At 46.9% G+C, this 143,626-nt stretch overlaps 1 protein-coding gene and 1 non-coding gene across 17 annotated transcripts; one reads left to right on the top strand and one right to left on the bottom strand.

Annotated features, from left to right (window-relative positions):
- The first annotated feature begins 40,959 nt into the window (after positions 1 to 40,959).
- On the top strand, positions 40,960 to 116,304 carry ZBTB40 (zinc finger and BTB domain containing 40). 16 transcript variants are annotated; one of them, XM_072750890.1, is made up of 20 exons: positions 41,051 to 41,205; positions 64,206 to 64,295; positions 73,855 to 74,073; positions 79,134 to 79,908; positions 80,904 to 81,037; positions 89,073 to 89,265; positions 89,889 to 90,031; positions 93,638 to 93,830; positions 95,623 to 95,759; positions 96,165 to 96,366; positions 96,697 to 96,830; positions 98,467 to 98,635; positions 98,943 to 99,410; positions 100,154 to 100,360; positions 104,143 to 104,307; positions 106,991 to 107,205; positions 108,305 to 108,467; positions 109,187 to 109,273; positions 110,396 to 110,577; positions 112,339 to 116,304. In XM_072750890.1, the coding sequence occupies exons 3-20, from the start codon at positions 73,933 to 73,935 to the stop codon at positions 112,531 to 112,533; spliced, it is 3,903 nt and encodes a 1,300-aa protein (XP_072606991.1). In that variant the 5' UTR covers positions 41,051 to 41,205; positions 64,206 to 64,295; positions 73,855 to 73,932; the 3' UTR covers positions 112,534 to 116,304. The 16 variants fall into 16 exon arrangements, with proteins under 16 accessions (XP_072606990.1, XP_025868200.2, XP_025868199.2 ...); XM_072750883.1 differs by having other exon boundaries at positions 110,396 to 110,622; XM_072750893.1 differs by lacking the exons at positions 41,051 to 41,205; positions 64,206 to 64,295 and adding exons at positions 72,022 to 72,071; positions 73,590 to 73,641 and having other exon boundaries at positions 73,855 to 74,048.
- LOC112930216 (U6 spliceosomal RNA) lies at positions 66,118 to 66,224 on the bottom strand. The gene has a single exon (XR_003237070.1). It is a non-coding gene; the product is annotated as a U6 spliceosomal RNA (small nuclear RNA).
- Positions 116,305 to 143,626: the final 27,322 nt, after the last annotated feature.

Genomic DNA, 143,626 nt, shown 5'->3' with positions numbered 1-143,626 from the left:
AAAAAAGCAAAAGACCACAAAAAATAAAGTGAAACCCACAAATACAGGATGAGGGATCGCTGGCTGAGCAATACGGCTTGTGAAGAAAGGCTTTGGGGTTTCGCTGACCACAAACTCAGCATGAGTTGACGGCATAGTGCGGTTTCTAATTTCAGCTCAGTTCATTTTATCAGACAATTCCCCAGCTCCTAGTATGGGAAAAGCCAAGGGCAATAGGAGCAGGCTTCTCTGGGCTCAGCTCAGAGTACCTCGGTTCTGCTCAATCCCCTGCCTTACAGGTTTTGAAGCGCCTACTATGTGCAAAACCAGGATGATAATAACAGCTCACATTTTCCTGGGCACTTACTCGGTGCCAGGCACCGTGCTAAGGGCTTTCCATATATGAACACACTCAATCCTCACAGTTACCCTATTACATGGACACCGTTACTGTTCTTACCTTATAGGTAAAGAAACTGAAGCCCAGAGAGGTTACACGAAACCTGCCTGAGGTCACGCAGCTCGGTAGGTGTCCTGAGAAATACCAAGAGAAGCAAGTTTGGGGTCTGCCCTCAAGCAGCTGACAGTCCACGAGGCAAATGCGGTAACCTCGCATCAGTTCATCTGACAAACATTCATTGTGCCAGGGGTCCCATGAATGCATTCTCTCGGCCTAGCCTTGGCGGATGTTCACTATTCAGTACTCCAGCACATTTTTCTTGAGCACCAGCTATGTCCCAGGCACAGTGCCGGGCACTAAGGAAAGGGTGGTGGACAAGGCAAAGCCCCCACAGTTCAGCTTACGACTGAGTGGGAGAGAGAAAACAGCAAGTAAGTACTTGGTCTAATTTAATCCTGTAAGGAAGCAAGTCCTATGAGGAAAAAGAAGGTTGAGGCAGGGGCTGGAACATCCTGATGTGTGAGTCTAAGCAGGAGAGCCGATGTAGGCCATTTAGAGAAGACCATCAGGGACAGCCCCTTAGATAAGGTAGCTTTGGAGAAGGGGTCTGAACAAAGAGAGGTAGCAATCTTGGGAATCTGTGGGTCAGTGCTACCCAGGCATGAAGAATGGCAAGCGCAAAGGCCCTGAGGCACGAACAGACTTAGAAAAGCTGAGAACACCAAGGAGGCTGGTGTGTCTGGATCAGAGCCAATGAGGCAGGATTGTAGGAGACACGGCTGAGAGGCAGTCAGGAGTCAACAACACACATTTGGGGTTTGGCTGCCAGGTAGGACGGTATTACATCCAGGAAGCACCTGAGAGTTTTTAGCAGGGAAGCAACAAGACCTGGTGTCCACTGTTGAAAGGTCATTGGATCTGAGGGCAACAGGGAAGAGGGGAAGCGAGGCTAATTCAGCACCAGGGACACGAGCTGATGGGATAGACTGGGGTTCCTGTGGAAGTCAAGATCCATTATTAAATTAGCACTGACCACACCTCTGGACGGACGGAATGCAGGATGTGAGGGGAACGGAGGAGGCAGGGTGGCTCCAGGAGTCTGGGCTGAGGCAACCAGTGGTGTCATTTACCTAGGACGGGAGAGCAGGCGTCAGGAACTTGGGTCTCCTCCAAGTGGGAAGCTGGGTATTAGAGTCTGGAGGTCAAGAGAAAGGTCTAGAGATAGACATTTGGGAGATGTCAGGGTAGAAAGATTCCATCTACACCATCAGGTTGGATGAGCCTACCTAGGGAGGGGACGGAGAGCCCTGGGGTGCTCCTACACGTATCCCTTTGGAAGAAGAGAGAAATTCCAGAAGAGAGCCTGAGAAGGAGTGTCCAGGGAAGGAGAAAAACCAAGAAACTGTGGGGTCCGGGGAGCCAAGTGCTTAAGGCAAGAGATAGAGGACAGCACCCCGAAACCCAGACTCCTTGATTCCCAGATCCAGCCACGGGCCCACCAGCAGCCCTGGGACCTCTCCTCGGCCCACACAGGTGTCTGGCAGAGGAGCCCAGAAAACACCAGGCCCCAGCAGGACGGACCATCCTCCCCGGACCAGCAGATGCACGCAGGGTGCAATTTCCCAGAGACGGGTAGCTCCCTCCTGCAGACTGCTGGGAGGGTCACGGAGCCTGGAAGGAGCCTCATCAACTCAAACAGAAGGTAGCCTGCGGTCCACAACGAGCTCTGATCATGGCCATCAGAAACGAACTCTTCCTCCAACGCCATCCCCTCCTTCCCACTCCTCCCAGAGGCGACTCACCATCCCCGGGGCTCCTCCGCCACCCCCCAACTTAGCCATCTCTTTCGGGGGGGGGGTCTCTTTGGCTGGGCCATTCACAGTTCACCCCAGGCTCCTCAGCCTTCCTTCCCCTCCTCTGCTCATCACCATCTCCCCCGACCCCTGTCCCCCAGGGGAAAGCCAAAGGATGGGCAGTGAAAGTGAGGATGACGATGATGATAGTGATGAAGAGGGCCGCCAGCAGTGAGACTTCTCATCTTTTCTCCCTTGGGCCACCAAGGTAGGAGCTCTCCGAGGGGCAGAGCTACCCCTGACGCCAGCAGGACATCGGTGATGCCTATAGTCAGCAGGCACTTACCACGAGCTGCTGGCACCTCCTGCTCACTCCCTCTCGCTGGCCTAACATCATTGGTAGGGGATCCATACTCACCGTGGAAAGGCCAAGTTGTTAAGTAAAAGAATAAATCTTGCATCAGAATTCAAAACTCAGGGTGGAGGCAGAGAGACTCCAGAAATGACTGCTAACCATTGGGCCCCCCTGAGTTCCCAGAGAAACGCAGGTGTGGGACGTCCTGTGCATTGGATGAGGGAGCAGAGGGATGCACAGCCCTGCTCCCCTGGGAGTCCTGCCCGGACAGAGGGACCCCTGGGTCCTTGGCTAGTGAGAGGAGCGGCCACCAGAGGCCTCGGTGACTTGAGTATGTCCCAGGGGGACTGTGGCGGTCTTTGCATTTTTGTGGCATGAGGTGGAAATTTGAAACAGTTAGGAAAGGGGAGGGAAGAGACAGAAAGGAGAAAGAAAGAAAAAGCAAGGAAACAATAAAATGTTACCATCTTGCAGGCGCCAGCCCGGGCGATGAAACCGCTAATGAGCCCAAGGTTCTGAGGAGCCCAGCACCTAATTCAAACCAGACAGATAACAGCCCCAAACGCCCCTGTCCAAGTGCTGAGAATGTGCCCCCGAAACAAGGCTGGGGTGGGTGTCCCCGCCCCCAACCCTGCTGCCCATCCATCCAGCAGCCCAGCTGGGTCCGGTCAGGGTGGAAGAGAGGAGAGGGGGCGAAAGGTAACTGGAAACAAGGTGAGAATAGACCCACCTGCCAGGGGTGGTCCTGTTGTGTCCTTGCCAGGGAACATTCTGGAGCATCACCCCAGGCCAGTCCCTGTTTCAATCAGCATTTCACGTTGGGGGGTATAGAGCCTGCTAAACTTTTAAGGAGCCTTTCCCCCTATTCTATCTACCTTTGAGCATTTTAAGGATTTTTATTTTAGCTCACTGTTTCTATTTCTTTGTTTTTTTGTTTTGTTTTTTTTTTGTTTTTTTAAGGGGGGTCGGGGTAGGGGCAGAGGGAGAGAGTGAGAAAGAATCTTCAGCAGGCTCCGTGCATGGAACCTGACACAGGGCTTGATCTGATGACCCTGAGATCATGACCTGAGCTGAAATCAAAATTGGACTTTTTTTTTTTTTTAAGATTTTATTCATTTATTCATGAGAGACACACAGAGAGAGGCAGAGACACAGGCAGAGGGAGAAGCAGGCTGCATGCAGGGAGCCTGATGTGGGACTCGATCCCAGGACTCCGGGGTCACTCCCTGGGCTGAAGGCAGGTGCTCAACCGCTGAGCCACCCAGGCATCCCAGGATTAGACTCTTAACAGACTGAGCCACCCAGGTGGCCCTAGCTCACTTTTTCTAAAAGTGCTTGCTCATGTGAATAATCAGCTAGAATTGTATCTTGGTCGCTATACTGTGTGTTTACTCTTTTCCAAGTATTTTGACTCCCTTTTAGGTGCCTTAGAAGCACGGTGGTGCAGGGGTGCTGGAGTAGGGCTACCTGGGTCTGAGTCCCAGCGTCACCAGTAGTAGCTGTGTGATCTTGGGCAAAGAATTAACCTCCCTGTGCACCCGTTTCCCATCTTTCAAGTGGAGATCGTGAGAGTCTGTCGTCCAAACCTAAACGAGAGCCATCAGTGAGATGGTACATGTAAAACCCTTGTCACTGAGTAAACATTGAACAACTTAGCTGTTTTGTCTACTTTGACACATTTTATTTGTTTAAGACTCAGTATCGACTGAGCGTTTCCTGGAGTCGGGTGCTGGTCTGGGAACTAAGATAATGGTGAACACGACAAACAGGTCCCTGCCTTCCCAATGCTCCCTGTGCAGGAGGAAAGATGGGCCAGCAAAGAGATGATTACAGTGCAGGGTATCAGGGGTGAGGGGGCAAAGGTCCATGGCAGTGCACAGCAAAGGCACCCAGCCAGTCATCAGCAATCAGAGAGGGCTCCCTGGAGGAGGTGACGTCCCAGTTAAGATTCAAAGGACAAGCAGGCATCAGGCAGCACAGAGGGACTGGGTATCCCGGTGGAGGGGTTTGCAAAGACTCAGAAGCAGGAAACACCAGGATGCTCTTAACAGCGACCAGTGCTGGAAAGTCGGGTGTGGGGACAGTCAGCTGGCCAGGCCATGGAGGGAGCCATGAGGGGCCTCCCAAGTCTCCAATGCTGGGCTGAGGAGCTAAACACTCTTCTGAGGTTGGTTTGAACCTTATCTTTGAGCTCCTCCTTCCTCACCTATAAATCCGGGGTGTCTCGCAAGCTGTCGGATGACGTGACGCCAGCTCCGTGCCCCACACAGGCCCGCCACGTGGCAACACTGCCACACGTGCAGACTGCAAGGAGCACTGACATTCCAGTCTAGCAGAATTATCGGGATGTAGGCAAGGTTCTCAGCACGTGAGAAGAGGGCACGGTCATGCAGAACCTGGGTTCTGCAGCCAGACTGCGTGGGCTCCTGTCCCGGACCCTCCCCCCAAGACCCTCCCCCCGAGAGGGGATGAGCGACCCCACCTCCCAAGCCTCCTCTTGGGGTCCGTTACATCGGCGCCAACCCATTGTGATGTGAGGATGAAGATCGTGGCAAGGGCCTAAAGTGTTTCTGGCAGGTGACAGGTGCTCGGAGAAACTAAAAAGGCGGCGATTATGTGCATCACAACCCTACCTGCCTCTCGCCCCAGTTACACAGTTACACAACCTTCGCCTTCCGATTACGCACAAGACTGTTTGAATAACTAGTTTATCAGCCACCAGGTTTGTTTGCTTTCAAGATGGTAGGAATCAATCCAACTCCAATCTCGCCACTTTTCCAAGGTGGTGAGGATAATAAACCCCCAAAAGTCATCGCAGAGTTAGCGGGTAACTAAGCACGAGTAGTTGGTAGGTAACTCCGGGTTCCCGCTAAATGCGGAGTCCTGGACATTCAGTACAAGCGGTCGGTGTTATTACCAACGAGCCCCTGCCGCCGAGCCACACATTTGAGGATGGGCTTTCTTTCCTTTTTTTTTTTTTTTTTTTAAGATTTTATTTATTCATGAGAGACAGAGAGAGAGAGAGAGAGAGAGAGAGGCAGAGACACAGGTACAGGGAGAAGCAGGATCCACGCAGGGAGCCCGACGTGGGACTCAATCCTGGGTCTCCAGGATCACACCCTGGGCCGAAGGCAGTACTAAACCGCTGAGCCACCCAGGCTGCCCTGCCCGACGATGGGCTTTCATATGCAGCCACCTTGAGGTGGGGTGAGGCACCCCCACTTTGCCTCGAGGAGATGGGGAGTCAGACGGGTCCCTTGGCAGCCAGCGCTTAAACCCCAAGCCAGGCTGTGACCTCTCCTTGGAGAAGCGGGGGCAGGGTCTTAATCTCCTTTACCGACCTCCCCATCTCACTGTCCACTGTGAAGCTTATTCAAGGCCCAGAAGGGAGGACACTTGTCCAAATCACACAGGGAGAAAACGGGCTGTCCAGAGGTATAGCTGGAGCTTCCTGGCTCTGGAGGAAGAGGGCAGAGAACAGGTGGGGATGGAGGGTAAAGGGAGGCCTCAAAGCTGGGAGGCTGGGGGAAGAGAGAGTCTGGGGAGAGGAATGAGGCTGGAGTTGGAAGGACCAGGCTGCAGTTGGAAGGTCCAGGCTGGAGCAGGGGAGGGGGAGGGAGGAGGAGGGAAGCTAGGAAGAGGAAGAGGAGCCTCTCCCTTCTGCCCAAGGCAACGCTCCTGTTCACAGATGTGTCCTCAGCACCTAGAAGAAGGCCTGGCACCCGGAAAGTATTTAATAAATATTTGTCTGAGACCCTGAGGCAAAGGAAAGCCAACTGTTGGCCTTTCTGCCCTTGAGCGGAGCAGACCACTGGCTGGCCTTGGGGCTCAGGTGAGCTCACTGAGGTGGGAGCTGGGAGCAGATTCAGGCCCGCTTGGGGTTGAGTTTTTGGACTGGACCGTAGCTGCAATGAGTCTGAGGTTAGGTCCGGAGTTGGCTGAACTTGAGCTGAGCTTGAGACGGAGCTGACGTCAGGTTGAAGTGTGGACAGGGCTGGGGTGAGGTTTTAGCAGTTACAGGGGTCTTGGCGCTGGGGCCCTAGTGAGGCCAGAACAGGATTTTGAGGTGAGTGCTGACGTCCAGCCTGAATTCAAGATGGTCTGGGAATGGCCCCTGGGATTCAGGCTAGGCTGGTTCTGGAGCTGATGGAGGAATAGGGCCCAGGGTCTCCTTCCCTCCACTGCCCCAGCCCCACTCTTCTCTCCACCAAGCCTGCCCCAAGGGTCCTTCCTGGAGTCCTGCCTACAGCCACCAGGGCCCAAGCATGCACCACCTCTTGACCTGTGATGCAGGCACATAGACGTGCCCCAGCGGGGCCGGGCTGAGCCCCAGCTCACCAAGGACAGGGCACCCTTACAGCTCTCCTGGACAGGCCAGAAGCAATGGGGCCCTGCCCTTTACTGCCTTTTCACAAATAAAATATACCAAGTGAAACTTTTTTAAGGCAACAGTAAATATTTACCAGTGTGTGGCTTCCTCAGCCCCTGATTTATGGGGGAACTGGGCCGTGGGGCAGGATTCCTAGCAGGGGCTGCCTCAACCCTGGAGCTTATGTGTTAAAGGCTTGAGTCCAGTTTCTACCCATCGGGGCTGGGCAGGAAGGTGCTGATGGGGCCAAGAGCAGCTCAGAACTCTGCCAACTGGGAAGAGGGAACCCCATCATCTGAGTTTAGTTCCCACCTTTCTTTAGCAGAGGCTTTGCAGTCAAAAAAAAAAAAAACCCCAGTTTTAATCTCAGCTCTGGGACCTGTAAATCAGCTCCGTCACCTCCCTGAGCCTCGGTTTCCATTTCTCTAAAGTGGGATATTCTCTCCCTCATCGAGCTGTGGAGAGGATATGCCCAGCTCAGTGTCTGACTTACAAAATAGGTTTGCTATCCCTTCTTTCTTATAAAAGTTGAGAGATTAGGCTCTAGACTCAGACAGACCTGGGTTTAAATCCTGGCTTTGCCATTCATTATCTGGGGGTCCCTGAGCAAGTCACTTTACCTTTCTGAGCCTCAGTTTCCTCATCTGTAAAATGGGCAAAATAATAGTATCTATCTCATAGGGATACAGTGGTCAGAGCAAATGGTTGCAAGCAACAGAACTGACTCTGTCGTGAGTGTACAAGCAAATTTCCTAGGAGCATATTGGGGTCCCACAGAGCTCTGGCTAACAAACACCATGCACAAAGAGTGGATAGAAAGCAAGGAAGGAGGAAGGGCAGGGCAACAGAGACCTGAGCAAGTGGGAGCAGCCCAGATGGAGGCCACTGCAGCCACAGGGATGGCCAGGACTCCAGGGGTCCCTGGGCCTCCAATGCTCATGGCCAAACCTACATTATATGTCAATGCCCCATTTCTTTGGTTTCCATAGAGGACAGCATGACCTCCCAGCAATTCCCCAGGAATGAGCGGGGTGCTCATGAGAGGGGGTTTGGGAGGCAACCGCAAAGGTTCATAACAGGGGTCTTTGACAAAAAACTAAACACACATGGTCCACCCCACCTCCCAAGGCCTGGCACCAAGTAATGCTCCTTGAATGGCAGCCATCAGCTGTCGTGACAGCCTCTGCCAGCACGGCCCCTGCCTGCAGAGATTCCTGTTTAACATGGCAAATGTGAACAGAGCAGGGAGTTTGGCTCATGAGGCAACAGTCTGCTCCTCAGGCATGATGTGAAGGAACGAGCACTCAACCAGGAGTCCAACTCTGCTTCTCATCATCCCTCTGCCACTAATCAGCAATGCAGTCTTGCCCGGCCCTTCGCCCTCCCTGAGCTCCCAGTTTCTCAGCTGAAAAACAGCACCAATGCTACCTGCCCTGGTGGCCCTGGCACCAGAAGTTAGGAGGAGCAAATGTGATAGCACATGGGAATTTTGTTTAACGTTTTCTAACAGCTTTTAAACATTTGGAAGGTAATAAATTAACTCACATACCATAAAATTCACCCTGTTAAAGTGTACACTCTTTGGCATATTATTATATTCACAGGGTTGTGCAGCCATCACTACTAATTCCAGAAAATTTCATCACCCCCCAAAGAATCTTTATACTCCAACAGCGCCCGACAACCACTAATCCACTTTCTATCTCTATGGATTGGCCTCTTCTGGACATTTCACATAGATGGAATCATGTAATGTGTGGTCTTTTGCATCTGGCTTCTTTCACTCAACATGTGTTCAAGGTTTACCTGTGTTGTACCATGTGTCAGTACCTCTCTCCTTTTCATGGTGGAATATTAGTCCGTTGAATGGATATACCACATTTTGTTGACCCGTTCATGTAGGGTTATTCTTATTCACATTGGCCCAGTGCTGGGGACTCAGGTGTCCTCACAGGGACAGAGGTCAGCGCAGAATGAGGAGAAGGGGTCACATCTGTCTGGGGAGGTGTGTGTAGCCCAAAGAGCTCAATCTCTGGCCCTATCTGTTGTTAAAGTGCCTGAAGGCATTCCAGAAATTCTCTGGATTCCAAGCTGGGAGAATTATTGCTGCCTAGAATCTGGGTTTTCCATCACCTTTGCCTCAAACACCATGTTGCTGTGAGCACCAGCAAGGATTTCCTGGGGGAGGAGAGATAGCTGACACAATGCCAAACCAGGCACATGGTAAGTGCTCGGCAAATACTTGGATGGATAAATGGATTGACAGAGATATATGGGTGGATGGATGGATGCACAGATGGATGGATGGATTGATGAATGGATTGGTGGATGGACTGGCAAGTGCAGCTGGCTCTACATCTTGCTAACACCTATCTTATGCAGAGGAGAGAGAGAAACTTTCTACCTGGAGAGCTATCCTAGCCCAAGGCATTCTTGAGCCACAGGACCTATCATTTATGTGCTAACTCCTATTCAGGAGTAGGAAGGATTCAATCTAAAATCTTTGGAATTTCAAATTAAAATGATTTAGGGATGCCTGGGTGGCTCAATCAGTTGAGTATCTATCTGACTCATGATCTTGTCTCAGGTGTTGATCTCAGGGTTGTAGGTTCAGGCTCCGTGCTGGGCTCCATGGTGGGTGTGGAGCCTACTTAAAAAAAAATCTGACTGTGCTTGGTATATAGTAGGTGCTTTGTACATCGTGAGTTAATGAATGACTTAAACAATGGAACAAACCCATTTCCCACCCATTTTATGAATTAGGAAAGTGACACTCATTTATAAATGAGGAAAGTGGCACTTAAAGTCACCTGGAGACTAAGGGCAGAGGGCAGTGTGGAATCCAGACCAATTGGAGGTCCATCACCCTGTCCCCCAGAACAAGCAGGTTTCTGGCTCCTGATCTCAGTGGGGACGTGTAAAACAGACAAGTCATTTCCAGACCTTGGATTTTGTGTTCTCCTACCTGCAACAAGGAGATCACTGAGATGACCACATGTCTGATATTTGTGAGAGAGTAGAGGGTAAATGTGCACACATACGCATCCTCAAGAACAGAAAGGCAAATACATCTTGTCAGCAGCTTCCACCTTCCCATTGTCCAGCTGTGGCATGTCAGGTGTATGGGACACTTGAGATAAGCTGGCTTTGACACACCGCAGATGCCTTCTTACCTCCCAGGGAGGTTGTGACAGCCGCATGTGACAGGTACAATGACATTCAACATCTGGGCAGCAGCTCATGTGAGCTAATGACTGCCTGGCACGTGGTAAGTGCTCAATGAATGGTGGCTGCTTTCATTAAATAATCACAATCCCCCTGGCCCACACATTCGTATCAGGCTTATGCTTCTCAGTGCCACTGGACGGGGAATTGGAAGGTCTGGTTCTAATCCCAACTCCACCACGCACTCCCTGTAGGACCATGGGTGTCTAACCTTCCTGGGCCCCGGTCTTCTCACTCGCAGACTGCAGACAACCATATCCTCCTCACAGGGCTGATGGGGAGACGACAAGAGAGATGGGCTAGGAGGGTACTTTGCAGGCTACAGGCTAATAAGCAAGGGGAGCAGACTACCATGGGCCAGATCTGGCCCACCCCTTGTTTTTGTAAATAAAGTTTTATTGCAACACAGTCATGATCATTCGATCATTCACCTGTAGATTGGTTGCAGCTTCTTTTACACAATAACCACAGAGTTGAATAGTTGCAACAGAGACTGTAAGACCTGCAAGGTCTTAAGTATTTACTATCCATTCATTGACAAGAAAAGTCGGCTGACTCTTGCTATTGAGCAATTATTCCCAGGTCTTTGCAGCACCTCCTCTCTTCCCCAGGAGCTTGTTGCAAGTATCACTCCCAGGCTCACCCCAAGGTTCTAATTCAGTAGATCTCCTTTTTGACAAGTGTTCCTCGTGATTCTGATAAAGGGAGGTCCCTAACCCAGATCCTGAAACACACTAGGGTAGACAGGCCTGGGGTCAAATCCCTGCTCCCTCACTTCCTATCTGTGTGACTGACTGTGGGCAAGGTACCTCGTCACTCTGAGTCTTGGCATCCTCATTTACAACACGAGGACAGCAATGCCTGTCCCTTCGGGCTGCTGGGGAGATCAAGCGAGAATCTATAAAGTGCTCAGGAGGGCCTGGGGGCTCAGTACTTGACAGCTCTCTTTCCTTCCTGCATCCCTGGACGTGCGTTCTCCCCGAAGCCCTGGGCAGGCCTCGTCTCCCAGTTCTCTCCGAACCCTCCCAGCTGCCCCCCTCAGCCCCAGGGCAGCAGGCAGGTCCTGCTTCCCCAGCACGTGGTTAGAGGCAGCATCAGGGGGCCGGTCTGTCAGAACCTGGGGTCCTTGGCCTGTTCCTGACACCGAAACTGCCACCAGCTCCATGCTGACACACTTAATCTCATAATATTTGCTTTCTGTGGCCATGATTTGCCCAGGGGCTGACGTCAGATGAAGACAATCGACTCCCCACTGGAGCTTTCAAAGAGCAAGGTCAACACCTCCCCATCCCTGTCCACTGTCTCATCCCCTCTCCCTGTCTGAGTTTTCTAAAATGACCACATTCTAGGCGGCAAGTGACTTAGCCAAATGTGCTGGGGTGAGACCAGGAGAATAGGCACATTCCGGTTCCAGCCCGTCACTGACCTCGGGGCTACCTTGGGCAGGTCTGGACCTCTGCCTGGGTCTCTGCTGCCTCATCTCTGCCCTCAGAGCTCTGGCTTGCTGGCACCACGATTCCGTGGCTCTGGGACTCCAGGAGCTCCCCAGCTTGGAAGAGTCCAGAGTTCACCTTGCTGTCACTTCCCACCTTCACCCCTCCACCCTTCTCAAGCAAGGGAGAAGTAGGGAGGCAGAGAACAGAAATCGTGAAAAGCTAAGCCATACTTCCATTTATCTACAACCGTGCAAACAGCACCATCTTTCTCCCATGAAGATAGAAAATAAAAGCCAAGATAAACTACAAGCCTCTCAATCGGACCATCTCCCGGAGGTGTGTTTCTCTACCGCCACAAAGACCATGCGAGCTTGGTCCCCTTGCAGGGGAAGCTACTCTGCGTCCCAGGGAGGACCAAGAGTCATGCCCAACTCCAGAGGAAGAGAAAATGACTATGTGAATTCGGAGTCCCCTCCCCTATTGAGATGTGCTTCTATATCAAGGACATTGGTTTGTGGCAAGGATGCTAGGAGGGCGCCCACACCTCCCAAGGACCACATAAAGGGCATCCATCTGAAACCTCGGCCTGGGAGACTTTAGTGAGTCGTACCATATTCCCTCCCACCTGGCCACGAGGCGGTGTGGGGTTGTGTCGTGGTCGGAGGGAAGTCTGTGGCACTAGACTAAGGCTACCCCGTGGCTGGGTGACCCTGGGCAAGCCAGGTTGCCTCTGTGGGCCCGGGTTCTCCCAACTGTGAAATGCACACGATAGCAATTTGTACCTCCTGGGGCCATTGTGGGAATTTAGAGTGGCCTAAGGAGAGTGCCTCGGCCAGCTCTAAGTTCATAGCAGGCCCTTACCAAAGGCTGTTTCGCCTCCCCTGCAGTGGTTTTGGAATGATTCTCTGAGGGTAACACTGCAACAAGAAATACTTACTTTGGCATAGACAACACGCAAATCCTTGCAAGCACTCACACATGATCTGCCTTGATAGCATTTCTCATGACAAGACATCACTGTCCCCGTTTTACAGGAGCTGAAACAGGCTCGGAGAGGTGAAGCAATTTGCCCAAAGCTCACCAGGCACGAGTCAGTGGCAGGGCTTCATCCCCTGGCCAGCGCTCTTGCACATCCTTCCAGAGGGTCATGTCCTGCTGGCCCCATATGGCCTCCCAGGGGACAGGCCCCAGGCCTCCCAAATTTTGTCCCAGCTCAAGTGGACCATTGGTCAGGGCCAGTGGAGGGAAGCTCACCCAGAACTGTGGGGACACAGCACCCTCCAGTGGCTGCTTGCTGCAGTGAGGGACACCGAACTCCCGGGGAAGGCCCAATTTCCCAAGGGCGGCAACCCAAAAAAGAGAGGCACAGATCAGGTGCATGTTCCAGCCCCTACCCTCCCTCACCAGTCCACTAACTGCCGGGATCACTGGCTCCCTGACACCCCAAATAATCCCTCTGTCCAGGGCTCTTAGTTAAAACATCATTTTAATCTGGGAAGTAACTGCAGCACTTCCTAAGCACACGCTCTCTTTGCACAGAGGAGGTTATTGAACCAGGGTGGGGACAGCATGTCCAAGGTCACACAGGGAGTCAGGCAGCGTAGAGACCAGAGCCCAGATCGCCTGCCTCCCCCTTCAGCTCCAGCAGGAAGCTCAGGGAGGCTGGATCCAATAATGCTGCTGCATCTGCCCCAACCCTCCCGCATCGTCCTTTCTGCTTCCTCCTCCGAGTTCCCCGCTGCCCTCTCCCCCTCACTGGCTGCCAGATGCACCAGGTAGAGGGGGACAGGCTAAGGAGTAAGAGTGACACTCAAACTGTTGACTGCTGTGTGACCTTGCACAGGTTACATAACCTCTCTGTGCCCCCCATTTCCTCCTCTTTGAAATGAGAAAAATAACAGTACCAGGATTGCTGCGAGGACCAAATGAGCAGCAAAGTAAAACAGATCCATAGTAACCAGCCCCCAAGCATGGTAACCCTTGCTACAGTGATTATTATTTGTTTGGTGTCTTTAATTCCCTGGCTCACAAGCTCTCCTGAGCACAGCATCTCTCACTCCGTTTCCTCTCACCAAAACCCAAGGCAAATGAATCCCCAGCACCTGTAGCCCATGTCTGTCCTGCTAGAGGAGGTGGCCTGGTCAGGGACTGGAGGGCCGGCCCACGGACACAGCCCCCTTGGGGTTCAGCAAAGCCACTCTGGCCGGCGTGAGCTTGGCCAAGTTTGAGTCTTGGGGAAGGGCCGGAACCCTAGAGAGTTTCTCTGGAGCCAAGAGGAGAAGAGGTTGGAAGAAGCTGTCAATACCTTCCCAGGCTTCTGGAAGGCTTCCGAGGGCCCAGCTCTCACAATCTGATACCATCAGGCTCAGGCTTCGTGCTGGACGCCTTGAAAATGCCTCCTCAGTTTTTCCTTTGCCACCAGGTTTGGAGCAGCCGCTCTGAGCTGTGTCATCCAGGGAAAAGATCGGACGTCTCTGAGCCTTAGTTCCCTTGTCTGTGAAGTGGGGGTGATGATGGGACTGCACAGAGCTGGCCCTTGGCTTTGGAATAAAGTGCACAGTGCAGTACCTCGAATGTGGCACCTTGAGCTGCTTCCCCATCAGCAACTCCAAATACATTCACCCTCCTTTCCCCCAAGTTCCACTCTCCCTCCTGGATTCCCTGGCAGATGGCAGCATCTGCCCAGCTGTTGGGTTCCCCCTCCCCTGCTAGGTCTACGAGGCCAACCTGCTGTCCTGCTGTCCTGTTGTCCTGTCGAACCCAGCTCCTGCCCGCCGGCACCGCCGCTCCCTCCCCGGCCGTGCTCTCCTTCCAGGGCTGGGTTGCAACAAGTTGCTCCTCCTCGCTGGTTTCCTCCTTCCACCTGCACATCACCCCCTCGATGCTCACACTCCCGACCACACAGTCCCCGCAGAGGGAAGTCCAAACCGCTCAGCAGAATGGGACAGCCAAGGCCCCTCCCAGCTCTGAGCCCTCCTCCCAGCCACCTCCCAGCACTTTCTACTCCCACCCCTGTGCTCTTGCTCTGGCCTGTCCAGAGAGCTCAGGTCCCCTGGCAGCACCTTGCTACCTCGTACCTCCAGGCTTCTGCCCAGGGCCACCGACATCCAGAGCGTCTCCCTTTTATTATTTTTTTAAAAGATTTTATTTATTTATTCATGAGAGACACAGAGAGAGAGAGAGAGAGGCAGAGACACAGGCAGAGGGAGGAGCAGGCTCCACGCAGGGAGCCCGACGCAGCACTCGATCCCGGGACTCCAGGATCATGCCCTGGGCCAAAGGCAGGCGCTAAACCGCTAAGCCACCTGGGGATCCCCAAGCATCTCCCTTTTAGACCACACCTGCGAGCCCACTGACTGGCCTGGCCTCCTCAGCCTTCCTCCATGGAGCTGAGCATCCCTCCCCCGGGTCCCCCTTGGACCTCCGTGATGTCCCTCCTCACCTGCATTTGGCACAATGACCAGTCAACCCCGGAAGTCATGAGAGAGCTCTGGTTGAGACCAACGCCCTGGGGTCGTGTCACTAGCTTGGGCTTAAGTCCTGGGTCTTTGTGATGATTTTCTGACAGGACATGTGTAAAGCCCTAACACTGTGCCTGGGGCATAGTAGGTGCACGATAAATGGAAATCATTCTTTTTATTACTATTCCCCCACAAGACTACAGGTTCCTGGAGGGCAAGACTCAGGTCTTCGTTATTTCTGCATCCACAGCAACCGGCATGGGATCTGGCCCATCGGAGAAGTGTAACAGATGGACGAATGGACATGGCTCAGAGGACAAAGGACATGTAAGTTGGAGCTGCCATTGGTCTGGTAATTAGGTGGTGACAACAAACAGAGCACTTTACAAGGTGATGTCACCTAATCTTCACCCCACCATGGAGATAGAATCTATTTCTATCCCCATTTCCAGGGGGAGAAATGGGCTCAGGATGGTGAAGACACCTGCCAGTGTCCCAGACTGATGATGCCGGTGACAGAGCAGATATTCAGAGTCACCTCCCTCTGGCTACAAACCCCACGCGATGTCCGTTTTTCTGCGCTGCTTCCTTGGGGGGGGGGGGCAGTTGGAATAACAGCCAGCATCTGGAGGAAATAATCAGCAGCATGTATTGAGAGTTTGCTAAAATTGTCAGGTGTTTCATACTTATTTAATCCTCACAGGAAGGGAGGCTGCTATCTCTCATCCCCATTCTACAGATGAGGAAACTGAGGCACAGCGAGTGGGTAACTTGCTGACAGATACAGGGCTCTTTGCTGTGGCATGAGCCATCCTGCCTCCCAGATGCTGGTGGTGCCTGATGCAGCGCAGGAGGGTGAAGCTGGTGGGGTGCATCCTGGATCTGAAAGAGAGAAACAGAGGCAAGGAGGCAGAGGTGTCTGCAGACGTTCAGGCCTCGGTAGCAGGGTGCCCAGGAAATGTCGCTGGTATTACAGTTACCAATAACATATCCTATTAGTATAGATATTATATAAGAATATACTATTAAATTACTGACATTGTTGAGGCACTTGACAATTTTCAGAGCACTTTTGCACGCACAACTAATTCTTCTTCACCGAAGTCCTTTGAGATATGTGAGGCTGAGATTTTTATCATAAACTTACAGAGCAAATGAGTTTCTGAGGAGTTAATATGAATCCTCCCAAGGTCCTAAAGCTCGTACATGGGTCTCCCTAGGTCCCGATCTAGGCTTTTCCGACTCCTGATCTGTGCTGTCTCTCAGGCACCTGCAGCCTCTCCAAGAACCTTGATGGTACAGTCCAGGTGGTGTTCAGCAGGTTGACGTGAGGGTTGATGGGGAGAGAGAGAGACAGCAGAGATGGATGAGAGGAGAGGAAGCGGGATAATTAGGAACTGGGAAGGGAGGCTCTGCTGGGACAGGAACAAGACAAGACAATCCAGGCCTCTCTGGGGTTCTCCCTGGGTCCCAGCCTCTGCTCAGAGCCACGTGCCACGCGGGCCACCCAGATGCTGGCAGGAGATGGCGCCCTTGGCTAGAGAACCGGCTGCAGTGAGCCTGCAGAGGAGGAGGCTATGGGGACTGCTGAGGAGGCGGCTGTGGTTTCCACCCTGCCTCTGCTGAGAAGGGGCATCTCTGCACTTCAGCCTGGTTCAGAAGGGCCCTTTCCCGCCTCCTCTACTGAAATCCTAGATCTGTACTCAAATCCACAGACAAGTGAGCCACACGGTTAATCAAGGGTTCACAGTTTTTACCGGGTAGGTGCATCTGAACATGGGGGGAATGCAGATTTTAACCACAGTCCAGGCCTCCAAGGTATGTCTCCGGCACATGCAAAGGAGGGGGTTAGGCAAAGATCTTTCTAAAGTTTATTGAGCCCTTCTGAATGGACAACCCTCCTCTGCATGTAAGGTTGTCAGATAAAATGCAGGACACCCAGTTAACTTTGAATTCCAGATCAATAAGGAATAATGTCTTAGCATAAGTATGTCCCAAATATCTCATGGGACATACACCTACACTAAGAAGTTATTCCTCGCTTATCTGGGATTCAAAGTTACCTGGGCATCCTGTATTTATTTCTACTTGCTCAATCTGGCAACCCTACCTGTATTATATCATCCTCAGGGTCACCGAGGAAGAATTTGCAATTCATCTCCACTTTAACAGGCATCATAACCGAGGTTCCGAGGGGTGAAGGAACTCACCGGTGTTCACAGGTGAGCAGCGGGGGCTGTAAGTCCAGTCCAGGTCTGCCCTGCTCCTGAATCCACACCCTCACCGGCCTTCTCCCTAACCAGCACGAGGGGCTGAGCAAAGAGGCTGAATGCCTCTGTTCTCTCAGGGAAGGAACCTGTTCTCTCAGGTTAGAACTGGACTCCAAAGGCATGGACTATAAATAGCCTCAACGCGAGAGGCATAGAGGTCCCACTGCAAAACACGAACGAGCCTTCCAATCATCCAGCCGAGAGACAGCTCAGCTTTGGGGTTGAGAGGTGGGCTCTGGAAACAGGTTGTTGGATCTATCTGTTACTAGCTGTGAGACTTTGGGCACATTACGTAACCTTTCTGTGCCTCAGTTTCCCCATTAAGCATAGGAGGAAAATACTACCCATGTTGCAAGGTTGTAAAGATTAAATGAGGTGATACACGCACGACACTCAGAACAGTGCCTGGCATCTGTAAGAGCCCCAGATTATAAAAATTAGCTCCGTGTATACAGTCCAACCACTTTACTTCATGAAGGCAACACCGAAGCCCAGAGGGGACACTGCCTCACTCAAGGCCACACAGCGCATGAGTGACTGAGCAGAGTCTCAATCCCAGGTCTCCGAAGTGAAGTTTGTGATGTCGGCCTTAAAAGAAAAAGAGAAAGGAATCACCGTCCATGGCAGGCGGAAGCCCTGTTCCTGATCTTCCGATCCTGACTCCTCCCATGCCAGTTGGTACAAAGGAATCCTACTGCTTCTGAGGTCATTTATAGAATTTAAATCTTCCAGTTCTTTTTTGCCAGTACAATGTCGTAAATTTATTTCTTCTCTCTCTCCACAAACATTCGCTGGGGGCCGGCCCCATGCCAGGCACTGTTTTAGGTGCACAGGATGAAAAAGCAGGTAGATACCAAGAGACAGCAGAGTGGTTAGCGCCAGGAGTGGGGAGCCCAGGGCCCATGGAAGCCAGATGAGGGATACCTGGCAAGACAGAGGGGCAGGTGATAGTTGACCTGAGATCTTCAGGACAAAGATGGTTGGGCAGGTAAAGAAGAGGCCGCAAAGTTCTCCCAGACTGAAGGAATAGCGTGTGCCAAACCCTAGAGGCCCAACAGGAAAATATACCATCTACCAGAGGGCCCAGACAAGGAAACCAGGGCTACATCTGGGTGAACCAAATGCTCCCCACAATACCCCTGACCTGTACACAGTAGCAAGCCCCCTCCAGCGGGATGGCTCGCTCATGGTCAAGAAGCAGCCAAGCCAAAAAGGCTCTCATGTTGCAAAAAAACCACTGCTCACTGAAACTGCCAAGCAGGACCCCAATCGATGGCACAAGGAGGGGATTGTCTTGGGTTTGGCCTTTGTGCTACCGTGGATATGAATTCCTCTACTACTGGATAATGGAACCTAGAATGGACACCAGGTGTCATTGCACCCCGAGAGTCCCCAGCAGGAAGGCTGGGGTGCCGGCTGAAGGCAGATCTTCAGCAAATCTCCATCTGTTTCATCTTGATGCCCTCAATGCAAAGATGAATTCTAACTGCTACCAGGCCAGAGAGGCAGGCGGCCACACACTCTGAATTCAGGGTGGCTCCAGCCCTGGATTGGGGAGTTTCTTCCAACTGGCTTTGTGCTCACTTGGATCTTCCTCTGAAGGTCATTACCACCAAGGTCATCGGCAGTGCTGCATCTCTGGGAGGCCAGAGGTATTTGCTGGTTATTGGATGATATTTCTTCCAGCGTCCTAAGGGAGCCTCAGTTGTGTGAACGCCAGGAAGTCTGAAATGCCTGCATTGCTGAAACTGTTGACATCATCCATGCCCAGCTGCTCCCTCCACTGCAGGTGCTTTCTCCCCTCTTCTACTGAGAATTATTCCCTACCCCCACCCCCACTCACTAGAAGAAGATGGAGATGCATTTAAAGGGGGCATGAGTGTTTAGTCAGGATCTTCTAGAATCACTCACTGGAGCCACCCCAACATCATTCTCACTGGCTCGGGGTCTCACTTCTGGCTCGAGGCAGGTGACAGACACAACCAGCCAGTTGATGAAGCCAAAGCTATGGAGACACCTTTGCCTTCTATCTGTCTTTCAACCTCCCCGGGTCTTCGAGTCCTGGAGCTATTTCCCCTCCCAAGCCTCTCATCCACTTTCTCCACTACCTCTCTCTCACTCCTACCCTGGTCAAAGCCACATCATCTCAAGCCTAGCCACCGTGTTAGCCAACCTAGTAGCCTGTCCAGCAGCTTCCAATCATATCCTGTGTGCTCTCTTTGCAATTCTACAACTAGAATGATCATTCTAAAGTTAGAATATGATCTCCCTGTCTGAAACCCTCCCCTTCATTCATTCAGTTGGTGAATCATTCACTTCTTCAATAACAATGTTTGGCCCACCACATGCCAAACATTACTGATCATGCCATTAGGAACACATCAAAACAAAGCCCATGCCCTCATAGTATTTATCTTCCAGTGCATGTGCATCAAGAAATATATAACTCAGGGACACCTGGGTGGCTCTGTTGGTTGAGCATTCAACTCTTGATTTTGGCTCAGGTCATGATCTCAGGGTTTTGGGATCGAGCCCCGTGTTGGGTTCCAAGCTTGGCACAGAGTCTGCTTATCCATCTCCCTCTGCTCCTCTCTCCATTCACTCTCTCCTTCTCTCTAAAATAAATAAATAAATAAATAAATAAATAAATAAATAAATAAATAAATAAATAAAATCTTTTTAAAAAATCATTAGAAAAAAAGAAATATACAACTCAACATGTGATAGGAAATACAATAAAGTGGAGGAGATAGAGAATGATAGGATGGCCATTTTCTAAGAGTAGTAGGGGAAGGTTCTCTGAGGACCATTTGATTAGACACCTGAACAAAGTGGGAGCCTGGCCAGGTGAAGATGTGGAATCTCAGAGAACATGTGAAAACACTAGTTCTACAGTACATCAAACCTTGTTCTGAAATGCTAGAAATGGAGAGAGTCAGGTGTGGGTACAAAGACAGACAGAGAGAAATCTAGAAGAGAATAGAGAAGCCAAAAACACGCCTGCACCTGTCTGGAGATTAGATTTACGACAAAGGGGTGGGTGGTGATCTTTTTGATAAATGGCTTGGGGTAAATTGAATATGTAGAAAAATATTTATCTCCTATCACTCCCCCTGTCCCCCTAAAAAAAATCCAAGTGTGTTGTAGATCTTCGTGTGACAGACAAAACAATAAAACTTTCAGAAGATAGTATAGGAATATTTATTCTTATGACTTAATGGTAGGAAAAGATCAAATAGCACCCCTTCTGCTTGGGGGAAATTCCATCATCTCTCTGAGCCTTGGTTTCCTCTTCTTTAAGGTGGGGGCAACATTAGGCCTCTGGTTATTGTGAAGCTTAAAAAAATACCAAATTTTTTAATTTGGGGCACCTGGGTGGCTTAGTTGTTGAGCATCTGCCTTCAACTCAGGTTGTGATCCCAGGGTCCTGGGATAGAGTCCCATGTCGGGCTCCCCTCGGGGAGCCTGTTTCTCCCTCTGCCTATGTCTCTCTCTCTGTGTCTCTCATGAATAAATGAATAAAATCTTTAAAAAAAAATAGCAAATACTGTGCTTCAGACAAAGCTTCAGGCAGAGCTAGAGAATATCACCTCTGTCCCTTCCTGTTACTCTTGCTCCACCTTTCTTAGCCACACCCTCTCTACAAAGCCTTCCCTAGGGAAGGAAGTCAGGTGGTGGGATTTCATTACCAGAACCTTCCAACCTCCATACACCTTCTTTTGTTAAAAAAAAAAAAAAAAATGTTTCCAAATAAAATAAGGTAAAAATTGCACACATGTACCAGAGTCACTGGTCCAGGTCAGAGGTGGTCTGTAGCTGTCCAGGTGGTTTCAAGGTGAGGTTTCCAGACCACCTTTTTTTTTTTTTTTTTTAAATTAATTTTTATTGGTGTTCAATTTACCAACATACAGAAAAACACCCAGTGCTCATCCCGTCAAGTGTCCACCTCAGCGACCACCTTTTGGGGAAAGCACTGTCCTGGAGCAGGAGGGAGCATGGACACTCAGGTGGGGATGAAGTTGGACAGACCAGGAGAAATGAGACGCTGTAAGATGTGTTCTAAGCCAAACCTAGGTAAAAAGTGCAACAATTTCAGTGCAACATATCATAGTTAGTGAAAAACAATATCCCATAGGAGATAGTATAAAGTTTTCTGAGTACATAAAACTTAGCAAAAAAAAAAAAAAAAAAAAAAGAAAGAGTAGGCTGGTCATCCTTGCAAAAAGCTAGGTATTTAGAAAAACGTGTATTGGCTGCACAACCTTCAGCAACTGACTTAACCACCCCGTTACTCTGTTTTCTCATCTGCTAACTGGACATTCTACTCTAACTACCTATTCATTGGGTTGTCGTAAGGACGAAGTGATTTGAATCATATAAAGTGCTTTAGCATGGCTCCAGGTACATGTCAGCTATGATTGGGATCACCACCAGCACTTTTTTATGGAGAACATGGACCCCTTTGAGACTGATGAAAAACGTGCACATGTTGCACACTCAATTCAGCACACAATTTTGGAGGTTCATAGATTCCCTGATACCTATTCCCAGTAGTGGGGGAGGGTCACGTAGAAGGAGCTCAGAACCCTCCAGCTCCAGATTCAACTAGAGAAGCTCCATGTTCGCCTGTTTCATGCACCTGCACATCGTATTTCTAGATGTGATTTCATTTGAAGAAAGGCTATTTTTTTAAAGTATGAAAAATGCTGGGGCACTTGGGTGGCTCAGTGGGTTAAGGGTCTGCCTTTAGCTCAGGTCATGATCCCAGGGTCCTGGAATCGAGCCCCTCATTGGGCTCCCTGCTTCTCCCTCTCCCTCTGCCTGCCACTCCCCCTGCTTGTGTTCTCTCTCTGTCAAATAAATATGACAAATGCTCATCTTTCCCTTCTCGCTTTGAGGATGAGGCAACTGAAGGTTAGAGAGGGGAAGATAGATACACAGCCCATGGTCATATAGTAAATTAGAGACAGAGTCAGGACTAGAGTCCCAATCTCTCATCTCCCGGGTCCACAATCCTGCCCTCAGAGAGAAATTTAAAAAGGAAATTGGCAGAGGCCTCCATGGGTAAAAATGGTCCCATTGGAGTGGGCACAGCTCAGTGGATGAGAATATATGTCTGGGAGACAGGCCTGGGTATAAATCTTGAATCAGCCACTCACTCACCTTGAGTAAGTTTCTTAACCTCTCTGACCATCAATTTCCTCGTCTCTACAATGATTTAAAAAAAATACTAAGGTGTATCAAAAGCCCTTTCTCGGGAAGGGGCAGTGCTGAGTGTAAAATGGAAAAGGCGACTGTATATAAACAGTTTGGCATCACTTTCAAACATGTCTTAAAACCTTCATGACCCCACATGTCTGTGTTCCTTCTGGATAAAAGCCTTGAGTGATAAGACAGTTGCTAAACAAATCTGTGAAGTTGAAGGCAAAGGTGTGCTTGATGGGAAAAGAGCATCAGGAGCCCCCGGGGAACAGGTTGGGGGAGAGCGGGGAGGCTTTGCAGGGCCTCTGCACCTGTTCCACTAGTTGTGCCCTGGATGTTGCTCTCTGGAAGCCTCCATCTGGCTTTGACAAGATAATTCTGTTGTTTTATTTATTGCTCATAAACAGCATGCTTCTGGGAAAGAATTTTTGAAACACTCTAATAATATCAACGTCATAGGATTGTTGTGGATGTAACGAGATTTATTCTGGGCTTAGCACGGAGTAAACGGTTTTTGTTTTTTTTTTTTTTTTGAGTAAACGTTTAATATGTGCACGCCAATTTTAGAAAGGTGAGGACACTGTCATCCTGAAAGCAGAGACAAAAATTTTGAGGCATGGTCTTCGTCATTTGCCGCAGAACCCCCAGCACTGAGCCCAGGACCTGGCGCTTAGTAGGAGCTCAATAAACCTCAGGTGACTAAAGACAGAGCTGAAAGTTAACCGCAAAAAGGAGAAATGCTTTTTAGGTTGATTATAAGAAATATATTGAACGGAACAGGAATATAATAGGAGTATAATGGAGAAATTTTTACAAAACTTCAGGGAATTCCTCATTCGTGCAGTCAATGCACATTTAGTGTTTTCTCTGGTCCAGGCACTTTTCCTAATGTGGGGAAGAGCAGTGAACAAAAGAGATAAGGTCTCTGTTCTCATGGAGCTCACCTTCGGGGTAGGGTTGGGGACAGATAATGAATGACATATAATATGATATAATAAGTGCCATGTTAAATAAAGCAGAGTAAAAAAAAAAAAACTAGGGACTAAGGGAGAGGCTGTTAGACACAGTGAAAGCCTGTCAGAAAAAAATGACTTTTGAGCAGACATATGAGTGAAGCCAGGTGAATATCTGAGGGAAGAAACTGCCACACTCAGAAACAGTTGAAAAAAGAGCAATTGCATTTCATCCAGTACCTAGGCCTCATTTTCAATGGACTGAAACAAAATGAAGACTCTTTGTAGCGCCTTGCCTGAAAGTTGAACAGAAATATCCTCAGCATGAAAGGCAAACCTTTAGTTAATCTGTTTTTGTTGTTATTGAAATCTTAAGTACCTCCTTTATCGCAGATGGCTCAAAACCTGCAGGGAAAGAGATACTTTCGGAACACAATTCCAAATGAAAAACAAAAAAACCCCAGCAATGATAATGGCCTCACAAGAAATAACTTGAAATTGTGAGTGCGCTGCTTGATGAGATTAAACAGTTGGAGGCAAATGATGCAAGCCCCAAAGAGGAAAATATTCATATGAATCATTACAGAAATCCCATGTTTTAGCACATCAGACTCTGCAATTTTATGCTTGGGGAATAGTCATCCATTCATTCAAGAAACATTGTGGAGCACCCAATTATTTGTAAAGCTGGGTGTTTTGTGACTTAAAAGATGAATTGAGCCCAGATCTACACTTAAGGATCTTTCATCTTGCTCCACGTTGGCACATAGTTATTATTTATTTTTAATTTATTCTTTTATTTTTCAATTTAAGTTTTTCTGTTCATCTTCCACTTCCAGTCCATTCCCCCATCCCCACAGGCATGGTTCTCAGGCTCTGTGTCCATTTTATTTACATTTAATACATGCATTTACATTTTAAATGCATGTATTTCTATGTATACCAAACAATATATGGTATTGTTTTGTGTGCATATTTCGTGTAGGTAAGGGATATATTGCCATATATCTTATTCTGTTTCTTTGAGATCTGTTCATGCTGATAAATGTAGATCTAGGCCACTTCTTTTGACTGTTGTGTTATATTCCATTATCTACATGTATTATGTTTCATTAGTAATTCCTTATTGAAGAACACTTAAGCTATTTCCAACTCTGTTATTATAAACTAATGCTGCAGTAAACATCCTTGAACATATCCCTTTGTGCTTAAGCAAGAATTTCTCTGGGGTTTATAAACGAGACAGGATTTGCAGTATAAACTGATGTGCATTTTGTTGTTATCACTAAATATTTCCAAATTGCAAAATGCACCAATTTTCCTTTCCCCTACCAGTGCATGAAAGTTGCATATTCCCCACATCTTTGGCAGTTCGATATTATCACATATTTCATCTTTGGATGCAAAGCAATATCTATTTCTCACTTTATCTCGCATTTCTGTGATTATTAATAAGGTTCAACATCTTTTTATCTGTTTGTTAGCCATTTAGGTTTCTGAGTTCCTCTTCCATGAATTGCTTGCTTTTCTTTCCATATTTTTATATAGAAATTTCCTTTTTTAACCCCTGCTTTGCTGATTTCAGATACTAATGACAGTCATACATATTGGAAATATATTCACCCAGTTTGTTGTCAGTTAACTCTGTCTATGGTGTTTCTTTGTTTTTGTTTTATTGGATAGCTACTGGCTATCCCCAATAACTTCTCTTTTTTGTAGTTGTTGTTGTTAATTAAAACAAACTGATTTTTAACTGGACACAAGGCTTTCTGACATAAAGACTATATTTCCCAGCATAATTTGCAGGGTGCGACAATGGGGCTAAGTTCCTGCCAATAGGACATAAGAAAAGGTATGATGGAAAATTTGCAGGAAATATTCTTAAGGAGAAACAGCTCCCTCATTTCCTCTTTTCTCCTCACTGGTTGGTGTATTGGAGCATGAGTTGGGAGCCATGTGCTATCAATAGGGAAACCACAATAGAAGGGCTGGGTCCCCGATGCCAGCCATGAACCACTTATTTCCAGACTGCTTACTTCTCACAGAGCTAAACCTAAATCTAACTCATGTGAACAAAAATCTTTCATTTAAAATAGTCTAATCATCCCACCCTGACAATACAAAAAAAAAAAAAAATCATCAGACCAGGATTGTTTTGCAGGTAAATTCTACCAAACTTTCAGAGAACAGCTAGTTCCCATATTATTCAAGTTTTCCCAGAGAAGAGGGGAGGGAAAGTCACTTAACCAATTTATGAGTCTAGCTAAACCTTGATATTATAGCAGATAGGGACAGTATGAGGAAAGATAATTTTAGGCTGGTTTTATTTATAATTATAGATGTAAAATTCCTGATTCAAACAACCCCAAATGGGATTTGGTTTAGAAATGCAAGGATGATTTAGCATCTATCAAGGTGTTTCAGATTAAAGGAAAAACTATAATATTTCAACAGATACAAGAAAAAGATCTGTTTACGATTAAAGTAGCCTTCTTAACCTGATAAAAAATCTACAACAAAAACTTACAACACACATCATATTTAATGAAAAAATACAGACTGCTAGTTATTATAGAAATCAGACAAGTATACTTCCCAATACCATTACTGTCCAAGAGAGATGGGCTGGTGAGGGAGGTAGGGAGGAGAGGTGTGGGAGGAGCAGGAGGGGCGAGGGAGGGGGAGTGGTATTGCTTATTAATCACGCTTCTCAAGAGTGCCTAGCACTTAATAAGTACTCAATAATTATTTATTGAATGAATGGGTGAGTGGATATTTTATACAAAGATTTTTCTTCTTGTGCCATTTTAGGCATTTCATATTTTTCCAAGCACTTACACATTTTGCTTAGATTTTCCAGTTGTTTTGTATCTAGATTCTCATAACAATAGCAGACATGTTGATGGCCTCACCAGCAGTCATCTCCCAATACTTCCATTTTTCTCCATTTTTCTTCACATATGTCCGGAGAGTGTAGCCCCCTGCAACCTTGGAGAGCCATTTGGACAGTGACCCAGATCTGGCCAATGCCAAACACAGTGGTTCCCTGTTCCTTGTCAGTGATTAGCTTAGACGTGAGTATATGATGCTATAAGGCGGAAGAGTACAGTTGGCCCTGGACCAACACAGGTCTGAATTGCATGGGTCCCTGGATATGAGGATTTTTTCACAATACAGTACTGTAAATGTTTTTCCTCTTTCTTAGAATTTTCCTAATGAACATAAAGAAAAACCTTTTTTTCCTAATAATATTTTCTTTTCTGTAGCTTACTTTATTGTGTAATACATATGACATACAAAATACGTGTTGATCGACTTTGTTATCCATAAGGCTTCCACTCAACAGTGTGTTATTAGTAGTTATGTTTTGGAGGGAGTCAAAGTTATACACAGATTTCTGGCTCAGTCGGTTGGGCAGCTGACTCTTGATTTCAGCTCAGGTCATGATATCAGGGTCCTGGGATCAAGCCCTGCGCTGGGCTTCCCACTCAGTGGGGACTCTGCTTGAGGATTCTCTCTCTCTCCCTCTGACCCTCCCCCCATTCTTTCTCTGTCTCTTTAAAATAAATAAATAAAAGATAAATTTAAAAAGATTTTATTTATTTACTCATGACAACAAAGAAAAAATTATTTATTCATGAGAGACACAGAGAGAGAAGCAGAGACACAGTCAGAGGGAGAAGCAGGCTGCCTGTGGGAGCCCGATGTGGGACTTGATCCCAGGACCCCGGGCTCATGCCCTGAGCTGAAAGCAGACGCTCAACCACTGAGCCACCCAGGCATCCTTCTTTTTTTTTTTTTTAAAGTAACACAGGGGTACCTGGGTGGCTCAGTCGGTTAAGCATCTGACTCTTTTTTTTTTTTTTTAAGCATCTGACTCTTGATTTTGGCTCAGATCATGATCTCAGAGTCATGAGATGGAGCCCCTGTCAGGCTCCACACCCAGCTGGGCTCCACACTCAGCAAGGAGTCTGCTTGAGATTTTCTCTCTCCCTCTCCCTTTTGCTCATCTCCCCCACCCTTTCATGCACCCACTGTCTTTCTCTAAAATAAATGAATAAATATTAAAAAAAAAGTCTACACAGATTTCTGACCACATGGGGCTGGAATCCCTAAAGTCTGCATTATTCAAGGGTCCAATTGTATATGGTAGAGGATGAGGGGCTTGAGCAAACAATTTTTCTTCTCTGACAAGATGGGAAGCTGGACCCACTAAGCTATTTTGTGTCTAGGAGGGGAGCTCATCTGTGGCTGAGTCTGCTGCACTGAGGATGCAAAAGTACAAGGATGAAAGGAAACTTGACTTTGATGTCTCAATGAAGGTCTAATTCACCAGTTCCCAAATTATCCTACTTGTGCACTTCCTGTTCTCTAAGGTAATAAATTTCTTATTCTGAAAATCAGGTTAGATCAATTCTTTTTTTATTATTTGTAGCCAAAAGCATCCTGATACAGCAAAACTCTTTTACAGTTTTTATGTTTTATTTCAATAGCATTAAAATTAAATAAGAATTTCCATTTCTGCTGTAGCTACACTTATGTATTCATTTTTATTATGCATTTTGTTTATTTGTTCGGTCTTTGCTAAGAGTTTGTCTATCTTAGTTTTAGGGGGGTTTTTTTCTTCAAAAAGCAACTTTTGATTTCGTTAACTGCCCTCCCTCCCCATTTCACTGATACTTGGCCTTCTATTATGTACTTTTCCCTTTCTCCTTTGGGGAAATTTACTCTGTTATTTGTTGTTGTTGTGTTGTTGTTGTTGTTTTTAGCTTCTTTAAGATTTACTTCATTTTATTCACACTTCCTTTTTTTCCCTGAAAAATGCATTCAAAGTTATAATTTTCCCTACAAGAAATGCTTTAGCAACATCTCACTGATTTTTACACACCTTTGTCTTTAATAGTATTTCTTATTCTCCCTTATTATATTATCTTTACCCCATGCATTATGTAGAGGTATGATTTGCAATTATCAGACATATGGAGTTTTTTCAGCTCTCCTGGTTGTTATGATTCTACTACTATTGCATTGGATTTAGGCAGCTGACCAGGATGGTGCGGATTCTTAAGAATTTATTAAAAATTCCTTTGTAGCTTAGCATGTAATCCATGTTCACCTGTTTCATGTGATTTTGAGAAGAATTTGTATTCTGGGTTTGAGGATGCATTCATTGTTCAAATGTTCTTTATCCTTGCTTTTTTTTTTGTTCCTGCTTTGTCAATTTCTGAGAGGGGTGTGCTAATATCGCCAACCACTGCTATAAATTCAGCTATTTGGCCTTGTAAGTCTATCAATAGGTTAATATATTTGGGGTATCCCTGGGTGGTTCAGAGGTTTAGTGCCTGTCTTCAGCCCAGGGCGTGATCCTGGGGACCCGGGATCGAGTCCCACATCAGGCTCTCTGCATGGAGCCTGCTTCTCCCTCTGCCTGTGTCTCTGCCTCTCTCTCTCATATGAATAAATAAATAAAATCTTTTTAAAAATAGTTTAATATATTTGTGAGCTATATTATTAGATGCTTCTATGTTATGTCTCCTCAGTATAAAGTTCTTTTTACTGATATATGTGATCTTTTTTGGTCTGTATGGATGCTTTGATGTCCTAGTTTCCTTCTGATTTGTATCTGCTTGGTATATATTTTTCATCTTCTTAGGGTTTTTTTAAAAAGATTTTATTCATTTATTCATCAGAGACACAGAGAGGGAGAGAGGCAGAGACACAGGCAGAGGGAGAAGCAGGTTCCATGCAGGGAGCCTGATGTGGGACTCGATCCCAGGACTCCAGGATCACACCCTGGGCCAAGGCAGGCTCCAAACTGCTGAGCCACCCAGGGATCCCCCAAATATATTAAGCCTCCCCATTCTTGAGTTTTTAAAAAGATTCTATTTATCTATTGATTTGAGAGAGAGACAGAGCGTGCACCCGAGAGTGCCAGCAGGGGTGGGAAGTGAGTGCGAGGAGCAGAGAGGAAGGGAGGGGGACAAGCAGATTCTGCACTGAGCAGAGACTGTTGTGCAGCTTGATCCCAGGACCCCGAGATCAGGACCTGAGCCAAAGTCAAGAGTTGGATGCTTAATCGACTGAGCCACCCAGGCAATCCCTCATCTTCTTTTCATGAATTTGTTGAGTAAATAATATGTTTCTGTGATTCAAACTCAGAATAATATTTAAAGGCATATAGTGAAAAGTTCTGCTCTTACCCAGTTTCCATCCCCCAGGTACCAGCTATCATTTATTTGCCTCTACACACTAGATTGGCTCTACTTTATGTTGCCTTGTGATACTGGAACCAGACCCTGTAAACATTTGTCCTTTGGCAGATGGCATAATGTTAGGCCTTATCAGCAGAGGGTGCAGAGGGAAACTGCAAGAGAAGGAAGCTTGTCTTCCAGTTCTGGGGCTCTGCTTTCTGGCTCCCATAGTGTGATGGCTTCCTTATCAGCCTGCACTTCTCTGTCATAGGTATGCAGGAAACCCAGTGGTACACACAGACACCAGCATCCCGTGGGCTACAGCTACACCTTCTCCTATAGATGAAAATCTCAGCTTTGAGGGGTGAGGGCCTCTTCCAAGATTTTTTTGTCCTAGAGTACACTCCCTCAGCCTTGGCACTGGCAGCTACTCCCCACACCTCTGCCCATGTGGTAGCCACTAGCCAAAGGTGGCTACTTGAATTTCAAAATAAAGTAAAATCAAAATAAAAATCCAGTTCTTCAGTCACAGTAGCTATATTTCAACTGTTTAATAGCCACACGTGGCTAATGAATGGGCAGTGAAGACATAGAACATGTCCAGTGTTGCAGAACATTCTGTTGGACCCACTGCTTCAGAGGTCTCGCTATTGCTCTTAGGAGTTAATCTCCTTTATCAGCTAATAATTCTTTACATTGTACTAGTTAATATTATGCTAGTTATATTACTAGCTAATAATTCCTTTATTTTTTTCCAAGCCCAGCCCAATGTGGGGCTTGAGCTAATGATCCTGAGATCAAGAGTTCAGCTGAGACCAAGCAACAGACACTTAAAGGACTGAGCCACCCAGGCGCCCCACTAGATAGTGATTCTTCACATTAAAGTTTCTCCATTCAGATTTCCCTGGTTTCCTGTCTCCTCATTGACCCTGACACACACTCCATTTGTCATATTATCTTTTCAATGTTATTTAAGCAAATATAAGCAAATACAAATATATATATTCTTATATGCACACACACATACACTCATTTACACAAAAATAACAAACCATGCATACAGTGCAGTAGTCTGACAAACTACTGCCAGCAGGCCAAATCCAGCCCAATCTGGCCACACCTGTTTGATTATATATCGTCTGATTGCTTTCCGGCTACAATGGCAAGTCAGCAAGTGGAGCAGATGCAACAGAGATTGCATGGCCTGCAAAGCTGAAAATATTTAGTGTCTGGCCCTTTACTAAAAAAGGCTTGTTGATCCCTGTTCTATCTCCTGCTTTTTCAGTTTCACAATATATAATGTAGTCTTTTCCTTATAAGGGTTTTAGAGCTTCCTCACCTTTTTTTTTAAGCTGCATAATATTCCATTGAATAAATGCATCACAATATACTTAAGAAAGCTTTTTTTGGTTTAGATTCCATTTTGTTCCTATTTCATGAATTATTTCAGGAAATAACCTTGTACATGCGTCATTTTGTATACATGCAGGTACATGTATAAAATAAATACCCAGAAGTGAAATAATTGGGTTAAAGGGAAAATGCATTTTTAAAAAAGATTGTATTCACTTATTCATGAGAGACACACAGAGAGAGAGAGGCAGAGACACAGGCAGAGAGAGATGCAGGCTCCATGCTGGGAGCCTGATGCAGGACTTGATGCAGGACCCCAGGATCACGCCCTAAACCGAAGGCAGACACTCAACAGCTGAGCAACCCAGGGATCCCAGGGAAATGCAGTTTTAAATTGTGATAAATATTGTTAATCTACATAGGAACTGTACTACTTTATATTCCAACCTGCAATGTATGACAGTGTCTGTTTACCATCACACTGTCAAATTCCAGAATTTTTCCTAATTTTATGTGTTAAAAAAAAGATATTTCAGGGTGGTTTTAATTTGCAGTGCTCATAGTATGAATGGGTTGAGCATCTTTTTGTGTATTTATAGGCCATGTGTGTGGTAGGTCTTTTATGTCTTTGCCCATTTTTCTAAGATTTTTGGGAGAGTTTTGTTCTTGTTCTTATGAATTTCTAGAAGCTCTTCATGTATTAGGAAAATTGATTCTTTTATTATGAGTTGCAAATATATTTTCCCAGGATGTCATTTGTATTTAGACTTTGTTCATTTTTAAAAAAGATTTTTATTTATTCATGAGAGAGAGAGAAAGAAAGAGGCAGAGACACAGGCAGAGGGAGAAGCAGGCTCCATGCAGGGAGCCCCATGTGGGACTGGATCCCGGGTCTCCAGGATCACACCCTTGGCTGAAGGCGGCCCTAAACTGCTGAGCCACCCAGGCTGCCCCTTCATTTTTTTTTTTCATGTGATTAAATTGGTCAGTCTTCTCTTATTTGGTTTTTGGACTTTGAGTCAATTTGAAAGAATTTCATCACCTCAAAGTTGTAAAGGAGTTTGCCCACTTTTCATTAGTACTTTAACATGTATAATTTTTTAACTTTAAATCTTTGATCTATTTTTAGTTACCCCAGCATAAGATGTGAAATACAGATAAAACATCTTTTTTCAAATGATTACCCAATTATCCCCAAACCACTAATTATAAAATGTACCTTTTCTCTCTTACACTTTTAGCATATACTAAATTTCCGCGTGTAATTTTGATCTATTCCTGGACTTTTTATTTTGTTCCATTGGCTTGCCTATTTGTGTGCTGGTTGCCCATTATTCTGGTTGCTGAGGCTTTAGAATATAGTTTAATATCTAGTAGAGCTGGTTCTCCATATTCTTTGTTATCTATTTTTCCATTTAAACTTTGTAATCAGGGCAGCCCGGGTGGCTCAGCAGTTTAGTGCTGCCTTCAGCTCAGGGTGTGATTCTAGGGTTCCGGGATCAAGTCCCACATTGGGCTCCCTGCATGGAACCTGCTTCTCCCTCTGCCTGTGTCTCTGCCTCTCTCTATCTCTCATGAATAAATAAATAAAATCTTTTAAAAAAATAAACTTTGTAATCAGCTTCTTTGCTATTTAAGAAATGGTATTTTTTTTTTTTTTTTTTTTAGAGAGAGGTTAGAAAGAGGCCGAATCTTTTTTTTTTTTTTTTTTTTTTTTTTAAGAGGCCGAATCTTAAGCAGGCTCCATGCCCATCATGGAGCCTAATGTGGGGCTCAATCTCATGACCCTGAGGTCATGGCCTGAGCCGAAATCAAGAGTTGGACACTTAACTAACTGCGCCATCCAGGCACCGAGGTACGTCTTTCTGTTCAGGTTTTCTGTTGTATCCTTCACTGATATTTTAAGTTTATACATCGGTATTTTTTTCTTTTGTTGCTATTAAATACAGTCTTTTCTTCTATTACCTCTTCTAACTGAGTTCTGTGCAAAGTTTACATATTGATGCATCAATCATGGTTCTCCAGAAAAAAGAAACCAATAGCGTAGAGATTGAGACTGAGACAGAAATATATGAGAGGAGATGTATTTTAGAAATTGGCTCTCACAATTACAGAGGCTGAGATATGCACTAATATGCCATCTGCAAGCTGAAGAACCAGGAAAGCTGGTGGTATAATTCAGTCCAAGGCCAGAGGCCTGAAAACTGGAGGAGCTTATGGTGAGACCCAACAGTCCAGGAAGAGGACCTTTGTCTTCTAGTTGGTTTCTGTATGTTTGTTTAAATCATCACCACCTTACTTTACCACCTTCCCCTTCCTTTCTCTTCCTCCATCCCCTCTAGCTTTTTCTCCCTTTTCTCTCATTCCTTTTTTTTTTTTTAAGATTTTATTTATTATTTATTTGAGAGTGAAAGAGAGAGAGAGATGTACAGGGCTGGATCTCACAACCCTGAGATCATGACCTGACCAAAGTCCAGAGTCGGCCGCTCACTCAACTGAACCACCCAAGTGCCCCTCTCATTCTTTTTCTGATAATTGGTTATTCAGGAAATGCTTTAGGGTTTTCCAGGCATAAAATCATATCATCTCTCTTTTCACTTATCTGCTTGTGTTGAGTAATACATCCAACATAATGTAAAAAAAAAAAAAAAAAAAATAGTGGTGACAGTGACCATCCTTGTGTTGTCTCTAAGTTTTAGAGAAGAATGCATCAGGGTTTCCCCATTAAGCAGATGCACTGTGCTAATAGTTTTCCTCTTAAAAGGAAAAATCAATAAATTAGATTTTGTGAAAATTCAAAGCTTCTGTCCTTTGAATGACACCATGAAAAATATGAAAAGGCAAGCCAAGATTGAAATATTCATGATACATAGACCTGATAGAGGACTTGTATCCTTATATCCAAAATAGATAAAGAATTTTTATACCTCAGTAATAAGAAAACCAACAACATGCAAAAGGAAATGACAATGAAAACCAAAAGTGGATACCCACTTCACACCCATAACAGTGACTACATTTAAAATAACTGACAATACCAAATGTTGACAAGGAGGTGGATTAACTAGACCTCTTAGAATTGAAGTTGGGAAAATAAATGTTACAACCCCTTTGGAGAACTCTTTGGTTGTTTCTTATCAAGGTAAATAAACAAGCTACTACATAATCCAGCCATTCCATTTCTAGATTGTAGAAATCTGTGTACCCAGGAGAAATGAAAACACATGCCTACACAGCCAAGTTATGTGGAGTGAAAGAATCCAGGAACAAAATACTGCATACCATATAATTTCAGTATATTCAATTCTAGAACAGACAAAAGTCATCTATACCGAAAGCAAGTAGATTTGTTGCTGGAAGGGCTGCAGAAGGGCAGTTGAATAGGGAACGGGCACAAGCGAACAGTGCACTTTTTCAAGTGATGCAAGCGTCTCAAGACTCTGGTTTCTAGCCTAGCACAAAAGAACCTTGGAAATAGCTACTCTGTTCTAATAGTAAAAATCTGAATAAACTGAAAAATCCACCCTTCTTAGATCCATCAGAGAAGTGAGGTCACAGAGCAAACTGCTGCCCCCCACATGGAGAGACAGACAAACAGACACAGAGAATCACAACTCGCTTGAGCAGAAACCTTAATGGAAACCAGCGTAGGGACAGAGAAACCTGAACTGTAGTTGATAAAATGTTGGAGGGTCAGTATGGACAACTCTGAGAGTTAAAAACTCCAGGGGGGCGGGGTGCCTGGGTGGGTCAGTGATTGTGCATCTGCCTTCGGCTCAGGGTGTGACCCGAGGGTCCTGGGATCGAGTCCCACAGTGGGTTCCCCACAGGGAGCCTGCTTCTCCCTGTGGAGTCACTCTGTGTGTCACACACATCCCTGTGTGTCACTCAGGAATAAATACATTTAAAAAAAAAATCTAAAACAAAGCAAAAGACCCCAAAAAAACTCCATAGGGACCAGTCATGGGGGAGGGTAGTCTTGTTGGTTTTTGTTAGTTTTACCTTCTAGAGCTCCACTAACGAATACCAGAGAGAAATCCCTTGGTGCTTTTGCCAGGGGGAACGGAAAGGAACAATTTTGAAATACACCAGAGCATTCTGTTCTTGAGACTAAGGTCTGCCCTCATTAGGGAACCATTTAACCAGAGTCTAATCTGTTGAGGTTTCATCTGAGAGCCTAACTGACCTGGTGGAAGGAAAATACCCAGCTCCAACCCACTCTAGTTATCCTGTACCACTTAAGGGGGCAAACAAATTCCAGAGTTTATATGGAAAGGCAACAGACTCAGATTAGCCGACTCAATATTGAAGAAGGAAAACAGAGTTGCAGGACTGACATGACTCAACTTCAGGACTTACTGTAAGGCTACAGTAATCAAGACTGTGGAATTGGCAAAAGAATAGATCAATAGAACAGAATAGCCCAGAAAAAAAATCTATATGGAGTTAACTCATATTTGAAAAAAAGTAGAAGAGGCAATACAATAGAGCAAAGATAGCTTCAACAAATGGTGCTGGAAAAACTGAACATTCTCATGCAAAAAAAGGAATCTAGACACAGACCTTACTCTATAAAATTAGCTTAAAGTGGATCACAGATCTAAAAGTAAAATGCAGAACTCTAAAAGTCCTAGAGAATAACAGAGGAAGAAAATCTAGATGACCTTGGGTATGGCAATGACTTTTTAGATACAACACCAAAGGCATGATTCGTGAAAAGAAAGAATTGACAAACTGGGCTCATTAAAATTAAACTTTCTGCTCAGCCAGAGACATTATCAAGAGAATGAGAAGATAAGATACAGACTGGGAGAAAATATTTGCAAAAGACATACCTGAAAAAGGACTATTATCCGAAATATACAAAGAACTCTCAAATCTCCTCCTTAAGAAATAAGTCCAAGGCCTTAATAGACACCTCGCCAAAGGAGACATACAGATGGCAAGTGTATGAAAAGATAAATGCTCCACATCATATGTCATCAGAGAAACACAAAGCAACAATGAGATGCCACTGTACACCCATTACAATGACCCAAGTTGAGAATAAAGACAACACCAAATGCTAATGAGGATGTGGAGAAACAGAACTCTCATTCATTGCTGGTGGGAATACAAAATGGTACAACCACTTTGGAAGACAGTTTGGTGGTTTCTTACAAACTACACATGCTCTTACCATATACTTCAACAACCGCTCCTTGATGTTGACTCAAATTCAGAACTTATGTCCACACAAAAGTGTGCACACGGATGTTTATAGCAGCTCAATTCATAATTGCCCAAACCTAGAAGCAACTGAGATGTCCTTCAATAGGTGAATGGATCAATATGCTATGATATTCATGAATATGAATATATCCATATCCATGCTATGATATTCATGAATATGAATATCATATTCATATTGATGATGGAATATTATTCAATATTAAAAAGAAATGAGCTATCATGCCTGAAAAAGACATGGTGGAAACTTCAATGCATATTGCTAAGTGGAAGAAGCCAATCTGAAAAGGCCACATACTGGATGATTCCCACTATACGACATCTTGGAAAAGACAAAATTATAGAGACAGTCAATAAGTCAATGGTTAACAGGGATTGGAGGCAAAGAGTACAAATATAGTCACCATTATAGTATCACACAGGAGAGCAGCGAAACTCTTCTGTGCGATACTATAATGCTACATACATGCCATTCTCTATTTGGCCAAACCCATAGAATGTACAACAAGAAGAATAAACCCTCATGTAAACTACGGACTTTCAGTGATAATGATGTGTCAATGTAGATACAATAACTGTAAGAAATGTGTCACGCCGGTGGGGATGTTGATGGTTAGGGGAGGTTATGCATGTGTATAGGCAGGGGAATACCAGAAATCTATGTACCTGCCTCTCACTTTTGCTGTGAAACTAAAACTGCTCTTAAAAAATAAAAACGTTCTGTATCTCAATATTGCGGTGGTTACACAGGTGTATGCATTTGCCAAGACTCCACTTTAAATGAGTACATTTTCTTATATGTGAATTATGCTTAATAAAGTTGATTGTAAGTGACATGAAAAACTCTGCTGGCTTGCATCTGCAGAAGGAGGTAAAGCATATAGAAAGAGGCCGGAGAATGGGGACATTACAGTAGGTGAGAGATAAAGGTCAACTGGACTTTGGCCATGGAAGCAGAGGATATATATTTAAGAGGTAAAATCAGTAAGATTAGGTGACTGATTGAGGTCAAGCAACAGAAGTGTCAAGGGCAACTTCCAGGTGCCTGACCTGAGCAATCGGGCAGAGAATGGTGGGTGGGTTGTCCTTTCTGAGCTAAGTTGCTGAAGAGGAGAAGCAGGTTTGGCTGGAAAATCATAGCTTCTGTGGATGCTCCATCTCCATGGAGATGTCAATTTCATTTCATCATTCTAAATGTAAAGCACCTTTTGTTTAGGGGGAAACCAAGGCAAGGGATTCATTCACAATATAGGATATTGGTAAGACAAGACCCATAGAAAGGCTCCAGATTCCATTGGCTGGGCAGCCCCTTTGCAGCAAGGCGGTCTCCCTCCTCCACGTCTTTTGTCTTTTGTGCCGGATGGATGAGCAGGCGCCTGACCTTTCTGAGTCATTCTGCAAATTCCAACAGCTTTCTCATCTGAGACTCACTGGTCTCCACTGGGCAAGATCTGAAGACCAAGCTTCATTTGGATTTGAGAAAAGGGTAGTGAAATTTGAACACATAAAAAGCCAGGAAAAAAGATTGCCAAGGCCCAGATACCTACTCTAACAAATAAAAAGCGTATGTCAAGCATCTAGCAAACTTCACTTCAACAAATACCGCCACCGCCTGAGGGAACAGCAGAGACATTTGACCGGGCAGCAGCTGCGGAGAGGGTGCTATTTAAAGACTCTGCTTTTGCAGCCCAAGGACTCTGGGCTTAGGATTTGATTAGAAGGCGGAGAACAGACACAAAGACTGAGAAAAGAACCAGATTTGGGGAAAAACATCACCGGGTGGTTGGCTGCTGGTGTGAACCCTGAGTATGTGAAATGAGTTTATTTTAATAAAATTATGTCTATGTCTCTCTGAGTAAATTAAATGTGTTAATTCATGGAAAGCACTTGGAACAATGTCCCGCACATAGTGCAATACTGGAGGGAAACTCATTATTATCGTTACTATCTGTCCATGTACCCACCACCTACATATATACCCAGGGATGGAGAAATGCTCAGCTATAATGATACGTTTCTGCTAAGTGCTAGGGTTTATAGTGATTCTGTTTTTAAATCTCTCATTTGATTTTTTTTTCCCTGTGATCCTTGAACTTTTTATAATGGACACGTATATTTTGTAAAACCCCCAAGACATTATTCTGAGGGAAAAAAGTGAAGACTCTGGAGTCAGACTTCCTAGGTTTAAATCCCAACTCTACTGCTTAGAAGCTGTGTCACCTTCTCTGAATCTGTTTTCTCCTGCATAAAAAAGGACACTAATGTCACCTATCTCTTTGGCGGGGAGGGGCGGGGGTGATGAGAATTCAATGAGATAACCTAGATAGAGCGTGGCATGGTCCCTGGCAGAGACCAGGGTGAGGTAAATGATGCCTGGCTGCTATTAGCAGTAGAAGTAGTGGAGGCTGTTCTATTTCCTATGGCAGGGATCATGTTCTATTCATCTCAGTGTCCTTGGCATATAGTAGTCAAAAACAACTGGTAATTTTGCTGGAGCCTCCTCGGGCATCAGCCTGGGAATATTCTCTTGTCACAGTAGAAGAAAGGGTGAAAAGTTCTCAAGTACCTTCCTCCTTCAGGTCAAGGTTGGGTCTGTCTGACGATTGGGAAGCACAAGTTATTTCTCTAAAATCCTTGAGGCTCTCTGGAGAGATGAGGTCCTTAGAGGTTCCTGTCCTTGTTTTCTTATTCTCCCATGTGATGGCCAGCTGGAAGCCAGCGCCATTATTTCCATGACCCTATGCTTTTCTTCATGAACTATAGGCCAGGCAGTCCCTTGGGAACATCTAATAAAGCAAAACCTCAAGTAAGCAGTCATGGAGAAACTGCAGCCACTGACCCATGACTGTGTATGAGTGTGTGTTGAGGGATGGCATTCTTTGTCAGAGCTAAAACACTCCTTCAGAAAGAAAGAGTCCTTCCCATATTTCATAAACATATATTCCTTTTAAAATAAGAAATGCAAAATTAAGAAATCCTATTCTTTGCAACTGTGATCCCAGGGATTCATGTACGTGGTAGCCACATTTCTCATGTCTTCTCCCAGTCCCTGTAGCATGCAGAGCCTTGTTAAGTGGAACAGGGAGGACAGATCGTGGCTTCAAACTTATATCTATTGTTTCAGATGTTTGAACCTCAAGCTACTCATTTACCTTTACATACAGTGCATTGGCATTAATACTGGTTTGCAAAAAACAAATCCATTAATTCGAGAAATATTGTTTGAGCACCTACTATGTGGCAAATACCACGCTAGGTATTTGTGGTTTGTTTGCCAAATCTGGCAACTCTGTAAATTGAAGGCTTCTATTATTTTTTTTTAAAGATTCTATTTATTTATTCATGAGACACACACAGAGAGAGAGAGAGAGAGAGAGAGAGAGAGAGGCCGAGACACAGGCAGAGGGAGAAGCAGGCTCTTCGTGGGGGGGGGGGGGGGGGGTCGGATGTGGGACTCTATCCCAGGACCCGGGGATCATGACCTGAGCGGAAGGCAGATAGATGCTCAACCACTGAGCCACCCAGGCATCCGGAGGGCTCCTGTTAAAGATGAATGCAGAGATGGTGGAAATGAATGATTGGGGGCACAGCATCCGTGGTGCGGCTCTAGTGACTACAAAAGTGACTGGACGTCAGCTCTAGTAAATCTGACCCTGCATGTGACAGTGACGCGTGAGTACAATAGTGAAAGTGACTAATTGGGCAGTAAGGAGGACAGCTGTGTACCCGGCAGGGGCCTGCTAAATATTGGCTTGACTATGGGGCAGTGAAAGCAGCTGAATGACAATGACAATGAAAACAACCACAAGGCTGACAGCCGGGCGCAGAGTCCAATTGCTACACTGTACAGAATTTTTCTTAGTTTGTGGTCATGGACAGGGGTCGCATATCGGACAGTGACAGTAAAACAATAATGAAGCCGACCACAGCGACAATGCAAGTGACAGTTCTGCCCAGCAGATTGCATGCACTTGTGATGAAAACCAGGGATGCAGTGGGAGTCAGCCTGACAATGACAGCTCTCGGAACGCCCGAGTATTGACATTGTGGATGTAACAGCTGTAACCACAGAGGGAACCCGGCATTGTACTGCGACTGCTGGATTTGGGCGGCATGACTGGCAGTGACAGAAAAATTGGCTGCGCGTCAGTGACAGAGTGACAGTGTGAGGTTCAGTGGGCCAGCACTGATGTGACTTAATTTGTCTGATACTGTCTGGATCTGACTTCATCGGTTGGGCTGTACGACGGCTGCAAACGGGAGTTCCAGCGTGGAACGCTCACGGTGCAACAAAGCGTGTGAAAAGAGAAACTGAGCAAAAAGGCTCTGATCACCCCCGCCCGCCCCCAAAAAACACCTGCCCCTAAATTCCTTAGGGGGAGGAGGGAGAGGCGGGACTATAGCCCTTCAGGACGCGACGATTGGCTGACACGAGCCCGTTAGCCTATCACGGCCGAGCGGCGCCGAGCCCGCCCACCAATGAGGATGCGTCTGGGGACGCGGCTCGGGTCACGTCTCTGCTCTGCACGTGAACGTGTTTTGGAAAAACGCAGAGCAACCTTTTTGCGTCCGTTCGTGAAATAAGACCGTAACCCGGACAATGCCCCCGCAAGAGTCCGTGGAACCCCACTAAAAGTCTCCAAAGAGGGTGTGAGGAAGGGAGGGCGTGGCTAAGGGTCAGAGGTCAGGGAGCCAGCCCGCCACCCGCGAGCCCCAGCGCCCCGGCGGCGGCGGAGGTCGCGCGGGACACAGGCCCCGCCCCGCGAGGCCCGCCCCTCCCCCGGCACGTGACTGTGGCGCGCGCGGGGCAGGCCGGGCCGCCCCCTCGCCGCTTACACTCCTTACGCGCCCGCCTCAAGATGGCCGCCTTCTGGCGTCTCTGGCGCTGTTGAATGGAGAAAGCTTTATTGTTCCCTTCGGGCAGGAGTGTTCGTGTGTCCTCTATGGCGCTGTCAATAAAGAACGGCAGTTTGAATCGGTGCTGAACAGGTAACCATAGAAACGGGGCCGGGACTCCGCGTGGAGACCCCTTGAGCAGCCGAGGCCCGAGAGGCGCCGCACAGGAGGGGCGCGCTGAGACCCCGCGGCCGGCGAGCTCGGCGGGGCTCTGCCCGGGCCCGGCGGCCGGCTCTCCCCGGGACGCGGACCCCGAGCGCGGGCTCGGCTCTGAGTGCCCGAGGGGGGCGCCGCGGGGCGCCGTCGGGCCTGCCCGCCCCCCGGGGCCTGCCCGCCGGCCGCCGCCTGGGCCTCGCCGCCGCGAGTCTCCGACCCGCTCTCCTGCGCCGGGCGTCCGCGCACTCCGGCCTGGGGCGCGTCCCCACCGCGCCCCGCCTGGGCCTGCCCGTGGGTTTTTTTACCTTTTTAAACGGTTGCGGTCGGGGGTTGGGGGGGGGAGAAGACTTTAGTGTGATTTGTGAAACGTATATGAAATCCAATTTTAGTGACCGCCCCCCCCCAAGTGAAGTTTTCTTGGAGCGCGGCCATGCGCATCGTTCGGTGCTGTCCACGGCTCCTTTCTTCCCGGAGTCGCTGCAGCGACACAGGCAGAGACGGCGTGGCCCGCAAAGCCCGGAATACTGCGGCCCGGCCCTGCCCCCCTGACCTCGACCCGCGTGGCCCAGCGGTTGCTGTGATCGCTTCCCACGGAGCGGCCCCCCTGCACCTGGAGCTCGAGCCCCTGCACCTGGAGCTCGACCCCCTACACCTGGAGCTCAACCCTCTGCACCTAGAACTCGACCCCCTGCACCTGGAGCTCGACTCCCTGCACCTGGAGCTCAACCCTCTGCACCTAGAGCTCGACCCCCTGCACCTGGAGCTTGACCCCCTGCACCCGGAGCTCTGCTCTCAGTGATCCGTTATTCAGCGTGTGAAATGTTTCCCCTATTTTATTTTTAAAGATTTTATTTATTTATTCATCAGAGACACAGGCAGAGGGAGAAGCAGGCCCCACGCAGGGAGCCCGACGTGGGACTCGATCCCGGGTCTCTGGGATCACGTCCTGGGCTGAAGGCAGATGCTCAACCCCTGAGCCACCCGGGCTGCCTGTTCCCCTATTTTAAACAACAGTCACCATGCATCACCCAGCGCTTGCAATAGTAAGCCAGGCGCCTTATTTATATTCACACCCAGAGAGGGTTTTTTTTTTTTTTTTTCTGCTGACAACACTTCATGAGTAAGTGCTCCTGTTTCCCCCCCAAAGAGAGGAAGCCCAGATTCCGAGGTTACACTTCCTTAAGGGTGCACTAGATTATAGGTCTGGCATCTTGAGCCCCCTCCAGGGAGCCCTCTGCTTGGTAACCCACCTCCTGCTCCTCCAGGCTGCTTTCTCAAGTCTCAACCTGGGGCTCCTTGGTTCTTCCTTGAACTTGTATCACGGCTGTGTGTGGTTTATGGAGATATAATCAGAACCTCAAAGGGAAAGGTTTTTTTTTTGACTTAGCTAAAGGACAAACTTATGTCACACCCTGCTTTTTTTTTTTTTTTTTTGAAGATTTTATTTATTCATGACACACAGAGAAAGAGAGAGAGGCAGAGACACAGGCAGAGGGAGAAGCAGGCTCCATGCAGGGATCCTGACGAGGGACTCAATCCCAGGTCTCCAGGATCACACCCTGGGCTGAAGGCAGCACTAAACCCCTGAGCCACCTGGGCTGCCCTGCTTTCTAATTTAATAGATGCCTTTCTTCTATGGCAGTAGTTCCCAAACCTAGCGATTCGTCACTAGTTTAACAAATGATTTCAGAACACCCCATGCCTGCCTGCCGGCCTGCATGCATGCTTTCATGAATCATTTAAGTATTTGTTGAGCACCCACTATGTACTAGGGATGATTCAAATCCCTGGAAATAGGGATCCCTGGGTGGCTCAGCGGTTTAGGGCCCGCTTTCAGCCCAGGGCGTGATCCTGGAGACCTGGGATCAAGTCTCCTCACAGGGAGCCTGCTTCTCCCTCTGCCTGTGTCTCTGCCTCTCTATGTCTCTCATGAATAAATAAATAAGATCTTAAAAAAAAAAAAAAATCCCTGGAAATTCAGTGGTGAACAAGATTAACCTGGTCTTTACCCTTTCACGGAATTTAAATTCAGTAGGGTCTTGGACAGATGGTATGTGGGTAGGCAAAAGTAATTCTAAAAACAGGTGTCATAGCATCATAATAAAATTAGTAGTTAATATTAAATGATTTCTGCATTGCTAATGCACTACTGCTTTATTTACATGGATTATCATTTAGTCCTCATGCCAACACTACAATAAAGTTAGTATTAATATTTCCATTTTAAGGGACGCCTGGTTGACTTAGCATTTCAGCATCTGCCTTTGGCTCAGGGCATGATCCCAGTCTCTCTCTGCATTGCGCTTCCGATGGGGAGCCTGCTTCTCACTCTGCTTTGTCTCTGCCTCTCTCTGTGTGTCTGTCATGAATAAATAAATAAAATCTTAAAAAAAAATTCCTATTTTAAAGCTGAGGACAGAGACTCAGGAGAGATTACAAGATTACATAGTTAATATTCAAGGGAGCTGAGATCTGAACTTTAACTGATCACACCACCCTGCATTATCCCATCTGTTAATTATTTTTTTTTTTTTTTAAGATTTTATTTGTTTATTCAATAGAGAGACACACACACAGAGGCAGAGACACAGGCAGAGGGAGAAGCAGGCTCCATGCAGGGAGCCCAATGTGGGATTCAATCCCGGGACCCCAGGATCACACCCTGGACCGAAGGCAGGCACTAAACCACTGAGCCACCCAGGAACCCCCTGTTTATTATCTTTTATACCAACTCAGGGATGCCCTCAAGGCAGGACCACACCTTACCTGTTTTTGTATCAGTTCCTAGCCAGTGCCCACAGCCTGTAGTCTGGTAAGTATTAAATCAACACATTCAGGCCATTGGTTGAGCAAATATTTGAGTGCCTGCTAGGTACCAGACACCACTGTGTCTTATGATTACCACGAGGAAGATGGACCTAACACCTCGTGTCTAACACAAATTGTGGCATCTGTGGGAGATCCCTCTTACCGGGATGGCCCAGTAAGCCACTGGAGAAAGGTATTTGAAGCTGAAACTCTTAAGTGACAGGGATCCAGTCCAGCAAGAAGGGAGAGGGGAGACAACTAGGAAGGAAGAACTTTTTAATAGGATCAGAGATTGTGAGGTTGCAAGAATTTGGGGTGTTGGAGACCTGGAAGAAGTGAGTAGTGGTTCTGTGATTCAGTCGTGTGCTTCCAAGTCCCTGTCCCTCCCTGAAGCCAGCTCTACTGTTGAGAGAGTGGCATGCCCATGGGCGGGAGATGATGGTACCTCCTCAAAGGATTATTATGTGGATTAAATAAGAGAAAATGTAATGACAGGTTGGGTGTTTTCTTTTTGTTGTTACACGTGTTGCTAAATTCCGGTTAGAGAAAACTAACCAAATTTGGCCCCAAATGGAAATTTATTTGAAGTGCTAAATAATAACAAAAGCCCACGATTCATGTTACCAACAGAACTGAAGGTGCGTCTGTCTTTAAGTTTCTATCTTTGACAGAGACCGGGGACAGGAACAGGTCTTATCTTTTCTTAATGTTTCTGTTGAGATAGAACTCTTCCAAACGGCTTTTAATTTTTTTTTTCAACCAAATTATACAACTGTTTATTCATGGCACTTTTCATTATTTTAGTGTGTTCCTCCATTGAAGACGTGCATTTTCTTAAGGCAGTCTAAGAAAATGATAGGCTTCTTCTAGTTAGTCGTTTCAAATGGTTTGTTTGCAAATGGTTTTGAGTTTCCTCTGAAAGTTCTCAAGATGATGTTGCATACTTTATGCAGGGCATTGAATGTTTTAAAGCACGTAGCAGAATTTTTGAATTGGTAAAAATAAAAAGGTGTTTGGGTTCATGAATGTGAAAAATTGCAAAGGCAGTAAGAAATCAAGCAAACTGTATAAGAAGATCAGCAATGTCAAGTTTTGCTTTAAACTATGTCTAGTATCCAGATTGCACATGTCTTTAGAAGATGTAATCCAGCCCAGCAAATGGAGCAAGGAACTGGACAGAGAGTGGCAGGTTAAACAATAAGCCTTGCATTAAATTGCTATTTTAGGTTTGGGTGGGACGTTCACATTTCAAGTATTCCAGTTTTACTTTGTGATTTGGGGCTGTTAGGTTCCAGTAGAGAGAAGGTGGTAACACTGGTTTTGAAGGATAATATAAAACTGCAGGAGGAGCGAGGGCATACCAATTTGTTTTTCAATCTATTTTATTTCAGTTCAAAGCAACATTGCAGACAGGCACTGCAGGAAAACGAGCCACACCTTGGTAATACTCAACTGCTTTTGGAGATTGAAGAAGACTGAGTATAACCAAAGTGTGACTTGTTTTCTTGGGCTATCTGTCTGCAAAGAAGCTTTGAACTGAAATAAAATAGATTGAAAAACAAATTGGTATGCCCTGTTGCCTCATACTGAGTATTTACGTTATCCTTCTGGAGTACTGCGTGTACCAGCACCCCGGAGGAAGGCAGTGACCCCTCAGCCGCTTTCAACTCTTCAAGAGAGTGAGCTCTTTGATTTTCACAAGGAAATTGAATTGGAATTTATGGTTTTCCGGATCTCCAATAGGCTGCCTTCTAAAGCTATCATCTCCATAATGCGAAGAAAGCAAGCTGTAACCATGTAGAGAAAAGAATTAAATATTAAGGGCATTTAAATTCAGAGATGAGATTGTCACTTTCTTTAAGTCATGGAGGGGGTATGGTGTGTCATTTGCAGAGACCATTGCAGTTTTGAGGCTTCTGCAGCCCTCAAGGGAAAGGGTAAGGAAAGAATACTAGCTTTCCTTATATTTCCCTAATGTTACTATTTAACTCCAAATCTTCAAACTCTTGACACCAAGTATTTCATTTCCTTAGATGAAGTAAATACATTATTGCTGATCTGAGGTGGTTAATCTGGGGTAAACGGTTGAGTTGCAAGGGACCCACAGATTCTTTGAATTTGCCTGCAAATTTTTCTGAATGTCATTTTCCTGGGGAGTGAGCCCATTTCTCTGATCAGGTCTCAGAGAGATCCTTGACCTTCAAAAGGTGCAGAGCCAACGATGAAATGTTACATGTAATACCACTGGCCCAAAGTAGTATTGAGAATCCCCCTGAAGCCAGTTACTTCTTACTGCTGTGTGTTTTTGACTTCAGTTTTGAAAATATCTTTCCAGGCCTCGTTTCCTGTCGAAAGTGGCCAAGCATACTTGAGTGATCACGTCTGATAGAGGTATTTACCCCATGAGGTACTTTAGAAATGCCTCAGAGGTCATTGTCATGATTTACAGGAGACTGCCACACTGGTGATGTGTTGTCTTGGCAACCTTGGTAGCAGTTGCCCTATTTGTTTGTTTGTTTGTTTTTTTTTTTGACAGGTGAAAGGAAGAGGCTTAGCAGCCTAATACTTTGGCTCTAGGCATCAAATTTGTGCAACTGGACTCGGTTCCTCAGTACCATAAGAAAGTAGGATTAGGAGGGAGAGAGGAAGAGGAGAGGGATGGATTCAAGGAGGCAGAGACAGAGGAGTGAAGGAAGAGAGATGCTGCCTCTGCATTTGTCCTGGCATCCCTCTGTGTGAAGGGAAAGAGCTCTTTCTGAAACCAAACTTACCTCACTCATCTAATACTAAGGACCTCTGAAAAAGTTGTCTCCTAGATGCAGTTTCTGGTTTATTAGTACTCAAATGGAAATAAAAGGAACCATCTTTAGGTCTTTATCTTGGGGCATTTTGTAAATATGGGACCTCAGTCCAGAACTGTTGTGGGCCACGGTTTGGCCCATACTGTGTTTATCAATGTGTTGCTTACATTTACCGAGAGATTTTGCATCTGCCTGACCCCTGGAGGTATTTGCATGAGTGACTTCTGCTATCAGCTGAGAGTCTAATTCTGGGACTCTCGGTGTTTTACAAAGTACATTTTTATGAAGGGAAGGGCCTAAGAAGGAGGAGGGAGATGAGAAACAAAGGATTACTAGCTTTTGGGGCTCTAAATATTGGTTACTTTTTTTTTTTTTAAGATTTTTATTTGTTTATTTGAGACAAGACCGTGAGCATGAGCACAGAGAGGGGCAGAGGAAGAGGGAAGAGCAGACTCCCTGCTGAACAGGGAGCCCCATGTGGAGCTTGATCCCAAGACCCTGGGATCATGACTTGAGCTGAAAGCAGATGCTTAACTGACTGAGCCATCCAGGCGCCTCTAAATATTGGTTACTTGAAATTTATTAAAATATAAAAAAGTGAACAGTATGTGGTTCTGATTTTGAGAAAATATTGCAAGAGGTCATCTACCCTGCTAGTTTCATCTGTTTCTCAGCTTTCTGAGACTGCAGCCTGATTGTTGGATCTTCCTCTTTGGCTCCTTTAGCTCCTTGTCCCCACTAGCTCTGAAGGGTGATGTCAGGGGCTCTGGCAGCAGTGAACTTGCCATTTTTCTTCCATCTGGTACTTATCTTTGGTTTCCTCATCTCAGTGGATGGCACCACACAGTTGGCAAAAGGCAGCAAGTCCCCCCATGTTCTTCCCCTTCTGTCGACCCACCACCCTCCTTCCACTCCCTACACATAAATAGTCCACATTTATTTATGCTATAAGCCTATTGATGTCCCCTTTCACTTTTGGTTAAAGCTACTGTAATCTCTTGTCCTGAATTACTACAACAGCCTCCTAGCTGGCCAGCTGGCTTCTTCCTTTGTTCCTTTCTAATCTATTTTGTACACTGTTGCCAGTGATCTTTATAAAGCACAGATCACATGTTACTGTTTCCCCCTTGCTTTAAACTCTCAAATGGCTTGCCTGCCCTCAGGATAATACAGTTCCTTGGCTTGGCCAGCACTGCCCTCAAGCTCTGGTGAGGCCTGTCTCAAGCTTTATCTTCCTCTACCCTCCCCTCTCACCCTTCTTCTACTTGAGCACTGGTCAGTCATGCTCGATGGGCCACAGAACTTCATCCTTCCCAGGACATGTGGGCCAGCTGCACTCTGGGGCTTTGCATTTTTCTGGTCATGCTACTAACCAGGCTTGCCACTATCTGCACTGATCATGAGATCACCAAATGTTGAGTTTTTTATGTGGTTCCTTTGTCCTTAGATTATGTGCTGCTTCAAATGTGTAGTCAAATACTGTCCTGAGGTCAGTTGATGTATTTATTTTCTGTGTGTGTATGCCACCAACTTGATAACCTTTTTCAACAGGCTCTTTGTTTGAAATTTTAAGCATTGCTTTAAAAAAAAAAAAAACTAATATTGTTTTTCAACTAGGTAAACCATTTATATGGTTCCAAAATCAAAACTACACAACAAGGTGCATTCACAGAAGGTTTTTTTTTTTTTTTTTTTTTTCTTTTAAATGATAGGCACACAGTGAGAGAGAGAGAGAGGCAGAGACATAGGCAGAGGGAGAAGCAGGCCCCATGCACCGGGAGCCCGACGTGGGATTCGATCCCGGGTCTCCAGGATTGGATCCCGGGTCTCCAGGATTGCGCCCTGGGTCAAAGGCAGGCGCTAAACCACTGCGCCACCCAGGGATCCCTCACAGAAGTTTTTATTTCATACCTGATCCTCCTTCTCTGTTTCTCTTGAGTCTTGCTATCAAAGTTTTGGGGGTTTTGCCCATCTGTTAGGTAAGAAATAATTTCAGTATAGTTTAAATTTGTTTTCTCCTTTAATGAGATACAGGATACCTGCCCAATGTCTGTGGCATAAGTTGCAAAAACATTTTTTCCAATTTGTCATATGCCTAACTTTGCATATGTTGTTTTATTGCCGTATAAAAGTTTTACACCTATATATAGTTATATTTGTGGGTCTTACCATGTATTGCTTTAGCTTTTGAGTCACAGGAAGTTTGCCCTTCTCTTAATTCATGGGGAATTCATTAATGTTTTCTTCCAGTATATGTGTGGTTCCCCCTCCCTTTTTTTTTTTTTTTTCTTAACATTTAAGGTTCTTATCCTTTTGGAATTTATCTTGATATTTGGTTTGAGAAACAGCCAGGTGTTCCAATGCTATTTATGAAAAGTTCTTATTGGGGCGCCTGAGTGGCTCAGTGGGTTAAGCATCCGACTCTTGATTTCAGCTCATGTCATGATCTCAAGGTCCTGAGGTCAGGTTACATGCTGGGCCTGAAGCCTGCTTAAGACTATCCTGTCTTTGTCTTCCCCCGCCCCCCTTCCCCACTTTCTTTCTCTCTCTTCAAGACAAAAAAAAAAAAAAAAAAAAAGAAAGAAAGAAAGAAAGGAAAGTCCTTATTTTTTTGTCCATTGATTTGAGATGCTGTTTTTACTGGATAGTAAACTGTTGCATGCATTTGAGTTTCTTACTGAATTTTCTATTTTGTTCCATTGGTTTGTCAGTTCATATGCTGTTACAAAACCAATGTAATTTTAGAGGCTTTGGAATTTTTTTTAACATCTGGAAGGGCCATTTTTTTTTCACGTTGCTCTTAGTGTTTTCTGGCTGTTTCTGCCTGTTCATGTTGCCACATAAACTTGATAAATCAATTTGTCTAATTTCAGGCATTAACAACAGATGGATGGTATTTCTATTAAGATTATGTTAAATTTATTAATCAGCTTAGAGAGAACTGACATCTTTAGGATGTTGAGTCTTCTTCTCCAAGATTGCGGCCTGTCTTTCCATTTGCTCAAAGCCACTTTTGTGATTTTTCAGGAATGTTTTATGTTTTGCCTATAAATTTTGTATGCTTGTTAAGTTTATTAGATTTTAATCTTATTATTTTTTTAAGATTGACTTATTTATTCATGAGAGACACAGAGAGAGAGGCAGAGACAGGCAGAGGGAGAAGCAGGCTCCATGCAGGGAGCCCGATGCGGGACTCGATTCCAGGACCTTGGGATCATGCCCTGATCCGAAGGCAGGTGCTAAACTGCTGAGCCACCCAGGCATCCCTCATTCTTAACTTAAAAAAAAAAAAAAAAATTCCTTTTAGAATTTTAGAATCCCTCCAGAACTTCTTGGAGGAATGTATATACCACACACTCATATACTTTTATATATCATTTCAGATGGTTCATAGATGTCTTCCTCAGCCCATCCTGTTGGATTGTCCCCTCAGAACCCCTTCTCCTGTCTTTCTCACATTCCCATTCTCAGGACATAGCTCTGTGTCCTACATACAGTAGGCAGTCTGTACACATTTGTTGAATGGATAAATAAAGCAGGAAGGGGAAGATGAAAGTGGATGAAAGAGTGAGCCTGTAAGGCCCATATATGGAAAGGTTGTCCTTGTACAGACATCCAGATATCCCTAAGTATACAGTCTGCAGCTGTTAATTCACTTTGTTTGTAGTATGTTGTTCTCTTTACCCTCATCCCAGAACTTTAAAAAATAGCATGTTGATAATGATAATTATCATTTATTGAATACTACAAAATGCTAGTCACTGGCTAGGTCTTTTCCATAATTATTTCTTGTCATCCTTATAGCAACTAAGCAATAGGTATTAATTAGTTTCTCCATTAAAATATGTAAGTTTCAAATATAGAAAAATGTAAATAGCATTATGAGTTCCCATTTACACATGACCTCCCTACAGTTGAGGAAACAGATTTTGAAAAATTAAGTAACTCCAGTTTACAAAGTTGAAGTCAGGTTTAGAACCCATTTCTTTAGCTTCCTACTAAGATTGTTTTTCAAATTTTAAACTCAGCTGGCTAGGGAAAAGCAGAAACAAGGATGACGGTCAAGAAGCTACTCCATTCTAAACTCCAGCTCATAGTATTACATTAGTCTTCCCTTCTATCTATTTTAATCACAAAGATTTCCCTTACTTGTTTGCAAACAGTAAGCCCTCCGACTCCCCCACCCCCTGCCCCGCTTCTCTTATATGTTCTGCTCACACTTGCTTTCTCTTGGCCTAGTTTTTTTTTTTTTATTTTTTTTTTTATTATTTATTTATGATAGTCATACAGAGAGAGAGAGAGAGAGGCAGAGACACAGGCAGAGGGAGAAGCAGGCTCCATGCACCGGGAGCCCGACGTGGGATTCGATCCCGGGTCTCCAGGATCGCGCCCTGGGCCAAAGGCAGGCGCCAAACCGCTGCGCCACCCAGGGATCCCTTGGCCTAGTTTTATTAGTATAGTCCAGTACTAGTTGATTTTGAAAGGCCTGCCAGTGTTTGAGTACCTGGCTCCCAGCATGATATTGAGAACATAGCAGGAACTTAGGAATTTAAATAATGGTATAAAACTTGCTGCTCTTATTTGTCTAGGCCATAGGTTTAGTGAGATCCCATAACTTGTGAATGATGCTCTGAAGTCATTAGCTCTGACCAACCTAGATACAGGCTGCTCCTATAGCCCGCACTCTGCTGTCAGCTGCCCTCAGTTCCAGTCAGGTTCAAACCAGAGGGAGACTTTCGAAGGTCAGAGTCCAAGACAGCAGAATAATTGGCCCCTAGAGTTCTGGATTTTTTTCTCAGGCAGTGAAGTGTTGAGGATGAAATTTTCCATGTCCTTCTTTGAACATTTTTGAGCAAATACTATGGAATCCCATAGGCTCTTTCCCAAAGTTAGAAGCAATAGGAAAGTTATCCTCTTTTGCATTTTGTTGTTGTTGCTAGCTCAAGTTAACCCCCTCAAGTCATGCTCCCTGGTGATAGAAAAGAGAAAGTTGGAGAGGAAAATAATCCCTGCTTCTTCAAAGACAAGAAACTTCTAGCACTGGAGGAGAGGAGAATGGAGTTCATCTGTGAGTGTGCACAGAGGTCTAGGGAAGGTTGGGTGATCTGCATAGTGTCACAGGACAGTAACGTAGGCAGTGGGGGAGCTCCATAGTCTTCAGTGCGCCTGATACTACTGAGGTGTAAAAAGAATAGGCTTCTAAGCTAAAAGTGATGTTCTTACCTGTGCCGTGAGCTCTTTGAGAGCAGGATTATATTGAACTTCTTCTCAATGTAAGGACAGCTTTAGTTAAGGGTGTTTGGTTGAGCTCAGTGAAGATCTGTGGGATGGACAGCCACACACTACTAAGGAACTGGGGCCTTAGAGCCCCACTAGGGCTGCGTGGGCTCCATCTGTCTCAGCAGCACCATTACCTGCTTCATGGCTTCAAAGAAGTATGTGTGGTGCCCATAGAGCTCAGAATAAGTAGCCTCAAAATTAAAGTCATCTCCTCTTACTTTAGAAATACTTTATGTACACTGTCATGATGAGCACTGGGTAATGTATAGAATTGGTAAATCTCTATTGTAAACTAATATAACACTGTATGTTTACTGGAATTAAAAACAAACAACAGCAGCAACAAAAGCCCTACTTTGTTTACTATGTATCTCTGCTCTGCCTCTGAACAGAGAAGTTACCAAAAAAGTGGGAGAAAGCCTGAGGGATCAAGAGCTTTACTGCTTTTTCAGTTCCCATGCTTGGGCAGCATCCAGCGGTAAAGGTTCCGGCTCTGGAGTCAAACAGTGTGGGTTCATTTACGGACTCTGGCACTCATCGGCTTTGTGGTTTGGGGCAAGCTGTTTACTTTTTTTTTTTTTTTTTTTTTAAGATTTATTTATTCATGAGAGAGGGAGAGAGGCAGAGACCCAGGCAGAGGGAGAAGCAGGCTCCATGCAGGGAGCTCGACGTGGGACTCAATCCCCGGTCTCCAGGATCACGCCCTGGGTTGAAAGCAGCACTAAACCACCGAGCCACCTGGGCTGCCCAACAAGCTGTTTACTTTTGATAGGACTCTACTTTTTCAGTTGAAAGTGGAATTAATAATAGTAACTACCCCACAGGTTTTGCAAAAATTATATAAGGCTACCATGCAAAGTGCTTGGCACAGTGCCTGGGATATAATAAACTTTCGCGAATGTTAGCTCCTATTGTTAGATCCCTACCTTAACCCTTCCGAACTGTGTCTTTTTCCCTTTCCGAAATGTGTTCTTCATTGCTTAGAGTATATACCAGAAACATAGGTAACAGGAAGAGTCTTATTTCTGTCATTAGTTACTTGGAAGATCTTGAGACACATGTCAACGCCTCCATTTCCTCATCTACAAAATGAGGGAATTGGACCAAATGATTTCAAAAGTTCTTGTATCACCTGTTAATTTTCAGTGAGTTTAAGGCTTTGAATTCTCTCAGATTATAGCCCAGCACTCTTTGTTATATACATACAGTGGCTTATTAGTACTTACAGCTATTTCACTAACAAGCACTAATACCTCCATTTTATATATGAGGAACCAAGCCTAGAGAGTTAAGTGGCTTGCCTAAAGTCACACAGCCTTTGAGAGCGACAGTACTGCAATTCGTGATGATTCCTAATTTGCTGTGATTTACCACCAGGGTGGGCGATACATAGTAAAGCTGGCTCCAGAGCTTTTTTTTTTTTTAATTTATTTTTAGATTTTATTTATTTATTCATGAAAGATAGAGAGGCAGAGACTTAGGCAGAGGGAGAAGCAGGCTCCATGCAGGGAGCCCAATATAGGACTCAATCATGGGACTCTAGGATTACGCCCTGAGCTGAAGGCAGACGCTTAACCACTGAGCCACCCAGGTGTCCCTAGAGCTTCTGACCCCTACTGTAGGCACCTAGTCTCTAGAGTTACCTAGCCTGGTTTGGTATTATGTAGTTTCCTGAGTGCTCTAATTTTTATATTAAATGGGTATCTTTGGATTTGAACTTTGGTCTGCTGTTACTGTGTTCCTCTGTGTGTCTAGATTATTCCCTGCTGAGGAAAAGCATGTGTATTCTCATAATCAAGTTGGTGAAACCTCAGAACTTATCCACATCTTCAGGTCACTGCAAAATGCCTGTAAGTACCAGTGACAAAGCCAAGAGTCTTTTTTTTTAACACCTAAGAGGTAGGATATAAAAGCATTGGATTGATGATTGCTTGTTGAGACTCTTGACTGTAGGATGGCAGAGTTGCAGTAGGTGGAATGCAGTCACAGTCCCCAGCCACTCGTTAGATGACTGTGTTGCTCCAGAGATTTTGCAGTTTGGCCTGTGAAGAGTCATCTTGGGTGAGCTACTGAATCAGAGCAGCATGGCCAGAAAGGCACGGGAGAGACAGATAAGCCTCTCAAAGCCTCCTTCCATTAGAATAGCCTTGAAAAATCGCTTGTTTCTGGGAGTTAGAAGATAAGAGGACAAAAGCGGTTTATTATACTGAACATTTTGATGTTTTTGTCTCATTGTATTTTATACAATGCCTCAAAAGAAGAGTTTCATTAGAAATTGAGAGAATCTAGAAAAAGAAGTGAGTTTAATGTAATGGTTTTAGTAGGCCTATCAAGAATCAGATGCTGCCAGTTTAGATGTGGCAAACAATATTTATAGTGGCCTTTTGTCCATCCAGTCTCTACCTCCTTGAGATTTCATTGGTGGGATGGTGGCAGTGATGGTGATTGATAGTAGCTGGCGGCTAATGAATTTATTACACACTTAATATGTCCTCAGTGCAGAGTGCTGGTGCTTTAGGTGTTAATTCATTGACTCTTCCTACCACCCTGTGAGAGACGTACTATTATTGCCCCTATTTTGTAGATGAGGAAACTGTGCCCCTTGCAGGTTAGGTAATTTTCCTAAGATCACACACTTTGCGATTGGACGGTCAATCTTCACACCAGGTAGTGTGGCTCCAGCTCCGTCCTTTAACCATTAAGCTGCACTGCTGCTCATGACAGCAGTGGGCTCTCCGCCCTGGAAAGTGTGCAGTTGGGACGACATTGCATGTAATTTAAAGAGCACATGGACTCTTCTTTCCCTTCCAAATCCATAGACTCAGGTTTAAACCTCATGCTAGACTTGCGGAAATTCTCTGCAGGCAGAGATAATATCTTCTTTAATTTTGCTTGGTACATAGTAAGAACTAAATAAATGTTTAATAGTGAATAGGTAGTTGGAAATGACACTGGCTTTGAAGCCAACCAGGCGTACCCTGGGTTTCTATTTTAAATTCCCTTGTTCTAAAAATAATACATGTTTACTATAAATAATTGTGAGATGTATGAAGAATAAATCCCCCATCGTTACACTACCTAGGAACCCATTTTGATATATTTTCTGTCTTTTTAAATGCAGATATGTACATGCATGTACAAATACTTTTAAACCAAATTGGAATTTGGAATATCAATTGCATGCTGTTTTTTTTTCCTTTTAGTATATTAAAAGCATTTCCTCATGTTATTAAAAATCTTCTAGAGTCTAATTTTAAAAAGTTATTTAGATATATAATGCACATACTATACAATTTACTGTTTTAAAGTATACAACTTAAAAGTCTGTGTAACCATCACCACTTTCTAATTCTGGAATATTTTCATCACTCTAAAATAAAAACTCCCATATCCATTAACATTCACTCCCCAACTCCCCCTCTTCCCAGCCCCTGGCAAGCACTAATTCACTTCCTATTGCTGTGGATTTGCCTATTCTGAACAGTTTGTGTAAATGAATCCTGTGGTATGTGGCCTTTCATGACTGGCTTCTTTCACAGAGCATAGCGTTGCCAAGTTTCACTCCTGTTGTATGCTTTCTGTATTCCGTTCCTTTGTATGGCTGAATAATATTCCATTGTAAGGCTATATATATAACATTGTGTTTGTTCATTTATCAGTTGGTGGACGTTTCGGTTGTTTCCAGTTTTTGTCTATTACATATAATGTTTCAGTGAACATGAGCATGTTTTTGTGTGGAAATGTGTTTTCATTTCTTTTGGGTTAGACCCAGGATTGGAATTGCTGGCTCATGTAGTATCTCTGTTTAACTTTCTGAGGAACTTGCAAACTGTTTTCCGTGGTGGCTGCATATTTTACATTCCCACCAGCAATGTGTGAGGGCTCCAATTTCTCCACATCCTCAGCAACACTTGTACTTTCTGCCTGTGTGTGTTTGTTTTATTATAGCATCCTCATGGGTGTGGAGTGGTAGCTCCTGGCAGTTTTGATCTTCATTTCCCTAATGACAACTGATATTGAGCATTTTTTCATGTGCTTATTGGCCATTTTTTATATCCTCTTTGGAGAGAGATTTATTCCAATCCTTTGCCTGATTTTAATGGGCTTGATTGTTTGTGAATTTCATCTGTTTCCTTTATGTGTAAGAAGGCCTTCTACATCATGACCTCAGTTACATATTCATTAAACATGTTATCTTTTAAGTATCTTAAAGAGTCACTTTAAAAATGTGGTTTTTCTTTCTGTTGTTAAGTCACAAATCTACCTTCTAGTTGTATTAATGATAGTGGATCGGGGAAATTGCAATCATATATTCCCTAAGACACTTTTGGGCAGTTTTCCGGCTTGAGGATAATTATTTTCTCATTGAAAGAGCTATCAGTGGTTAATACTTAGTCAACATTCAATGGAAAAATAGTAAATGTGCTATATAACAGGCCTGCTGCTAGTGGCTACCAGTCTATGAGATACCTAGGAAGCCCTCCCCACTGAGCCACTCCCTTGTTGTGTATACTTAGGGGTTTGGTATTTTGGTTCAAGTGCTGGCTTGAAAATCTAGAAATCCGGGTCCTGGGTTTGGCCCTGCCATTACTTAGGCCTGTGATTTGGCAGGTCACTTAATTCCATCAGCTTTTTTCATCCGTAAAATGACAGGCCTGAATTACATATAGTCTTTAAGGATAATTTTAGTTGCAGAATTCTCAGATTTTTATTATCCTTCTGATCAAGAGTCATTTCACATATGTTTGGTATTGATAAATTCCTTTTATAAAGTTTTAATTAATGATGGGTGGCAGAGTGGCTGAAGGCAGAGTGACAGGCTACAGAAGTGCATGGGAGGGGGGAGTGGGTGAGGAACCCGGGGAAAGGAAAGGAGTGAGGACTGAATCTGATAATAGCCAGGGAGTCATTAGAGGGTGGATAAATTTGAAGTGAGCTGAGAGCTTCATTGGGTGAAGCTCCTTGCAAGAAGAGTAGTTCTGACTCGATAGATGTTCAGAGCACCGAGTGAAAAGCCTGTGGGCAGGGGCAACAGGAGGGCACTGCTTGCATTCTGAAAGAGACTAAAAAATTAGCACATGGTCAGTGCTACTAAATACCTGCACAAGGTTACCTCAAAGACAAAGCTGAATCCAACTAAATCAAAAGAGAGACTGGAGCCACAGAAGAGTCCAGGAAGTTGGTGATGGAACGGACAAGATCAAATGTTAGTTGGTGGTGTCTGTGTTGTGGACACTGATGCTCAGACCCTCTCTGCCCAGTCTGGGGTCCAGCTTTTACTTGCAAGATGAAGACAGATGTGCTGGGTTTCCGTTGAATTGGTAGTATACAGTCTCTTCTGATGGTACTTGACCTTGCTGCTTGAGTTTTTTCACACCTAACTGTAAAGAGTAGGCCTATTTCACTAATAAATGAACTAATAAATTCACTTTCTGATTTATATTTCTTTTAAGTTCAGACTGTGTTATCCAACCTCCCAACCAATTAACTGTGAGACTTTTATAGGATAGGGTGTTTATATCTGCAAGGTTGACAACCAGACTAGACCTTTTGGTAAATTAAGTTCAAGCCATCAAGGGAAGTTTCTTGGCAGCCAGCCAACCATCCTGTTCCAACAGCACTCTTTCCAGATAAGCATCTCCATCCATCTTTCAGCAGAGGCCACCAGAAGAAATAAAGCATCTCAGATGCAGGTGCTCCTGTCAGGCCAGCCAGCAGCACATCTCTGTCTGTGGAGAGGGGTTGAGGAATGCTAACACCGAGCCCAGAAGTTCTGTCAAGACTAAGATAGTAATTAAGAACAGGGAGCCAGCAGAACTGCATTGGTACCATGCTCAGACTTACTAGCTATATGGTCTTGGGCATAACCTGTTAGACATTAGTTTCCTCATTTGTACGTTAGGGGTAATAATGGGGATGTTAGGGGAATTGAAAGGAAAAGTGTATGGACAGTGCTTAGTACGGTGCTGGACATTATTACCATCATGGAGCAATTGATGACCTTACGAAAGGCATTCAAGAGATTCAAGCATATGAAGAAGAGCCAGTGGATTGGGCAAAAAAGATATTTCAGGACTTCTTATTCACCCTGTTGCTGAGCAAGGGATTCCTACCCTAGGGTTATAGGGATGGTTGAACACACAACACTGGACACTGGCTGATGAGACTGACCCTAGCTTATTAGTCACATATACTCACAGCCCCAGAGAAGGACACAGGGTTGCCCGCAGGAGCAGAGTGAGTAATCAGGTGCTGTGGGGGGCAGGCTTTGTAGTATCAAAAGGGTGGGTTGCCTCCCGGTTTCTTTCAGAGGATATGATTGGCTTGCTGGAATAATTTTGGGGGCTGATAAGGAACTGAAGACCACTACTCAGGGATAAATAGGAACTGGACCTTAGTCCCTTTGATAAGGAGGATTGTTTGGCTCAGGACCTTGTCTACCAAGCAGAGTGGGTAGTAGAGTTTGTAATTAGTTCATTTGAGGCCCTCCTGATTTTACCAGATGTTAAGGCAACACATAATATTGAGCTTGATTTTAGGCTTTGTGCCAGAAAAGAGAATGCAGGCTTTGAAATGCTGTTGAGTACAGCTTTCAGGGAAACTGGGTAGAGGGCTATAGAGTTGTCTGATTCTGGGGAAGACAGATGGGATAGTGGCTAAAAAGGAAATGACACAGTAGTTCATAATAGTGTTATAAGCAGAGATCTCTTCATTGTTTTCAGTGCAGCATACGTTGATTGATTGGCTGTACCGTCTTAGGCTCTTACAAGGCTTAACCAGGTTCAGCTGACCACTTTGGATCAGGAGCAGTTTGACCTCTAGTTACTTTAGCAGCAGCCAGGGAAGCCGGACTAACCCTGGAAGACCAGATTGCTAAAATGCATTCTCAGGATTTGGGGTTGGTGTCACACCATAGAGCTATTCACCTCAGACATGGTTATTGGAGTCCTCCATATTTTGTAGGTTTTATTCCCAGAGCTGTTAGGGAGTTTGTTTTTCTGACTGGAGCCAAAGGCAGGTGCAAAAGGAAAGGATTTGAAGAGGACTTGAGATTTTTTTAGAGGTGAAAAGTTACTTTAAGACATAATAATTTGATACGAAAAAAGTGATTGAGAATAGGCATTGTATTAGTGCTTTGTTCCTCAGAGGGTACCTGGACCAATAGTATCCATATCACCTGGAGCTTATTAGAAATGCAGAATTCAGGCCCTACCCCAGAACTTCTGGATCAGATTCTTTTCTTTGACAGAATCCCAGGTCAGAAACCTTTCTAGTGGATAGAAGGGCAAGAGCTTTAGGTTGGGCCAACTGGATTAAAATCTCAGTTCCTCTACTAATTTGCTATGTGATTTTGGGTCTGTTCCTTAATCTTTCCACTGTTAGGACTTAGTAAATTGGTTTTACCTATCTTGTTGGATTGTTAGTATTAAAGGAGGTAACGTAAAAAGTGGTTAGAAACATAGTAAAGTACTTGTTTGTAGCTCTTATTAGTAGTCATTTGATAAATAATATCTTCATATAATTTGACAGAATATGAAAAGAAGGAGCAGAATATCATTAGGGCTAACTCTGTCATGAGACCTGAGTTGATAATTGAGAAAAAAATATGGTCTCCTGAGCTGATGGGGCAGTGGATGTGGTTGGCTCTAACCAGTTCCCTCAGGGGGAGACTAAGTGTACTTTTTAAGTAACCAAAAGTTGACAGCTATACTTCTTAGTGGCCGCTGAACTCTTGGAAGGGAAAGTTATCTGCAAAAGTGGTAGCTAAGTTGGCATCTAGCGAGGCCTTCACATTATAGGGGACAGAACCATGGCTTGAGAATTGAGACCTGGGCTCACTTCTACCCCTTGCTAACTCATGACTCTTAACCAGGCATTTAACATCGCTGAGCCGTAATCTTCCTCTGTAAAACGAAGATAAATGGGATGAGGTGTAAATCTCAGTACACAAGCAAGGGATTATGATCTCTATATCTTCCTTACTTTAGTGTCTACCATATTGCTCACTGGATAGCATCCAAATCCCCAGAGGTTAATTTTATACTTGATGCCACCAGCTACTTAAGAATCCTCACTCGTGGGGTTCTTCAGAGCTATTCAGGTTACTTGGATTTCCCAATGACCAGAATGTACCTTAGGAAAACACACAGGCCAGTCAGGTATTGCTATAAATCTCAAGGCCTAGAACCACAGGGAACTAGCATTTGGAATGGAATTAGGATGATAGTGATGAAGTGTTAGAAATGATGACGATACATATAACGGGATACTACTATGAATCCAGGAGTGCCAAATACAGAAACTTCCATCCCTTACACTACACGTTACTGCCTTTCAGGTCCTCGGTGTAAGAGACAAGACCAAATGACAGCTGCTTTTGAACTTGAGAAATCTCGGCCCACTAAAAGCTGCAACCACCCTTTTCTGACCTCACCCATCCACCTTGTATTCTCAGAAATAATTGCTAGTGGTTCTCTTTTAACTTAACTGATTCCTTAGATACCTTACATTTTAAATCATCTTTCTTGCGTGTAGCAAATGCCCCCTTTCTTGTCTCTGAATGTGTGATCTTTGCTCTAATTATGTTGAGAGTGCCTGTTATTTCACCTGACTCTCATTGTTTGTGAGATACTAAATAGCCATGGGGTTAAAGCTGACTTGGATCAAAGAGCAATTCAGCCTCCCAGGACCTCAGTTTCCTCCCTTAAAAAGGAAAGAGATTGGACTAAGGTCATTTGGTCATGCGACAAGAGTACGTGATAGATAAAGTAATGAACTTCTGTTTGCTGAAAGCGATGAATAGGGCTCTCCAAGGTCTCTTCCAGCTCTCTGGTTCCAGCAGAGCCCAGACATCAAGGTAGAAATAAAGATTTTATTCAGGAGAAAGGGATTATCAACAGCAACAGAAAAAAAACAAAACAAAACAAAAACCTTTAAGCAGATAAGATTGCATTGAGCCAGACCATAAGAGAGATGTTTCCTACCATGAGATAGATGTGCCCAAAGGAGAGTTCAGAATTGTTAGGGCAACCAGAATCAAGGACCGTTGATTAAGTAATAGAATGGCTTTTCTGTCTTGGATATTGGAACATGGAAATCCAGGCAGAAGTGGGCCCAAATTCTCCATGGAACTCCACAATATAGGATGTCCAAGGCAACAACCTGTATAGACAGCCAATATAGACAGCATAATAGAGGAGGCCTGTTCTTCCCTTTCCATTGCTAGGCACGTTGCTTATTAGCCCAGCCCTCCTGTCACTGGGAAAGCTCTGCTTTAATAGTGCTAGTCCTGTTGCAGAAGCTCCTCCCTCAAAGCAGGTGGAAGTTCCTCTGTTCCTTTTCTGTCCTGCCTAACCTAGGTAGCCTTGTGCTCCACACTGCCTCTTCGGTGAATGTTTTTGGAGACCCGCCCTCACCTGCCCAATGTCCATAATAATGATGGCAGCTAGTTCTTGGATGTCTTTCCAAAGCCACATGTAGCACCTGTGTCCTATACACATACGATGTCCAGCACACATGCCAGGTGTGCCTCTTCTGGAGCTGAGTTCATGGTTCTTCCTCTGTCTGGAGTTCTTTACCTTTCACCCTGGCCTGTTGAGGTTGTACCTCGCTTGCATTTACCAGCTTGCATTTACCAGCTGTAGCTCTTTCCTCGTCCTTGCCACCCACTGGGATAAGTCTGTTTGTTGTTGTTTTTCTCGCCTTCCTTTCCATATGTCTCTTATGGATTGAGTCCTTTTAATTGAACTATTTTCAATCATTCCAGCTTTGGGTCAACTTTATTACCAACTCCCTGTGGACAAAGATCTTGTTTTATATTTCATTTGGTTGCCTCATAGCACCTACCGATGTGCTGAGTAAATAATAGGCGAATAACCAATAATTAGGAATTGGATGACATGTATGTATAGTAATTGAGGAATGGTAAGTCCAATTCCTGAGGTACAGAAAAGAGCCTCCTGCTCTCCAGTAGTGACAGCAACGGTCTTTGAGTGCTTTGCTAAAGACATCATCAGCAATTATAGGTTTCAGAGCATCTGTTTTATTTAATTAGGCAGTGCATATCAAGAGTGTTTAGCGTTACATTCCTCCTTGTTCATTGAAGGGATTCCATGTTTCTTATGAACTGTGACTTAGTTCTCACTTTTGCTCTTTCTGGTTTTTCTCTTGTTTCTTTTTAACTTAAAGAATCCCTAAACTTTCAAATCTTTTCTGGAAGTAGACAGAATAAAAATTTAAATAAATAAATAATAAATAAATAAAATAAATAAATAAATAAATATTCTTTGTGCTCCTATTAGAAAGCTGGCCTACTTTCCACTTTGTATTGAATTCTTCCCATTTGTGTTTTAGGTCATTATACAGCACTTGGTTCAGCCAATTAAGTTTTTTCTAAGTATCTTTATTCTCTATCAGTATAGTCTTTTCTTGAGGCTTTAATATTGTTCCTTTGAGGAACATCCATCTTTCTGGTGCTCTTTTGTTGCTTAAATGTTCTTCCCTTGGGACCTTTGACAATTTTCCCAAGCCTGGCAATTTCAGTAAGTGCTTAATAACATAATTTAGGATTGCCTCTATACAAGGATCTATAGGACTTCACTTAAGAGATTCCAACATGCAGTGTTGTAACTCTGAAAGGTACACTTTCACGACATTATCTCTAATGCTGTATTCTCTCTCCTCAGTTTAATAATTTCCCTACAAAGGGAATTAGGGGAAACAGTAAAATATATGTTAGAGGCTCTTATATTTTAGTTGTGAGATCAGCAAAGTATAGTTTAGCCTCTATAGTACATGTCAGTAGCCCCCAAATCACCAGTGTATCCCTCATGATTATATATTAGATTTATTGAATAGCAATATTCTATACCTGAAAGTGGTTTACAGAGATTATAGAGTTTAATTGTTTACTTACAGATAGGTACTTCAGTTGTCAAATCACATGGCTAGTTGTAAAACCATTTAATGAGGATGATTCACAGTTTAATAGTAGTAACAACTACCACATGTATTAGTTTCTACACGCTAGGCACCGCTTTAAGTGTAAACACACCTACTCATTTGTTCTAAGTAACATGTAGCTGATTTTTTTTAAACCCAATCAGAGAATCCAATCCCTCGGTCTTTTAAAGATTTTTATTTTTTATTTATTTATTTTTAATTTTTCTTTATTTATGATAGAGAGAGAGAGAGAGAGAGAGAGGCAGAGACACAGGCAGAGGAGAAGCAGGCTCCATGCACCGGGAGCCCGACGTGGGATTTGATCCCGGGTCTCCAGGATCGCGTCCTGAGCCAAAGGCAGGTGCCAAACCGCTGCGCCACCCAGGGATCCCTTAAAGATTTTTAAAATTTATTTAAGAGAGAGAGATTGAGAGAGAGAGAGCTCTGAACGCAAAGATGATGCAGGGCTCCATCTCATGATCCTGAGATCACGACCTGAGCTGAAAGCAAGAGTTGGACGCTTAATTGACTGTGCCACCCAGGGGCCCCATCTCTTTGCCTTTTAACAGAAAGTTCAATCTGTTTCTTTATTGTGATTACTAATACATTTGGACTTATTTCTGCCATCTTCAGTTATTTTCTGTTTAATGTAGTTTTCTTGTGCCTTTTTTCCTTTTCTCACTTGATGTTGGATTAATCACATTTTCTTTATTCTCTTTTATACCCCCTGTTTACAAATATTTATCTTGCTTCTATTCCCCTACATTCTTACCTTTTTTTTTTTTTTTTTTAAGATTTTACTTATTTATTCATGAGAGACATGGGGAGTTAGAGAGGCAGAGACATAGGCAGAGGGAGAAGCAGGCTCCATGCAGGGAGCCCAATGTGGGACTCGATCCCAGGACTCCCAAGATCATGCCCTGAGCCAAAGGCAGATGCTCAACTTCTGAGCCACCGAGGCGTCCCACATTCTTAACTATTAACATACATACTTCACTTAGGCTAAAGGTAAAGTCAGTCATTGTGCTTGTCATCCTCTTGACCGTTGGAACACCCTGACTCTGGTTTCCTCTCATCTTCCATGTTGTTGTTCATTGTTAATTTCAGAGAGGCATTGGATTTCTACAAATACAGACTTTAGAGCCTGGCTGCCTGAGTTTGGACCCCAGCTCTGCCCCACATAAGTATAAACCCTAGGTAAGTTATGTACCTCTTTGTGCCACAGTTTTTTTAATCTGTAAAACGTGAATAATAAGAGTAACTACTTCATAGAATTGTTGAAAGGATTAAATAAGTTAATATATGCAAAGCATTTAGAACTAGTGACTGTGGTTGTCATTATTCTACCTTGTTTTTAATCTCTCTTTCCAGTACCCATTTTTATTTATTTATTTATTTATTTATTTATTTATTTATTTATTTATTTATTTTTAAATTAATTTTTATTGGTGTTCAATTTACCAACATACAGAAAAACACCCAGTGCTCATCCCGTCAAGTGTCCACCTCAGTGCCCGTCACCCATTCCCCTCCAACACCTGCCCTCCTCCCCTTCCACCACCCCTAGTTCGTTTCCCAGAGTTAGGAGTCTTTATGTTCTGTCTCCCTTCCTGATATTTCCCAACATTTCTTTTCCCTTCCTTTATATTCCCTTTCACTATTATTTATATTCCCCAAATGAATGAGAACATACACTGTTTGTCCTTCTCTGATTGACTTATTTCACTCAGCATAATACCCTCCAGTTCCATCCACGTTGAAGCAAATGGTGGGTATTTGTCGTTTCTAATTGCTGAGTAATATTCCATTGTATACATAAACCACATCTTTATCCATTCATCTTTCGATGGACACCGAGGCTCCTTCCACAGTTTGGCTATTGTGGACATTGCTGCTAGAAACATCGGGGTGCAGGTGTCCCGACGTTTCATTGCATCTGAATCTTTGGGGTAAATCCCCAACAGTGCAATTGCTGGGTCGTAGGGCAGGTCTATTTTTAACTCTTTGAGGAACCTCCACACAGTTTTCCAGAGTGGCTGCACCAGTTCACATTCCCACCAACAGTGTAAGAGGGTTCCCTTTTCTCCACATCCTCTCCAACATTTGTTGTTTCCTGCCTTGTTAATTTTCCCCATTCTCACTGGTATGAGGTGGTATCTCATTGTGGTTTTGATTTGTATTTCCCTGATGGCAAGTGATGCAGAGCATTTTCTCATGTGCATGTTGGCCATGTCCATGTCTTCCTCTGTGAGATTTCTCTTCATGTCTTTTGCCCATTTCATGATTGGATTGTTTGTTTCTTTGGTGTTGAGTTTAAGAAGTTCTTTATAGATTTTGGAAACTAGCCCTTTATCTGATATGTCATTTGCAAATATCTTCTCCCATTCTGTAGGTTGTCTTTTAGTTTTGTTGACTGTATCCTTTGCTGTGCAAAAGCTTCTTATCTTGATGAAGTCCCAATAGTTCATTTTTGCTTTTGTTTCTTTTGCCTTTGTGGATGTATCTTGCAAGAAGTTACTGTGGCCAAGTTCAAAAAGGGTGTTGCCTGTGTTCTCTTCTATGATTTTGATGGACTCTTGTCTCACATTTATTTTTATTTTTTTTATTTTTTTGTCTCACATTTAGATCTCTCATCCATTTTGAGTTTATCTTTGTGTATGGTGAAAGAGAGTGGTCCAGTTTCATTCTTCTGCATGTGGATGTCCAATTTTCCCAACACCATTTATTGAAGAGACTGTCTTTCTTCCAATGGATAGTCTTTCCTCCTTTATCGAATATTAGATGACCATACATTTCAGGGTCCACTTCTGGGTTCTCTATTCTGTTCCATCGATCTATGTGTCTGTTTTTGTGCCAGTACCACACTGTCTTGATGACCACAGCTTTGTAGTACAACCTGAAATCTGGCATTGTGATACCCCCAGCTATGGTTTTCTTTTTTAAAATTCCCCTGGCTATTCGGGGTCTTTTCTGATTCCACACAAATCTTAAAATAATTTGTTCTAACTCTCTGAAGAAAAAAAATATGGAACGCTTCACGAATTTGTGTGTCATCCTTGCGCAGGGGCCATGCTAATCTTCTCTGTATCGTTCCAATTTTAGTATATGTGCTGCCGAAGCGAGCACTCCAGTACCCATTTTTAAACAGCCAGTACATTTTAGGTACACCAACACATTTCTTAATTTCTTTTTTATGAGATATAATAATTAATATCTGAGCTTAGGTGTTATATTTGAAGAGTTTTGACAAATATCTGCTCTTTAAACACCACCCAAAATAAGATAGAACATTTTCACTCTCCAGAAAGTTATTAAAAAAAAAAAAGATTTTATTTATTTATGAGAGAGAAAGAGAGAGAGAGAGAGGCAGAGACACAGGCAGAAGGAGAAACAGGCTCCATGCAGGGAGCCTGATGTGGGACTCAATCCCAGGACTACAGGATCACGACCTGAGCTTAAGGCATTCTCAACCACTGAGCCACCCGGGGACCCCCTCTAGAAGGTTCTTTAGTCTCTCTTTCAATTCATTTCCCTACCCTACGCCATCCTCACAACCTCCACACTACTATCTGATTTTTATCACTGTAAATTAGTTTTGCCTGTATTTCTGTTTCCTGTAAGTTGAGTCATATATATAGACTTTTCTGTGCCTGGTTTCTTTGACTTAACATAATAGTTTTAAGGTTTATCCATGTTGTTGGATTTATTACCAGTCTCTTCTGTATTATGAGAAACCTCCACATAGTTCTCCCAGGTGGTTATGCCATTTTACATTTCTACTAGCGGTGTATGAGAGTTCTAGTCACTTGACATCCTCACTAACATTGATGTTAGCAATCTTTCTGATTTTAACTTTTCTGGTGGGTTTGTTTAGCAATTTCTTTGCTTGCCCCTTGCTATTTTTTCTTAAGTTCTGTCCCTTTTTTTTTTTTTCTGGCTCAGTTTTCTTCTTAAAGTAATTCTTTCAGTGATGTCTGTGTTTGAAGATAATTTTATTTCAACCTAGATATGGATACTTGATTGTTATTTTCCTTAATGTTCAAAAATTGTTAATTGCATTTTCTTCTGGCATCTGTTATTAAAATGGAAAGTCTGTATCAATCCAATTGTCATTCTTTTATAAGTAATGTCTTTTCTGTTGGTTTCCTTACTACTTCTTTTTCTCTGTTGTTAATATTTTAAAGTTTTTATTCTGAAGACACATGTTTGTCTCTAATTCGAGAAAATTCTCAGGAAGCATATCTTCTTGCTTCTCCTGCATGTTCTCCATTGTTTCCATTTGGAACACCTTCTTATCCTGTCCTCTGTGTCCTTTGACTTCCCTTTCATATTTCTGTTTTTTATAAATTCTGCTACCTTCTGAGTAATTTTCCCAGACTTCTCTTCCTAATCACTGATTTTCTCTTTAGCTGTATCTAGTCTACTTAATTTATCAATGAATGAATATCAGTGAATTATTTTTTTTAAATTAAAAGTTTCTGTTTCACATCTGATTATTCTTTTTCTATATTATCCTATCCTTTGGTTAATGACTTCCTTCATTTTGCCTGTTTATTAAAATGAAACATAATTTATATTTTTCATAGTATTCTATTATTTTTATGATTTTCCATTCTTGGGGCTGCTATTTGTGCTGATTCCTGCATTTAATGACTTTCCTTTTAGTGATTCTCCTCTCTCCATGTGACTTTTCAGTTTTACTTTTTGCCTTTTGAGGGTGGTTCAGGGAGCCTCCTCATCTGTGACACTCTAGTATTTATTTCTCTGTCTGGGCAAGGCTCTTCTTGTTTGATTTTATTTTTCTTTCTTACCTCCAACACCTACTCTCATTGTCCTCCCATACTGCATGCTTCCCCTTTAATGTATTTGATAAAATGTCTTTGGCTGCGTATGTAGCTTTGTCAGATATATAGTATTATTTTGATTGCATGTTTTTAACTTACATAAATGCTGTTATGCTCTAGATCTCATTGTGGTGGTTATTTTTTTCACTGAACACTGAATTATCTATCCATGTTTCTGTCTTAGTAGCTAGCTGTTACTTCTTTCTAATGCACTATTTTCCATAGTATACCTCTTGCACATTTACTTACATTCTTTTCGTGATGGACATCTAAATTGCCTCTCATCTTACTGCTACCAAAAACAATGCCCCAGTGATTTTTCTGGCCATTCTTCCTTATGGACCCGTGTAAGAATCTTTCTAGGATATGTATGTAGGAGTATGATTGATTACTGGGTCACAAGGCATATACACACACACACACACACACACACACAGAAAATTTCACTAAATATTAGCAGAATGTTTTTCTAGAACAGCTATATCAATTAATATACCCACCAGTGATACCTTAGATTCAAACTTAAGTTCTACCATGTGTTACTATGAGACTTTAGAGAAATTACTCAACCTCTCCTTAGTTTCTTTATCAATAAAATGGGATATTACAGCATCTGCCCCATCAGATTGTTGAGAGGGCAAAATGATTTAATATATGTAAAGCATAGTCCTGAGTATAATAAACACTTTCTGAATATAATAAATATCAGATAAATACTAGCTGCTATTACTGCATAATTTTTTTAAGATTATATTTATTTATTTGAGAGAGAGAGCATGAGCAGGGCTGAGGGAAAGAAGCAGACTCCCTGCCTGACATACGGCTCCATCTTAGGACCCTGGGATCAGGATCTGAGTTAAAGGCAGATGCTTAACTGAGCCACCCAGGTGCCCCTATTACTGCTATTATAACAACTACTATTATTACTTGTCAGTTAATTACAAGTAAGCTTTCCTTCTCTGAATTGTCTGGTTACATCATTTCCTTTTTTCCCCCTTGGATTTTAATTTTTTTAAGATTTGCAGGAATTTCTTGTATCTTCTAGGTATTAATTCTGTGTTGCCTTTAAACTTTGTACAATATTATCTCCTGATTTTGCCATTTGTCCATTGTCTGTTAATCATGTCTTTGATAGAAACCTTTACTATCACTGCAGTCAGACTCCTCATTTCCTTGTTTTTTTGACATTTGGGGCATTGTTTAAGAAGTTTCCCTACCATGCTTCAAAGACGCCTGACATTTTCTACTGTTAGCCTTTATAGATTTACCTTTCATGTTTGGGTCTTCCTCATATGGTTTGTAATAGTGAGCTCTGTTCTCTTTTTCACTGTGTAAGTCTGTGCCTTGGGTTGTGAAAGTACTGTTTTTTTTTTTGTTTTTTTTTTTCCTGCTGCACGTCAAAGACCAGTTTTTATGTTAATTTCTCAGCTCAGGATTCCTGTATGATACAAATTTGCCTATCTACACGTGCCTCTGTATGGCATAGGCCTACATTTTAGATTTCTTGTGGGTGCCTTTTCCTCTTCTAAAGGCCCAGATAATTAACAACTTCTATTGCTGCTTCTCTGAGCCAGTAAGATTTTTCAGACTGCATATCAGGGAAGGATAGGTATTTGAGGCTCTGGGTTTTGTGCAAGGGTGTCAGTTTCACCTCGCCCACCTTCTACCTGCCTGAAGCTATATTTCTAGTTTCCATGTGAGGATTAATGCTTTCTCCTCTAAGCCCAGGGCCTGAGTTGGAGTTTGAAACCTCTGTGGGCCACCATGGTCTCAACACCCACTTAATGTTCTAGTTTTGATTTTGATGTCTCTTTCATTTTAGATGCCTGGGGACTTCCTTTTTTTTTTTTTTTTTTCCTTAAAGCTTGACTATATATTTTAAAAGGATTTTAAAAATGTTTCATCCAGCATTTCTGTATGAAGTGGGAGAAAAGGTCCATTACATCAGCTTGGCATGCTGTTTTGCCAAAAGTTTATTCTTCAATTAGTACTGTTATTAATCTTAGTAAAATTTCAGCTTTCAACATTGCCAGCTTATAGTCATCAAGTAGCCCTTGATCACCCTTGAATGTTTTCTGCCTTTCCTATCCATCCTCCTTTTATTGCAAGTTTATAATCATGTTTTTAATATCTATGTATAGGTAAGCCACATAATTCCGTTCAATTTTTTTGAACCTTGCTCAGTTGCTTATTCTGCTACAGTCATTCTATTATTTTTCCCATCTAATTTTTTTTTTTTAAAGATTTTATTTATTTCAAAGAGAGTGAGCGAGTACACGCAAGCATGAATGGTGGGGGTGGTCTGAGGGAGAAGCAGACTCCCTGTTGAGCAGGGAGCCCCATGCTAGGCTCCATGCTGGGATCAATCTCAGGATCCTGGGATCATGACTTGAGTCAAAGGCAGACAGTTACCTGACAGAGTCACGCAGGCGCATCCCATATTTTTTATTTATTTATTTATTTATTTATTTATTTATTTATTTATAGATTTTATTTATTCATGAGAGACACGGAGAGAGAGAGGCAGAGACACAGGCGGAGGGAGAAGCAGGCTCCATGCAGGGAGCCTGATGTGGGACTGTATCCCGGGACCACGCCCTGAGCTGAGCCACCCAGGCATCCCCCCCATCTAATTTATTTAACAAAAATATGAAATAGCTCTGACCACAGGGTTCTGTAGTTAATGCTCAAAATAACTACCTCTGGATCATTGCTAGATCTTTTTCTTTTAATTTGATGAAAGTTGTGGATAATTTCCCCAGGAAATGACCAAAAAACCTCTTAAGTTTTAGCTTTCCTAAAACTATAATCCCAATCACTTGTTTCATATTAATAAGAATATTCAAAAAGACCTAATGTGTGTCCAGATAAGTCTTTTGATTTACTGAATCCATAAGGCCTATGGGGGAAAAAAATCACATTCTATTGATATAATTCACTCTTTAGGAAAAACATTAGTGCCCATTTAGTAGTTCATGCTTTGTGTTATTTGCAAATTAAAGTCTTGTTCTGATTTTTTCCTCAATTGTTAAAATAAGTTAATTTACAAAAATTAAGAATTATCTTCTTAAAAAAGATAATGTCTACTTTTGCCTCTTTTAAATCTTACAGAATCTTTTTTTGTTTTGTTTCCCCCAATACCAGGAGATAGGAATTCCAGTCCTGCCCCTGGCACTACTACTAGTTTAGCAAGTTAGGTAGCTTCTTGATTGCAGTTTATTTGTTTTTAGTAAGTATGCATTTTTATAGTATAGGTGTTAAGACAAATTGTACTCAAACAATAGGGCTAGATGTTCTTAAAGATATTCTGAGTAAACTAAAAATATTGTATGAATTCATGAATGTTCCATAATATTAAATACCATATAATAGGGTTTGGGTGGTTAGAACTGAAAATTTACATCCAGTTTATCAAGTTTTATAAATAAGGAAGCTTTATTTTTTATTATTTATTTATTTATTTATTTTTAAGGAAGCTTTATTTTTTAGAGCAGTTTTAGGTTTACAGCAAAGTTGAGAGTATAGAATACAGTAGAGTTCCTCACACCCACACAGCCTCCCCCACCATCCCACAAGGCAGTAATACATTTATTATAATTAGTGAACATCATTATCACAATCTGTTGTTTTCATTAAGGTACACTTTTGGTATTGTATGTTCTTTGGATTTTGACAAATGTATAATACATGAATCCACCACTGAAATATCATAAAGAATAATTTCACTGCCCTAAAAGTCCTCTCTTCTTCACCTCTTTATCCCTGCTTTCCCATCCACTGGCAACCACTGATTTTTTTACTGTCTCCATGGTTTTGCCTTTTCTAGAATGTCATATAGATGGATTCATACAGTGTATAGCCTTTCAGATTGGTTCCTTTCACTGAGCAGTATGCATTTACATTTCCTCCATGTTATTCTGTGGCTTGTTAGCTCATTTCTTTTTAGTGTACAATAATATTCTATTATCTGGATGTACCACAGTTTATCCATTTATGTACTGAAAGACATTTTGATTGCTTCCAACTTTTGGCAGTTATTAATAGAGCTGCTATAAATAGCTGTGTGCATGTTTTTATGTAGACAGTTCATTTGGGTAAATACCAAGGAGCACAATTGTTGGAGCATATGGTAAGGATATGTTTAGTTTTGTAAGAAACTGCTAATCTGTCTTCCAGAGCAGCTGTACCATTTTGGATTCTCATTAGCAATAAATAGGAGTTCCTGTTACTATAAATCCTCACTGCATTTGGTATTGTCAGTGTTGTGGATTTTGGCTATTGTAGTAGGTTGCTTTAATTTGCAATTCTCTTATGACATATGTTGAACGTTTTTTATACTTGCTTTTTTATACTTGCTATTTGTATCTCTTTGCTGAGATGTCTGTTAAGGTTTGATGCATTTTTTAATCAGATTGTTTTCTTACTGTTGAGTTTTAAGAGTTCTTTGTATATTTTGGATAGTAGTCTTTTAATAGATGTGTCTTTTTGCAAGTATCTTATATCAGTCTGTGGCTTTTCATCTCATTTTGTGGACATTACCTTTCACAGAACAAAAGTTTTTTTGTAAATTTTAATGAAATCTAGTTTATCAGTTATTTCTTTTAGGTACATGCCTTCGGTATTGTATATAAAAAGTTGTCACTGTACTCACGTTCCCTTTAAAAAAAAAAAAAAACAAATTTGTTTATTCACGAGAGACAGAGAGAGAGGCAGAGACACAGGCAGAGGGAGAAGCAGACTCCATGCAGGGAGCCTGATGTGGGACTTGATCCCAGGACTCTAGGATTACTCCCTGGGCCAAAGGCAGGTGCTAAACCTCTGAACCACCCAGGGATCCCCAAAATCTTTGTTTTCTAATATATGCATTCAATGCTTTAGACATCCCCCTAAGCACTGTTCTTGCTGCATCCCACAAATTTTGATAAGTTGTATTTACATTTCCATTTAGCTTATAATATATATATTTTTAAATTTCTACATCCAATGTTAGGCTCAGACTTAGAACCTTGAAATCAAGAGTCACATGCTCCACTGACTGAGCCAGCCAGGCACCCCCTATTTTAGAAAATTTTTAAATTACTCTTGAGATTTCTTCCTTGACCTATGTGTCATGTAGAAAAATGTGTTTAATCTCCACATATTTGAGGTTTTCCAGCTATTTTTTTGTCACTGATTTTTTTAAACTTTTATTTATTTATTTGAGAGAAAAAGAATGCAAATAGGGGGAGGGGCAGAGGGAGAAGGAGAAGCAGACTTCTGCTGAGCAGGGAGCCTGACAGGGGGTTTGATCCCAGGACCCTGAGATCATGACCTGAGCTGAAGTCAGACCCTTAACTGACTGAGCCACTCAGGTGCTGTCATTGATTTCATTGTCTGAGAGCAGAGCTTGTATGATTTCTGTTCATTTTAATTTGTTAAGGGTATTTTATGGCCCAGAATTGGTTTATGTTGGTAATATTCCCTGTGATCTTGAGAAGAATGTGTAATCTGCTGTTGTTAGATGAAGTAGTATAGATGCCCCTTAAATCCAGTTGACTAATAGTGCTCTTGACTTCCACTGTGTCCTTGCATATGTTCTGCCTGCTGGATCTATTTCTGATAGAGGGATATTTAAAGTCTTTTTAATTTCGTTTAATTCTCTTTACAGTTCTTTCAGTTTGCCTTACTTGTTTTGATACACCGTTGTTAGACATACGCACGTAAGAGATTATGTTTTCTTGAAGTATTGACTCCCTTTTTATTAAGTAATGCCTCTCTCTATCCCCGATAACTTTCCTTATTCGAAATGTGTTCTGTCTGAAATTAATATAGCTACCCCTGTTTTCTTTTGGTTATATTATCATGATATAGCTTTCTCTCTGTATTTGCTTTATTTATTTTTGTTTTTTAAAAGATTTGTCCATTTATTTTAGAAGGTGGGAAGAGGCAGAAGGAGAGAGAGCCCCAAGCAGACTCTGCTGAGCACAGAGCCTGATGTGGAGCTCGATCCCATGACCCTGAGGCCACAACCTGAGCCAAAACCAAGAGCTGGATGGATGCTCATCCGACTGTGCCACCCAGGCACGCCTGCATTTACTTTAAATCTATATGTGTCTTCACAATTGAAGTGGGTTTCTTGTAGACAACATAGAGTTGAGTCCTATTTTTTTCTTTAAATCTGTTTTGCCATCTGCTTTTTAATAGATGTATTTAGACCATTGATGTTTAAAATGATTATTGATAATGTTGGATTTATATCAGTCATGTTTGTTAATGTTGTTTATATGTTGCCTTTGTTCTTTGTTCCTATTTTTGTCTTCCACATTTTTTCATCCTTCTTTGGTTTTTAATTGATCATTTGACATGATTCCATTTTCACTTTTTTCTTAACATATCAGCTATATTTCTTTTCAAATTTTTTTTAGTGGTTGCCCTATGGTTTGTAGTATACATTTATAACTAATCCAAGTCCACTTTCAAATGACACTGTACCACTTCACAGGTAGTACAGGTACCTTATACTAAGCAAATAGTTCTAGTTCTTCTTCCTATACCTTGTATCATTGCTATCATTCATTTCACTTATCTCTACACAAGTATATCTAAAAATAAGCAAACATAATAAAATAAATTGTTGATGTTATTTTGAACAGTTAATGTTACATCATTAAGAATTTAAAAATAAATGTTTTTATTTTACCTTTACCTATTCATTTTCCAGTGCTTTTCATTTTTGTAGTGTAGATTCAAATTTCTGTACCTTTTCATTTTCCTTTTCTCTGAAAAACTTTTATAATGTTTTTTGCAAAGCAGTTTTAATGGTAACCAAGTCTCTCAGCGTTGCTTGTCTGAGAAAGTCTATTTCCCCTTCACTTTTGAAGGATAATTTTGCAAGGTACAGAATTCTAGATTCATTGGGCTTTTTTATTTTCTTCTCAGCACTTCAATTATTTTATTCTCACTCTCTTCCTACTTGCATGGCTTCTGAGGAGAAATTGGATGTGATTTTTATCTTTGCTCCTCCTCTATAAGTGGTTTTTCCCCCTCTGACTTTTTCAGAGATTTTTGTTTAAGCATTGATTTTCTATAGTTTGAATATGATATGCTTAAGTGTAATATTTTTCCATTTATTGTGCTTGGTGTTCTCTGAGCATCCTAGACCTTTGGTTTGGTGTCCGACATTAATTTTAGGAAATGCTCAGTCATTATTGCTTCAAATATTGTTTCTGTTTTTTTCTGTTTCATCTCCATCAGAAATCCCCATTTGTAGTTGTCTCACAGTTCTTGGGTATTCTATTCTGATTATATCCTCAAACTCAGAGATTCTTTCCTCAGCTTTTTCCAGTCTACTAATGAGCACATCAACAGCATTCCTAATTTCTGTTGTGTTTTTTACTTACAGCATATTTTTTTTCATTTTTTAAATTTCCGTCTCTTCCATTGTTCATCTGTTCTTTCATATTGTTTGTTTTTTCCACTAATGCTCTTAGCATATTAATCACAGTTTTTAAAAATTCCTGGTCTGGTAATTCCTGACATATGTGACTGTGGTTTTATCACTTGTTCAGTCTCTTCAAACTGTGTTTTTGCCTTTTAGCATGTCTTGTAACTTTTTCTTGAGAGGTAGACATAAAGTGCTGGTAAAACGAATTGTGGCAAATAAGTGTATAGTAATGGGATGGTAAGATGTGGGGGAGGAAGTTTTTATAGACCCATGATTAGGTCTCGGTCTCTTGGTGAGCCTATGTCCCTGGACTATGAACTGTACCAGTGTTTTTCAGCATATCTCCTCCCCCACCACCACTTAGAGTGGTACAGGCTAGGAGTAGGCTGAAGGTATTTCCCTTCCCCCAGTTAGGTTGGAATCTGGTAAAATAGTTTTCCTGAAGCCAGGCCTTGTTAGGAACAGAGTGCTCTGGCATATTTCAAAATGGTTAGTTCTCCCCACCCCCTTCAGAAGCAGGAAGGAATATTTCTCCTGCATTTACCCCTTAGAGCTCCTGGAGGTAAAACTCACAAAATTATGACTTAGTCCCTCTGGAGTTTTTAACTCAGACTTGTCCACCCTGAGCCTCCAGCAGTTTGTCAATTTCAGTTTAGTTTTCCTTTTCTGGTACCTGTTCCCATGGATGTGTCTGTTGGTGGGTTTCTCCTCTGAGAAGTTATGATTCTCTGTATCTGTCTGTTTTATCCTCCATTTTGGGGGACAGCAGTTTTGCCTTGTGACCTCAATTCTCTGACAGATCTAAGAAGATTTGTGGACCCATTTGTTTAGCTTTTTAACTGTTGAGGATGGTGGAATGGTGACTTCTAAGCTCCTTATGTGCCAGACCAGAAACCATAACTTGGAAATATATTTTTTTAAGATTGACTTTATTTATTTATTTATTTATTTATTTATTTATTTATTTATTTATTTAAGAGAACGTGCACACATGAGCCAGGGGGAGGAGCAGAGGGAGAGGGACAAGCAGACTCTGTGCTGAGTGTGGAGCCCGATGTGGAGCTCAATTCCATGACCCTGAGAACATGACCAAAGATGAAATCAAGAGTTGGGCATTCAACCAACTGAGCTGTGCAGGCACCCTTATTTTTATTTTTATCTGTCAGCTTCAGATGTGGGAAAATAAAGAAAGAGTGGTGGAAGGGAAAGGGGATCATATGCAATCTTGCTAATAACAAAGACAACCAGTGTTGTTTTGGCATTTGTCTTTCCAACCTTTTATCAATGTATTTTCTTTTCTTTATACAAGTGAGATGATAGTATTTGGCTATCATCATAAGATCCTCAAACCCAAAACTTAACTACATGTCCTCTTCCCAAGACTGTTTTCTTGTGTTATCTGGATCATCTTAGCATCCATTCCCACTTACCAGACCAGGACCTGGGAATGGTCTCTTTCCTCACATCCACTAAGACTTTAAATCATGATAGTTAACATTTTCTAAATATTTTTGGCTGTCTCTTTCTCTCTTCTCTTGCTACTTCTCTGGGTCAGAGTCCTCACTGATTTGTCTCTGAACTCCTGCAGTAATAGAGCCTATCTCTAGCATTATCCTCCTTAATTCTGTGCAGTGGCACTTAGATGATATATTTAAGATGCATCTCTGACTGTGTCACTTCCCTGCTAAAAGCTTTTCAAACCCTTCAATGGCTCCTCGTTGTCTTTCAGATAAATCCAAGCTCCTGACCATGGCCTATGGATCTCTGTGTGGCCACAGCCTGTGCCTGCTAGATTTAGCTCCTGATAGTCCTGTCCCCTGCTTATGTTCCAGTATCACTGAATTCCTTACAGTCCCACCTGCTCCCCATCCTCCCCACTACTGGGGATGTCTTTTTGTCTGTGTGCCTCATGCAGGCTCCCTGCTTGGAGCACCTGTTGTCTCACTCTCTTTACCTCGTCAGTGCCTACTCATTTCTTGAGGTAGGTCAGCTTCTCCTCCAGACCTTACTCTAACTTCTTGACACCCCTTTCCCCCAAGCTGGGTTTCTGGGTGCAGATCTCTGCCATTACATCTCCTTCATTTATTCATTCTACCAATTAACAACATTGTGTGAGGCAGAATTTTAAGCACTAGGATATAGCACACGATTTTTAAAAGTTCCTTCCCTAATGGAGCTTACATTCCGGTGAAGGAAGATACATGATAATAAGTAAAAATATGTGTTAGTAGGCGATAATGCTGTGATGATAAATAGAGTGAGAGGGATAGAATGTTCTGAGGTTGGAGAAGAGGCTGCTATTTAAAGGACGGTGTCAGGGGAGCCCTCAGTAATGATGTGGCCATAGAGCAGAGACCTACTGGAAGAGAGAGTGAGCCATGCACACATGTGGAGACACCTGTAGATGAACATATCCAGAGTGTTCTGTGATCGGTAAGGAAGGCAGTGTGCTTAGGGCGGGTGGGTGAGAGGGAGAGTGGTAGAAGGTGGCCTAGAGAGTTAATGCCAGCCAGGTTATGAGGGGAGTGTAGGCTATTAGAAGACCTTTGGCATTTACTCTGAGACTGGCAGCCAAGGGGTCTTCTGTGCAAAGAAGGGACAAGCTCTGGCTATATGCTTAAAAACATCCCACTGACTACTAGATTGAGGGAGGATAGGGTAGGGGTAGTGCTAGAAAGGGCCAGGGGCTTGGAGACCAGGTAGAGGAGATTGCTACGGTAGGCCATATACAAGGTGATGGGGGCTTGGACTCACCAGAGCAGAGACAGTGGAGGCAGTAGGAAGTGATAGGGTTTTGGATGTATTTTGAAGGTAGAGCCAACAGGATTTATAAAGGATTGGATAAGGAGTATGAGGAAAAAAACAGGAGTCAAGGATTACTCCTGGGTTTTGGTCTGAACAACTAGAAAGACAAAATTGCTATGAAGTACGAAGATGGCAGGAGAGTTTTAGATATAAGTTTAAGAAACCCATCAGGCCTCCGATTGGAGATGCTGAGTAGGTAGTTGGAGGTGTGCATCTGGACTCCAGAGGAGAGGACTGAGCTCGAGATGTCAACTAGTCAGCATTGTTGATATTTCAAAAATATGGAATCAGATGAGACAGAAGACGAGAGGGGCAGGACTGAGTCCTGGAGCATTTCAAATTGTAGAGGCCAATGTGACGCAGAGGATCCAGCAAAGAATGCTGGGAAGGCATGACTAGGGGAGGTCACAGGAGAACCGAGAGAGCAAGAGCAAGTGAAACGTGTTTGAAGCGAGAGGGAGTGATGATGCCGTGTTGCAGATAGGTCAAGCAAGATGAGGACATTATATTTTAGATCTATTATATATTTGCCTCCCTCCATTGGGCTTAGAACTCACTGGAAGCAGGAGCACATCCAGCAGTGTATTATCTACAGCTCTGAGGTGGGTGATAGGCACACGCCATTTAAAGGCTGTTGTGCCTCAGGCTGATTATCTCATTACCTCTGAGCTTCAGTCTCATCTGTAAAATGGGGAAGGTAGAGAGTATCTTTTTCCATTGAGTCATTGTGAGGATCGAGTGAGACTGTCCAGATGAAGCACAAAACATAATCCCTTTCATAGTGTTAAGCCCGTGACCGCTCTCCTCCATATAATTAATTTAGCATCCCTGGCGCAGCGCGCCTCCTGTGGAGCAGCATGGGTGAATGCGAGAGTGAGTTGCCTGTTTGTTGGAATATTTCATTCAAGGCCTTTCCCTGTGCACTTGTGACGTATTCACATGGCACTTTTGGGGTCTCTCTAGGAGATAGCGCTGATCCTCCCAGAGGGGGTCCTGGAAGAAGAGAGAGCGAGAGGTCGTCCAGGCGGGACAGAGGCGATGGAGCTCCCCAACTACAGCCGGCAGCTGCTGCAGCAGCTCTACACGCTGTGCAAAGAGCAGCAGTTCTGTGACTGTACCATTTCCATCGGCGCCATTTACTTCCGGGCCCACAAGCTTGTCCTGGCTGCAGCCAGCCTCCTCTTCAGAACCCTGCTGGACAACACAGACACCATCTCCATTGACGCGTCTGTGGTGAGCCCCGAGGAATTTGCCCTCTTGTTAGAAATGATGTACACTGGCAAACTACCCGTGGGCAAGCACAACTTCTCCAAAATCATCTCCCTGGCTGACAGCCTCCAGATGTTCGATGTGGCCGTTAGTTGTAAAAATCTACTGGCCAGCCTTGTGAACTGCTCTGTTCAGGGCCAGGTGGTGAGGGATGCCTCCATACCACCCTCAGAGGCATACAGGAAGGAGCGGGAGAAGCCTGAAGTAGAAGTCCTTGCCTCAGAGGGCACTGGAGAGCCTCGTCCTTCCCTGGAGGCTTGTGTCCCTCCAGGGGCCCCTGTGAAAGCCGAGACTGAGGATGATGTGATCCCTACAGTTGCAGGAGAGATGAGTGTGGGGCCTTCCACGGCCCGGGAGATCCAGGGGAACACAGACGCCCCAGTGGAGACTCCTCCTCCAGCTGAGGTTTGTTCCCCCTCCCCTGCTGTACAAGTCTTCAGTGAGGCAAAGGAGGCAAGCGCAGAGCCAGGTAATCTTCACTTAATAGTTGTTTTGTACTCTGTCCTTCTGTTGCCAATTATTGTATTCAGTGATCTTTATGAATTTTTTTTGTTTCACTGGTGAATTTACCAAAAACCGTTGCTGAATAGGAAACCAAAATCCAATAATCCAACACAAAATCCAAAGCAAAACTCTTATTGGAGCATTCTTCTTTTTTTTAAAGATTTTATTTTTTTTAAGTGATCTCTATACCTAACATGGAGCTCAAACTCATAACCCTGATCAATAGTTGCCTGTTCCCCCAAATGAGCCAGCCAGGCACCCCAAGGGGAATTCTTTTATTAAAATGTGTGTTTTTGAGTGATGGAAGTATAAAGATGAGCTACAAGACCAAAAAAACAGTACTGAAATAACAATGTATCAGGGGTTGGTTTGTTTTTGTTTTTGTTTTGAGGGGGTGGGCGCCTGGGTGGCTCAGTTGGTTAAGCCTCTGCCTTCAACTTAGGTCATGATCTCAGGGTCCTGGGATTAAGCCCCACATCAGGCTGCCTGCTCAGCTGGATGTCTACTTCTCTTTCTCCCTCATGTGCTTGCTCGCTCTCTCTCTCTCTCAAATAAGATATTTAAAGAGAGAGAGAGAGGGAAAGACAGAAAGAGCAGGGAAGGGCAAAAGCAGAGGGGGAGAGAGAATTCTTAGCAGGCTCCATGCCCAGCACAGCCTGGGCTTGAACTCACGACCCTGAGGTCATGGCCTGAACCAAAATCAGGAGTCAGATGCTTAACCAGCTGAGCCACCTAAGCACCCCCAGTGTGCTAGGTTTCATGCTTACCCATTATTCTAACCAGGATGAGGATGACTCAGGAGGAAGCTGTTAGGCATACTGTTTTCTGTTACCGACAACTGACATGCTAGGTGTCAAAAATGCAGTATATGACCTAAAGGTTGTCAGCTTAGACTTTTAAAAATAATCTCAAGTAATGAATCAGTGGTATTTTTTTTATCGTGTTTTCTTCTGCACTCAGAATATGAGAAGAAACACCATCAGCTGAATTTTCTTCTAGAGAATGAAAGTATCTTCTCCGATGCACTCTTGGTTACCAAGGATGTTTTAAAAAGACTAGAAGAATGTTCAGAAATTAAAGGTGCACAGGAGGAGGTAGGTACTATGAATTTTATTTGTTTGGGTGTAGTTACCCTGTACCAGTATCTCTGGTTACCAGATCAGCTTCCCTTATGGGCAGAACTATAAAAATACAAAATACTCCAGGGTGTCAGTTTTTTTAAACTTTAACATTTTTTTTTTTTTTGACATTTATTCTCTAACAAAGAGGCCTGCAGAACTACTAGGCAAGATGTTTTCAAAACTAAGTTATGTTTTGATGACCAGGCTTAACAACCAGTTTTGATCCACGATACTTAACTGATGGTATGGTTTCCTCCTGACTAATCAAGGATAAAATGAGGCAGAAGGTAGTTGTGGATAACCCCAAATCAAGATCAGATGATAAAAACCAAAGCAGAACAGGAAATACTCAAAACATGATACGAAAAGGATTTAATGTAAATCTTACATAGTAAATCGCATCTAATATTTAGGAATACAGTGGCCATTTTCAGACATAAAGCCACAAATGGTGAACATTTATTGGATACTTACCCGTGCTATGCTTAGCACACATTATCACATTTTATTCTCATAAAAATCACCAGGGTGGATACTATTTTACTGTTTTTTAGCCCTGTTTAACAGATGAGTAACTGGTCTCAGGTGTATAACCTGACCAAGCCACCGAACTTATAGGACTGAACAAAAATTCAAACCTAAGCATTCTGACCTTAGAGCTGTTCCCTTGCACACTGAGTTTTACTGCCAGTAGGTAGAAATGACATATGTAAGTCATGTATGTATAGGTGTTGAGGAACGGCCTGACAGAAGAGTGCCCAGTGCTTCTCATGTTCTTATTTCCTAATAGACCTTTTCTTTCTTTCAATATCTCAGTGAGACCTATCCCCACTAGTGGGCTTCCTCACAATCTGCTTCTCATCCCTTGAACCTACAGGATCCATTCATAGCCAGTTTATAACTCTTCTTGTTTCACCTTTCACCCAGCCATGTCTCCCGTGCTGAGTGGTGCTGGCAGAGCCAGTGGGTACTGTCCCCTCAGGCTTGCTCATCTGAGCAGTAAGTAGCGGGGTACAGGAGAGGCCTCCCATGTCTCTGTAGGCAATTGTCTGTTAGTTACCTTAATCTAAGCAAAAAAATGCCTTCTACTATATGTGTTTCCCTGATTCATAGCAAGTTACTTTAAAAAAAAAAAAGCAATTCAAGGTCAAGTATTTCTTTTAACCATGGTTAATTAACAGTTGATGTATAAATTATTTTCTTGAGAGAATAGCTTTTTTTTTTTTTTAACAATTGGGCTAACCCTGATGACTCTCTTAGGGAGGTTGCAAGTTGTAAAACCTTGATATTCTTTGTGTCAGTTATGCTGAAGGACATTATGTTTTTATATTTTTGCACGTGGATGTTCTCTTAACTGTTCAATCTATCATTTTTGTCATGAGTTTGTTACCTTGGTAGCTTATAGACACACCTCTTCATTTTTCCTCTTAGGACTTCCTCTCCACTTAATTTTGGTGACAGAGCAGCAGCAGCATTCCTTAGATCAGCAATAGTCAAATTATTAGGGTTGCCTGTGTACTTACTTGAACTGTGTGTTAAGCATTTTTTTCTAACACTAGTACCTAAAAGTGTCTGGCACATAACACGTGCTCAAGAAATTTTTGCTGTACATGGTTTCATTCAACCTTTTCCCCCCCCGCCTCCCAATTCTTTTTTTTTTTTTTTAAGATTTTATTTATTTATTCATGAGAGACACAGAGAGAGAGGCAGAGGCAGAGCATAGACAGAGGGAAAAAGCAGGCTTCTCACAGGGAGCCTGGTGTGGGACTCCATCCCCAGACCTGGGATCACATCCTGAGCCGAAGGCAGACACTCAACTCTGAGCCACCCAGGCGTTCCTCCCCTCCAAATTCTTGTCCTAATCTTTTGGTGACAATAATATTAGCAGTACTTAGAAAGAACACTGATTCATTGTTGGGAATCATTATAGACTTATGTTATTTCTTCCTCGGTTTTAGAGGTCAGAGTAAGAGCTCTACAGATCACTTGGTGGCTGTGTTTAGAACTGATTCTGTTACATTCCATAATAAACCTTTCAGCTGCAGAAAGAAAAAGAGAAAAAATACTTAAAGAGCATAAGATTAAATTAAATACAGAGTTGGTGAAGTACTGATTTGTACTTAGGCCCTGTACTTCTAACTTCCTTTTAGATAGGTTTATTAAGGTATGATTGACATATAGCAAGCTGTATGTATTTAAAGTGTACAGTTTGATAAGTTTTAAAATCTGAAACCATCACTACAAACAAGATACTAAACATATCCATCACCCCCCCCTAAGTTTCCTTATGTCCTTGATCATCCCTCCCTCCTGCTCCTTTCAACCCACCCATCCCAGGTGACACGGACTTGCTGTCTCTCTGTGGATGAATTTGCATTTTCTAGAGTATTATATATAAATGGAGTAATATAGTGTATATTATTTTTGGTCCAGCTTTTTGCATTCAGCATAATTCTTCTGAGGTTTTCCATGTTGTTGCATATTTATTCCTTTTTATGCCTGAGCAGAGTTCCGCTGTGTGGACATATAATTATTTATTCAACTCTACCATTTGCTAGTGTTGTGACCTCAAACAGTTTAATCTCTGTAAGCCTTAATTTCCTAATTTGTAAAATGGGAATGTTATCACCTATATCACAGGATGATTGTGAAATTAGTAAAGATTAATGATGGAAAATGCCACAATAAAATGCCAGGCTCATAGAGCTCAATTGGTGGTACTATTGTTTGTTTATATATTAACTTTGTATTTTTAGACTTAGTTGACCTTGAAACCCCTTTTTTACTTAATGCCTTATAATACCCTAGTGCCATGGTCATTTGCTCTGACACATGAGATAGATTGCTGTTACTTTAAGCTTAATTTGCAAGTCATGCTTTCATTACCATTACCCACTTGGAAGTGCCTTCCTGACTGCAGGTGTAGTGACTGGTACAAAGCCATCAGTCTCCAGAACACTGGTTCAGTGTATATAAAAATCATCCGGTGTACTTGTTAAAATGTACACCTCCAGACCTCATTTCCAGAGAGTCTGATTCTTAGGTTGTGGTAGAGCTTTGGGGAACAAGCTACCCGTGTTGCTGTTCTGGTATCTATAGACCGCATTTCTGAGAAGCACTGCTAGAGAAGTTAATGGCTTACATAGTTCTTAGTGTACGATGGCAGATATCACAGTGTCTATGCTGACACCTTAGTGTTTTAAGGGGCCACCAAGTACACATTTTTCCCAAGTGTTATTCTTTACTTCTTGATTCAGCAAATATTTACTGAGCAGCTGGTGTGTGCCAGGCATTGAGCTGGTTCCTAGGAAAATAAATATAAATAAAAATGGATCCCTAGCCCTATAATGTTTTGACAGCAGAGAAATCCTGCCACATATGTAATTATTTTTTTGGAGTCACCAAACTATGGAAATCCCCAAAAGGCTCTGGTATTGAAAGCATTTGCAAACTGTTCACTTGAAACATCAGTCTGCATTTCAGCTCCAATTGTAAAGGTTGGGGATTTGTTTGCTGTTTTTCTGTTTAAATAGTTTTAGCTCCCAAGGAGCTTTGAATGCTTTTTGTTGTTGTTACTTGGTTAATCAGCATACATTAAAAAGGCAACTTAACATTAAAAATAATAGGTGCTTTGATGTAAAATTTGAGATGTGTTAAGGCTTGCGAGTGTTTTGGTTGAGATGGACCAGCCTGTTCCTTTTCTGAAACACAGACACAAGGTGTGCAACTGGCCTGGACTGAGTTTCAGGAGGACACCATGAACTCGTGTCCTGATTATTTTATTTCCTGAGATAAATGATGAAAGGTGGCAAAGCCATTCCCTGAGCAGTGATTGCAGCAACACAGGATGAGGCTAGGCCGCTTGGGTTGTGTGAAACCAAAGCCAAAACTGATTAAGGAGAAATCTCTTGGGTGCTGGGATAGGAAAGTGGCTTCTGCCTGTCTTTATCTCAGTGTAATATCCCTCCCCATTAGAAAACGCAGATACTGACCTAACAGGTTTTCTGGCTGAGCTGAGCAAAACCTGTGTTTAAAGGCACGCTCATAATTTTTTTCAGCTTTTATGAAGGAACTTTTAATTGTCTTCTATTCTTTTCTTTTTCTTTTTCTTTTTCTTTTTCTTTTTTCTTTTCTTTTTTTATTTTTATTTTTATCTTTTCCTTCCTTCCTTCCTTCCTTCCTTCCTTCCTTCCTTCCTTCCTTCCTTCCTTCCTTCCCATGTCTCTGCTTTTAATTAATTGTGTACATAGCAAAGTGAATCATTGAGTAGAATAAGGAGATAACTTCTACTATTGATTTCCTTGCTGTTTGATCCACTTTTCACCTAAAGTTCTAGAAAGACTCTCAAAGCTTAAGTCCTAGTAGCATTTTTTTCTCTTTCAACTTTGTTTCAAAGGCAAACAAATCTCCTCTGCTAAGTGAATCTGATGTTTTTAACCATGTCACTACTTTGGAGGTTTGTCAAGTAGTGCAGGTCTGTGTTTTGTGGACTGTGTTCACTGATAGCATAGGGTAACTCATTGAGAAGGGAATTAATAGGCTTCATTTTATAGGTCTGAGAAATGGAAGTTGTTGTTTCTCCATATCTCCTCTCTACTGATTATGAAGTCTGAGATATGCAGCCATAGATAGAAGGGCCATTGGTTTTATAGCCAGGGAATTTTATTCAGTTAAACAAATATTTATGAACCACCTACTGTGTACCAGTCTGTGTACAAATCACTGGGACCAGGAGGAATGGGACAGATTGTCTAGATATGACCCAGTGTTCAACATGATGTTGATTCTAGTAAGTCTAGTAGAATGCAATGTAAATGGATTTGGTTGCACTCAAATCTGGGAGTGGGAACTAGTGAAAGCGGTACCAGGTCACTGGAATTAGATCATGGTTTTCTCCAGGGTACTCTACTTACTGGTCACACAACCTAAGGTGAGTCACTTCATCTCTGACTCTCATTGAAGTAGTCATAGTAATAATGCTCCCAGGACTGATGTGAGGAGTCACGTAGGTGGCACCTGTGTACAGTGGTCTGGGATGGTGTTGAGCTCTTGTGGTCTGTGTCATGAGTTCCATTGTCTGGCCCTCGACATTCAGGGGAGGCATGAGTAAATAAGAGCACAGCATAACTCAAATCTAAAGGCAATAGGCAGACAGTTGGGAAAATAAGTAAGTTCAATTAAAAGACCTTAGCAGAAGGCAAAGATTAAATTTTAAAAGGAAACTGTCCCAACCTGTAGTTCATTCATAAATCAAAGTACATTGATTACATGTGTGACCATAAGTTGATAGGAACTTATGGAAGTACCTTTAACTCTAAGAATCAAAGGAATTCCAAACGTTTGCTTAAAGCGCAAAGCTGTTTTGGATTCCTGTCTTAGAGTTCTGTTACGCAGTGGCAGTCCATGAATCTGTTTGCCACAATACAGGACACCCTCTGTTTAGGCAGATATGCCATTTCAGGAAAGAGCTCACTGCACAGAGGAGCCCCCGGCAGCTCAGGGGGCTGACGGAGTAACAGTTAAAGCATTGGCTCTGGTGCCAGGTCCCCAGTCGGTTCTGGAAGAAAGAGCAAAGAGCAGGGCTGTCCAGGCAGCTGACTACTCCCTCCTGGCCCTTTCATCAGCTCACCCCTGCTCCTCTTCCCAGATGGTCACACCCTAGCGTCACTGCTGAGCAATGAAGTTAACAAATGTTTTAATTTCACTGCTGAGCAGTTCTGCAGAGAAGGAGACAGCCGAGAGGATAATGAGAAGCGCATCAGACACCACCACTGATGAAAGCTTCTCTTCCCCACCGGCTCAAATGATAATGTCAGACAAATTGGATACTAAGAGAGGTGGATTCGCGATATTCAGAGAACTTCAGGTGAAAGCACCCTGGCCTAGGGTAGATGATGGCTAAATGCCCTGCCATATCAGTTAAGAAGCATGAAAGAAAGGAAGGGAGGAAAGGGGAAATAAAGGAGAAAATGTTTACTGAGGGCATTAGCATTGAGTGGGTCTGTATTAGATATCTATTGCTGCATAACAAATTACCCTAACATTTAGCAGTTTAAAAGAATACACACTTATTATCTCACCATTTCTGAGGGTCAAGAATCTAGGCATCCTTAACTGAGTCCCTGGCTCAAGGTCCCTGGCAGGTCTGCAGTCAGGGTGGATGGCCAAGGCTGCAGACAGCTCAGAGTGGGTGGCGAGGGGCGGGGAGTGTCTCCTTCTGAGTACACTCACGTGACTGTTGGCAGGGTTCTGAAGATTCACTTCCAAGCTCACTCACTGACTGTTGGCTGGAGACGTCCGATGTCTGTTCCCTGCCACGTGGGCTTCTCTGTAGGGCAGCTTACAACATGGCAGCTTGCCTCCAGAGCAAAGGCGGAGAGTACCCACACAGACAAGATGGAAGTCATGGTGACCGAGGCTCAGAAGTGCCATCCATTACTTTTGCCGTGTTCTTTTCCTTGGAAACATGACATCAGGTTTAGCCCAAGGGCATGAATACCTGGTGGCAGGAATATTGCAAACCATTTAGAGGCTGCCTACCGCAGGTCCCTTCTGCTGTCAGGGAAAAGGCATTCTTTAAAGAGATTTTAGGCCCACTGACGACGAAAACACAGAAGGTTGGATAAAAGTGACTGAAGGCGATTAAGCATTCAACTGTTAGTTTTTCATTTGTTTATTATTTTTAAATTGGAAACAAGAATTTTTCAGGTTTGTGGAAGTTACTTAATTTAGTTAATGTGGCTTCCTAAACTGGGTTTTATCTGAATTTACTTTTGTATGTGACTAAAAATCTAGGAACTTTATTTTTCTTTTTTAAGTTTGACTTGGCTTTATACGGCCATTCTGTGATCAGGAAGCAAGCTCAAGCAAAGCCAAGAAACACAGTCTAACCCGTTCATAATTCCTGTTTATTTGGGAAGAGGAGAGAAAGATCAAAATCTGTCTAAACAAAAATTTTAAATCTATAATTACCAGAATTTATAAGAACTGTTTAGCTGAATTTTGCAAGTGTAGATATTCATGAGATCCTTTCATGTTGTGTGTGTGTGTGTGTGTGTGTGTGTGTGTAGAAAACCATAACTTTTTGCTTTCTTGTAAGGAAGCTCTTAGAGTATCAACACTAAAAAACCATCAAAGGTAAGTTGTAGATTTGCGAAGGAGAAATATAAGGACTATGTACATGAAATTAATTTTTGGTTCCAGATTTTTCAAAACTAAATTCATTATTGCTAAAATAGAAATGTTAACCCTTCCTTCCATTTGGCCTTCCTCCCACTAATTTCATTTATTTTACCACTGGAGTTGCTGATATTTTGGTACTCTGGGGTTAGAAGAGCCCAGATGGTCACATGTGCTGCCAAGACCTCTGGAGGAAAAGGCATCTCTAGCAGAAACTATGTGGCTCTAAATTTATTGTATTTTATTTCTTTAAAGATTTTATTTATTCATGACAGACACACAGAGAGGGAGAGAGAGAGGCAGAGACACAGGCAGAGGGAGAAGAAGGTTCCACACAGGGAGCCCAATGTGGGACTCAATTCCGGGTCTCCAGGATCCGGCCCTGGGCTGAAGGCGGCACTAGACTGCTGAGCCACCCAGTCTGCCCCGTGGCTCTAAATTTAAACAGAAAGCTTCGGATTAGGGAGATAGTTTGCAGGGTTATCTGCCTAGAGGTGACCTGAAAGCTGTATATGTAAGAGCTATTCCAAACAGAAAGCATAACAGGAGAAAAAATAGAGTTGGGACCAGTTTTGGGTACTGCTAATGGTTAGAGATTTGGAAGGAGAATCAGTGAGGAAGGCCCAGAAGGAGGGGTGAGAACGGCGGGTGCTTATTCATCCCAGTGCTTCAGTGCTACCAAATCAGAGAAGCCATGATGCAGAGACTGTCGAAATGCCAAATATGACGAAAGGCCAAAGTGGCAGGGATCAAATTCTTGAGGGCCTCACTCACCAAATCCAAGGAACGTGGCTGGCTGATCTCTCTTTCTGGTTACTTGTGTCCACAGACTATAATGGGATGTCTTGAGGGTGAAGAAGGTCACTCAGCATTCCAGAGAATCCTGGATAAAGTGAGAGATGAGAGCCTGGATGTTCAGACTGTTGTGTCGCTGTTGAGGCTGTACCAAGATTCCAATCCTGCAGTAAAGGCAGCATTGTTAGGCAGAAAGCCAGAAGGTGTCGAAGCAGTGCAGCCAAAAGGTAGGAGAAAACCCTGTCCACCTGAGTGGCTTGGGTCTTATTCTGGAACGATGCTGTCAGGCTTGCTCTGCTGATACATTTCCTCAGTGGCTTCATTATCATTACGTGATTTTCACATCAGTTCTACACATAATTCCAGAAGCTGCCTGTTAAACACACATACAACCTCAATTGGAGTCTCTGTTGCTATCCCCTAGCGGACTAGTCTGACACCTTGAGGCTCGAGACGACCATCGGCCTTCTTCTGCCCTTCAGAAGCCACACATCCCAGTCGGTGTTTTGAGTGCCCAGAGTGAACTGGTTTGCCAGCAGCATTGACGGCTGCACTTTCTCTCGTTTGGGTTAGGTACAAAGCAGTGGCCTTGCCAACCAGAAGTTAACCTCTGGCTGGCTCTGCAGCTTTGTGTTTCGACAGATAAATGAAACATTTTTCCTTTCATAGAGTTTAAACAGAATAATAAAGTATTTTCCTCTCCAAAAAAGAGATTCTGCATTCGGGTGCTCAAAATAGGCTGAGAACCACTTTACTATTCTGTTAGATCTCCCTTGACAAACCATGCTGTCATTTTCTTCAAATTGACTAGCTTCTTCTGTGCGTCTCTAACCCCCCCCCCCCTCCCCAGGGAGCACAGAGGAGGGAAAGACCTTGTCTGCTCTGTTACTAGAACACAAAGAGGACCTGATCCAGTGTGTCACACAGCTGAGACCGATCCTGGAGTTCCTGGAAACAGCCGAGGAGGAATTCCTGACTGGCACTGAGAAAAGGGTAACCGTGGTGTCGAGCATCTCCTCCTTCCTTCTGAGTTTATGTAACACTTTTTTAAAGCTCTTTTGCAGCATGTAGCACTTCTTCCCTTGTGGTGTTTTTGCACACACTGCATAGTAAGCATCTTGAAGTTCATGTTCTTGATCCATGTCTCTTTGTACCCTTGGCAGCAGCTGGCTGAGGGGCTCACAGATCATGTCATATGATTAAATGTTGAGATATGTGGATAGGTGCATAGTCCTGCTCGGACTTGATGAGTTTTTAATGTAAAACAGTTGCCCCAAGAGTTAAAATGTTTTAGGCACATTTGTAATTATAATTTTGTCACTTCCTTATAGAAATGATACACTGTTCACCTGGAAAAATTGGGGAAAAAAAGAAGAAAAAAATTAAAACCTCTCACCATCTCGTCACTCAGAGATGATCACTGCTGACATTTTGGAACATGTGCCCCTAATTTTTCTCGCTTTAGCCAATCCCAGGGTAGGCTCATGCAGAATAACTTTGGGTTTTTTATTTAACGTACTGTGAATATATTTCCACCTCTATAATAGGGGGTTTGGTAGCTGCATTGTATTCTGTTTCATGAACATACCCTAATTCATTAGTTGTTGTGCATTTGTTTCCAGTTTTCTGCCATAATAAATGATGTAGAGAACATCCTCGCACACAAATCCTTGCATACTTCTCAAATTATTTCCTTCGAGTAATTTCTAAGAAGTGGAATTTTGGAATAGAGAATATAAAAATTTTCAAGTGTTTGCTGTATATTGCCAAATTGCCCTTCAGAAAGGTTGTACCAATTTTCTCTCCCACCAGCCAGCTACTAAAATCCTCATAAAACTGCTGGCATGACTTCTCAAGTCAACTAGATAACTGTATTTGTTGGTGCTATTGATTTCAACTTTGTGCTAAAAATATTTATATATCTGGAAGGAAGGAATAGGGACAGAGAACTTCTGTGGCATCAGTTCTCAAATCTGTGGGAAGTGGCTTATGATTCGGGAGAGAAGATGCTTGGAAAGCAGTTGTAGGATGGCTGAGTGTGGGTCAGTTGTGAAGATGGCATCCTCCATTCTCTTTTTCTCAGTGATCTTAAATTGTTTTTTCACATAAAATGGGAACAATCTTTACTCTCAAAATTATATTTTATAAATTACATTTTTCCCAAAATTTTAACTCCTTTGCATTTATTAGAGAAAGATAATGTACAAAATAAGATTAAACCTCTGGTTTCTCCTTAGGCTTAAGACTGAATGTAATTTCAGGCACTCCGTTTAAGTAAGTTGCTTATAGCTCTACAAGTTCCTGATTCCCTGTTTAGGATTTCATTCGATTACTCATTCAAACCTTTTCCTTATTAGCTAGATTGAATGTGTCCTTTGAACTGTTTCATTATCTTGGTAAAACAGCATTTATAGGAAGAGCCCAGACTCAGCCTCATTCTCTGCACCAAGACACCACACTGTCATTTTCCTCTGTCACTTTCAGTTTATTTGATGGAAAGGACCGAAGCACAAGAACTTAAATTAGTTATAAATCACAAAAACACCTCTTAGAATCAGGGTTCTACCGGACCTCATTAAGCTACTACTTCTCATGAAAATTGAAGCAAAAGAATAAAGCAGGAATGTAGAGGTGAATGTTGATCAAATAGCCACAGTGTTTAGGCGTTGTGTGGAACACTCACTCAGGCCTTTTAGAACTCTCCTCTGTGACAGAATGATGCTAATCAAGGCACGTGGCCCCTATGTATACATACCCTGGGGGGGGTCCTATAAGAATTGGTAAACAGAAATGTCTTTACTTCAGGATTGGAAACAGATACTAAAATAGGAATTATGACAGTTATTGCTTACCCATACACTGTGCCCAGCAGTGTGCTGAGGATCTTTTAAACATTACTAAGTTCTTCCCTCGCAGGAACTTTACAAAGTCACAGATATTACCCTCATTTTAAAGACGAGGAAACAGGATGCTTAGACACTTAGGTGAAGAGCTCAGCCAGAGACACAGCTGCTGGGCACCAGTACCAGAGTTCAGACTTGGAAATATGGCACATTCTCTTAAGCACTGTGCATACAGCTGCCTAAGGGTATCATTACCCATCGTCACGTAAAGATCATATATGTCCTAGACGTTATGTCAGGCTCTACAAATAGCAACTTCACTTTAGGGGCTCCTAATAACAAGTGTGCAAGAGTTGGTATTATTCTTTTCTTTCACAGATGAGGAAGATAAGGTTCAAAGAATGAAAGAACTCACCCAGGGTCACACCAGCTGTACATTTTAGGACTGGGGTTCCTACTAGGCCTGTCCAGCTTTAAAGCCCCCACCCACTCTTGACCGTCTTTGGTTGCCTCAGTATGTATCAGGTCATTGCTTAGGAACTGAGAGCACTAGATCAGAATGGATTTTATTTTATTTTTTTTTCAGCATGGATTTTAGATATAGACACTTTAATTTTGAATTATGATTCATTTAGTAGGAATCTAGTATATATTAGACATTAAACAGAATGACTATGTTCTATACTGATGAATATGACAGCTTAATATATAATGTATGCATTCCTTTCATATACGTAATGTAGATATTCCTTTCATATACATAAAACCAATTTGGTCTTATAGCTAAATTTATTTTTAAATGGGAGTTAATTTGATAATGGCATCCTCTGGCATGCTACTGTGACTGATCTGCTTGACTATTTCTCCTTAAAGCTGTCAATTTCCCAAAGGAAAGCTCAAAATTTGGTTACTAGGAATCTGTAAATCATATGTGTTGAAATAATCTCCCATAAGAGCCAAGTTATACATAGTTACTTGTGGCTTATTTGGAAATAGTCCTATTGTAATAGGAAAATATCTGTAAAATAACAGACATGTGTTTTGCTGGAGTCCGGTGCCCTCCTGACTCAGAAAATCCTCTAGCACACCAAGGAAGAACAAGGGGGTGGAAGTGGGGGATGATGACTGGAGCCGATGTGTGTGTGGAGCTGATAAGAGAGATCAAGAATACAGAATCTACCAGAAAAATTATCCAGAAATGTACTTTAAATCTATTATATTGGAGGCCACAGACTAATGTGTAGCATATCTGGGCATTCAAATTGCTATGAAAATTAAGCAAAAGGAAGTAAGATAATAGGATTGCCCTGAAATTACAACCTCTTGCCACAATCATGTAGTTATTGAACAGAGACTGGAAACCACTGTGACCGTATTCATTAATTGCCAGTCTCTTTCTCAGTCTGTGTCCGAACAAACCAAATCTGAAGAACCAGTGAGAGGTAGTCTACTTGCTCTGCCAAGTGGGCCTGTGGTAGGCATCTTCTCACAAAATGCAGACTGTTGGGGCACAAAGAGTACATACAGACCTGCAGTTGAGCAAGAGGGATTTTCACAGAGCTGTTTGTTTGGAGAAAACTTGGGCTTTTTACTGACACAGCACAAGGCAGAGACTATAGAGGAGGGGCTGGAGACTGTAGAGGAGGACCTGGGGACAGGCGCCTCGTCCTGCCATCTTGCTGGGCTCGCCAGTGGTGTGTCAGATGCACTTAGAAGTGCCAGTAACTGCTGTCTGCCTGATTGCTTGCCGCTGCAGGTGATCCTGAATTGCTGCGAGGGCGGAACACCCAAGGAGACAATGGAAAAGCTGCTGCACAGAATGTCTGAAGACAAGACTCTGACTGCAGAGAGTTTGGTAAAACTCCTTCAGGCTGTGAAACCGATGTCCCCAAACTTGGGCCTTCTGCTGGAGAATTTGCAAAAATTAGCCACTTGGCCAAGCACCACAGGTATCAGTTAATTGTCAGCTTTCTGAACTGGAACCTCTCCCACAGAAAATTTGAGCTTAGACACCCTTTGGGCTCCGTGGTGTGGAGAAGAGATAATGGGAAGAGATGCCCTTGTGAAACAGAAATTAGCTGTCAGAAGTCAGTGATCCTCAGTATTTGGGGAGGCAAGATCTGAAATCTGAGAACTGCCCTTATCCATCGAGCGCCCTCCTGATGTTTCTGTGCTTGGGGGGTTTGTGAGGGTGTGGCCTTCCCAGGGCCAGAGGCTGGCAGCTGGCCACCAGGAATGCCGAAGGAGAGGCGGGCTCACAGACACATAAAGTCGTATTGATAAATACAAGGAGCAAAAACCCCGATCTTGATTTGCCCACTCCCGTGTGAGTGCTGTTTGGTTCTGGCAGTCCCCAGAATTACCCACCCCTCGTGTACGTACACACAGTCTGGAGGAATGAGGCCCTGTCCCAGTTCTTAGAAGAACGGGCCAAGTCTAGCCAGTTCTCCCTTATCCCAGAGCATTTGAGACCAAGGTGGTTTTCAGAAAAAAGGTAGTTGGAAAAGGAGGGAACTTTCTTCTAGCTTATAAAAATAATGAATACCCATACAAACTTCAACAATTTATAAAATAAAGACAAAAATCTCAAATCCTGCCACTTGATTTTTTCAGCATTAGCACATTGACATATTTTGTCACATTATTTTTACAGTGTTGAGAGATTCTATTGTATTTTAGAATTTTATAATTTCTTTCATTTAACAGTATAACCTAAACATTCTCCCCTACTTTCCAGGAAACTCTATAGGTCTATTTTTTGAAGGCTATGTGGTTTTTCTCATAGGGATGCATATCATGCATTACTCTTGCCCTGTTTAGGGGTGCAGGTAGTGTAAGGTTAGGGCTTCAGCTATCAAGACTACCTGGGTTTGTATCCTGACTTACTTACTTTGTAACCGTGTGACCCTGAGCCAATGACTTAACCCCTCCGAAACTTGTTTTCTCCTCTCTGATGAGACGGGGGTGAGAATAGTATCCATCACATTCATTTTTGAGGTGACTGTGAGATCATATATGTACAACATTTAGCAAATCAGAGGTCCTCAGTAAGTATTAGGTGTTCTCTTCCTCCTCATCATCACAGGTTATGCAGTAACAAGTATCTTCATACACAGACTTTTTGCCTCCACAGGATTTCTTAAGGTATGATTCCCAGAAGCACAGTTAACTGGGCCAAAGAGGAAAATATATTTTTAAATATCTGTAAGACTAAAGGAAATGCCTGATAGTTTTTATTTTTCTTACTTCCAAATTAAATATCTCTTAAAAGAAAGTAACAGATTGGCTCAAAGGGCATATACACAGAAGAACGATGGGTCAGCTTCACTACTGGAGTCCTGACTCACGCCTGCCTGTATTTTGGATCGCCACATAGACCTTAACCTCAGGCTCAAGGAACGACAGCCCTTGAATCTGTATGCCTGAATCTCTTACAAGCACGCCTTCCAATTACCTCCCTGTTGAGCAATCACTAGCTTCTACCACCAGGCGCTGACTTTCAAAGTGTTAGTGGTTTTGTGACCCTGAAGCACCAAGTGATTGAGGGTAGACCAAAGGAGATACGAACACATATGTATGAGGCCCCAAGCCAGGAACCAAACTTGCCTTCTGGAGGAGACAGAGCACTTGCGTTATAATGCTCTTCCTCTGTCATTTATAACTCCCCTAATCTTCTGTAGGAGAAGCCTGGAAGGACATTTTGTTGTAGCAGATATTACTGTTTTGCTAATATCCTTGCAGTCCAAGCAAGCCCTGATGATTATGGGACTGAGCTGTTGAGACGGTATCATGAAAACCTCTCGGAGATTTTCACAGACAACCAGATGTTACTAAAAATGATACCACACATGAAGGGTTTAGCCTCTGGAGAAAGAGAGGTAAGAAAAAAGGGAAGAGGGAAAGAGGGTGGGTAAAATGAGAGAAGGAAAAATGATGAACATTATATACATACTTTAAAAAGACATTTATATTTTTACATAAATATACACATGCATCCGTGTGGAGAAATGCTAAGGGGTCAGTAGAGAAAGAAAAAAACAAGGTAATTTAATTTATAGGGCAGCGTGATAAGTTGGAATTTCTGCAGTAATAAGAAAGGCATTCAAAGGGAAGTGTGAAGAGCTTGGCAGGTATAAAAGTCTCTCAGGTTGAAAGGTGAAAGATGCTGAAAAACCCCTCCCCAGAAATATGTCCACTGTAACCTAGGGCTCAGATTTGCAGCTTTCCAGCTGCACTGGTAGCTAGGAAGTCCCTTACATGTGTTTTTGTGCCACATCTTGAAGGTCATGGAGAAGCTTGTGAAACATGACTCTGGCTCGAGTGGTTTCAGTTCTCTGATGTCAGCAGTTCTAGAAAAGCAGACTCTCTCTGCAACAGCCATTTGGCAACTGCTGCTGGTGGCTCAGGAGACAAAGACCTGCCCACTGAACCTGCTCATGGAGGAAATACGAAGGGAACCTGGTGCCGATGCCTTCTTCCGGGCAGGTAGGCTCCCAGATCTCCATCAGATCTTCGTCCCCGATAGAGAGGGGCGCCAAGTCTCTGGTGGTCATCTTCCACATCCCCACCATTGGAAGTAAGTAAGGACTGGCTTTTGTTCAAGGACGTGGGAGTTTGTTTGTAAAATATGCAGTAAATATTCTAGGCTTTTATTAATTATGGTCTGAGTACAGCCCATTTGCCATTTCCCCCACTCCCAGCCCCAGGAAGGAGATCAGTGAGTATTCTCACTGTGAAGAGTTGAGTTGAGAAAAGGTGAAGGAAAAATGGTGCTCGTAGTTTCACTCATGAGTTTTCAATCCCCCTTTCTTTCAGTGGTCAGCCCAGAAAGTGCAGTCTTGGAAGCCATCCTGAAGCATCGCAGACTGATCTCAGAGGCCGTCCGGCAAGGGATGGAACTCAAGTGCTTTACTCCAGAGGAGCAGCAGCTGGCAGAGGCTGTGAAGGAGGTGCGGTGGGGAGAAAAACTCATTGTTCCAGAGAGTTCTACCAGACTGATGCCTGGGACTGTCTCATTCCTAAGGGAGGCACCAGATTCTGCAGAGTGCCTATTGCCTGCGGAGCCCCATGCTGAGCTAACACTTCTTTGTTTTTTAATTCTCCCAACTCTGGGTGGCTGGTGATGTCATCCACATTTTACGGATTAGGGAACTCGGGCTCCAGGGGGTTCAATAACCTGTCTAGGATGCTCCACCTGGTCAGATTTGAAGCCAGGATTTGAACCCAGCCTCTGAACCCAGGCTCACGTGACTCAAACATAGATGTATTTCATTTGCCTAAACCTAGGTAAACTCAAAGGGAACCATGATACTATTCCCTAACATGTTCTAAGAAGTAACTTCTTTCAGAGGAAGAAAAGTAAAATTGCTCTTATTGCATACTTTGTTCTGGTGTCTAGGAAGAGCCAAGATAAACATAGATAGAACAAAGCTTTTGCCCATATGGGGTAGCAAATAGTGCCAGCTCATTTTCTGTAAGGCTTCTCAGTGTGGCCAGCATCCCAGAAAAACCAGGTGGGGACTGGGGGGGATTCATGGATGTCCAGCCCAGGATCATGGGCATCGCAAGTGGGGCAGAATTATAAAGGGACTAAAATCAAACTATAGGTTCACCTATATGTGCTTTTTAATCCAAGTAGGTGTGGAAGGTAAATGGAAGGGCGGGCTTCTAGCACATCTACACAGGTAACAGCCCCACCTTGGTCTCTCAGATGGGAAGAAGGTGGCACGTATTTCTGTGGGGCTTCAGAGGAAAAATGCATCTGCTACACTCTCTCCAGTGTGCCTTGCGCTTCAGAGACGGCGCTCCTGCAGTTGATGAGTTTGAGCCTCACTAATGAGTCTCAGGCCTGCCTCCAGGGACATCAGGTTTATTTAGATAGACTTGAAAAGAGCAGAAATAAAATGTCTTCCCAAATGAAAATTCCATTTGGCCATCTGTGGATGGTTTTGCTTTATTTTCTCAGTGTACAGACTCTTTCTGCTGATAGCTCTAACATTCTGAAAGAGGAGGGCTTTGAAATAAAATTCTTGGCCTCTTTAAAGCCCCTATTTGAACCTTCTTTAAAAAGCTGAGTTTTTTTCATGAAAGAAAATGTTTAAAAGGGTACATCTAAGTGTCTAAAAATGTGAAGCCACTGATCATGCAGAATTACTTCCAGACACTGAGACAATTATATATTATAAAAAAATTATCTTGATCTTCAGAACAGAGCCACCAACTACCAAATCCTACAGCTTTCCAAACTTTTAATATTAAGATCTAGAAAAGTTCTTTTGGAGACTCCTGGCTTCTGAGAAGATATTTCTCATAGAAAATGCCCAATATCTTGCTTTGTACCTTCTTTGTGTTTGCACGTTTGTCTTGCGATGTGCCTCCCTTTTCTTTTTTTTTTTTTTTTAATTTTGCCAATTTCCCTGTTCTCTGGAAAAGAGGGTTGTCCACTACATTTATCACAAGAGATATAAACTTGTTAGAGATGGAGCAGTGCCTTCCTGAAATTAGCTTTTTTTCCCCCTAAGTTGAAAACTATGGAGAAAACTGCTGATATTAACCACAAACCTTTGTCTCATGGTGTTCATTTAGATTCTGAGCATTTCCTCTGAGACAGCCAGCCCTGAAGCTTCCCTGAAAGTAGTGCTGAGCAGAGCCATGGAAAAATCTGTCTCGGCCATTGAAATATGTCATCTCCTGTGCAGAATCCACAGATCTTTCCCAGCCCTGCAGCCTGTCATGCATGAGTTAGCATACATTGGTAAGGAGCAACATATACTGGTAAGGAACAGAGTGGGGTAGGGGTCCTGTCAGACCCACCGATTGGGTGGGCCGCAGTTTATAACAAGAGTTCATCCATTGCTGCCTTACTTCTTTGATATGCTCTTAGTACCTAGAGAAGTCACAGGCATAGATGTAAAATGATGCTACGTATGTAAAGTGTGATAGCAGTATTTCTCTGGAGTTTTAGAGGGTCCCACAGAGTTTTCAGCCTTCTCTAAGAAAAGTTAAGAAACAAAGTGGAAAATACAAAAGTTCCAGAGCCATGCGATTTCTCTTGTATGCAGGCTTCCTTACTCAGGAAAGTGGAGGGAAGAAAGGGTGGAAGGTGAGCAATAAATTTCACCGTGAAGCCGACGACAGAACAGAGGAGAAGGTAGCCGAGCCAGCGGAGGAAGGCTGCCAGTCTGGGAAACAGAGCAATCAAGGAGAGACTGGTTCCTTGCCAGAGCAACAAGAGAAAGACACGTCTGCCTCGCCTGACTCTGCCAAGAAGAGCTTCGTCTGTAAGGCCTGTGACAAAAGCTTCCATTTCTACTGCCGTCTAAAGGTGCACATGAAGCGCTGCCGGGTGGCCAAGAGCAAACAGGTGCAGTGTAAGGAGTGCAACGAGACCAAGGATTCTAAGAAAGAGCTGGAAAAACATCAGCTGGAGGCCCATGGTGCAGGAGGAGAGCCCGATTTCCCAAAAAAGAAGAAGAAGAGGCTTCCAGTGACGTGTGACCTCTGTGGAAGAGAGTTTGCCCATGCCTCAGGTACTTTCAGGGTGAAGTCATTTCGGAGGGTGAGCATTCTGGACATCGTAGTTTGGATTCTAGGCCTTTCCTCTAGTTGTAGACATTAAGGGATACAGGTGGGCCTAGGAAACAGCAGGCTCCTACAGAGTCAGGACAGTGTTTTCAGAAGAGCATGAGCTTTGGAATCAGCTCTGAGCTTTAATTTCCCCATCTGTTAAATAAGCACCCTGACACCACCCACTTTTTTGAATTGTAAGGATTTAAGATAATACAGTTAAACACCTACGTACAGCGCCTACAATAGAGTTAGTACTTAGTAAATTGTGGCTATTATTATTCGCAACGATAACCAGCTATTTAACACCTGACGCTTAGGTTTCCATGTATCACTTGGGATGTGTAGTCAGAATTGTTTACCCTTGTCCCAGGTGTCGGATACACCTAGTGAAACATAAAAGTGAGTTTTGTTTCACAGTTCCTGGGTAGTGGGTCCTGTTTAAGAGAGGGGATGAGAAAGATAAACCCATAATACTTCATGCCTGACTCAAACAGGAGTGGGACCGAGGTGATTTAGAGTGCTGGGCAGTAGGTGATGAGCACCACGGTTGTGTGAGGTCAGAGTGAGCGTGGCCTGGTGTCCTGTGGCTCACGCTGTGCATCTTCTTGGGGCCTGGCCTCAGACCGTGCTGGTATGTATCCTCATGCTGGATTCATAGCACTGATTACTGGTGTCCCTCTGGCCCCCGGCATGGCTTCCTTAGGCATGCAGTACCACAAACTGACAGAGCACTTTGATGAGAAGCCTTTCTCCTGTGAAGAGTGTGGGGCAAAGTTTGCAGCCAATTCTACCCTGAAGAACCACCTTCGCCTTCACACTGGGGACCGCCCGTTCATGTGCAAGCACTGCCTCATGACCTTTACCCAGGCTTCTGCCCTGGCCTACCATACCAAGAAGAAGCACTCGGAAGGTAAGGCATGCAGAGTTTCCTCATTCTTCCTACCACCTTTAGCTGTGTGAACTGCCTAAAAACCCATTTGGAACTAGGCATGACCTGTATCTCAAGTAGATTAAAAACAAAAAATAATGCAGTCTCTAGGGACACAGATGACCAGGAGTAGGTAGGTACACAGGCAAATAAAATGTTTCTGGTGAGAGTTTGGGAAGAGAGGCTAGCTAATGCAGGATTGTGACTTTAGAGTTACAGAATTGGTATAAAACTAGGAGTTCCTTGGGCTTTGAGGTGGAATTCAAGCCTGAGAAAAACCCTGGGTGAGCACCTGCTGCAGTTTGGGCAGTAGCGGCGGCTGAGTGATGAAGTTGGAGCTGCTGTGCTCACAGAGCTGATGGTCCAGGGCGTCTCTGGTGTAGAGACCGTGCAGTGTAGAGCCACTGGCGGCAGAGTAGGGAGTAACCCCAGTGAGATGGAAGGATGGCGGAGGGGTTTCCAGTCCGGTCAGAGCAGAGTAGGTGCATTGTCAGAGAGGGCTTCTCAGAGGACTTTCTGCCTTGTTTGGTACCTTTATGCGTAAGGAGGAATCCTGCTGTCATCTTACCTGGATTGTGGTAGTGGCCACCTACCTGGTCCCCTTGCTCTCATCCTCTCCCTAGGTAGTGCTTTTGGGACACAGGACCCTGTGGTCCTTCCAGTGCTAACCCACATCCTGTCATTTCTGTGCTCAAAACCTTCTTGCAAAGGCTCTTCACCTTGCTCGGTATAAAATCTGAAGGCCTAATGATAGCCCCACAGGCACCCTGTGACCATGTTTCCTAAGACCTTCCCTCCTACTCCTCTCCCCCACCCTCACCCTGATCTACCCACTGCAGCCTCCTTGTGAGGCCCCAGCCCTACAAGACGGGACCTCTGCCATGGGCCCTGCATTCTTGTACTTCCCTCTGCTTGGAGTGCTTTGTTTTCATCCCGCCTCATCTCCTTCGGGAATTTGTTCATGCCTCTTCCCCGTGAGTCCTTTCCTGACCACCCTGTGGAAAATCTCAGCCCCAGCTCCAGTGCCCCTGCATCATTTTCCTCCACAGGGCTGTCATAGGATATAGTATCTACTTCATTAATTCCTTATGTTTCTAGTTAGCTCCCCCTGTTAGAATGCAAGCTCTATGACGGTAGAGCGATCAGTCTTCCCCCTGCCACTGCTGTTATCATTGGAACTGAGAATAGTGCTTAGCAATAGTAGACCTTCAGTAAACCTTTCCTGAGCGAATGAGTTTTTTGAGCACTATTACAGGCACCAGGGATCATGTAAGCATACAGACCTTGCTTCCATGGAGTTTACATTCCTGTGGATAAGAAGACCATAAACAAATAACTGTGTGATATAAATTCAGATTGTAGTAACTGGTATAAAGAAAAATAAAATGGGGTAAGCAGCAGGAGAAAGGCAAGGTTCTCTTATTATCAGAGAAGGCCTCGGAGAAGCAGGGCTTGTGTAGGAACCTGAGTGACATGGCAGTTGGAACCAGTGGGAGATTTAGAAGAGCACCATAAGCGCAGAGCCCCCTCCCAGGTGGGAATGAGCCTGACCTGTTTGAGAGGCCAAGAGAAAACTAGGAAGGGCCAAAGCAGAGTAAACAAGGGAAGAGTGGTGAGAGGGAAGGCCAGAGAGGTCGCCAGAGGCCAGGTCTTATAGGGCCTTATAAGCCAGGATCAGGACTTTGTTTTTTGTTGTTGATGTTGTTTTATTTTGTTTTGTTTTTAGGCTTTTGGTTTTTATGCAGTGTGTGCCAGTTTCTATTGCTGCTGTAACAAATTACCACATGCAGTGGCTTAAATCAATGCAAATAGGAGCACCTGGGTGGCTCAGTTAAGCATCCGCCTTTGGCTCAGGTCATGATCCTAGGATCAAGCCCCACATTGGGCTCTCTGCTCAGCACATAGCCTGCTTCTCCCTATCCCTCTGCCTACTGCTCTGCCTACTTGTGTGCTCTCTCTGTCAAAACAATAAAATAAAATCTTAAAAAAAAAATAAATCAATGCAAATGTATTATCTTGCCACTTTGGAGGTTAAAGAACCAAAAGAGGTTTTTAACAAGGGAAGAGTCATAGTTTTGGTGAATGTGGTCCTTCTGGAAGGTCTAGGGGAGAACTGATGCCTTGTTTTCCCATGCTTCTAGAGGTTGTGTGCCTTCCCTGGCTCATGGCCACACTCTGTAACCTCTGTTTCTCCCATTGTGCCTCCTCCTTTGACCCTTCTTGCTCCTTCTTCCAGAGACTCTGTGGTTATGTTGGGCCTGCTGGTATAATCCAGGATAATCTTCTCATTTCAAAGTGCTTAAGATAATCATATTTGCGAAGCCCCTTTTGCCATGTAAGGGAACATATTCCCAAGTTTTGGGGAGTTAGAACATGGGCATCCTTGGGGGCCATTATTCTACGGCAGGAAGCCATAGGACAGTTGTGAGCAGAGGAGCAATAGGATATGACATGTGTTTTGGAGTTAATTCTGACCACTCTCACCAGTAATTGGAGTAAGGCAAGAGTAGTGTTCACAGAGAGTCAGGGAGGGCCAGTTGTCTGGTGTGGAGGTGATGGAGCTCTCAGCCTGAGTGTACCAGGGGCGGTTGTCAAATGTTCAAGTTTGGGGATATGGCATTGAAGCAGAAGTGATGGGACCCAGGTGGGTGTAGGTGTGAGGGGAGAAGTTAAGGGTGGCTGTGGAGTTTCTGGCATGAGCAGCCAAGTACATGGCCCTGCTATTTGCTTCAGTGGAGGAAACCAGAGTGCATGGGGGTTGTGGCCAGTCTCAGGGGTACCAGGGATGGCTCTGTCCAAGGTACCAGTTAGACCTCCAGGCAGAGGACAGGAGTAAGAGATTGGATGTGTAACTTCCTATTCTAGGGGAAGCTGGGAGCCAGAGAGAGAAGTGTGGGCTCTATCAGAGTACAGATGGTATCTGAGCTCTGAGATAAGGTCATTTACAAAGGGAGGATAAAGAAGAAGGCCAAGGGCTGAGTCCTGGGCTTCTGAATAATTTCAGCTCTTGATTTTTTGAAGAAACCCTTTTTTCCCTAACAAAATCTTATTTCAAAGCCCAATATGTAAGAAATGAAAATGATGTTGATTGCTCTAACTGAAGTAGGCCCGAGGATTTGGGGGATCTGGACCCTCAGCTCACTGATTTCTCTGCTTCTCTGCTGGCCCATAAAGGAGCCTAGAGCCTGATGGTTTCTTACAAATGCCAGTTTTCCAGCCTCGCTCCTTACCTCTATTTCCCAATAGTCTTTGGTGGTCTGGTCATTGTATTCTCATTATGTGCATGAGAGAATAGAGAAGCCAAATGATTTATAATAACTTCATAGCAAGTCAGCAGGGGAAGGCTTCCCTTTTCTGAATCCCCGTCTGTCACCTCTGTGTGCAGTCACGATTCTGCACAGCGTATGTGGCAAGGGATCCAGACCTGGGAATTTCTGGGCATGAGGATATATCTGTTTCCTGGGAGTGGAATGAGCTCTTCCATACTTGGGGTGGCCTGGTTAACAGATGGGTAGTCTTGTGTGTGAGAACTCTGTCCTTATTCCTCAGGGGAGGGAGCCCACACTGTGTGATCAGCTGTGTGTGAGGTGCCATCTGATAGGAGGGCCCAGACCTCTCACCCAGTGTGTTACAAATTGCTTGTGGTTTTAACGCCATCTCCCAAATAATATTCTCCAATATGTGCCTTATAGTGTGATCTTGTGTTTAGGAATGCCATATATGTTGGCACTGTTTCTAATAAGGAGACTCGTGTGTGCTTCCAGGAAAGATGTACGCCTGCCAGTATTGTGATGCTGTGTTCGCCCAGTCCATTGAGCTTTCCCGCCACGTGAGGACCCACACTGGGGACAAGCCATATGTCTGCAGGGACTGTGGCAAGGGCTTCCGGCAGGCCAATGGCCTGTCCATCCACCTGCACACGTTTCACAGTACGTACTGAGATTGTGGCTGTCAGGTACTCTGCGCCAGGCCCAGCTCTGGGAAAGCGTGTAATGATCATGACAGAAGTTGTCACTCCACCAGAGCCAGGCCCCAGTTGGTGCCTTCCCCTCCTCTGTTCACCTACAACACCGAGTCCCTCGTTCCTATTTCACCATGTCATTGTGTAATGTCCAGGCTGTTTCCTTATCTCCTTTTTAGCCCACCTGGCACTGCTTGGCTGACAGAGGCAAAGTATGCTTGAAGGAGCGTCTCAGTAACAGGCCACAGAGCATCAGCATATTCCCATTAGTCCACGGAGCTGCTCTTCCCATGCCCCCACCTTCCCCACTCATCTGTATCCTCCCCGCCTTCCCCATAGGAGCAGCTGGATGCTGTCTGCGTTCATGTGTACCATCGTGAGTGGTCTCTGCTCGCACTCCCCTGAAATCCTTCTGCCCAGCGTTCTCTCCCTAGGGCCCCTGTAGCCACGCAGTGGGGTCTGCCCCCACCTTTCTCTCCTTCTACCAGAACTGATGTAGACAAAACACACTTCTGTTCGACACACACATAGGAGGGAGAAGAAAACTGTGCATCCTCATTCCAGCTTTGGGAAATGGCCCGCATGGCATCTGGTGGCCGCATCCCATCTTCCCCAGCAGCCTTTTTACAGCGGGAGTGTGAGCAGCACGGTGCCCAGGAGGTTAGGAACTTAGGCTCCAAAATCACATGGGCCTGGGCTTGAAACTCACCCCTGCCATTTACTTCCTTGAGACCTTAAACAGATTTCTTTACCTTTCCAAACCTCCGATACCCCTTCTGCAAAGAGAAAAAGTGATAATACTGCCACCTTGGATTGCTGTGAGTATTAGTAAGGTATCTCACACACAGAAAATGCTCAATAAGTGCCACCCTCTTAGGTGCCATGTGTCACCATCAAAGCCTGTCCTTTCTGACACGCCATGCCCTCTGCATATCCTTCTCTCTTCCTTCCTTCTCCACCCCTGTTTCCCACACACCAGTTTCTAGCTGTTGGCAAATACGGGACCTCACAAACATGGGCTTTGTGTCAACACATTCAAATATATTATCAGCCAGCCAGCAAAGAATGTTGTCAGGGCTCCTATGTGCCAAGCATGGGCCTGGTAACTGGGTGAGGTATATGCAGTTTCCCCCAGAGTGCCCAGGTCCCCGTATCCAGCTGCAGTAGACTTCCAGATGAGTGAGATCTGGCTTGGCTCCAGTGCCAGAATTTCGATGTCCTTTCAACCTTTTTATTTTATTTTTTTTTTAAGATTTTATTTCTTCACGAACGACACAGAGAAAGAGCGAGCGAGAGGGAGGCAGAGACACAGGCAGAGGGAGAAGGAGGCAGAGACACAGGCAGAGGGAGAAGCAAGCTCCGTGCAGGGAGTCTGACATGGTACTCGATCCTGGGTCTCCAGGATCAGGCCCTGGGCTGAAGGTGGTGCTAAACCGCTGAGCCACCTCGGCTGCCCTTTCAACCTTTTTAAATGACATTCTGCTCTAGTCTCCTTTTTCCTGATAGCATTACATGGGAGTGAGGGAAGGACAGCACGAATCAATTGTCAGGACAAGGGGAGCCCAAAGACTTCCATGTCTCAGGAAATGTCACTGGCAGCAGGCCAGTGTCCAGGCCCCTCTCCTGGATCCCTCCTTGCCTGTGTCGCAGGCCCTTGTCCTAGCATATGGAGAACTGTTTCAAAGTGCCTTTGGAGACAGTATAAACTGAGATTTCAAGAGCTCATGTCCATGGGGACACTGGTTAATGACACCGAGTGCTGTCGTGTGTCCAGATTCCTAAATTAATTGGACTCAGGGCACACATAAGATTGGCTTGTGGGCAAAGGATTTTATTATTAAAACATTCTGCTTTCTGTTGCTTTAAAAAAAAATAAACTGAAGTCTCTTGCCATAGGGACAATGAATGCATCCTTCATCAGTGCTAGTTCTTGTTTTTGAGGCCTCACTGAAGACTTGGCATGTCCAGTTAAGCAGGCAGCTCAGAGCATAGCCTTGGGAGTGAGAGCTGGGACTGTCCCCCGGTTCACCCAGTGCCCCACTTGTGTCACTGGACACTCTCTAAGGCTTGCTTTTCTTAATCTCTAAAATAGTATGAGAATAGATCCCACTCACAGGGTTACTGGAAGGATAAAGTGAGTTCATATTTGTAAGGCACTTTAAACATGCCTGTCATATAGCACTCATTAAACATTGAAAATGTTTTTATTGTTGAATCTGAGGTGAGGAGCAAGGAAGCATTCTTCCTGTCAGTCATATGCTGACAACAAAGGCAGTAGTGATGCTCTGGGGAGTATGTTGGAAATCTCTGCAGAAAATGAGAAAATGCAGAAATGCCCAGTGCAAGGAGGGGAGGAGCACAGGCAATACTCCCTGCAAAGTAGTTAAATGGAATTGAACTTGTGGGATGTAAGGTGAGGAATGAGAATGAACCACTTGATACCCCGGGGGTGGTTAGTACAGAAGCCTCAGAGGAATCCTACCTCCTGGGACGAGGTGGTACTTGGGGGTGGTACTTGGAGTCTGTGGCCGTGCCTGACCTCTGAACAGGGCCCTGCACCTGGAGCTGCGCACAGCAGCCACATCTCACTGACTCCTGCCTGTGGTATTTATCTCCCTCCCTCTCTCTCTCACGGATGCCCGTGAAACCAGACATAGAAGATCCGTACGACTGCAAGAAATGCAGGATGAGCTTCCCCACTCTGCAGGACCATCGCAAACACATCCATGAGGTGCACTCCAAGGAGTACCACCCCTGCCCCACATGCGGGAAGATCTTCAGTGCCCCTTCCATGCTGGAGCGGCACATGGTGACCCATGTCGGAGGCAAGCCCTTCAGCTGCGGGATCTGCAACAAGGCCTACCAGGTGACCGCAGACTTCCAGGAGTGCTTCCCCTCATCCCCAGCCTGCCCTCCCTCACATCTGCCAAGAGTCCCAGACATGACGATGTGGCTGCTGTTTGCGAAGGATGCAGCTTGTAATTACTCAGATTCTCTAAGGTGATCTGGTCAGAGTCATGCAATTGGGCACTTTAATTGGAACTGGGAATTCTATACCTCTTCTCTTGGATTTCAGCCCTGTCATGAACTGAATGCTGCTTTTCCCCTTGGATACTCACACTCTGTGGATCCTCTTGACCCCTTGTGTCAAGGGATGTGAGAGCGACACTGGGCTGTGGAGTTGCCTTATTTAGCACTGGATTGTTGTTTTTAAACTCCTAGGGAAGGGGTCTGCTTTTTTACCATAGGATTTGTTATGTAATTAAAGGGAAACCCCATATGGAACTAAAAAGAAGCCACGTATGAAGAACTCAGCTCTAAAACTAGAGAGAAAAAAATGGTTCTTGTGACATCTATAAGATATTGGTATATAGACAAAAGCACAGCAACTAATTTCAGCTCAACAGAAATGGAGAGCTAACTTTGTGCCGTGCCTGGTGCTGTGACGTCAGGTTTACAGAGCCGTGTATGGCCTGGGCTTCATCTCTAGGGAGTGTCCCATGGCTGCTCTACCTCGGAAGGAGGAGTGGTTGCTGATGGAGCAGGGACACCACAGGCTCCTGTTTCAGCAGGGTTCTCTGCTGCTTTCCTGGGCCTCTGGGAGATCGTGAGAGATATAGCTCAGACACTCCAATTAGAAGGCCAGGGTTTGAATCCTGGCCCTGCTGTTTACTAATCATTGACACAGTCATTTAACCTGAGTGTGCCTCAGCTTCCACCTCTGACACCTCCCTCCTAAGCTTCTAGGGAGGGTTTTGAGAGTTTCTGAAGGACCAGGCTGGGCCCTGCCCTATAGCAGTCTCTCAGCAAACACACAGGTACCTTATTCCCACTAGCACTAGCCTTACGTCTTATGTGAGCACTCAGATTCTAGATCCATAAGCTCATTAGTCTCACGAGGGCCTTGTGACCTCCTCAGCTTGCTGGAACCTTCTAAGACTTAACATTTGCCATATTCCTTGCAGCAATTGTCTGGTTTGTGGTACCACAATCGGACCCACCACCCTGATGTATTTGCTGCTCAGAACCATCGATCTTCCAAATTCTCATCACTTCAGTGCAGCTCCTGTGACAAAACCTTTTCCAACACCATTGAACACAAGAGGCACATCAAGGCAGAGCATACAGGTGAAGTTTGGGTGCTTATACACAGGGAATGTGAGCTGATGAGTGTGAGAGGCTTGATGACAGCATCCTGGGCTCCATCCAAAAATCCCAACTTCCAGTGCTTCAGTGTGGTGTGTCATGGCAATTGCCTTTATTCTGTCCCAGCCCACCTGAGGGAGGCTGTGCTGGCCCATCAGTAACAGTAAACAGCAGCTTAAGTGGCAGTGGTTCTCAAACCTAGAGGCCTAGGGCATCGTAAGTTCCTACCAGCCAGCCCCTGAGGGACGTTGGTACATTGCAATGCCTGGGAAGAGTGGTAAGTATGGTGGTAGGCTCCTGTGGAAATCCTGACTCCCGCGCTGATTAGTTGCATGACCTTGGCAAGTGACCTCTCTTTCCTGAGCCAGTTTCCTTCTCTTCAGAAAGTCCGTTAATACCTACCTTGCAGGCCAGTCTGGGGATAATCACCACAGTCATGAAGCATCTCCTGTGTGCAAGGCACATGCTAAGCACTGGTGGGCGCGTTCTCATTCCATTCTCATAGCAGCCCTACTTCCATCCAGGCAGCCTGGCGCAGGTCTGGTGCTCTTTACACTAGCCTGTGCTACCTCACAGCTGTGGTACCTCCTGACACTTGGTAGACACTTGCTAAGTGTTAGCCTTCGCCCCCATCCCCAGCCCTGTTCCCTTCGGCCATCCTCTTATTTGTTCCCACCACTTCTTCTTTGTGTGCTTTGCAGAGATGAGATTCCATGAATGTGACCAGTGTAAGGAGCTCTTCCCAACACCAGCTTTGCTGCAGGTTCACATCAAGTGCCAGCACTCAGGTCAGTGCCCCTTCCAAGATGGTTCTGGGCTGGGCTGCGCAGGTGCATCTCACCTTCACCTTTCACAGCTGTGCAGTTCAGGCCAAGTAACTGAACTAACTTGTGCCTCAGTTTCCTCATCTATAAAACGGGGACAGTTAGAGTGCTTCTTTCCTTATAGAGTAACTACGAATTGAATGTTAGAACGCAGAAAGCACATAAGGCCTGGCACCAGAGAGCATCCCTCTAGTGGTACCTGTGATTATCGTTGTTGCTGCCATATCCCATCAAGTCTAAAATCCTAGTCTTTAATGAACCATTGAGAAAGAAAAACTGCTGCCAATTAAACTGTATTTCATCGTCACTTAGAATTCACAGGTAATTCTAAGTGCTGTTCTGGACTGAATTTGACAGACTGTACTTACTCTTGCACATGTACATCAGAGGGAAAATACGAGAAATGAATCATCCAGCTTCTCAGAGTAGCTTTCACTTCTACCTGTCCAGGTGCATGTCATTGCACATGGTGTGTGCTCTACCGTCAGCAGCATTGGTGATGGGACACAGGCAGGCCGTCAGTTTGGGTCCCTCAAGCATTATGTGAAACCAGTTTACTCTTGCTGCTCTGGGGATGTAGCTGAACATCCATCCCTTACCTCATCCTCCTAAACCACTGGTTCCTGGGAGTTAAAAACATGCACCACTCCCATCTCGGGGATGTTCTTCGAAGCCATGGACACACACTCTGCAGGTCCTGGTGCTGTCACTTTTGATGTCCGTGTGTGCGCGTGGTCATTGGTGATTTTACACTGATGCCACTGAGGCCGTCAGTGATGTTAGCGTGTGCCTCTGGGACTTGATAAGGTTCTCAGCATCCTGACTTGCAGTTGCATGATGGATGGCCTTCAGCCGAGGCAGAGTTAGCCTGGAGCTAATGCTGAGGAAGCCGCATCTGTGGAGCCCCTCACTTGCTGGGGACCTGCACCTGTATTTGTAATATTGCCTTATTTTTCCTAAAGAGGATTCCCCCCAAATTGTACACGCTTCAGGTCCCACAGCAGCTGAAGCCACCTCTGCACCTCGGTCCTGGTCACTTCCTCTCTCCTGTCCCACAGCCCATCCTTTCTGTCCTGCCTCTTCCAGGCTCACAGCCGTTCCGGTGCTTATATTGTGCGGCCACCTTCCGCTTCCCGGGAGCACTGCAGCACCACGTCACCACGGAGCACTTCAAGCAATCAGAGAACACCTTCCCCTGTGAGCTCTGTGGGGAGCTCTTCACCTCCCAGGCCCAGCTTGATGCTCACTTGGAATCTGAACACCCAAAGGTGACAGGCACTGAACCCCAAGCAGCAGCCTCACAGGTGGTACAGGTGATTGTGGGGCCATCAGATATGAGGGTTTCTCTAGAGGCAGCTCTGTCACACCAGCCAGCCTTTCTCTCTGGGGCTCCTGGAGAATCCTATAGGTAATAACGTGCATGACCAAGAGGGCCTTGTAGAAGAGTCTCTCTGGACTTCTTACCAAATGGAACAGAACATTCTAGTCTCCTGGGGAGCACATGCAAATGGTCCCTGGGTAGAGGGAGCCTGGAATGAGAATTTCCAAAAACAGAACAACCTTGGTTTCTCCTCATTCACACACTCCTCCACCTTCTGCAAAACACTGTGGGTTGTGGCAGGAGCTGCAGGAAATCTCAGAGAAGGGGATTGCTCCTCTGATGCTGAAACACCTTGCTAGTTTCTCTAGGCTGGGCACAGGACACTAGGTATGTCAGGACCCCTCACCTTTACCTGGAAGGAAAGCTCATCTTTTCCTATCTTTTGCAGAGAGAGGGTGGGCAGAAAAGGAAAAGAAACTTCAGTTCTATGGATTGTCTCTGGGTGGACTGGAGCAGCATTGTTAACTGGACCATCCCACTGTCCAGCCCCACAGCAGAGTCCTTGATGGACCATGTTCTCACGGGCCTCTGCGCGAACAGAGAGCAAGTCAGGTGGGCAGGCTGCAGTGAAATTCCTGCTGCCATGTCACCTAGAATGGCTCTACTTTGATCTTTTTATATATATTAGGATTCTTGGTCAGATGTCCTTTGAGGAAAAAAAAAAAACTTCCATTGCTGAAGAAAAGAAAAAACCAGTTTTTTCTTTTCTTCAGTTATCCTAGATGATTTTTGATTAAACATAATCAGGCTTCTCACCCCCGCAGTACAGACGGGCGTCTGAGCTCTGCTTCCCCACTTCCGCCCACTCAGGCCTAGCACTCCACTCCCTACTCCTAGCTAGTTCTCAAGGGCCAGGGTGGCCGTGCCCTCGGTGGGTTCTCTGGTTTGAAAATATCGGGGCGGGGGGCACCAGGCAGTTCTGAGCCCCCACAGGTCACAAGTATCAGCTTGGAGGTTGGGGCGGGAACTGAGTGTGCTTTACCACAGACTGGTTCTCCCTGGGAAGGTCATCTTAAACAGGAGCCAACAGATTTGGAAGAGGTCTGTGTGGCCTTTGCGGGGGGCCTGCCAAGTGAGGGAGTTGATAGAAGTCCCATTTCCCCTACTCATTACCGCTCCGAAGCTCTGTAGCAGTGCAGCCTCCAAGGAAGGCTCTTCACCCGAGAGCCAGAAGGCCACTCTGTAGCAGTGCAGCCTCCAAGGAAGGCTCTTTCACCGAGAGCCAGAAGGCAAGCCAAGGCTTCTGATAAAGCTTTCCATTTCGGTGGTCAAGCATTCCTAACCACCTTCAGTAGCATTCCTTTCACATGGCGCTTACCTCCGCAGTGTGATCCTCCAGACAGGAAAACCCAGCGTAAGAAACTGAGCCGCTATTCACTGGTGTGTAATCATAGAGTCCGGGCACCCTGAGATAGCGTACTGAGCTAAATTATAGCAATTTAGCACAGAGTTATTTAAATTGTTTGCCTGCCTTCTCTTTTGCATCGCTGGTGTGTTAGACTTGCCTCTTCCCATTAGGTGCATGTAATTGCTCTCCTCAGGTGAAAACATAAATATCATCATTACAGCATGAGACAAAAACCATGTAAATTCTGGGGAGCTCCCTGTGGACACTGCCCAGAGCAGCCTCACGGTCTTTCCCTTTCAGGTGATCCAGACCCCAGAGCCAGCGGCCCCGACAGAGCAGGTGATCACTTTGGAGGAGACCCAACTTGCTGGGTCACAGGTGTTTGTGACATTGCCAGATTCGCAGACATCTCAGACCAGCTCTGAGCTTGTGGCTGTGACCGTGGAGGATTTGCTAGATGGTACTGTGACCCTGATCTGTGGCGAGGCCAAGTGAGTGGCTCCTCGTCCTGGGGAGGGCCTGCATTTGCAGCAGAGAGAAGGTTCCACAGCTTGCCATATGCCCTCCATCCCTGGCTGTCCTGAGTACTGAGCATCTCCGCTTCCACCAACCAGAACACTCACTTTGCTCTCACAGAACCAACAGCGTTGGAGTCATTGGCACCGACGCCACTGCCCACCACAGGGGCCAGGCCTACTGCTGTGGCCTCTGTGACGAGCAGTGGGGTAGGAGCTGGTGGCCAGGGCTCCAGGGAGGTCCTTTGGTTGGCAGCCTTCACTGTACAGAGTGGCAGGTAGATGTGGGGCTGTGGCCCATGGACTGGGCCTGCCAATGCTGCCGGTGCCTCCTGGCCATTTAGAAATGAGAGAGAAGCACCAACACACCATCCAGAGACACACACCACCACCACCACCCCCCAGGCTGGAGCACACTTGGCTCCTTCCTCACACTATCATCCTCCCATCCGCTTGGGTGGCCCAGCCCTCTCCTGATGGCAGGAGGACAGGGAGCAGCATGTTAACACAGGCAGGCCTCTCCACGCCGAGTCCCACCTCATCAGTACAGTTGGCCCTCCCCCAAGCAAGCCTTGCAAGGTTTTTGCGGGACGAGGTCAGCTACAAAGACAGTCCCTGCCTTTCCAGGATCTTCTCCACAGTGTCCAGTACCTGAGGGCTGTCCCCGCAGCTTTCTCATGTTCTCCTTATCCCCCTGTTCCCTGTCAAAGTTGAGAATGTCTTTGTGGCCTGGAAGCCTTGCCCCCTCGCTCTGGAGCCTGTGGCATGGCTAGTGAACCAGCGCTGGGTGCCGTGGCACCCTGGCTCTTCCTCCTGCCACATGTTCCCTGCCTTGTGAGTGGCCTGCTGTCCGACTCTTCCAGGCAACTGCTATTACTGCAGGGTAGTGATCCTTTGGAGTCTGAATTTCACGAAGCTTTTTTATTTTTGGTTCCTAAAATATAATCTGATAATTAATGGTTTGTGGAATCCATTATGAAGTGCAATTAGATGGATGTAAATTCCTGCCGTTTGGAGGGAATGACTAGCATTTATCTTCCTTTCCTCAATGCCAGAAGGTCGAAGTCTGCTAGTGTAGTGTTTACACACCAGGCAGGGCTGCCTGCCACCTCATACGGCCTCACCCCCTGCAGAGGTAGTGCGGAATTTCATCACTCAGCCTCAAGCTACAGGTCGGCAGAGGACAAGCCCACACCTTCTTTCTAAGCACATTTCATGTCACTGGGTACAAGCAGGGGCAAGAGGTCAATTTGGGACACAGTCGGGACTTTGCCTCCACACACTGCTGGAGGGACAGAAGGCAGAGTCCCGCTACTGACCGGCGTGTCTGCTGTGGCCATCTGGCTTTGCGCGGGCAACAAGTTCCAGCACGGGCCTGAACACTCTAGGCAGCTAACTCCTCCCGCCTCCAGTTGTGTCCTCATTTTGATATGCAAGTCACTTGAGCTTGTCAGCTCAGGGATCTTCCCGTTCTGGAGTAAATGAAGTTTGCAAAGGCAAGTCCTCAAAAACCAAAACCTGACCAGAAGATGGTGCTCAAACCTTTAAGACGTGGCCTCCACATGAAGCCCTCACTGCGCCTGCCATGGCCGCTATCCTTCAGGTTGTTCAGTGCTGTGAGCTGTCAGACCAGGAGAACTCTTGATCTGCAGGTGGCCCATGGCACTGAATCCTTGGCACCAGAGAAAACCCTCTGAAAGGGAACAGAGTGGCCCAGGCTTGCAGGGCCTCGAGGCCCAGCCCAGCAGTCAAGGATACTGCTCCACGCTGGTGGTTGGCGACTACGGCACCATCAAAATTTCTTCTAGCCAAAAGACAAATAAAAACTTAATTGCTAGGACCCGTAGGGGAAAGTGACTTTTCTTCTTAAAAAGTTTTCTGATGAAAGAAAGCCGTTAAGTTTTTAAACCGAGTTTCGGATCCTTGACAGTACCAAGAACTCCCTCCTTGGGTTTCCAGCGGAGCCCCAGATTGGGGCAGGGCAGGCATTTCCTTAGAATTGCGGCCTGGGACCCGCAGCTCACCGCACTGGGAGCAGAACGAGAGGTCGGACCTGCCGCTAGAAGCAGCCCACCGGGCAGGAGGCACAGGTTCTGTGCTGCCTGCAGTCCGGAATGAGGAAAGGTGCATTCTGAATTTTGTCTCTGCTCACAGTGGACCTCTGCAATGTGCTCACTGGCACTGATCTTACAGTGTCCCTCCCCAGAGGTGCCCGAGTGTGGCTTTTATTGTAGGAAGATGTGTTCTAGCTCTACTTGGCTGTTTTGTTCTTTCTCTCCACTGCTGCCCAAGAGACCTGATTGCCACAGAAGACGTTGATGTAGTCCCCATCACTTGCTTTCTTACAGCAGAGCTGTCTTCCTCGTTGCCATGGTGCATCCTGGTGGCCTCCAGGCTGAACCCCAGGGGCATTCGTGGTGGTGTGGAGGAGCCCGTGGTCTTCTTGGGACTCCTGCCTGCGTATGTTCATTGGGACCCCAGACTTTCTCTGCTTCCAGAGCTCATGAAGCAGCTGGTGAGGAGGGAAAGGCTGCTTCGAAGCTGGAGTCTCATTTTGTGGGAATAATAGGGATCATTTAATAGAGCAGGATTTGCCATCCCAGGTAAGTGGCAAATAGGAGATTGAAGAGCAAGAGTTGCCAGAGGAAGACGGGACCATCCCAAGTGGGTGAGCAGCCCCAGGGCCGCAGGGGCAAATCTCTTTCCTTGTCTGTGTGATAAAGCCTGTCTCTGTCTCAGAAGCTTTATGTTTAGAAAACCTTGAGCCCACCAAGTAGCAAGGACTGTGCTGTGACTCCTGGATTCCCCTGGTGACCAAGGCTTCTCTGCGGAAGCGCTCTGACTCTCCCCTCTTACCAACCACTGGCATTGGCCTTGTCCCTCAGGAAAGAGTTCTGATGGTTGGGTGCTGAGGGACAAAATGGGGTCCCCGTCTGACGGGGTGAAGGAGGGGAAGGTCCCTTTCTCTGCTCATGATTTAAATAAGTCAGGTCTACTCCCAGAAACAAGGAGAGGAGGAGATATGAGCCCTAAGAGTTTGTCACCGCAGGTGATGTCACGGTCACGTAGGCTGATGACATATTAATGAAATGGGAGGGCTGTGCCTTTAAATCTCACGTGCCTGAGATCTATGAATTGCCTAAGGGTTGGAAGTAACTGCTAACCTCACATAGAATGGTTCTAGGGGACAAGCTGTGTTTGTATGAAATTGGGGCTAGAAGGCAGGACAGCGATGAGGAAATGGCTGGGATGCTTTGATTATTTCTCCCAAAGGAAGAGTAGCAGCCTCAGCCCTGCTCCACTTGATCCAGTGTATCCCAGGGACCCTTGGGAGGTAGGGAAAAAATGGGAGTAAGATTTGGGGTTGAAGCGGGTATCGGAGGCAAGCTGATGATTGTTGTGTTGCCATGGAAAACCTTGGGGCTGGCAGGACTTGGGCCAAAAGCTCAAAGCACAGCCAGAGCTCAGCAGCTTCCTGCATGTACAGCTGTGCCTATAAGGACTAGAGAAGCACGAGGGAAGCTGCCTGTGCTCTGGGATCACGCTGTTGAGAAAAATTACCCCCTGGGCTAATTCACGTTGTGTCCAAATCATGGAAATGTTCATCATTTCTCTTCCCAAGGCCAGCCACACCTCCCACCACAGTCGGGACAACCAGCCAGCACCTGATGCTGTATAAATTAGATTACAAACCATTATTTTCATTTAACTTGCACTATTCTATATAAATAAAATATGTACTTTGAAAAAATTGTGCTGCATGAGTTTCAAATGGACTGTGATGAGACCTGTTTTCTCTTTGGTTCTGGCCGTCACGTGGGCACAGGCTTGACAGGCCTGGATTCCTAGGGGCTCTTGGACCTTCAGGCCACGCTAACACGGCTGGGGGCGGTGCCATCCTGTCCCGGGGAGGCCCTTCCCTCAGCCCTCTTTCCCAGGGAGTGAGTGTGGTGCGGGGTCTCAGGGGCGGGCATGGACGTGCAGCCTGAGTGTATATATCCGTGCTGTGCCACTTGCTGACTGTGTGACCTTGGACACGCCGTCTCAGCCCCCTCCTCCCAGCTCCCGTCTTTAATGGGGGACAGTGCCGCACAGAACTGTATGGGGAATCCCAAGGCTGGCTTTAATGAACTTAGTGTTGAGATTGTAATTGGTAGCTAAGTCCTTCACGTGGCGGTCAGCCATTCGCCAGAATTGCTGGCACTGAGGTGGATGTCCTTTCATGCACCTTCACATTTCTCTTCTCTTTTCTCTCTCTTTCTCTTTCTCTTTCTCTCTTTCTTTCTCACTCTTTATCTCTGAACCCACAGGGGACCTTATAACACCCACCACTTTTCATTTATCTCTTGAATATCAACTGCCCGAAAGCCCAAAGTGCTGAGCAGATGAGTATAAAATAAGCAGAAGCCTTTTGTGTTAAATAGCTGAAAATGTCACGTTGCTGGCAGCCACCGAGGCAGCACATGGATAGGGTATACATCATTTTTGTGAGAAGAATCCACTAGAAAAGGCAAGGGGAGGTACAATCCGTCTATTCTTTCCCGTCCATTTTGTCTTCTAGTCCTCTAAGGCCAGGTCAGCCCTGAAGCTGGGGAGGGCAGGGGTGAGGTGGCTGTGCTCAACCTGGGACAGTCCTAGAGTGGCACGAGTGGACCCTTGTCCAGAGCCCGCAGGGCCTTTATTGAAGGAGTGCCTCTGCCTAAGTGGTGTCTTTGGAGAGAGAGACCGGAGCTCTCTGTTGTATTTGGAGCAATAATCCTTACGGTGTCCTAGGCAGCTCTGGATAATTGGAATATACCGCGGGACTCAGCCATGAAGGTGAATGTGTAAAAAGGTAGGAAGTGGACTGAGTGATCCCTTGGCAATCCAGTTGTCTTAGCCCTGGGCCTGGGGGGCTGCTGTAGGAGGCTAAGCAGTACAGTGGGAAGGGCATGGACCAACTAGATGGATGACCTTGGGCGAGGCCTTCCTGGACCCCCTGACGGCATGTAGGTGCTTTGGAAATGACGTCTGTTCCTATTTCCAGTACTTATAAAGAGCCTGGGGAAGAGGGCAGAAAAGAACAAGAGGGAGTGTGCACAACAGATCCCTAAGATAGAGGGCCTGGAATAGAGTGCTGGAGTGCCCAAGACCCACCTCTCTGGGCTGTACTGTAGTAAGCTCAGGGCCTCCGTCCCAGATATAAGTGAACAGGGACAAGGGGGGAATGGGTGTCCAGGCTTGGAACAGAACCTCTCAGAGCCCCTCAGTACAGCTGAGGGGTCTTGTCTCGGTACAGGTACAGTCTCTGAATGTCAGGTGGGAGCACCTGGTGAGCACCAGGGAGTGGAAACACGGAGTATGTCATGATGTCTGGCCTTCCCACCTTACCTCTGGAGCGTTCTTTTTTTTTTTTTTTTTTAAGTATTTATTCATGGGAGTCAGAGAGAGGCAGAGACACAGGCAGAGGGAGAAGCCGGCTCCGTGCAGGGAGCCCGACGTGGGACTCGATCCTGGGACTCCAGGATCATGCCTTCAACCACTGAGCCACCTGGAGCGTTCTGTTCATTGTTCATCTTACCTTCCATGCTTACGCTCAGGTTGGTCTTTGGATGAAAAGAGAAATGCAGCTTCTAGCTGCCTCTCTGTGAACTTGTCCTAGACCAAGGAGCTTCACCCTTCGTTGGCAAATAGCCCAGTACTCAGGGCTTCACTAGAAGAGAGGGTCTAGGACAAGGGCATTTCTTCTTGTGAATGTTCTTGAGACTTTATTCTTGTGCATCTGTCCCATCTTCTCTGCCCTGTCACCCAGTGCGACCAGAGCATAGGTCCCATGCCCACTGAGACACTTGTATCCGCTCCGCACACTTGGCGCACTGGACAGGGCGCTCAGGTACTTAGTAGATGTTGCTGCTGCTCATCTCACTTGCCCTCATGCCCCTGGGGGAGAAACCAACTTCCACATCTCACCCCTGCCAGCCAGGCTGTTCCCCCGGCTACCTGTGGGCTGGTCTATCAGAACATCCTCCTTCCTTTGTCCTCTGAGGAGAGATTAGCAGAAGGTGAAGAGCAGCTAGCCAGGCCCAGAGCTCCCCGGCTGCTCTGATCAAACACCACTCCTGCCGGCTCTTCTTGCACGGGTTCCCCCAGCGTAGGCCAGAAACAGCTGATCAAACACATCAGGACAAGGTCAGTCCAGGGACCCACAGTCCCCTCCAGGGGAGATTTCATAGACTTGCCATCAGGAGAGTCTGATAAAAATGGGCAGGGGGTGGGGAAGGGGGCCCATGGGGCTGGCACAGGACCAAACAGCGTTTCATTTCCTTTTAAGGTTGAAACCTCTCTGCTCCACCACAGGGTCCAGACCAAAGCCAGCACTTGCAGAGAGGCCAGGACTAGCGCTGCCTGTGAGCCCGGGGAACTGAGGTAAAATAAGGAACAGGGTAGCTGTGCCCACATGCATGATGGGGTGAAAGATGTCAGGCAGGAGCAAGTGTGTGTTTGGGAGCATGGGATTATTAGATTGTCACAAGGTAACTTAAGATCCTCCCTCACTAAACTGTGACCTTTCAAGGGCAAGAGCTGTGTGGCATCCTTGCTAACGCACACACAGTTAGCCAGGCACATCCAGGTTTTGATTGCCTGCGTCTCTTCTCCCCGAAGTTCTGGAGTCTCTGAGGTCCTATTATATGCTCAGTCCCATGCCAGGTGCGGTAGACGTTGGGTTGTACTGGGCTAAAATGGTGTGTGGTTCCTTCTCCTAGGGACTGTCATCTTGTTGGCCAGGCAAGGATTATTTATGAGAAATAACCAAGAACATCCGTGTAGGTCCAGACCAAGACCTACAGAACCTATAAAAATGTTATGTATCTCTCACCTATACACATTCTCTCTCTTTTATCTTTTTCATGGAGATGGTCAATATTTTTAAAAAGTCTCATAATAAATGATGCCTGTTAGGTGATTGCCGTATGTTGTACGTGGGACGGAGAGCTTTGTGTAGTTCTTCCTTCGCCAGCGTCCTGTGTTACGAGGAGACCAACACCAGCGAAGTCATGTGATCAATGACCGGGCTAGTGAGCTGGGATTGGAACACGGGCAGTCTGACTCCACAGCCTGCTCTTAAACACCAAGCGTTTCTTGCTTAATACCTAGTCAGCTAGAAAAGATCCCGTCCATCCAACTTCCCAGCCCCTAGCAGCCTGATGTGTCACACCTGGACTGTTGTCACAGGACCTAGCAAGGCTCCCTGCCAGCCCTCTCCTTTCCCTTCCCCTCCATCCATCCTACCTGACACAGCCAGTCAGGCCTAAGGCTCTGCTTTTCTCTGCTAGAGATGTGGTGTCCTGTAGCAATGAGTCATGTGCTTTGCCTTGGCTTTGGGACTAGATGGTTTGGGACTAGGATGGCCCAGACTAGTGGGCCTGGGACCCACTCCTGTTTCACCAGTCCTCAGTGTGGGCTCTTCCCTGCAAAGCAGAAGGACGGCCGCCGCACCTGCCCGAGCCCCGCAGGGGCAGTGGAAGCCCACACAGCCTGACTGACCGGTGTGTGAGGGTGGTTCCTCCACCCACACAGCTCCGGGAAGCATCTGGGCCCCTCTGACATCCCCACCTCTCTCCTAATCCTGGCCTCCTAAAAGGAAAATGGTTTGTAGACAGCAGCCGTGTTATTGGAGAATATCTGGTTAGAACCTAGGAGATGAAATGCAGTGGTTCAGAGCCACCGTTTCAAGTTATTCAGACCCGAATTCATACCCTGCTCTGTCCCTTGTTAGATGTGTGACTGGGTAGGTTAGCTTCTCTTTACCTTGATTCTTTTTTTTTTTTTTTTTTTTTTGTCTGTAAATGAGAGTAAAAACTCTTATGGTAATTGTGGAGGTTAAAGGTAATGGATGTAAGACTTTGGGATAGATCATGGCATGTAGCAAGTGCTTAAAAACAAAACAAAACCAAAAAAACCCACTCGTGCTAACAGGGGACCCAGGGCTCTGGAGTGGTCCCTGCCCCAATGCAGAGAACCCGTGGGTGCCTCTGAGGCTCAGGTGAGGTGGGCTTCTGGGTGGGGGAGGCAGATGAAAAAGAAACCAAGCTGGACAGAGTCCCGGGTGCCTCTGAGGCTCAGGTGAGGTGGGCTTCTGGGTGGGGGAGGCAGATGAAAAAGAAACCAAGCTGGACAGAGTCCCGGGAGGGCAGGGCCTCATCAGCCGCCTCTCTGCCCCATTTCCCTGGCGTCGGTGCCTGGCTGGTACTCCGGAAACACCTGCTGTATGACTAGGTGAGCAGCAAAACCAGGAGTAGAGCTGGGGTCTGATATCCAGGAGCCTGGGGCTTATGCTGCGTCCTCCTGCTCCACAGCGCCACCTGGAGCAGGATCCTGCCGCCCAATGCGGGAGCCACACAGGCCGGTGGCTTGGATCTGACCACCCCTGAGGCCCTGGCCTTGTGGCCCCAGTGCAGTTGGTATCTTGTTCTGGCATCAGCAGAACAGGTTGCCTTGGTCCGTTGGGTGTGGAGCATTTCTGCTCCAACCTGGTGTGCTGGCTTGGAGCAGGAGGGCTCTCAGCTGGTGGAGTGGGACTCTCAGGCAGGTGGAGCAGAGAGAGAAGACGAGGTGACAAACGCTTGGCCCAGCTTGGCCTCCCTCATTTCTTGTGCAGGCAACAGTAATCCCATAATGCCTTATTCTTGAGTAGTGCTCTGCTATTTTCAGGTCATTACTGAGCCTCACAGCAAGATGAAAGTTGAGGTGTCTTCATTATTCCTCTTATGGTGAAGGAATTCAGACGCAGCCTCCTCTATGGACATTAAGGGTCCTCAGCTAATAAGAGGTAGGATTGCAGTCCAGTTGTCTGACACCAGAGGCAGGCTTTTCCCACTCCACTGTGCTATCCCTTTTGTCACTCTGGTCCCCATATTTCAGTGCATTTTGAATCATTTACTTGCTTGACTCTGGCAGCAATGTTCTGAGGCTAAAAGAGCATGAATTATTATTTTGCCAATGAGGAAATTGAGGTTCCAGGAGGTGACCTCACTCGGTCACCCAGTAAGTCAGTAGCAGAACTGCAATCAGAGCAGCTGGACCCAGCATTCCATCCACTTTGCAAGAAAAAGCACTACTTAAGCCCTGGGAAAAAGGGGACTCGGGGCTCAGCCAGAGTCCTCACGGCAGGGACGGGCTTGGCTGTGCGCATCATCCCCAGTGCAGAAGTCACATCTCCGTTCAGGTCGGCAGATGAGCACTGCCCAGTAGGATCCCCTGTGGTGAGGGAAATGGTCTATTTTGCTCTGTCTGATGTAGGAATCACTAGTCAGATGTGGCTTTGAACGTTTGAAATGTGGCTAGTGTGACCAAGAAACTGAATTTTAAATTTTAATTTAAATAATCACCTGTGGCTAACGGCTATCATGCTGGGTGAGAGTCCTACGGGGAGTGACTGAACCCAAATTCAGGTCTAACCCTATTGGTCCCCAAAGCCCGTGACATTTCCATGGGTGCCCGGTGCCAGGGGGACAGGCACTTGAGTGGTAAGCAGCGGCCACCAGGTGGAGAGTGCCTGCCCTTGCTCACTAAGGCTAGCTCTCGCCTCCTGCTCCTGCGGTCAGCAGGTCAGCACCGTCCCCGTCCTGTGCCCTCCTCCACTGTTGTCATCCTCCTCACTGTCCACACCAGGGGCTCCACCTCCACCGCGATGGATGCTCATACGCTATGGTGACATTCCTTTTAGCCCATTTTTCAGGTGAGTACACTGGAGCTCACCAGGGTTGAGGAACTTGTCCAAGATCACCCAGCTCTTGCTGGAAGGTCACACTGCTATAAACACAAGATGCCTCGTTCCTGTTCCTGTTCGTCACCAGCTCCAGACCAGAGCTCAGCTGAAACAGAAGGCACCCCAGTGCCACCAGGAAACCCTCTCCCTTCCCCATCTTCGAGGGGACAGCCTTACACTGCAAGTGCTGCCTGGGTGCCGACCGTCAGCCCCATGGAGGGAGCAGCTGGGGCCCATCGTGCTCCCCGGGACAGGCCTACCTTCCTGTATCTGGCATTCTGACAACTGTTGTCCTGGAAGGTACTTGTTTCAATTAAACACACTTTTTTTTTAAAGCGTACCATAAATTTACATGCGACTTTTGTTTCTCTTGGAACTAACGAGACTTGTGGCAACGTGTCAGCATGTTTATAAGAAGTCCTAGGAAAAATTAAATGCATTGTCACCCACGAGCCGTGTGAAGTCAGTCTCTACAGCACCCCCACCCCCACCCAGTGACTGGATTCGACAGCCTCCAGGGGCCTCTCTCCAGCTGCCTGCAATTCCTCCATAGCACTGGAAGCAGAGAAGTCAGGGCTCTGGGCCTGGCGCTGCCATGTGCACGTTCTGCAACTCCCCGAGCCTTGGTTTCCTCATCAGCGATGGTGTCACCCCTGCGGTGTCAAGCACCAAGCCCGGCCCGGGGTTGCCACATGGTGAGCGTGCAGTGAAGGCCCTCCTGGGCTCTGTGCTGCGTGCACAACCCCCAGCTGTACCTCCTGCCCCTCTTGGGGAACACACACTGGAAGAACTGCCGCCTCAAATGGGAGGGGAAGTGTGTCCCTTTGGGCCAAAATGCTGGCACAGGTGTGGCGAATGGTGCCAAAGAGAGGCTCCCGTGGCGGCTTCTGTCCAGTGTAGCCTTGCCTTCCTTCACCGTAGTGAGGGCTGAGGGGACTGTGCCTGCCACCACATGGCTGGGAGGGGCTGTCGGGGACAGGTGACAGGAACATCTAGCTTTCCAGAACTGGGGGGAGGGGCTGCCCCAGGAGGAGAGTGGGACCCGGGGCCAGTGGCTCTGCCCACCCTGCCGGCCCTGGTCTGAAGCCTAGAGCTCAGGGTAGCCCAAGGCCTGAGTTACTGTCAGCTTCCCTGGGCCTGACCCTCGACGGGGCAGCTGTTGCAGGAGGAGGCTCACAGGGCAACAGCGAGGAGGGGGGTCCATGCCTGATGTTCTGTTCTATGCTCTGGCCTTAGCACCGACAAGGAGACTCAAGGTGGGAGGCCTGGTGTGTCTGTGCCCTGAGTCTTCCAGGTTAGGCCTACCTGGCAGGATGAACAAGCCGGGAACCCTGGGATTCTGAGGACGTCCTCAGCCCTCCACTCAGCAGGCCTATGGAGATAGGATCCCCTGGATACCGTGAGCTGCTCTCTATTTCCTGGTCAGAAGCTTCCCCAAGCCTTCCTGAGGGCTCAGATCCAGGCTGGCAGGGAGAGGGAGAGGTGACAGGGCTTCAAGGTTCCCAATGTGGGGCCACGTGTACCCCAGCCAAGCCCAACACACAAGGCCAGACTTACCTTCAAGGCCCATCCCAAACATCTCCCACTCCAGAAAATTGCCTCCAATCACACCAGCCAGAGCACTTTCTGGGCTTCTCTGATACCTTGTGTGATCCACAATATGGAGCATGTGGTAATCTCTGTTGGTTGGGTTTTTTTTTTTTTTTTTTTTTTTTTTTTTTTGGTGGTAAAATATACAGAACAAAAAAAGTTTCCATTTTAGCATTTTTAAGTGTAAAGTTCCATGGCATTGAGTACATTCACACTGTTGTGCAACCGTCACCACCATCCATCTCCAGAACTTTCTCATCATTTCATACTGAAGCTCTTCCCACTAAGCATTTTCATCACCCTGAAAGAAGCCCCAAATCTGCTAGCATCACTCCCATTCCCCCCTCCTTCCAGGCCCTGGAAACCACTCTACGTCCTCTCTCTATGCATTAGTCTGGGTTTCTCACAGAAGTGCAATTATATGGTCTTTGTGTTCATGTCTTAGCCCTCTATAGATCCCTGGGCCTCTGCTGAGTGAGCGAGCCGAGAGGGCACACGAAGTGGCCAAAGAACAAAGATCATGCCCTGCCGAAGGCTTCTGGAGACAGGCATGGCCCTGCCACACCCCTCTCACATCCCTGAACCAGAATTCATTCATTCATTCATTCATTCATTCATTCATTCGACAGGTATCAATTGAGCACTTACTAAGGGCTAGACAGCGTTCTGGGTGCTGGAGCTGCCACAGTGAACAGAACAGAATAAAACCCCTGCTCTCATATCTTAGTATGGGAGACAGACAGTAAGTAAAGTGCATAGAATGCTGGATAATGCCGAGTGTCCAGGAGAACACCGGCAATGCCGCAATGTTGTAGTTTTAAGTAGGGTGGCCGGGACAGGCCTCGCTTAGCAAATGACTTCAGCAAAGACCTGATGGCTTGAGGGATTGGCCATGTGAGTGTCCAGGGGAGGGACCTCCCCCACCCCCCACAGAGAGAACAGCCAGTGCAAGGGCCCTAAGGCATGAGTACACATGGCCTGTTTGAGGAATACTGAGGAGGCCATGTGGCCAGAGCAGAGTGGGCAAGGGAGAGAGTAGTGGGAGAGGAAGCTAGGAAGAAAAAATCAGGATCCAAAAGATGTAGGACCTTCTAGGTCACGTTAAGGATCCAGCCACTGGTGTGTTTTGGGTGCGGTGTTGAGGCTGTGGGTCAAGAATAAATGAGAAGGGGGAATGCTGGGGGATTACTTAAGGGCTGTTGTCATATCCCATCACAGCAGAATTGCTCGGAATTTTAAAATGAAAATGAGACTGTGACCAAAGTCAGTTTCTGAGTGGCTCATTTGTTAGCCAAGCAGGGAAGGGATGATGGCTTGGACTAGGGTAGTGGTGAGGAGTGGTCGGATGCTGAAAGTAGAGCCAGTAGAATCTCTCTGATGGACTGGATGTGGGATCCGAGGGGAAGGGAGAAGAGCCAGGGGTGACGCCCAAGAATTTTGGTTGAACGTTGCCATGTGCTGTGATGGGGAAAGCCACAGAAGGTGAGTCCTAGAAGGAAGACAAGGAGTTGACTTTGGGGCTTGCTAGGTTCGAGATGTCTGTTGAACGCCCAAGTAGAGGGGTAGGGTGGACAGTTGAAGTGAGAGTCTGCAGTCAGGGGTGTTAGAGATCACTCTCTCCAGCGTTCCTATTTTCTTTTCTGAGGCCCACCTGGCATCACCAAAGCTTTCTAGAGACCTGAGCTGCAGCTTGGACTCTGCCTCCTCAGTGTGGGGAAGGATCGGGCATCAGTCTGCTCTTCCTTTGTCCGTCCATGCGTCCATCTATCCATCCCTGCGTCCATCCATCCATCCATCCATCCATCCATCCATCCATCCATCATCCATGTGTTCATTCACCACACCCTGCACATCTAACCCCCATCAAACACAATGTCGGGCAATGGGGATACAGGAACGAGTAAGACATGGCCTCCCCTCAAAAGACTCATAGTCTGGTTACAAATTCTCTAACCCCCAGGCCTCCACATGCCTTTTTTGGCTTCAGTCTCTCCATCGGTGAAATTAGTCTGGACCAGACAATCTTTAAGAGCCTCACCAACTGAGCCCTCCCATCACCCCAGTGAGGCCAGCTTGCCCTTGCCCTCCTCTGAGCTGGGCCCCCACAGCTTGGGCAGAGCTTCCTGCTCCCAGAACACCATGTGAACAGCAAATGTGCCCTGACGTCAATGTTGCCCTCTTCATGTTCCACCAAGAAGTGATTAACTGTGGTGAAGCAAGAAAGTCCACCAGCAAGGGCGGTTTGCAGTCCACAGGACTCACAAGTGCCTTGGGTTAGGGCTTGCGTTCTCGAGGGGGACGATGCTCGGCTGTCGGAGGGTGAAAAGAACCGTACTCTTCACGTGTACGGCGCAGACACACGCACAGTACGTACAGTACATACACAGCTACACGGTATGTCTGTGGTACTAGAATTTCACGGGGGTGGAGGCGAGGGGAGAACATGTCTTACAAGACTCCGTGGGGAGCAATACTGAAATAAAACCATAAGAAGCACTAGGTTAGGGGAAGGAGGGGAGGGTCAGGGCTTAGAGCACACGCTCATTTGACCACAATAATAGAGGGCTCAGTTCTGGTGCTGGGGACAGAGGGGACCAGCTAAGGGACACTGCCCTGAAGCCCACAATCTAGCAAGGGGCAGACAGGGAAATAGGCAATCATTATACTCAATGACAAGAGCCATGCCAGGGGCAGGGGGGTGGAGCAGGGGCCGTAGCATCAGGAAAGTTCCAGAGATTAGGCCAGGCAGGATGTCAGCTGGTTGCTAGACAGTTCTGGGGAAGGCCAGTGCATCGGATCCCAGCTCCCTGTCTAGGGGCAGAGAATGCAGATGTGTACGCAGAACGACTCCTTTGGGTAAGTGGGATGCAGACTGGGTTTGGGGAAGACAATGTCCTCCTGGTGCATCCTCAGCTCAGAATAACATTGAGCTACTGGAAGTTACTTGGAATCCCCGCATTAGAGCTTCACCCTTCAACTTGAGATACTGATGTATAATGACACCTAATAGAGTGGAAAGAGTTCTAGACCAGGTGCCAAAACAGGACCTGAGTCCTGGTCCCAGCTGTGCCCCTGGTGTGCCGAGTGTGCTTGGACACCGCCTCCCTTCAGTCTCAGCTTCCCTGTCCCTCAAATGGGACAGAAGCACCATCACTTCCCCTGCCTACTTCCCCTGTGCTAGACAGAGGGAGGCTCACGGAAGCCCTCGTCGTGGCCGCTAGATAGGGGAGCTCACACACACACAAACGAGAAGATTCCTCCCCATTTTACAGGTCAGGGACTGAGGCAGGAAATTAGTCATTTGCCCAAGACCACAAAGGGAGTAAGTGGGGGAGCTGGGGTGTGAACCCACCGGCTGAAAGCAGGCACGGATCGGGTGAGAAGACACAGGGGTGGGTTTAGGGAGGCAGATGCACGGGCCCAACCAGGTCCTCTGTGCTCTGCTTCCCCGAGGGTGGCCCGGGCTGTCCATCCCGGAGCCACGGTCTCTCGTTGTCCTGGGGCCCTTTTCAAGTACGGGGGCTGCCAGGCTGCAGAGGAGATGGGAGGGAGGCAGCCAGAGGCCCTGGGGACCCCAAGCCAGTAAAGGAAAGGCCTAAGGGGCCCTAAAGCTGTCTTCACCGACCTTACAACTGTCAGAGGGATCTGACTTGGCGGTCCCCTGGCTCCAGCCGCCGCAGCGCCCAAGATGAAGTCCTGGCAGCTTAGCCCAGCAGGGCCCCCCGAGATCTGAGCCCTGCCGGCCTCCCCTCCTGGCAGCCTCCCAGCCTCCTCATCGCTCACCATGTCCTCATACTTCGCTGCCCAGTTACCAACGTGCCGGTAGCCCCCGCGCCAGCTCTGCACCAGCCCCACGGCCGGGCGGAGGCCGAAGCAGCACCCGGCCCCCCGGGCCCAGGCCGGAACCCCCAGCCGCCGGCCTCTCCCTTCCCCGGTCCTGGGACTTGCCGCTGTCACCGTGGAGGCCTGGCCAGAGGGGCCTCAGTGGCTGGACTGTCCCCCGAGGGGCCCCACCGGGAGCCAGCGCAGCCTCGTTGGTGCGCCCGTCCCCAGAGAACAGGTGAGGAAACGGGGTCTTGGGGAAGTAAAGGGACTTGGCCGAGGTGGCACCGCTGCGGGCGGGCGGAGCCGGCCTGAGCCCCGGAGGTGCCGTGTCAGGGCCTCCGCTGAGCGGGCAGAGCCTGCCGGGGGGCAGTGGAGGGGCCGGGGCCCCGGGGGGTGTGAGGTCGGCGGCCCTTGGAGCCTCTCCAACCGCAGGATCCGCGGGCGGCGTCAGCACCAAGCGCGGCTCGGGTGCCTCCTCCGCCCAGGGCCCTGCCGCCCGCCCCCCGGGGCCGCCTTCCGCCCTCCTTCCGTTTCCCGAGCGCACTCAGCACGACCTCAGCTTCCACAAGGGACCCCTGGGTGCCGGCACCCAGGCCCTGATCGCTGGGCCAAGGCGCCCCACCGGCCTGTATCTGCCCATCCTCCCAGCTGGGCAGCTCAGCCTGCAGCCTCACCAGGCCTTGAGGTAGGAGTGGGGCGCCCTTTGCAGATGAAGAATGGGGGCCCCAGGGAGGTTAAGTGACTGGCTCAGGGTCGCGGGTAAGTGGCAGAGCCACGGCCGGGTCCGCGTGGCCCCCAAGCCTGCCCTCGTAGACGCTAGGCCACAAAGGAGGAGGCAGGCACCCAGAGAGGCTCAGGGGCCGGCCCGGGTCACCCAGCCAGCTCTGCTCTCCACACAGCCCCCTGCGGGTCCCCTGGGGGTCCTCATCCAGCAACAGCAGGTCGTGTTTTCAGGACTCTCCTTTGCCCTTTTTTAACCACCTAAGCACCGCAGCCTTGAGAAGTGTCCACAGTTCCAGCCTCGCCTCCCCCCCTTTGTCGATGAGCTCGCTCCTCGGGTGGTGGCAGGGGTGCCACTGGTTCTCCGGCCTCTGTCGTGGGGCGACCCCAGGTCGGGACCGGCGCCAGCCCCACTGGGAGCCCTTCCCAGCTCCTCACCCTCCCTGCAGCTGTCGGGAGCTCGGCCTTCTCCCTCCCTGCGGCCCAGCTGGTGGCCCGCTCAGGCCAGAGGAGCCCATGCTGGTCTCCCCAGCGCTGCACCCGATGGCTACGTATGAATCTTCCAGGTGCCTCTGGAGCAAGTCCCTTTGCTTCTAGGAGGGGCTTTCAGGGGTGGCTTCAGTCTCCCCTCCGTCACTCCCGAGCAAAGTGGATGTTTGGAGTCTCAGCTGTCTAGATGTCCTAGAACAGCGCAGTCCCATAGAAAGATAACTTGAGCCACATGGAATTTAAATTTTTTTTTTTTTGAATTTTAAATTTTCTTTTTTTTTTTTTGGAATTTTAAATTTTCTATTAGCCACATTGAAAGAGTAAAGAGGGACAAGTGAGATTAATGTAATATATTTTATTTAATCAATGCATCCAAATTATTTTCATTTTAACACGTAATTAACATTAAAAAGCTCATGAGCTTTTTTTGCACTTTTTCCATACAGAGTCATTTCATTTCAGGCTCCCCTACATTTCAAGTGCTCGATAGCCACGCGTGATCAGGGGCTGCTAGCACAGCGGTACTGGTGGTGCTGAGCTGGAACTCTCATCTTGCCCTGCCCGCCAGCCTCCACTCCCACACACCCACGAGGGCTGTGGTCCCGTCGGGGGCTGTGGGCTGCCTCTCCCTCCCAGTCCCTCCCCACCCAGCAGAGGGCCCTTCTGGACCACAGTCACAGGGGCTCTGAGGCGGGAGACCTGCGTGGCCTTGGAGGTAGGAGCTGCCCGTAAGGCTAGCCTCCCTGCCTCCTGGCCTCCCTGCCTCCTGGCCTCCTCGCCTTCCTGCTCAGCTTGGAAGGAGAAGACAGGGGAGATGGGCACTGCCTTCCTCCTCCCCCAGGAAGAGCGACTTCGTGGGGAGAACCGACCTCAGAACCCAGGGTCCGTATGTTTGGATGAGTGTCCCTTCAGCTGAGGTTCACCGGAGCCAGGGCTGGACTGAACCTTGTGTGTGAATGACCTCCCCTCACCCTCCGAGGCCCCCCTGGGATGTGAGCTATTCTCTCCCGAGCTTCTGCAGAGGAGGAAGCTGCACGCAGCCCAGAGAGGTGGAGTGACCTTTCCTTTGCTCCCAGGGCCCTCTTTCCTCCTGTCTCCCTTTCCTCTCTCCTTCCCAATGCTGGGGGTGGGGGTGCAAGTGTGTGTGTGGGTGCATGTGTGTGTGTGTGCACACGCGTGGGGCAGGCTCTGTGGAAATGAGCCGCATCCTGCACACTGCCCTGGGATTGGGCCCCAAAGGTTGCAGGGCCCGGGCTGGGGTGGAAGGCGGTGCTGAGCAGCCTGGGTGGGGGAGCCCCAGGGCTGCGCCCCTCACCCCTGGAACAGCACCAGCTAAGGTGGGAGGGGCGGTGGCAGAGGGAAGGGAGGGTCTGGGCGACCTGACGCTCCTCTCCTGCCACCTGATGCCCCCACCCTGTCTAGTTCCCCCGGGACCCTGGCCCTGCCCACAGGCCTGGCACTGAGCTCACTTAGCAAATGCAGCATCTTTCCCGGGGTCTCCTCACCCCTCTCCCATCCTCCCTTCCCTCTCCCGCCTCCCCTCTGCTGTCTTCTGTGTCCCCATGTCCACCCCTGTGCTCGGGCTTCACTGTCCGTGGGGTCTCTCTGGCTCCCTCCCTCTGTCTGGATTGTGGCCGTGGGTCTGTCTCTCCCTCTCCCCCTCCTCTCGCCTTTTCCCCTCTGGGTTTTATCTCCCTGCCTCCTGCCTCCGTGGTTCTCCTGGTTCTCGTGGTTCTGGGAGGGGCCCCCAACCTCACCCCTGTTCAGACGCCCCTCCCTCCCCTCCAGCCTCCTGCTTCTCTCGGATCCCTGATCTCTGCGTCTGCTCTCCGGGTCCCCTCCCTTGCCCGCCCTCTCGCTGTCACTCGTGTGTGCCTCTCCCCCTGAGCTTCCGTGGGGCCCCAGCTCCTCTCAGCCCCATCTCTCCTCCTTGGAAGGCAGGCGGCTGCGGCAGCGAGCAGAGGCCCCACTGGATGACAGCCGAGCCGAGCATCCCTCGGAGCTGTCACCGAGGAAATCACACACCAGCGCCTGAAATTCAAATTAGAGTTTTGCTGAAGCTGCTAAAACTCATCAAATACTATCTTTGAAGTCCCCTAGCAAGCTGGTCATCGCTCTTTAAAGAGTCCCTGTTGGAAATGAGATGGTGGCCAGGGGGTTTAGACAGGGCCACCATGCCAGGGTCTGGGCTGGGCTCCCCACACGTGGCCTCCGGTGGTCACCCTCTGGGAGCTCCCTTGGAGCAGCCTCACCAGGCCAAGAGCCTCTGCCCACAGGCCCCCCACCCCTCCCGGGACACCACCGAACTGAGGGCTTCTGGAAACCAGGGGCTGAGGGTCAGGAAGGAGCCCTGGGCAGAGAGCCCCAGGCCCTGGGGAGAGAGCTGAGTGTGGGCGCTCCACACACACCGCTTTGGGGTCCTTGGCTCTCGGCTGATCCCTGGCTGGTGACCCGGGGCCAGTGAGCACGCTCTAGGCCTCCTCGAGTTTGCACGCTGAGTGTGATGAGGACAAAGGGAGCTCTTACGTGAGTGGCACCTGGATGCCGTCGCCACTCCGTGAAGGATCGCCGTTACTGTGACGATGCCAGCAGCCCGAAGGGGCATCGGCGACGGTCGCGACGGCACCGCAAAGCATCAGGCATTGTTCCAAGCTGTGTCTATGAAAGCTCATTTCAACCTCACAACTGCCCGTGGGAAGCTACTAGGATCCCCATTTTACAGATGAGGAAAGGGGGACCAAGAGGTTAAGTAGCTCGCTCGTGCCTCCTGCCTACTGACTGCCCCCCCCCCCATCCTCCCCTCCTAGGACTTTTCCAATGTGTCCACCCTCAGGGGCTCCACGTCTGTCTCGAGCCAACTGCCTGCACGTGAACTTCCCCTGGCAACCCTCTGCCTGTCCTCCGGTCCCTCCCGTCCGGATCATAGGCCCATCACTGTTCCCTCCACCAGCCTGGAGTCTTGGACCTCCCAGCAGGCCCGCCCCCTTCCCCACTGTGACCTGCCCCCCCCCCCCCCCCCACCCGCCACCAGCCTGACTTTTCCTACCGCAGATAATCCCTTGCAGTTTGGTCTTATTACAAGCCACCACCAGGTAAGGACGGGCAGTTTTCTGCTCAGGAACTTGAAAAGTCCTTGGCACCCCGCTTCGTGTGTCTGAGGCAACCCCTGGGAAGGTGGAAAGTCCCTGAGTCATTTGGAAGGCCTGAGGCCCTCGTGAGTGGGAGAGAGGGCCCCTCCCCACCCCAGGGAGGAAACAGCGCCCGGAGGGAGCAGCCGGCTCTTGTGCACCGGCCTGTGTCTGACACTGAAGAACCATCCCCAGCTGAGCCCGCCTGCAGCCCTGAGCTCTCCACACAGGCAGCCACGGAAAGCATCTTGGCCCCAGAACGGGCCACAGGTGGCAGGCCCTCGGGTGCCTGCAGAGCCGGGTGGGCACCACGGTCACGAGGTAGGAACCAGTGGGAACCACAGGACTGCACACCGGAATCTGCAACCCTGAGCTGCTCTTGGGCCGTTCATTTGTTCGGCAAGTCCATATGGATGCCCACGTGCGCCGGGCCAGCCTTGGGGGAGACACCACCCCGGCCCCCTCACACCCCCAGGTGCCTGGAGAGGACAGATGCGGCCCAGCAAGGACAGGTCACTGTGATAAGTTCTGTGATGGCAGATGTTCAGAAGGTTGGGCAGCATGAAGACACACCTCAGCCAGATGTGGGGAACCAGAGGAGGCCTTCTGGAGACCTGGGGACCGGAGGTGTGAGTAACCCGGACAAAGGGACAGGGCAAGGGAAGAGGGGTGTACCAGCCAACGGAGCACAGTAGCCGGGGCGGGGAGCAGGGCCCTGCAGGTTCAGAGTAATTGTTGCTCTGAGTGGGGAAGTGGGGGTGGTGAGACCCTCCCCTGGAGAGGAAAGCAAGAGCCAGGACACAGAACTCTCTTGGCGGGAGCTGACCCAGGAGAGACTCCCCAAGGCTTCCTGAAAATTCACTCTTACAGGATTCGGCGGCTACATCTAGACTAACCAACCCTCCCTGAGTCTATTCCACGTGCCTTTGCTAAGTGCTGCGTGAAGGTGAAGGAAAATGCTGGTCCGCGGAGGAAGCTCCCCCCCTGGGGCCTCCTCAGCCCCCGGTGCCCCGCAGGGTTCGGGGGCGCCCCCAGGCCCCAGGCCAGGCCAGGCTGTGGGAGCCCCCGGCTCCGATGCTCTGATGGTCAGGGCAGGACAGGGACTTTCCCTAATGCCAAACAGGGGGAGGCCTTGGTCATACAGGGGGCCAAGGTCGCGTCGGAGCGTGTGGCAAGGCCAGAACTCAGTGCCCAGAGTCCCCAGCCCGGGCTTTCGAGTCACCCGCGTGGGCCTCAGACAAAGCGTGAGGTTCTCAGGAATCCTCCGGATGGGTGATGCGACCGTCTCCCGTCCGAGCCCAGGTCCTGCGCTGCGCTGTGGGGCGGGAGGACGCGTGGATATTGCCCATCACAGCCTCGGGGGAGGGTGCAGGGGACCGGGGAGCCTATGCACACACGGGGTGAAAGGGGAGGCGGCCATGAGGGCCCCAGGCTCCCCATCTTAGGCCAAGGGGACTTCCCGTCCTGTCCCACCCTTCTGTGGTGCTCACCGAGCCTGTGTGTGCCCGCACGCGTGTGCACGCTCCCGAGTGCACGCGTGGACACAGCCTGCACGTGTGCTGAGCAGGAGCTGCTGACAAGTGCCCCAGGTGTATTCCAGGGGCCGTTAAAGCTCCGTGTTTAATGGCTGGAGCCACAGTGGTCACGGCTGTCATCGGGGATTTCACGGGCTCGTTTACATCTTTAGCTTCTTCCTTCTGAGACGACTTCATCATCCCCAGCCCCCCCCAGCTCGCAGCCCCTCGGCAGGCAGCGGTGGGGAGAGGAGGTGGGGCCAGAGCGCCAGGCTCCACGTGGGGTTCACAGCTCTGGCGGAGGGACAGGCTGACGAGCAAGCCCAAGCCCAGACGGGCAGGGGACAGGGCTTCAGGCAGGGTCCAGGGTCCGAGATGCTTCTCCTCCCCCTCCAGCCACCCCTGGGAGCCAGGGGGCCAGCGAGTGGAGCGGGGTGGGGTCAAGAGCCTAGTCTGAAGCGTGGGGATGGGATTGCACGCAGGAGGCAAGATCTGGAAGCCTGGAGGTCACTCCTGAGCGGGGTCAGGAACGCCAGGATCTGCTGGGAGGCTGCAGAAAGGGGCCGGGGGAGCTCAGAGGGGAGAGGCTGTGGACTCCCAGCTACACCGGGAGCCTCTGTCCCCCCTGCACGTGCCCACCCCGTCCAACCCCTATCTTCCATGGAAAGCTGCTCAGAGACCCAGGGCACCCCGGGGCGGGGGGTGCTTCTGGTCCCTGCCAAAGACTGGCTGAACAGGGCTGACCTCCAGCCAGAACCAGGGAACAGCCAGCCCCAGACACTGAGATACCAGGGGTGGCATATGGCACCGAGTGTGGACAGTCGGGATCCTGGAATTCTTGGCTCACATCAGCCTCTTACCTGCTGGTGCCTTTGAGCAATCGCTCCCCCCCCCCCTTTATAAAGTGGGCACACATGAGGCACCCCAGCTTGCTGGGTGGGATAGCCACACAGGCCTCTCCCACGCTCTGGTCAGAGCCAGGATGGAGCGAAGCAATGTGGGCACTTAGCACACGCCCCACACGCGTGAGTGTACCACAGCCAGCTGTCAGGACGAGGAGGATGACGAAGGGGTAAGTCCAGGGACCCGGGGGTCCTAACCCAGACTGCAGGGCTTCTGTTCAAGGAGGAGGTGAGTCTAAGCTGTGGGAGGAGTAGAGGTTAGGCCCCCTGGGGAGGCAGCAGGGCGCAGCAGGGTGCCAGGAGGAAGGAGGAGCAGGTGCAGGGGCCTGGAGCCGCAGAGAGGAGTCTGAGACGGAGCCCCTGGGAGGAGCAGAAGCCAGACTGCGAAGGGCTCCCCTGCAGGCCAAGGAGCTCGGCCTTCTCCTGGGGCGGTGAGCAGGGCCCCGGGGCCGTGGATAGGAGCGGGTTTGGAGGTGGGGCACCTGGAGGCAGGGAGGCCGTGGCCAGGAGAAGGGGGGACAGACGCAGGGGACGGTCCCGAGCTGGGTGATTCCGGGGGGGCCTCTCAGGAGGAGGCATCAGAGAGTCGGAGGCCCTGCCCAGAGGCCAGAGCTGGATCGCCGTCTCCAGCCAGGGGGGCCAGGCTGTCCCCACCTCATCAGCACTCCCTCCACAGCCCAGGCCTGTCACCAGGAGCCCCGGGAAGCATCCCCTTGGAGAGGCGCCTGATGGACCTGTCACCACAGTGCCATCCCGCCCAGCCGGCCCCTCACACTCGCGGGGTAATCTGCTTTCACCGGGAACATTGTCCTTCAGCCTCCCTGCTCGGCTCAGAGCAGGGAGGGCGGGGCACGCAGGGCTGAGAAGCTGCTTTCTTCACCGAACAAATGACCTTGGGCCAGGAGCAGCAACAGCAGGAACAGCCTGGCGAGAATTCAAACAGCCTGGGCCCCGGCAGCCCTGGGCTCTCGGCCCCTCTCCCACAGGCATCCCAGAGTAAGTCTGCTTGGGGGACAATTCCAAATCAACTAGACCCTTGGGAGCTCCTTGTAGGTGACCCCAAGCCACCGAAGGTAGGTCTCTAGCTTCCAAGTCACACTCTATCTCCTTCCCAAGAAACCTGCCCCCGCCCCTGGGTGGTTGTCTGGCGGAGGGGGACAAAGCCAGAGTTGAGGGTCCCACGCTCTTGGGTGCACATCGCAGTCTGGCTGCTTCCTGGCCGGGTGACCTTGGACAGCTTGTTCTCCTTCTCTGCACCTTCTGGAAGCCCTAACGTAAGAGGCGTGATACCCCTGAAGCCTTGGAGCGGGGTTACTGGAGAGGGGAACTGTAAAGCCTCAGCCCACCATGGGCACCCCACAAACGATGAGCCCTTCCAGCTATTTCCTCCCGCCTTGCTGGAGAGCGAGACAGGGACTCTCCCACCCCGCCTCACCCCTAGGCTGACGTGTGAACAAACCCACAGCCCTGCCCTTTCTCCTTGTCCCAGCTGCTCCGAGGGGAGACGGTCTCGTGTGGAGCACTGGGCGAGGAGCCGGGATATTGGGTTCTGGTCCCATGTTTGTTGCTGGCTGTGCGACCTTGGGCAAGTCAGCTGCCCTCTCTGGACCTGTGACTCCCCCGCTCCTCCTCCCCACGTGCACACCATCACCATGCTGTTTAGCTTTCGTTCCTCTTGACCCTTTCTTAGCATCTTGGGGTTCCTACACACGGCCAGGCCAGGACATGACCATGGGGCTGGCGGCTCCCGGAGAGCAGTCGACGTGCCGTCCGCACCCAGTGCCCCCCCCCAAGCCCCCACACCGCCCAGCCTCAGAAAACATGGATGGAAGGACTGGGATGCAGGTGGGACTGGGGTCCTTTGCTCCTAGGACAGAGGAGCCCGTGGGCCTGGGAAGCCGGGGGCAGATGGTGGGCCCACACGGGGCCCTGGGGTAGCTGGGTTCGCAGCACCAGCTCGGCCACCAGGCTGCTCGGTGACCGAGATGGCCTCACGGAGGGCCAGGGTTTCCCCCTGGGGCTGCAGTGACCAGTGACGGTGATAGTGGTGGCGGCTGGAAAGGCGGCCGCGGCCTCTGCGTGGTCGTGACCCCGGCGCTGGCTCCTGTCATCAGACCTTCCCAGGCAGCCTCGGAGCCGGAGCCGCTGCCCCTCCCAGCGCACCCTCCGCCTCAGCAGCTTTAATGAAAATCAGGCAGAGATCTTTAGAGCTGCTTAGCATTTCAATACTTTCAATAATGGGGATCACCAAGTAACCCTCCTAAAACTATTCCCCTGCTAGGGAGAGGTGCCATCCCCGCCCACCCGCCCGCAGCCCCCACACTCCCACCCACGCAGCCCCCGGCCTCCCCACCCACAAGGTACTGTCACCCAGGCTCTCTCCCTCTCACACTGTGTCCTCCCTCCCTCTCTCCTCTCTCTCTCTCTCTCTCTCTCTCTCTCTCTCCCGCAAATACCCGCAAACACAGAGAGCTGTTCCCATCTGTCAGAATGCTGATGTGGGCTCGTCTCCTCCCGACAAGGCAGAATGATGATAAGGTTATTTTTTAATATCAGGGATATTAATACTTCTCTTTCTGATAATGAGCCATGGCCTGCTTCCTCCTGCTCCCTGGGGGAGGTCTTGGGGTTGGGCTGGGGGAGGCAGGGGGGGCGTGGGGGCGAGGCTGAGACGCAGGAGGGCCTACTGTGCGCCACAAACCCTTTCAGTCTTCTCAATATGAGGGCAGGTGGCAGCGTCCCCATTGGACAGGTCGGGGCCTGAGGCTCGGAGAGGGGAAGCCAGTTCCCGAAGCCACAGGGCAGGCGGCAAGGGTCAGGCCGGGGGGTCCCAGCCAGGTGTGACTCCAGAGCTGAGCCCTTTGCTGCCTCCCAACACATTTAGAGGCTTTCCCCCACCTGCTGCCAGGAGCCCCGATATCCTGGGACCCCATAGGGAGGAGCCCTGCTACAGCCCATGGTCAGGCTGAGAGCTCAGGCCCAGTGTGGCCCTGGTCCCAGGCCTGGCCCGACGATCCAGCCTTCCAGCAGGGTGTGAGGCCCTCCGACCCCATACTTAGCAGAACCTCCCTGCCCCGTCCCCTGTGGGTGCTCGGCAGTGGTCTCTCCTGGGGGCCATGAGCTCCTCTACCTTCCCCCAGAAGCCTGAGGAGCTTAGTGAGGGTCAGCACACCCACCGGGTACCCCACAGATCAGTAGCCAAGTGGCATCTGCTCTCTCCCTCCCTGTGACCAGCCCCACGTTCTGCACTTTCCCTTCTTCTGAGCACCCACCACTCTCCCCCCTTCCAATGCCTCACGACTAAGCAAGTGGGCTCTGGAAGCACAGATCTGTATTCAAATCCCCAGCCTGCCACTCAGTGGCTGTGGCTTCTTGGGCAAATATGTCACCTCCCCCACCCCCCATTATTCTCGTTTTAAAGTATAGATAATAATAGAATTTACATCAAAGGGCTGTCGTTAAGATTAACAGGCGAAGGGAATACTGTGCCATGTCATCCTCATGTCAGGAGCCCTTGGAGACCTTCCCCCAGGCTGAGCAGCGCCCCAGAGAGGTAGTGAGATTTGCCTAAAGTCACATGGGCTGTTAGTGGCCGAGAGAATCTAGCACCAGCTCCAGGCCTGGGCCAGGCCTCCAAAGGGAGCCAGGGACAAGGCAAAAATCCTTATAGAGGGCGGACGCTGAAGGCTTGGTGTCCAGCAAGAGCAGAGGCAGTCCCTGTTCTCAGGGACTCGTCTCACAGGACGGTGGCTCGAATCAAGGAACCACACACGTGCAGGTAAGATTCCAAACTGAGCCAAGGGTGCTGATGGAGATGGGCAAGGGTCTGTGAGAGCACCGACCCGGGCATGGCTCCCTGAGGATGAACAGGGGGTACAGAGGTAGGAGAATGTTCCAGAACAGGGACCAGAGGACAAAGTGTGTGTGAGAGGGTGCAATACCTTCAAGAAAGCAGAGAGGGAATTGCTGGTGCCTGGACTGGACTGGGCCTTGCAGGTGTGATAAGGACTTGGGTCTTTATCCAGAGAGAAGAGTGGAAGGCTCGAGAAGGCTCTATTCAGAGGAGGAGAAGGTGTGGGGCAACAGCTGACCGTGATCTTTGGCAGTGAATGGCCATCTGGCTGGGGTGTGGTGTGAGGTTGAAGGGACCCAGGGAGTGCACCCGGAGGCCAGTCACCCTGGTGGGAGGTGATGGGGGCTCAGACCGGGCTGGTGACCATGGCGAGGAGCAGAACCCATCCCAGATGGGTTCAAGGTAGGTTTTGGTGGTAAAATCAAAGAATTTGGGATGTCCTGGATACTCAGCTGATGGAGAAGGAGACAAAGTTCAGTTTCCTAACTTGCACAGCTGGGTGGACGGTAATGCTGGCCGACCCCAGGCACAGGGCAAAGAGCTGGGGTTGTGGGTCGGGGGTGGGGGTGGAGGTGGACAGTGGAGGGGCTAAGAGTTGAGGAGGAATGGAGAGAGAAAGCAGTGAAGTCTACAGAATACACAATTCCTTCAAGAAGTTTCCTGGGAGTGGGGAGGAGAGAGGGGGACAGCATAGGCCAGGGGAGTGAGGAACAAAGGGAGGGTGTGGTTTGGTTTTCAGGACAGGAAAACCTCGCGCACCAGCCCGGTCCTCGGAGGCCTACCCCAGTGTGGTCCTCTTTCTACCCGGTTCTGCGGCCGCTGGTGCTCCAAACTGTGGAAGTGATTGATTATATGTAAACAGGAGGAAGCAATTAGTCTGTGCATGCCCAGCCATTAATAAGCCTCTTAGGTATTTATAACAACACCTCATTTACCCTCCAGCCTGAGAACAAATATCCTGAGAACAGCCAGAGGTACCCGAGGAGACCCCCGGGCAGCCCCGTCCCCGACACTAAGCAGCGGGCTTCACTAACAGGGAGGTCCCTCGCTTAGAGCCCACGGAGTCTTACTCTACATACAATTCTAATAGCATGCGTGGTTTTTCCGTCCACATTAGAAGCAGGAGGCAGCTGGGGACTGTCGCAGGCAGGAGCCCAGCAGCAGCGGGAAGGCAGCTGGCGGCCGGGGAGCCAGGGAAGACAGGGTCACCCTAGGAAAGCAGAGAAGCCCGGGGTCACGTGGCGCCCAAGGCCAGCTGGTCGGCCACCGGTGGTCCTGCAGTCGCCTCTGTCCGACGCTGTCCCACCACCAGTGGCTTCAATGAACTCATCTTGAAGTCCTTTTCCACATCAATATTCAATGATTCTTTGTTCACCGTGATGATTCTGAGCCGCCGAGCAAGGGCTAAATTACATTCAGTATTTTCTGCTTCGAGAGGACTTTTTTTTTTTTTTTTCGGTGAAATATTTTAAATTGTAAATTTTATTTTAAGTTTTCCTACAGTTTCTGAAATATTCCCTTACGTGGAAAGGGATTTTGTAATTGCCTCTTTAATTATCTGCTTCCCCGGTAGGCTGAGGCTCCGTGAGAACGAGGACCGCGTCCGTGTGGTCCACCACCTTCATCCCAGCACCTGGCCCGGCGCCCCGGGACGGGCTCGATACGGCCTTCTTGAATTAGTGAATTGATCAGTAAATTAATATTGCGTACCAGGCAACACTCACTCAACAAATATATTATTACGTTCAATTTGGCCTCTGTTCTTGCTACTTTTTTTAATACAGCTACCGGGAAAAAAAAGTGAATTACGAATGTGGCGCACGCTCCATCTCCGTCTGACAGGTTTGTCTCAGGCATTCCTGCCCTGGCTCCAGAGGCAAAGTACAGAGTGTAAACACATTCCCCCTGCTGCCGTGCTGCTCGGGGTAAATCTTTCCTATGCAAACCTGAGCTACTTCCTCACTCCTGTTGTGGGGGGGCGGGGGCGGGGGGCTGCCTCCCCTCCAGCCTGCGAGCACGTCCTGGGCACGGTCCTACCTCCAGTGGAGCTCGGGAAAACAGGTGGAATGGGCGAGTTACAGATGGGAATGCTGAGGCCCTAAGTGAGGCCGCATGCTAGGAATCTGGTTCTTCCCAAGACTTCAGGTGGCTCCATCCTCCAGCCAGGGGAGGAGGCCAGGTTTCTATGCAAGGATGAGGCATGTGCCCCCTCCAGTCCCCTCGCAGAATAAAGGCAGTGGAGGATGAGAAGGGGCTGTGGGGCTGTGGGTCGGGGTTGGGGGCGGTGGGGGCTGAGGGGTAGGGAGGGGGCTTCTTCACAGGAGTCTGTGTGAGACAGCCTGGTGCAACAAGACATCCAAGGCAGGGGTTAGGGTGGGAGTTAACATCTAACCGCTGCCCCCACTCGGAGCACTCACACCCACCCACCTCCTGCTAGAGCATCTCGTCTACCTGTCCCTGGGCTGGGGGGGGGGGCTGTGCAGTTCTTCCCTTGGGGTGTAGGACAGCCTCATCCTCTAAAATACAGTAGTAGCCCCCTTCCCCCAACCCAGATCTCTTGACAGGTCCCCAAGCATGTTTGCACCGGTGAACTCACGCGAGCCCCATAGCAACCCTCTGAGTTGGTCACATCCTCATTATCCTCACCTAGTCTGGGAAACTGAGGCTCGGAAAGGTGAAGTGAGAAGAAATAGTCCTGGGAGGGTACCTCTCGCAGGAAATGGGGAACATCATGGAGCTTGTGTCATGCTCCCTGCATCTCCCCTTCCCACTCCCCGACTAAGGATGACTACAGAAGTGTCTCGGGTTGGGGGCGGGGCTGTGAAGTAGGGGCAGGAGTCAGGGGCCGCCCTGCATGGCCACGTCCAGTTCTGCCCATTTCACCCCCACCTCCCTGTTCTGTTGGAGCGGGGTCCCAGGGGGCCCGGGTGCTGGTGGGAGAGGGTGAGCATGGGCAGATTCACACCCCCCCGAGAGCTGCATCGAGCCCACCTGGCAGGCCTGCCTGGCACACCTGCACAGGGCCCCGGAAAGCAAGCCACCCTGCAGCCCAGAAATGGCCCTCGGCGATGGTGGCCTCAAGTCCTTGGCCAGCGGGGGGTGGACCCCTGGACGGCTGCTCGTCCATTCATTCAGTCATTTAACGATCCATCGTTCTCGTAGCACCCAGCCAGGACCCTCCGTAGGAGCCCAGTCGGGGAGGGGAGACCAGCATCCCAGATCCCGCCCAGCTTCCTGTTCCACTCATCCGTCCTCACGAATCTCACTCTCCTTGCCTTTGAAATGAGGGAAAGCAGGGGTTGGGTGAGAGAAGGGATGCGGAGTCTAGCCTGGGAGATGCGCCGAGGGTCGAGGGTCGTGGTGGTGGTGGCAGTGACAGAGACGGACGGGGGGGGGGGGGGGGGGGGGGTTAGCCTTGCCCCCTGCCCCCAGCCGGGCCCCTCTGCAGCTGCCTGCCCGACCACTCGGAGAGGAGGGGCGTCACTCTCTTCCCAAAGGCTCTGCTGAGACACCCATTTCTCTAGGAGAGGCTCTAACAGCTCCTTCCTTCCCATTAGTGAGGGAGCAAGCTGCTCCTTTGAAACAGAGAACAGCCCGAGGGATAGGGGTGGGAGGGAGGGACCCGGGGACAGGGTTCCCCTGGGCTGGGCCACCGTGGGGGGTCTCGGAGGGTGAGGAGATGCTCGCATGCAAGCTGCTCCTACCCCCACGGAACTCTGGCAAGGCAGTTCCACTCTAATCCTGCTAAAGAGGATTTGGAATATGGGGCAGACCCCTGACAGAGAACCGCCCCTCCTGCTTACTGAGGAGATGGGCAAGGATCCCCCAGCGCCAGAGCCTGCGAAATGGGCAAAACCCAGGCTCGACTGGCTCCACCTCGACCTGGAGGTGCAGAGCCCCAGCCACCACCACCACCACCCGCCCCTGGCAAAGCCTCCCGCCCATCAACAAATATTTCTGGGTGCCCTGGCTGGGGTAGGAGGTGCCCAGCAGTGCTGGTGACTGCATCCTGCCCTCGGGGTGCAGTTTTCTATCCTGCCTTGCTCGCTGCCCCAGTGCCCCAGAAGCGAGCTGCCAGCCACAACTCTTCCGCCTCAGGAGCCCTGCAAGAAGGTCTAGAGTCCCGGGAGCAGGGGCTGCTCTACCCACAGGCTTGCCCACACTGCGCTGTTGTTAAAATGTCTGCATCAGCTGCCAACTTTAAATATTAGGAGATAGCACATAAAATTCCAGCTATAAAACCTCTCTTGAAAGCACAGAAAATCAGGCCCCCATTCCCACAGCAATGTGGGCTGGAGCTGGAAAGCCCCCCCCGCCCCCCTCCCCGAGTGGGTTTCATCAGGATGCCCGCCTGTCTCATGTGGGCACTGGGGTTTGCCCCTCAGGGTCTAGTCCAACCTGCTCCCTCTAAGCCCCACCCCCTGCACAGGATCCCTGAACAGCCTTTAGCTGGTGTCTGCTTGAATGCTTCTGGTAACAGGGGGCTTACTACATCTTTGAGGCAGTTGGTCTGAGCAGTTGGTGCTAGGAAAGGGCTCCTAACTTGAGCCTTTCTGTGAAAAGATGCACAGGAAAGAAGTGGGTTTTAGAGTCCAGTGGATCTGGACCTGAGCTCGTCTCTAGCTCTTAACCAGCTGTGTGATCTAAACGAATGATGGTCTCTCTTTCTTCGCTCCAGGGTCCTTAGCTGCACCTCCCCTGCAGGACTGTGTGGGGCTTAAAGCAGAGCAAGTTTATAAGGCTCCTGGAGCACAGTCTGGCACGCCCACCCCAAAGGGCCTCGATCATTCTCTGTTCGCTCTAGCCACGGTCCAACCAACTCTCCCCGGTGAGCTCAGGGGCCGGGAGTGCCGTGGGAGAGAGCTGAGCAGCCGTCTGCGCCAGCTAGGTCCGAGGCAGAGTCTAGACTCGTCCCAGCGGGTACCCAGCCCTGAGGGCCAGCCCCCAGGAGCTGCAGGTGTCTTACCTGCCTCCAGGACAGGTTGGCCCTCCAGGTGCTCAGGAGCCTTGAGGGTGGTAGGCAGGGCCCCAGCAGGGAGCCCCCAGGCCCTTGCCCTCTGCACACAGCCCGCAGCCTTCTCAGGATGGCGGGATCCCAACTCCTGGGAATGGACCGGGAGGTGGGGGAAGTCAGGGGAGGGGAAGGCCGGGAATGACAGTCCCCATCCTCGGGGGGCAGCTGCCACTCCCGGGCACCTGGCAGTGTGCCTGTGCTGGGCCCTCACCTGAGTCCTTGAGTCGGGTTCTCACAACAGCCCTAGACGCAGAGACTGTCATCTGGAAGTTGAGGCTCAGAGAGGCTGG

The sequence above is a fragment of the Vulpes vulpes genome, chromosome 2, assembly GCF_048418805.1.
Source record: "Vulpes vulpes isolate BD-2025 chromosome 2, VulVul3, whole genome shotgun sequence".
Classification (NCBI taxonomy): domain Eukaryota; kingdom Metazoa; phylum Chordata; class Mammalia; order Carnivora; family Canidae; genus Vulpes; species Vulpes vulpes.
This window is presented reverse-complemented; position numbering and strand designations above follow the sequence as displayed.

Excerpts from the sequence above, each read along its gene's own strand:
- ZBTB40 (XM_072750881.1), top strand. Across the intron at positions 98,636-98,942 it reads GCATGAGTTAGCATACATTG|GCTTCCTTACTCAGGAAAGT; the intron begins GTAAGGAGCAAC and ends TCTTGTATGCAG. Across the intron at positions 100,361-104,142 it reads CAAGAAGAAGCACTCGGAAG|GAAAGATGTACGCCTGCCAG; the intron begins GTAAGGCATGCA and ends GTGTGCTTCCAG.